A 142,955-nucleotide genomic window follows, 5' to 3' on the forward strand; every position below is an offset into this window, starting at 1 on the left:
TATAAATCAAACTAATCACACAAAAAAAAAAAATTAAGTTCCAAAGAAAGTTTATTTTTTTGAAAAAAAAATAGTTTCATGCATTGGGACGCTTCACGCTAGTGCATAATGATGTACGTGCATGTTTACCTAACTAGTTACTTGGACGTAGATTCTACATAAAGGTTTCAATTTTTTTTGGAAAAATACTAAACCAAAAGGTTAATGTCGATGGAGGACTTCTTCAGTTAAATGTGCAGGAATAAATTTATCAGTGATTCCTTTGTGGATGGGGTGGATTTCGTTGCTGCTGGTGGTGGTGGTTGGTGTTCAGAGGCTGAGCCATGTGCTTGTTTAAAGCTCGGGTGGCCCAATTTTTTTAAAAAAAAATGTATATGTAAATTTCGTATAATTTTAGAATAATATGATATTAGTCCGAGTAGATCAATTTAAAATATTAAAAGATTTTAGAGTTTAAAATTTCAGTCATCTGGCTCCGCCACTCTTGGTGTTGGATTACCCAATAATTATCCGATTAGATTAAAGAGTGTTGCTTGCTTCAACTTTACAAGATAGAGCAAAAAAAGGTGAATGGGTTTTGGAGTAAGTAATACAGTCAAATTCTCACATGCAGTTTTCTTTTTGAAAAAAATAAAAATTCAGATTTCCTTTTCAAGTACCATATGCCTGACCCCTTAATGTACATTACTTCTGCTTTTCAAGTGGAGCCTTGAAACTTCAAGTCTTCAACTGTTTTTTTTCCCTTCATACAATACATTGTCCACTTTCGAAACCTATCTATCACTATCTTGATTGCGAAAAAAAGTGCAAATGCCGTATAAATATTTGAATTTCAACAGGCTGACTCCGGTTGAAAAACCAACCAATAAAAAAAATTAACAAAAGATTCCAAAAACATGAAAATGATAAGCTTGTATCAATTCATTGATTTGTAGATAACCCCAAGCCCGAGAAAAAAAAAAGAACATTTATACAAAGATAAGCACATATTACCCCAGTCGAGTGACATTCCCATCCAACCACTTCATCTAATCTTAAATACAAAATTTATACAATCATCATTGATTATGAGAACCGGGTGCATTCGAATTGATTTTTATAATTTTTCGAAAAATCTAAATTTCACTTATTAGATTCACCACTGCATATGAATTTTTTGCACAGCAATTTATTCGTTTATTTCATGGACACCACACTAATTGGTCGTGACCACATTTATTAATGGTTGCGTGCCTCAAATTTCTTGATTATATAATAAAACGAGTATTTTGTTTGAGATAAAGGGGAATTCGTAAAACGTGGCAACTGTTTTCTTCGAAAGGGATTCCGGAAATTTCAGCTGGCGATCATTGTATCGTATAGCATCGGACTCTCCTTCCCCAAAATCTTATTCTTCGTAGATAAACAAGAATTGAAACAGGTGGAAGTCGAGAATTTCATAGAGCAAATGATGATTCACATCTTTTATGAACGACACTTGATAAATGCAGAGCTATTTAATATTATCTTGAAACCATCCACCGGAAATAGCACACACGAAAGACGATGATCATTCTTCAATTTAACATTAATGTATTAACCAACTTATGTTCTTACATGATAAAGGGTTCGAGTCTCGGCTCCCTCTTTATGGTGAATTGCTCCGGCCAACCTCTCCTCTGGGTACCTGCTGTCGGTGCATAACCCTGATTTACCTCCCTTCATGCCAGGGCTTGGGGCGGCTCTGTGTGGGGCCCTCGGGGGTGGGGTTCACCCTTTTTTATGATAAAGCCACTATCAATCACAAATTGAAGACATATCCCCTCAACTAAAATCCTAGTCAATCGCCATATGATTCCGACGTGAATGGTAGATGGGCAGCGTTGGCCACGACCAACCACCAAAAAATGAAATAAAGACAACAGATAACGCATTGCATAACCAACTTGTCCCATAGACTGACATAAAGGAGTTATGGTACAAGGCAATGTCCTCTGAAGTCTGCAACCCACAAACAAAGCACGTTGACACCAACTATACTAAATCCGCGATCAATCGCGTGTGTTTTTGGTGTTTCTTGTGCTTTGCAGTGAAAAGCTTTCTTTCAAAGCTTCACCCAGCGTTTAATGGTGTCCATTAGAAAGGCATACATCTTATTCTTGAGTTCATTCGTGACATTATAGAATTTAGGTCAACTGAAATGACCTTGTGACCACTAAGTATCAACGGCTAGGAGTAGCCTAATATTTTTTTTTTTTATTATGGAATTCAATATACAAAATGTTGAAAATATGGTCCATGGGGATTTTACTTTTTCAAACAAATTATAAAAATTGCACATGAAATTTGAGAACCATTTTACAGATCACCGACTAACTGTTAAGATTGAGATTTAGACATAACTCAATCTCAAAAGTCAGCTCAAGAGGGAATAATTGTCTAGGTCTATACATACAACTTCCAAAGATTTAATTCAGTCGATGTGAGACATTTAACACACCCCCTCACACTCAGGAATGAACAATGGAGCGTGAAGTTTACGAGACATTATCGGGTGGCCCACATGGCAGTACAACACGTGACGGTAAGCATTGTCTCAGATACCATGTTAAGATGGAGACTTTGACCTAATTAAACCCTTGAGTTAGCTCTGAAATCATGTTAAGATTGATACTTGTACCTAAACTAAGTCAAGTGGGAGGATTATCTGAGTCCATATATACAACTCTCAAGGACTCAATCCAATCAATTTGAGAACATATCTTCCCACACCCAAGAATGAACAACTGGAGCATGAAATTTACAAAATATTATCAGGTGGTTCATGGGCAGTCCAACATAACGACGAGCTCTGATACTTTGGTAAGATTGTGACTTGGATAGGGATGTAAACAAATCAAACCGTTTGCGAGCTATTCGGAGCTCGGCTCGATAAAAAACTTGTTTGAGTTCGTTTGTTAATCATATCAAACCAAGCTCAAGCTCGATTTTGAGCTCGACAACTTAATCAAACCAAGCTCAAGCCTCAGCGTATTCGGCTCGTGAGCTCGCAAACATGTTCGTTAATAGGCTCGCGAGCTCGAACTCGGCTCGTTTTGGCAGCTCGTAAGCTCGAGCTTGACTCATTTGTTGAGTTGACAAATAAAAATATTAGTACTAATAAAAGTTAAACTTTTATGTCTAATATAAAATTAGTTCATATATATATTTAATTTTAACAATATCGAATCAAGCTCAAATTCGAGCTCAATTATATGTTTTACGAGCTCGAAAACGAGCCGAGCTCAAGTCAAGCTTGTTAAATATGATAAACGCGCTATTAATAAACCAAGCTCGAGCCCGGCTTGATTAACATGATAAACGAGCTTTTAACGAGTCGAACTCGAGCTTTTCACAAGCTTAGTAATTTCAAGACAAGTCGAATTCTAGCTTGATGATAAAAGTTCGAATAAAGCTCGAACTTGAGCTCGAGCTCTATCAATCTTAAACGAGCCAAACTCAAGCCAGATGATAAAAACTCGAATCAAGCTCGAGCTCGAGCTTGAGCTTGAATTAATCTTAAACGAGCCAAGCTCAAGCCTGATACTGTTCGACTTGGTTTGGATCATTTACCTCCCTAGACTTGGACAATTATTACCACTTAGCTTTTGGGGTTGAGTTAGGTTCAAGTTTCCTTCTTACCACCAACCTAAAGTATGGGCAGCAGTTGTTAAGATCAAATTCAACCATCCGAAGGATTGTTTCATTGTTTTGCAGAACAAGAAAAGTAAGACGTAACAAAAAATACAGTTGATTTTATTCTTCGTACTTCATGACAAGAATATGACATTCAGACATCTGAAAAAATGAACGTCGGTATCCTAGGAGAATTCAAGTTAAACTTTAATTTGTAGGTTCTAATCTAAAATGTTAATGACATGGAGATCGTCATCAGAAATATTATTCCTTATCATCGACCCGGCTTCATCTTAAAACTTCCTTAAATTCTACATCATCACTCATCTAAATCTGTTTAAGCATCAAACCAGAATATTTTTGGTGTCTAACAACCTTGTGATGTTTAAAGGCTATAACTACTGTGTTTCAAACCAACATAAAACTTTTATGAACGTGCTAATACACATGTTCTATCAAAAAAACAAAAAACAAAATGCAACTGCTAACATTATGTTTCCCTCAACAAATCATCTACCTCTGCATCACCAAACCGTGAGAACACCCAAAAGCAGATAAAATATTCATTTCTTGTATAATTTTATGTTTTCCTTCTCCCTAAAATCACGAAGTCACGTCTCAATCAAAATTTTGGGGGAAGAAATCAGACCTTATAAGTTTTGGCAGAGGCATCTAGTTCTTCAACAGAATAAACAAATGACAAATATTCAAAAGAAATCAGGAAGAACCGCTCATTGAGTAAGCAACTAGTCCTGAATTTTCAAATTAATCCTTTTCATTAGGAATTCGACTTATAAAGCATTCTTATGACTAAAAACACCAAAAACCCCGCAGAAAATACTGATATGGGTTCGAATGAACAATCATCTACAGTGAACAACATTCTAATGATGCTATGAGAGCACCATCGAGAATTACCATCCAAGCATCAAATTCATTCATAAACAAATTATCAAGTACTAATAGGTCACTTCATGGATGCAGAGATTGAGTTGAATTATCAGTAGTCGCCTACAAAATGATATTTCATTGCATAGACTGTGATTTAAACAATACATCAAGTACAATGACACCAAAACCCATCAAAGTGACAGCCACCATATCATGCTTGCTGACTCAGGTAAATTATACCTTGCCTTTTCCAGCTTGTAGAGATTGGATTTTTTGTTGTACTTTAAATATCTGTAAATTGAGGATATGTAGAAGGCGTTAATGCCAGCTAGTTCAGAAAGGGGAAAACGAAACAAATTGAACAACATAAGAGATGAATTAAAAAATTAGATCACATTAGATTTCATAATAAACTAGAGGTTTATCAGCAACAGTTCAAAACAACATCAATGCAAAGAATATAAACGTAAACGCATGTTTCTTGGAATAAGTATAGTGAAGGTCCGTTATTTGAGCAATTAAGTTTGAAAAACTGTCAGGTATGCACAAAACTTTCAATTAAGTGCGTACATAAGATATCATCATCCACCGAAATTCTAACTTCAGAGTTCAGATGACAGCACCAGTATTTTGTTACAAGCTCCAATGACAATGAAATACTATTGCTTAATCAAACTCCAGATTAGAAAGAAGCCAAATACCATGTGGGAAAAAAATCATTTAAAACCACTACTATAGAACTCAAATTGATTGGAAAAGCTAGACGGGTTACGAACCGCTTCTTTCTTGCTGTTCTGCTTTTCTTCTAAATCTTGGAGAGTAGAATCCAAGCGCTTCCTGATCCAAGAACAGAAATTTAGAACCAATAGTAGACGAAACAAGAGCAGCAAGGAACAGAGAAGAAATTGTCCAGCAAGAAATCTCTTGCAGCTCCAAGTTGATTAAGTACAAATGCTTAATTATCAATTGACTTATATATCATGTGATTACTTCACAAGCACAAAAACAGTTGTGCAATTGACAGCCATGAATGACACTCACAGAAAATGCATCACTGGTCAAGCATACCTTATATGAAATGATATTTTTAAAAAAGAAAAAAAAAATATTAACCTCCATAAGGCTAACTACGAAAAGTAAACATTTTCTTATCGCAAGAAATTAATACCCTTCAATAGTGCACAGAGACAAGTCAATTTCTGCAGCACTTAAACCTCTACCACTCTGAAAAATCCTAAATTGTGAGTAAAGGTGACAGCTTCCCTTCGACTTTAGTTTAAATCAGTATTATGACAGGAGATAATAACCCTCTAATAAACTGGCCAATAATAAGCTTTATCCGTGCTGAATAAGGCCTTTTTATCCTCAAAAAATTCACAGATCATTTGTTGTTATTTACTGTTCTCCTTCAAATTTGAGTTATACGTCAACTCGAATTTTGGTCCAAGCTAATGACTCAAAATTTGGGAGGAATCAAAACTGAATTTTCAACACTCTTTGAACTCATAGAAAGGGGAAAAACAATAATTTCTGCCATAGACGTGCACGTTCCCCCTAAATTTAAGCAAAAAATAAAAACACGGCTAGAGTTCTCCATTATCTATCGCATGAAAATAGTCAGGAGGACAACAGGTAGCACTATAATGTCACGCTCATAAGCTTCTAAGAAATACAAAACAATCTCAAAGAAACGAGTCTAACAAAGCATTTCAAAACACTATAATCTTCCAACTGTCAAACAAACGTCAATGGCTGAAATCAAGCATACAGCTCAGCAGAGATGTATTCAATCCGCTTGCGAACATTAGCATTTGCCTCGGCCAAGTCCTGCTTCACTAGCACGGGACCAATCAATTTGTACACATTCGCTTCGGCAGTCAACAGATCCAGTTCCTTTAGAAATAGCACCATAAATCGGTAAACGAACAAAACATTAATCAGAAACAAAATTCAAGCGCGTGGAAATCGCAACACAGTGAGACGATAAAAGTGGACCTACCTTCAGAACTAGCTCGTTTTCGCCTAGCTGTATAGTATATTTCTTTCTAATTTGGTGATTCTTAGAAATATCTGTACAATTGAACACAGATATTTGAAGCGAACAACCTCGAAATTAATTAAAAATTCGCGCAAACGATAAACAAGATGTGAAAAAACAACCTTTCTGAAGTTTGTTGAGATCGTTGGCCTTGTTCTCAAGGTCTTTCTGTAACTCCTTCGCAGCGGCCGGAGATCCCATCGCTTCACCGCCTCAAAATGCCGGCAGTATCTTCCACTTCCCGAAGGCGACAAAGCCGATTGGCGGAATAGGTAATGACAAACCCCGTCTTCTTCGCATTCCTATTTGGACTTTAGAGTCCAATTGAATATGTTTCTTGGCCCATTGTTCAGATTTCAATCTATAAGCCCATCTATTTAATGAACACTTATAGGGCCCAGTATTGAATTTTTTTGGGCCAAAAATACATAATTAAATTGAATAAAAATGAAATACAAAACATAGTAAATTAGAAATTAAAAGTGGAGTTTGCCATTTTATCAAAAAAAAAAATTGACATAAGTATAATAAAATACTGGTAACTCTTTTTTCTAACTATTTTATAACAATTATTATAGATGTATGTAAGTTTTAAAATAATTTAAATTAAAAATTTTCAAAGTCCACTAAGTATCAGAAATATTGGAAGTCATTTAAAATCCTTTTAAAATGTATTTAAAAATAAAATTAGAAACGACTTTGGAATTTTAAACATCCGTCTAAAATTTATTTGCCAAAAATACATAAAGAAATTGAATTTTAAATATTTTTTAAATTTTTTTTCGATTAATTTAAAAAAAATTATATGACGATAAATAATTATTAAGTCAAATATACAACTAAGTTTTTTTAATCATATTAATAAAAATATAATAAATAAATATTTGTCACTAGAGCTTATAATATTATTTTTGGACACCAAAACAAAAATAATCATCAATATTTTTTTTTTAAATATGATATCATACACTGAATTCGAAAAAATGTTTAACGAGAAAATTATAGATCATAAAAAAACAAATCTTTTGAAAAATAAATGATGGTCGAAGAATCGATAACATTTTCTAACAAGTTTCGTGTCTTTTCGCATCGTACTTTAAATTAAATATAAATAAACAATTTTTTTAGCAATATATTTTAGATGTCTATATAAATTTTTTATTGAGTTATAAAATTAATAATATTATAATATATTTATAATTTGGATATTTTGTCACTAGTTTAACGACGGAATACCTAATTCAGTGCTCACTTTAGAGACGGATTTAAATAAGTCGTCACTAAAATAATGAAAGTTCATTTAAAACCATGGTAATTTACCCATGGTTTTACGAAAATCATAGAAAAATTCAATTTAACGACGATTTTTTAAAATGTCAAAAAAAACAAGTGCTTTGTAGTGTAAAATAATAATAAAAAAATAAGTTTGGGTAGTGTATTCAATTCCATTTGAAAGAATAATTTTAAAAATAAATTTGACCAATATTATTTTGTTACATATACCGATAAAAAAAATATAAATAACAACTATGTATAAATAAATGTGTGTAACAAGTGTGTGCGACAAATAGCACCACTAAAATTTATCCAGTATGGTCCTCCCACAGTCCATTGAATCCATTATTGTCAGCTATATATGATCCAAAATTTTGAATCCAAATAATCTTTTAAAAGTGTTGAACTTTTACAGTTTACAATAAATTTGCTCAGCTCAAGTTTTAATTAGATAATAATAATAACAACAACAACTAATGACATGAAAAATTATAAAAGTAATAAAAACTTTTGTGAGACAATCTTATAAAAATAATATTTTTTATTGTAAATATGAATGGATTGATCGGTCTCACGAATAAAGATACGTGAGATCATTTCACAATACCTACTCTAAATAGTTTTCATTTTCATTAAATGTATACCCAATCGACCAAAGTTTTGTCAAACCAAACCAAATTAATAAAAATACTTTAAAAAATTGCTTTCCTACTTTGACTTTCCAAACCCTAAATAGTAATTATATGGTTAGTTAACGGACAATTTCCTATTCCAAGTTGGGTGGAATTGGATAGTTCGGCAAATCTAACCATGAGGGGGAGGGGGAGGGGGAGGGGGAGGATAGAGATATATACCGATATTCGGGAATAGATACATGCTATATAGTTGTATTTGCTACATCGTTTGTGTGTTCTTATCTTATTGGTAGCTATCAACCTAAAAACTTTCACTCCGTGTCATATGATAATGTGCAAAAACTTGTGTGAAACGATCTCACGAGTCGTATTTTGTGAGACAGATATTTTATTTGAGTCATTATGAAAAAATATTATTTTTTATGAATTAGATGCTTGGATGGGCTATCGATTAAGCCGTTGAAAAGTGATACATGCTATAATTCTTATAAACATGCATATTCCAAATCTTTAAATAGGAATCATTTCCATTATGGATTTGCTACCACACGTAGATCGAGTGGCGGGCCATATGTTATTTGATATGGATCTAAAAAGCGAAGGAGAAAAAGGTAAAAAAGCAAACATTATTGCTGGCCTTCAGTATTCGCATGCCTTGATAGTAAAAAATAACGGTTAAACGGTTTTTGCGAGTAATCCAGTTATGAAAACAATGGTAAAAAAGCAAGAAGTTCAAATAAAGCGATAGGGATGTGTTTGTCTTCGGGGAACAAGTTGGTCTTCCACTTCATTCCTCACGTTCCCAGCTCGATTCCAACCCCACACATTTCCCATGAAAAAATCGAGTTTACTTTCAAGATTAAATTCGAAAATCACTACCTGTACAAATTGCGTGACGAAATGCATTTGAAATTACAAAATTACGCATACATTTTTTTTGAAAAAAATATTTACGAAGTTCATTTAATATAATTTTATAATTTCTAATACACTTTAAAACATAATTTGTAACTCAAATTATAGACTTAGCCTCACACATTAAATTTTCTAAAAAAAGATTAATATATATATATATATATATATATATATATATATATATGTATATATCAGCGAGGTAAGAGAAAATGGCATAAAAACAAATCCAAAGTACAAGCTTCAAATCCTGAACGATCTTACCCCCGTAGCCCTTCCCGCTTCCACCTCATATTTACCAACTGCCGCCCCTGTCACCCACTCATTACCGTACACTCGCACTTTGACTTGCTCTATTGTTTGCCTGAAAATTACACACCCATCTCCGAGTTCCATACACCCAAATTGGTGAACTTGGAGCACAAATGGGATTTCAGTGGAGTATAGTTACAGCATGTGTTCCGTACCTAATCTCCTTCATAGCTCTTATCTTGCTTTTTGAACAGATTTCTTATCTGAAGAAGAAGGGATTCTTGCCAGGTCCGCCTCTTGTTCTTCCCTTCGTCGGCAACGCCATCTCCCTGGTCGCAAATCCCACCAAATTCTGGGACATCCAATCGTCCTACGCCAAGTCCACGCCATTGGGAATATCCGCAAACTACATCATCGGGCGTTACATTGTTTACATTTACTCCACTGATCACTCCCACAAAGTCTTTGCCAACGTACGCGACGATGCCTTCCACCTCGTTGGGCACCCCTTTGGCAAGAAACTCTTCGGTGAGCATAATCTAATCTACATGTTGGGCCAAGAGCATAAAGATTTGCGCCGCCGGATAGCACCCAATTTCACCCTCAAAGCTCTCCAAACGTATACTGATATACAGCAGCGGATTATTATCAAGCACATGGAGTCATGGTGCAAGAAAGCTCAAAACAAGTCGATCCCACTCCGCATCCTCTGCCGCGACATGAATTTAGAAACCTCGCAGACTGTCTTCGTGGGACCTTATCTGACTCAGGAGGCGCGTAAGCGGTTTAATGTGGATTACAATTTGTTCAATGTTGGGCTGATGAAACTTCCTTTCGACTTACCGGGATTCGCCTTCAGAAACGCGCGGCTTGCTGTGCAGAGACTGGCGGAGACGCTCGCTGGTTGCGCGGAGGAAAGCGAGAGGAAAATGAAATCCGGAGAAGAACCCACTTGTTTGATAGACTTCTGGATGCAAGAAAATGTGAGGGAAGCATCCGAGAATTCATTCGAGTACAGCTGCAAAGAAATCGGTGGCCATTTATTCGACTTCCTCTTTGCTTCACAGGACGCATCGACGTCGTCCCTGCTGTGGGCGGTGACCTATTTGGATTCACACCCTCAGGTTCTGACCAGAGTACGCGAAGAGGTAGCCAACTACTGGGTACCAGAAAAAGGTGGCCTCATCACGGGAGAAAATCTGAGAGAAATGAAGTACACAGAAGCGGTGGCGCGTGAGGTCGTGAGGATCAGAGCTCCGGCGACTATGGTGCCACACATAGCCGGCGTAGACTTCCCGTTGACAGAAAATTACACCATTCCTAAGGGCACCATCGTCTTTCCGTCCGTCTTCGACTCTTCTTTTCAAGGGTTCAGCGACCCGGAACGGTTCGACCCGGATCGGTTTATGTCGGATCGACAAGAGGACCGGATTTATAAAAAGAACTATTTAGTATTCGGGGCCGGGGCCCACCAATGTGTGGGCCAGAGGTACGCCATTAATCATCTGAAGCTCTTCATCGCGTTGTTTGCCACGTTAATTGATGCAAAGAGGGACAGAACGGACGGCTGCGATGAAATCTCGTACGTACCGACCATTGTCCCTAAGGACGAGTGCAGGGTGTTCCTTTCGCGGAGATGTACATAATTCCCGCTCTCGTCGTCACGGAAATGCCCTTCGCTGTTTGTTCTCTCGATTAGCGTTGTGTGTCGGAGGCTGTAATTGTCAGACGGAATGTCAAATTATTTTATTTTCAGATGAAATTCGGAAGCACAAAACAATCGGGTGGCGTCGCTTCCGGGTCTTGTTTTGGGGATTGTTGTAATTTCCTCTCGCTTTTCTCCCATTATTCTTGGCACAGATAAATTATTTATTGATAATAAAAAATTGATTTCAATTTTTTATTATTGTGGACTTTTTTGGTTATTATTTTGAGTATGATTTTTATTTCTAAGTGATAAAATATCGAGGTAAAACGGACGTGTAACTAACTATTATTCAATTGGATTTGAATATTTATTTGCCGCTAATAATTATATATGCCGAATAAGTTGTCCTTGAACTGGCAAGTTTGTCCGTATATTGCCGTGTTCGTGGCTTTGGCCACGGGAAACAGAATTTTGACAAGGACTTCTGTTTTTTTTTAATAATCAGGCAGCTATATAATTATTATTATTTTTTATTTAATCATATATATTAAACATTTATTGTAAAATTATTTATAAGTTAAAAAATTGTTCGATTTAAAAGAAAAAATTTATTTAGATTTTTTATATATGAAATATGAAGTGACTTGAAGAGATTTTTAATAAGATAAGAAGAATAATTCTGAAATTAAATATTTTGATGTTTTCCAAAATAATTACTTTAAGATCTCAAACTTAATAATATAATATATAAAAAGTTTAATCCTTACTTTATTTGATAAATTTATATTATTATCTTTTGATTATAAAATCTTATCTTTAAATGCTATGGGCTTAGAATATTAAGAACGCCCATAGTAAGATTCACCCACTCAGCCAGAATCTATGCATTATTTATACGAACAAACAGAAATCTTCTAACTTAGTTTGTATTTTTGAATTCTATTCTTGTTTGTTTGTTTGTAGGTGTTGTTTGTCACGAAAATTTGCGGGCGTGCCAGGCACGTGTTCGTGCCAAATGTGAATTAATCTGACTTCATTTACCAAGCGTTGTAGGTCTCGATTCGGTTGTAAGTTCTAACTCCTTTGAAATGGCTTCAAAGCGAAAAAAATAAACTGAAGAATATAATGAAATTGTAGAGAAAATCCATTAACAACATCAAATCTAATTACGTTGTTATGAACATGAACGACATTTTAACAACAAAAAGTTGGAGGAATATGCAAAAATTCAAGAAACTTGACTGTTGGAAAACATGCATAGAATTGAGAGAATTCTGCAGAGCTCTGCTGTAGATTTGTTGGATTGATTTGTCGGTCCTTTCTCTGATTCCCTTCCCTCTCTTTTTGTCACATTCTGCACAGTAGTTTTCCCTTCCCTCATCACTCCACGTTCTTCCATGTTCTTCCACGTCGGGCAATGGCAGCAACTGATCCTACGTTTTTTCATTGGGCCAACTGCAATTTCCCTTGGGCTTTTTATCTGTTTGGGCTGTAGCTCCTGAGCTTCAAAGACCTTGGCTAAACAACTGCAAGTTGGGTTAATGACCAATTTATTGGGCTAAACAATTGCCCCTTGTAGCCAATTTGGGCCAATGACCAATTTGGCTCATTTTGGCTAATTTAACCAATTCAACCCAGTGGGCCAAGTTGGCTATTTATTTGCTTTGTTTGGTCTTTAACTATTCAGAGCACAGCGTATAATCACATGGTTGAAAGGAATTGTTCTACCGACTTGAAGAAGAATTGACCGAGACACATGTTTTTCTTCCATCAAGTTAAATACAAGTCTGCATTCCCTGAACCCCCTAATTCCTCTCACCTTCCTTAAACCTTTCTTTATCTTTTTATTTCTCACTTCCACCAAACCTCTTTCGGTGCCCACTGATTTTCCCGAAGAAATTGCTGCTCTATCGACTTTGTGATGCCATCCAAGTTTCTGAAAATCGCCATCATCAATCTCCTTTACATCAAGCCACATCTTCTCAAGGTAAGTATATTTCACCATTTTTTCAATCCTCCATCACAAAAACATTGTAGAAGTTGCCACATTTCATGCTGCACTCAAGGTGTTTGTGCATATGTTTGAATGAGTTTTTGACAAACAACACCTTGCAACACCCAATGCTTGCACCTCAATAGAGCGGCTCCCTTTGTGTGCATATTCAAAACTTGGTCTATAATTTGTAAAACTTATATAATCTTCCATGTGCTTACAAGAAATGCACCAGCATAAGGAATTATGATGCTATACCAAATTCACTGAGGATGAGGTCCCAATTTCCGGAATTTTGACGAGCCATAAACTCAAAAATGACAACATTCATTTCATCTCATAAAGAAGTGACAAGTGCCACATCAATGACAATATATAGCGCACACAAAGCATAGTTTTGTTGATCAAAACTCCATTATTTCTCATGTGATTCTCATTTATTTTTCAGGAAACATGGTTGGAGAAATCGAATATTTGAGAATCTCATAGGCCGATGCAAGAAAGTACCTTAAAAATAAATGGAGATGAAAAATCCTCATGGTAGTGCTGCTGGACAATTCAACAGAAAATTACCAAGCTTTGATGAATATCTCTGCCAGCGACTGAACATACATGTACGGAGTGTAATACACATTGAAATGAAAAAAAAAATACGTAGGCTAGGGACAGTAGGTATACTTTTTTGCACTTGTTTGCCATGGTTTGACAATTGTATTTTATGATGTGTAGAGTTGGAAAAGTGGCTTGAAAGCCAAACTTTGTTTGTAAAAATACATTGTTGTTCTTGTATATGTTGCTTGGGATATATTTGCAGGTGTTTACAATTTTGGCATATCACATTTATAAAAGAAACTCTGCCAAATTTTTTAAAATTAAACAGACGGCAAAAAACATGTTTTTCTTCAATATTGACGCAAACACCACTAGTCAACATTTGTCACCAACCAACAACTAAACAACATTTTTCGAATAATGCTCACCGAAGTTTCGAGATATGCAATAAATGAACTTCTCTTTATCACCGATTTGGCCAACTAACACAACGAGCACTTTACCCAAATTAACTACAGCGATCTCCACGAGCCAGTATTTTTAATTCTTTACAAATGCTCCATCATTATTTACAAACCAGTTCAGCAAGAAATGGCTTAAAAGCTTATTCCTCTAATATTTACAGGAACTTCTTACAATTTAATATGACAGATTCAAACAAAGTGGACATCCAGCCTACTTTGTACAATACTTCTCATCTATTCCATCTTTATGAACCATTTGTCTCCGGCTGTCGATCATTCATATGAGCCGGAGCTAAGATTAAATCCTCCGTTTGTAACTCTTCTTCCTCGCTACCTCTACATTCCTCTTCAAATATTACTTCAACTCCATCGATATCTCACAATTCTTGAGACTGCACTTCGTTCACCAGGCGCTGCAATGTGGCTTTTCATTCAGAAGTTGCAGCCACTTCCATATCTTCTTTAGTGAATTTAATCATTGACCTCCTCGATAATAAGCCAGACCATGGGTCTAGGAGAAACCATGGCGGTGGGTTTGAGAACCTTCTCAACTGCTGCTTAACCTTTTGAGTGTCCATGTACACTGCTTCTGGTTGTCCATGCACCTTGTAGTTACGAAACTTAATTTGACCAAAAGCTCCATCATAATATCTAGCTTCCACGACATTGGAATTAGATTGATACGGCTGTGAATCAGCCTGTATCACTTCCACCCCATCCCCTTCCCACATTAACAATATTTGGTGCATGGATGATGGTACACAATGATTGGAATGAATCCAATATCTCCCTAACAAAGCATGGAAGCTAGCACTGGAATTGACTACGAAAAGGGCTGACATAGAGGATCGAGACCCTACAGTAACATTTGCTGGTTAAACTCCCAAGGTTTTGGTAGATTCCCCAGTAAAAGCTGCCACAGAGAATTCGGTAGAGATCAAGTCTTCCACATTCTTCCCAACTTCTGAAAGATTCTGTATGGCAAAATATTCACAGCAGACACATTATCTATCAACACTCTAGACGACGACTTTCCATTCACATGTGCTACAATGTAGAGTGCTTTGATATGTTTCGTCATTTCGTTGGTGGGTCGTTTCATCAACACTCTTTTATCTTCATCAACAAAAACACTGACGCTTTCACTCACCATATCAGATTGAACGGATTCTGCACCATTTTGATTTCCAGTAAAGACATCGGTTTCACACGTCCTTTTGCGTTTAAACTCCTTTGGCAACATCAACGAGCCAGTGGCACACTCAAATGAAACGAGGATCTGCCCCACCTTGAAAGTAGCCTTCTTGACTGGTTCATCGTCCTCTTCTGATAACAAGTCGTCATCTTCCTCACCATAATCTTCAGTGGCCCTCCTTCCAAATTTTTTCTTCTCTTTACCTGGTTCCTCCATCTTCAACCTGCGCTCAGCAGCTTTTTCCCTCAACAAACGTCGCTTTTGGGTCCGAGAAAGAGGTTTTGGAAACTTTGGATGTTTTACTCGCCTCCATACGCCGTCGGTAACTGCTCTAGGAGGAACAACAAAGCGGGACTTCCTCTCATATTTTTTATCCGTATCCAGAATGGATGGCCTTTGTCTTGTCTTCTCAAATAACTGCCGGTCCGCTCTCTTTCGCCATTCATCGACCAAGGATGTGGGCCCCTTCTGAGGTACTGGTTCCCTGGTCTTTTGGCCATGGATTCCCTGTCATACCTCATATTCCTCCCAGTATAATGCAGACCGCCTCCACTGTAATAGTGGTCTTTTTCATGAACAACTTCTGTCTTCTTCTCCTTGACCTCAAATATCATTTTTCGAGGCACCCAACACTTCTTTATGGTAAATCTTGGTTTGATGGACCTGTCCCCGTACCCGTTCATTCTCCTCTCATTGATCAAGAAACGCAAGTCAGTACCGCCCATGTTCACATTGGCTACCGGGGGAAAATGATCTTCATCCACTATCATCGCTTCCTTTTTCTCGGGAAATTTCAGGACTCCCTTGTTGATTCTTTCATGCATGACATTCTTGAACGCCCAACAAGCATTAGTATTATGGTTGAAGGAAATTTGATACTGACAGTAATATCTTCCTTTCAACTCCTTCGTGGGTAGCTTGTGATCTGGGGGGAATGTTATGAACTTTTCCTTCACTAAGTGATCGAAGATTTCCTCCGTCTTTGATGCATCGAAAGTACAAGGAGTTTGCACTGGAGGAATGTTTTTCTTGGAAAGTTCTTCACTCTTGCGCTTCAATAAAGGGACAGTGCGTGATCCGGAATTTGCTACTTCTGCCAGTGCAACTTCCTCCACTTCCTGGAAATAAGAGCCCACTGTAGACTTTCTTTTATGACTCTCTTCTCGTAACAATTCCTCATACTCTGGCACTTTGGCAGCAAGTTCATAAAAATCACGGAATTTCGTCCCTTGAAACTTCTTTCTAAGTTCAAAATCGAGTCCTCGCTGTGCCATTTTCACGTATTCTGATTCAGGGAGGAAAACTCGGCATCTGCTTCTCACCCTCTTGAACTTACAAATGAAATCATTGGCAGATTCCTCCGGTTTTTGGACCACCCTTGACAATTCCGCTATACTAATCTCAGGTACTGTCCGGAAGAATTGTGTATGGAATTGACGTTCCATATCGTGCCAAGTCATAATAGAGTTTCGAGGTAGTGTTGCATACCATGTGAAAGCAGTACTGGTCAGGGAATTGGGGAACAAACGTAACTTGTAATGAGAAAAGTTCTCCAAATTTTCCAATTCCCCACACTGAATTGTAAACTTGGCCACATGTTTCATGCTGGATTGACCGTCTTCCCCGGAATATAACGTGAAGTCTGAATGCGGTATCCTTTTGGATAAGGGTTGTCACGATCCACAACATCAGGATAAGGTTTATTGAATTTTGGTCGGTTGATTGGCCTCACGCCTGGGCCATACAACTCTTGAATCACATCACGTACCATCTCAAAATCCAACGTTGGAGTTTGTCTTAACTGGTGAGGAGGATAGATTGCCCCCCGAGTGTTATTCCCCAAACCTGGCGCTGAATATCCAAGCATTCCCCCATCAACATACATCTCTGGATGTAAGTTAGGAGACGTCACAGAGAACACATTAGCAGCCATTTGTTTACTGTTGCTCCAGTTTTGGAATTTCAATCCCAACTCCTCATCCTTTTTGTGCGGAGGAGTGTATCTCCCTTCCCTGGCAGATTCAGGAATTCGTGCTTCCCCCAAGCGGCGACTTTCACCTGCCTGAGAAACTCCTGATCCTTGGCTTTGATCTTTCAGCAGCTTGACGTCATTCTCTTGAAGTTTATCACTCTCTGGTATAACCACTTCGCCTTTTGCAGACTTTCTCCATTCCTTCATTTCTGCCACAAATTCCATCATGACAGTAGCAAAAGTTTGAGTCATTTCCTTGAGATCGCTGTAGATATTTTTCTCCATGGCCAACATGAAGTTCTGCGAAGACCCATCACCACCAGAAACAACAATTCCTTCCTTCACAGTCTCTTCCTCGAACTGGTGTACGAGCCTTTCAACCGTTCTTCCTTCTACATCAGTTTCCTGAAACTCTTCTTGTGAGCGATGACCTTTCCCCAGTGATGGAGGAATTCCTTCACTTTTCTCAGTACGCTTTGGAGGCATTGTGTCCCACTGGGCGTGCCAACTTGTTTGTCACGAAAATTTGCGGGCGTGCCAGGCACATGTTCGTGCCAAATGTGAATTAATCTGACTTCGTTTACCAAGCGTTGTAGGTCTCGATTCGGTTGTAAGTTCTAACTCCTTAGAAATGGCTTCAAAACGAAAAAAATAAACTGAAGAATATAATGAAATTGTAGAGAAAATCCATTAACAACATCAAATCTAATTACGTTGTTATGAACATGAACGACATTTTAACAACAAAAAGTTGGAGGAATATGCAAAAATTCAAGAAACTTGACTGTTGGAAAACATGCATAGAATTGAAAGAATTCTGCAGAGCTCTGCTGTAGATTTGTTGGATTGATTTGTCGGTCCTTTCTCTGATTCCCTTCCCTCTCTTTTTGTCACATTCTGCACAATAGTTTATCCTTCCCTCATCACTCCACGTTCTTCTACGTCGGGAATGGCAGCAACTGATCCTACGTTTTTTCATTGGGCCAACTGCAATTTCCCTTGGGCTTTTTATCTGTTTGGGCTGTAGCTTCTGGGCTTCAAGGACCTTGGCTAAACAACTGCAAGTTGGGTTAATGACCAATTTATTGGGCTAAACAGGTGTATTTTATTTGATTAACCAATTTATCGAATATTGTTTAATTATCAAACAATGCATGTCTATTGCTTATTTGTATAATGCTATATATGTACAATAAATTTTATTTTTTTATATGCATTCGATGAATCGAAAAGGTACTATTTAATATTTAAGATTTTTTCTATAAATTTAATTTTTGATGAAAAAAATAGAGGACTTACAAAAATATTATTTTGAGATTTTAAAAATTATACCAAGAAATTATTTTATGAATTATTAAATAATTATAATAATTGTATATAATATAGATTAGCAATATTGGGCCACTGGTCTGGATCTTATTTTCGGGCTAGATTTACTGAAAGCCCAATATAATTTATTTGGGCCATCTTATTAGTCATTTGTTCGCTAAATTATAAAACAAATCCCCCATTTTCCATCACAGAAGCAGAAGCAGGGAAAATGGGCGAAGAAGGGGGAGAATCGGAATCGAAGGCGTCGCGGAAGAGGACGGCAGTGGAATCTCTGGGATGGCTAACGGAATCTTCCATCATGCCGCGCAAGCATCGCGCCATCGAAGGCGTCGGGCCGTCCTCCATCCTCGAGCTCAAGGCTCAACTGTACAAGTCCCAGGAGGACTCTAAGCGCCACCCTAAGGAGTCTGTTCAATCCGCCGACGCTAACTACGCCCAACATCTTGAGGTGCATCGTGCCAAGATGAAGATATCCGCGCAAGATTCATTCTCCGCCAAGAATTCCGGCGTAGATACCCGTGCAGCGAAGTATAGTTGCTTTTTTCTGGCATCCTCCTTTCAATAGATTAATGATTACTGTTAAGGGCATTTGTTGTCATTCTTTATGTTTTGGCGCTTACGATATATAATTGAAGTTATGGTGAACGAATAGGGTTCTATTGTTTTGCCGGATGTGGAATCGTTATATGCAATCAGTTGGTGATCTCTTACTTGTTTCCTTTTGTTCTTTTAAATGTCTGATGGTGTACGAGATTTTTGTTGGAACTTATGGTTTAGCGAATGCAGGCTATTATGATGTCTGATTAGAGTCTCCGTGGCCTTAGGGTTCAGAAATTTATGAATGGTAATTGTATATAAATAATTTTTGAATGTGAATGTGATATATTATAAGTCAAAGTTTTGTTGTGTAACCGTGTATACCTAAGATATTGAGTCTTGGTAAATTGCACTGTTATCTGATAGAAGAATTCGTTTTTGTCTTGTCTCAGGGATAAGCTCGAGCTAAAAGCAGTCAATGATGGATCAGCAAGCTATGCAGCATTAGAGAGGAAAGCAGAGCTGTATGATAAGCTTGTCAGAGGTGAACTTTCTGATGAGGAAGAGTCCGAGAAGTATTGCGTTAACTTCTTTCGGAAGGGTGTTGAGCAGAATGAGTCCCTGATGTCTGGGGACCAACATATGTCTCCACATGAACTTCAAGATAAGAATGGTGATGGCAATGATGATCCACTCTTGCAACAAACAAAAGCTGCAGGTGTTGGCCAAACAACTGCTACGGTAGACAGAAGTGAACATAAGCGCTTTGTAATGTAGGTTCTTCAACATCGACAAGAGTTGACATTTTATTTTTTATTTTTTTTTTTGTGTTCACGAACTTAATGATACTTGGTATATCAGTTGTCTCATGCCATATGAATTGAGAATATATTCATCCCTGCCCCAATAAGTTGATCTGATATAAGTGATGCCTGGAGATGGCACACACATAGTCGTATACTAATACCCTTTGAACTCCAATTTTGAAATTGTACGACTTTCCCGTAAACGTGCATAAGTAACGAGTGAAATGGCTCTTTGAGGTAAATCTATCATTGAGTGTATAAGAGAGTCTATCTTCTTTGATGTCGTGAATACCTTTTCTGACTATTGCTTCCTTTCTCAGGGAAGTTCACGAAGAAGCAAATCAAGCAAGGGAGAAAGTTTCCGAGCTCAAAATGCGCAGACAAGAGCAGGCTGCTGCTCGTAGAGAGAAACTAAAGCAGGCCTACTTGCGGAAGCAGTTTGAGAAATTGAAAGCATCCAAAGTTCAACCTGAGTGAAAGGTGACTGTCCTATATTTTCCTCCTTGTCATAGTTATAAATTTATAGGTAATGCTTTTACATGTTCTTTTTTGTATGTATCTGTAATAAAAGTTCATGGCTTTGATGTTGATCAAATGTTTGTTTCCTATGAAAACAGATGTTCATTTTTGCCAAGAAGCTTTCAAGGTGATGCGAAACTGCACCAGATGTTGACCGGCCTCACTGCCTGATCTGCGAGCAAGGTGAACTTTGTGATCTCATTGATGGTCAGATTGGAGAAAAATGAGGTAGCCTTCCAGTAAAATCTAACCTCGAACAAAGCCATAGGGGGAGAGGTACTAAGAAATTACCTGATGAAAGCTTCGAGCTTCGGTATGTGAATTATCGGAAACTCTACTGTTTCCAGATAGAATAGTGGTCGATATCTGCTTCTTTGGGTTTATCTCAGCTGGAAGAACGGAGCTATTTACATCTCTCAGTCTTAGACATCGCTAATTGACTTGTTTATATGTATATATGACTCTGATTTATTGTATATGAGCATGTACACACTATGGTCGATTTGTAGACCAATTGCTTTTCGTTGAAAATTTATTATTATGGGGAAACACATTGCCCGTAAACCGTAAACCACAATATTCTTGCCACTCCCCTACGCAAGGAAAATCTTAGTTGTACCCTGGAAAGACAACAAGAGGTTATATCGTATTTTCAAATACGGCAAGTAATTTTGGCTCCTAAAAAATATTTTCCCACGCATATATTTGAATAGTCCAAGTAAGTAAAAAATCTAGTTTTTTATTTAAATAGAACATGTTTCCACTCCATCTTAAAAAAATTCTATCACCCATCCCAACATTGAGCTTCAAAAGGATTTCGTCAAAAAATGCCATCCTCTGATATGATTTATTTCTTATCCTTATAATTTGGGGGTAGAATTTAGCTCATCGCCCTCCATAAAGTTATTGTCTTTGAAATTGCTCATCGTAAATGCTAGATATATCTCATCTACACGTTAACATTTTCATGATTGGACCTCTTTTAGACAGATTTAAATACCGGAAATTTGGGTTCAGTCCCCAGCCGTCATTTTTTTTTGTGTTCAGTCCTTAGGTACTTTTTTAGTACCACATTTCCACATGAAGTGTACCACATTTCCACATGAAGTGTACCACATTTTGTATGACATAGTACCACAATTTTGTGGGTAGGGAGTGAAGCCAAAGAAATTTTTTGATTAGGGATTTTTCAATAACTTCCCCATTTAAATAACATATTTTTTGGTGGAATATATAAATACTTTAGGATTTGAAATAAATGAGAGTTCGTGCAAGCGTAATATTGGACTGAAATTTTTTTAAGATTGCAAATTTTTTGTATGTTTCAAAAGGAGAGAGCTGAAAATTTATTTAAGTATGATTTTAGTTTATTTACAGAGAAAAATATGTCTGAACATATGGAAAACCTTAGATAACTAAATAAGAAACATCACAAGTTTCTTTTCAAATTGGAAAAATTAGTTACTAAGAACAATGATGTGTTGTCAATGGAGGTGAAAGATGTGGAGAAATCAAGTGAGATTTCAAAAAATAAGAGAAAATAAAATGGAGTAATATTCGAAGTGTGAACGACTCAGATAAACAAAATAAGCCCATAAAGGAAAAAAAAAGCAAGTATCAAAAAAATTAATTAACATCAAATCCGACGATGAATGAAAAAGAAACACAAAATTTAGATTTGATGATGAGATTGCTGAATTTAATCAAAAAAATTAAATAGCATGAAAAATAAATAAAAAAAGATGGAAAATATTTTGAATGATTCAAAAATCAAACAAGGAAAAGATTGAATAAGTTAAATCATGATTGTTTAAAATGATATAATAATATTTTTTATTAATTAATTTGTAAAAAAAATATATGTATATGCTGATTTGGAAATTTACGATCAATATACATAATGCACTAATAGTAGTTAATCAAATCATAAAACACGTCTAAATTCAAAATAGTAATATGCTTATTTGTGATTTAATGATTGTCCCGTAAAATCCATACGTGATTTTGATGGGCACTCTTTCCGAAACATGCATGGATCGTTCACCATTTGAAAAATCCAAAATGAAGAATCTCTCAAGACACATCCTATGTATATAACAACATTTGAATGGCTAATTATTATAATTATTCATTATTGTTAAAAACAATGAAGAATGCAGTCATACGAACTGGAATTTACCCAAAAAACAACGGGCAGCATCCTGTTAGCCACAGCGAAGATTCATAGTACAGAAGACTTCGCGCAAACAAATTGGACAGCAGAATATTTTTAACCGTGAAGACTTCAGTTAATCTATAAATATACCATTCTCCCCCCTACTGATTTTCAGTGAGCAGAAACAGGTTTTCTAAGGTTTAGTTATCCATTGAATCCTGACTAACTAAACAAAGCATGGAAATCACAACGTTCATCGACGAGCACGTTTCTCCGATCCACCCTTCAAGAATCTTTAAATCCTCGATAGTAGATTCCCACAACTTGATCCCAATTAAAACTAATGCCACAAGCTATCAAAAGTGTCGACATTCTTGAAGGCAGTGGAGGCGCCGGAAGCATCAAACAGATCAATTTTGCTCAAGGTGGGAACTTCAAATCTGTCAAATACCGCGTGGATGAGCTAAACGAAGAGTCCTTGGTATACAGGTATACGTTGATTGAAGGCGATGCATTGATCGAGAAACTCGAAAAGATTACGTATGAGGTGAAGCTTGAGCAAACTGAAGATGGCGGTTCGGTATCTAAGGTGACTAGCAAGTACTACACGGTGGGCGATTTTGTCCTGAAAGAAGACGAAGTGAAGGCGGGGAAAGAAAGGGTTTTGGGAATGTATAAGGCCGTGGAAGCTTTCCTACTTCAGAACCCTGATGCTTATGCTTACTAATCATTTCTTGGTGTTTCCTGGTTCACTGCATATGTTGTCTGAATATGTTTCCTTTACACGGCTAATATGTTTGTATGATCTTTGATCTGTCTCTTTGTTTACAAGTTGCTGTCCATGGGAATTTCGTAGGTGGAAATAATCGAAATTTGTAATAAATATTTGATTTAATCCGCTCTTTCTTGTTCAATTTCTATGATTGTATGTGCATTAACAGAGAGGTTGGATTCTTGGGAAGTTCTCAAATCGGTCGCTAGCAAGGGAATAATTATATCCCTCAAATTTTTTATTATGTCGATTTCGTCCCACCCAAAATATACATACATATATATATATATATATATGTATGTATGTATATATATATATATGTATGTATGTATATATATATATATATATATATATATATAAATTTAGAAATTGAATATTACTTTCATTAAAAGAAGATTAAACTGGTTAAAATTTTATTCTTTTTTTTCATTAAATAATTCGTTTTAATTAATTGATGACGGGACTCTAAGTAGGAATAATCACAGTAGTTAATGTGTGTTTATGTATATATATATGGTAAATTGGAAAAAAAAAAAAGCCTACACATTTTTCTTTAATATGCTAAATCCCCACGGCGTCGTTAAATTCAGAACTAAAACCCCATTTCAAAAAATAAATAAACTAAACCTCCTTGTGTTATTAAATTTATCGCTAAACCCCATGTCCATAAATCTTTGGGTAGTTTTCTAAAAGCCCTTTTTCTATTTATTTTTTTTTTAAAAAAAGTAGACCTCATTTATATTGTATTAATTTCCATATATACGCAGGGTCACACCGTTGGTCCATTAGCCATAATTTTCTCTAAACCTTTATAATACACTTGCTTTTTAAGCAGCCGCATATGAAATTATACCGAAAGGTTGAACAATTAACGAAGTCCAAAATGCTATTTAATAAAAATAAATACATTTATTTTTACGTCGATTATAGTAAAATCTCTATATAAAGAACATTTGAAAATTTTAATTTGCTGTAAAACAAAATTGAAAAAACATTAATTGTTCTATTATTTTTGAAATTACATTTTCTAGAGATACATGTATTTTATTCTAGCAGAGATTTCAGCTGCAAATTTAACTCACATTGGGATCGAGTTTTAACTTTTGGTCTTTTTTTTTTCTTCTGTGAAAGATGAACAATGCATTACTACATAAGGTCTTGATTTACAAAACTAATGATCCAAGATGGAATCTCTCCATTAAACCAATCTACATTGCTGATAACACAAAGGCTTCAAATGCCGGCCGATGAGCCGGCACACCGTTGGACAGAAATGAAAGCAGCCGATTCCAACAGAGTTTGAATATCCATTTGTGAAAACACCATTTGGGCCATAGCCATTGATGACGTCGACAGCTTGTAACGAATTTGAGAAAACACAAGTATCATTTGTGTATAACTCAGCGCCCTTCACCGTGCGGGATTGTAGTTTTTCATGGTCTTATACATTTATAAATAGGAAAAAAATTAACTAACTTGTCATTGAGTTTTATCATGTATCTTTATATATAGTTTTATTCATGATTAAGATTGTTCAAAGATTCTGAAAACCAGTTTGCTACAGCTCATAATTTCAACCAATCCGATGGAATTGGAGATCCATTTCCATCGTCCTCCAAAAATGAAACCTTAGCATCAACTAAACGACTGGAAGAACACTCCCCAGATCCCGACTCCGGCCGATTGATTCTCCCCACCAGCTGTTCTCGGAAGCTTTCCAGTTTCACCTTCTTCTCTTTCAATCCAGCCAAATCAACGGAGCCCAAATCCTCTATCAAAACTCGGCTCGAAAAGCTTTCGAGACCCTCTTCAATCTCCTTCCCCTTCCTTTTCTTGATCTCCAGCTCCTCATTTATTTGATCACACCGATCTTTCAACTGTTGCATGTTGGTCACAGGATCGAAACTCTGTGGATTCGGCATCGGAAAATGGTTCAAGAACTGGTCTGTTACATGGTCCACGTTAGGGTTTCCGAATGAATAGGCCCTATTGCACGGGGAGAAGACGATTATGGCGATCTTGGCCGCGGACAACGTAGAAAGCTCGGTTGCCTTCTTGAACAGCCCGCTCCTTCGTTTCGAGAAGGTGACCACTCGAGCATTCTCGTCTGCTATCAGTTTCATTTCGATTTTTCTTCTCCCCAGTGATGGCCTCTTCCTTTTCGGAGGCGCCATGACAGAAGAATTTGGCGTGGTGTGTGAAAGAAGAACGAAACGAAATTTATAGGCGTTTTGGTGCATGGTGAGTAAAGGCCATAATAATTAATAGAAACAAATCTTGGTTGGATTACCATAATACAACTCGGATTTTTGGAATATTTTCCATAAATAAATGGAAAGCTTTCCAAAAACTTGACAAGGACTATTTTATTTTATTTTTTGTTCATATTTGGGTAAGTTTGTAGAGATAAAATACATTTACTTAAATACCAAAAAAATTAAGTGTTTTGGAACTTTATCTGAACTTATTTTTTTGGAAACATTGGGTTTTAAGTATTCAGTTTAATTATATTAAATATTTTTATCAAATTTAAAATAAATTAACTATATATAGGTAAAATATATTTTGACAATTTTTTTTTATATATTTCAAAATTTTCATATATGTAGGTTACAATAATATTATATCGTAGATATTATGATATCGTAGATATTATGATTTAACTTTTAAAATAGTAGGAAAGAAAATGTATATACGTAATCCATCCATCGGTAATTGAACCATTAGACAGATGGATCCTACCTGTGGGATAGTAAATAAGATTTTATTTTTATCTGTTTTCAGAAAATTTATTGATATTGTTATTTATAAATTTTATTTTATTTTTAAATTATACTTGAAAGAAACTGTCCATATCTCATCAACAACGTAGTAATAATTTTTTTATATAAAAAAACGTCAACGCGATCGAAAGAAAATTACAATCTGAAAACACATTTTCTAACAAATGGTCGGTGTTCGATTCTTTTCTTTTTGTCTGATAGATGAAAAATTGTGGGAAGTGCAATTCCATTTTTCTTCCCATTTTATATTTCATTTCTGAAAGGTTGGTCCACTTTTCTTTTTCTCTCGGGCGTATTCAATTTTAGAAATTTAATTATTTTTATTACTTCGATACATTTGTATTCAATCTATAAAAGTTTAAATATATTAATCAACAAAAATAAATGATTTGGACTAAAATTTAAAAAAATACGTGGAACATTGAAATTAAATGTTCAACAAATATACTATCTCATCCAAGGATTGAGATTACACTTGAATCAATGAAATATAATGAACATATTAGTTATAAATTTAGGTAAAATAACAAGCGTTAGATCCTACAATTAGTATTAAAATAAATGTCAAATGTTCGATTCTCATCGATTGCAAGGAGTTTAATTATTGGAAACGAGATTATTGAGTCCAATTATATTCTCTCATTGTTAGAGAAGTCGAAACATAGTGCTTGAACTATTGTATGGTTTAAAAAAATTAGAGTTATACAGTTACCATCAAATATAACTTTTGGTAAAACGAAAAGAGTAAATTCTTCCAATTTTACAGAGGCGCTTCTAATTTCGATTCTGCATTATAGACTACGTATAACAAGAGATATGTAGATTAGGAAATGATAAAGAATATCCCATACATGTCCAGTAGCAGTGCAAATATTTTCCATAACCAAATGAATAGTTCAAAGTTTAGCCAATTTTTTGTATTTTTTAAAATCAAGTTTAGCCTAATTTATTTGTTATATTTTTAAAAATACATATTGATCCAATTAATTTCATTTTTCTTGGTTGAATATGTAGTATCCCGATGCCTAATTTGAGTTAATTATTGGATTAATTATATTTCGGTGGGATCGGAAAGAACGAACCGGGTTCGGACCGTCCGAAGAGGGTTCGGACCGTCCGAAGAGGGTTCGGATCGTCCGAGACAGGTGGTTGGACGCGTGGAAGCCATGCAGAGTTCGGATCGTCCGATCAGGGTTCGGATCGTCCGAGACAGGTGGCTGGGCACGTGGAAGACATGCAATGTTCGGATCGTCCGAAGTGGATCGGATCGTCCGAAGTGTACCGGATCGGAGCGTCCGAAGTGGATCGGATCGTCCGATCGTTGTCTATAAATAGAGGCGCGAGGCTTCATTTCTAACTCGCCAATTTCGAGTGTTCCAGAGCGTTTTAGTTGTTTCTGATAGGTTTCTAGTCTTTTCCCGAGGTTCAGGCACTAGCGGGGAGCTACTGGTTTTGTAGCGGAGCTGTGCTCTAGTTGGGGAGCTAGCGGCATCAGTGGGCTGACTACGGACGCAGACTTGATTCTAGGACTGATTGCTGGGATCTACTGGTTTGAGGTACGAAAGTACTATCCGAGATAGCAGGATTGAGTATGCTTTACTATGTGTTGCATGTTTATATGTTGCATTATTATCTGTCATATGATGCATGGTTTATTATGCGGCATTTGCATAATCATGTTGAGCCTGATTATCTTTGAGATAGCCTGTTGAGAGGGTGCTCAGCCCTCGTTTGTTGTGGATGGTTGGACCCCGTTGGCCGACGGTGGTCAGGTCACCGGTATATCCACAGGTTTATTTTGGTATGGGAGCCACATCCTGGTGCGACGGCGCAGAGTGCTACATACCTTGACGTCATTTACCTGAGCAGTATTTCGATATACCCAGATCCTAATATCCAGTACATTTTGCATACATGCATGTCATAGTCTTGTATACTCATGCTTTCGGTGCTGAGCGTTTTATGCTCACGTCCTCGGTTTATCTCTGTTTTGGACACCCTATTCGATGGGGCAGGTCTCAGGTTGGACGGTCCAGGAGGGAGTGGACAGGGAGCTGGCAGAGGTTGACCTGTAGTTGTTGGTATTTGTTCTTGGTATTTAGTTCGATCTGGTTGTTTAAGTATTTTGTACTTACAGATTCGATTGGGTTGTATTACTGTTTTTCCGCTGTTTACCTGATTCAGTTTTAAATGTTAATTTTGCATGCTTAAGTTCTGATTAGTAGGTGATTCTGGAACGGGTCACTACATTTATGGTATCAGAGCATGCATTAAGATTTTGGGATTTAGAACTGTTCTTTTGGGTTTAATCTCTGGTAACTTTTGTAGCTAAGAGATGTCTGGTTTTGACGACGATGCTAGTAGTCATGGCAGCGTTGGACGCTGGGGAGACCGCGACGATCGGGAACGTCGTCGAGAGCATCGAGAACGTCGTCAACACCGTCGTGATGAGCCTCGGAGTTTTAGTATGCATCGGTTCTTGCAGATGGGGCCGAAACCTCTTTCAGGCGGTGAGACCCCGGATGTTGCGGAGAACTGGCTTGAGAGGATGGAGAGCTGCTTCAAGACTTTTCAGTGCTCGGCGGAGCAGCAGATTGATACCCTTGATTTCTTGCTGGAGGGTGGTGCGCGCAAGTGGTGGAGGTCTACCTCTGCACCGATAGTTCAACGACAGGGTCGAGTTCTTTGGGCCGATTTCCGAGCCGCTTTCATGCTGCTTTACTTTCCGCCAGCTCTTCTGCAGACCAAGGCGATTGAGTTGATCAATCTGAAGCAGGGAAGTTTGTCTGTTGATGAGTATCAGCAGAAGTTCTTTGAGTTGCTTCCGTATGTTCCGCATGTCAGTGACAATGCTAGTGCCAAGTATAACCATTTTCTTCAGGGCCTCAATCAGGAGATTTATGATCGGGTTGTTGTCTGCGATGATCCGACATCGTATGAGGGCCTTGTGAATCGTTGTCGCCAGGCTGAGGGCAGTTTGCTGAGAGGTCGAGCCATGCAGTCTGCTCGTCCTACTAGTTCTTTGGGTCCCCGCGCCCAAGCATTCAAGAAGGCTGGATCTACTTCTTCTTCCTCTGGATCTGGAGGAATTCACCATTTTGGGAAGAAGAAGGGCCCGTGTCAGCATTGCGGGAAGGATCATCCGACGGAGCGTTGTCGCAAGGTTGCGGGTGCTTGTTACAAGTGCGGTGAGTTGGGCCACATGAAGAGAGATTGTCCACAGACGGGCGGAGGATCAGGATCTGGTTCTCAGGCTTCAGTTCATCAGAGGCCACAGCAGGGACAGTCTACTCAGGGTTCTAACCTCCGACCGCGTACTCAAGGGCAGGTCTTTGCTCTTAACCAGGATCAGGCGGCTGAGGAGAACGAGAGAGTTATCGCAGGTGTGTTTTTATTATGTGGATTACCTGCTTACGTTCTCATTGACACTGGTGCATCTCATTCATTCATATCTGCGAGATTTGCTAAGCGTCATGCATTACCCTTCACTTCTTTGGGCGTTGTGGTATCTGTTTCCACACCGATGGGTCATTCGGTGTTGGCTAAACGTCTAGTTTTGGGTTGTCCTCTAGAGTTTGAGGGTAATGTTTTAACTGCTAATTTGATGGTTCTTGCGATGGAGGATTTTGATTGCATTCTGGGAATAGATGTGCTGACTGTGTTTAGAGCTACTGTGGACTGTTATCAAAAGTTTGTGCAGTTTCGTCCAGTTGAGGGCGACAGTTGGTTTTTCTATGGAGAGGGAGCGCGACCCCCGATGCCTGTGGTTTCTGCTCTGAAAGCCTGTCGTGCTTTAGAGTCGGGCGGGGAAGGCTACCTTATCTATGCTATTGATTCGTCCGCAGGTAGTATCGGTGTCGGTGACATTCCAGTGGTTTGCGATTTTCCGGATGTTTTTCCCGAGGAGATTCTTGGTTTTCCTCCTGTTCGGGAAGTAGATTTCGGCATTGATTTAGTGCCAGGCACGGCACCAATCTCTAGAGCTCCTTATCGATTAGCTCCATCGGAGATGCAAGAATTGAAACAGCAGTTGCAGGATCTTCTTGACAAGGGGTATATTCGACCCAGTGTGTCCCCGTGGGGAGCACCAGTTCTTTTTGTCAAAAAGAAGGATGGTTCTATGCGGCTCTGCATAGATTATCGGCAGTTGAATCGTGCAACGATAAAGAATAAGTATCCGTTGCCACAGATTGATGATTTATTTGATCAACTGCAAGGTACCTCTGTGTATTCCAAGATTGATTTAAGGTCTGGTTATCATCAGCTTCGAGTTCATCAGGGAGATATATCGAAGACTGCATTCAGGACCCGGTATGGGCATTATGAGTTTCTGGTTATGCCTTTTGGGGTGACGAATGCACCAGCAGTTTTTATGGATCTGATGAATCGGGTATTTCGGGATTTCTTGGATAAGTTTGTTGTGGTGTTCATAGATGATATCTTAATCTATTCGCATGATCAGCAAGAACACCTACAACACTTGAGGATTATTTTACAGACACTTCGCGAGAATCAGCTTTATGCGAAGCTAAGTAAATGTGAGTTTTGGATTGACAGGGTTGTATTCCTTGGTCATGTCATTTCTAGCGAGGGAGTTTCAGTTGACCCGAGCAAGGTGGAAGCGGTATTGAACTGGTCGCGTCCGACGACAGTAGCCGAGATCCGCAGTTTTCTGGGATTGGCTGGGTTTTATCGCCGTTTCATTGCCAACTTCTCTCAGATTGCTAAGCCACTCACTCAGCTCACTCGGAAAGATGTTTCATTTGAGTGGACATCAGAGTGCGAAGAGAGTTTCTGGGAACTTCGCAGACGTTTGACATCTGCGCCTGTTTTGGCTTTACCGTCTGGATCTGGTGGTTTCAGTGTTTACACCGATGCCTCTTTGCAGGGACTAGGGTGTGTTCTGATGCAGAATGAGCATGTGATTGCTTATGCGTCGAGGCAGTTGAAGCCTCATGAGGAAAACTATCCTGTTCATGATCTGGAATTAGCAGCGATCGTTTTTGCTTTGAAAATCTGGCGCCATTATCTGTATGGTGAGCGATTTGAGATCTTCACTGATCATAAGAGTTTGAAGTATCTGTTCACTCAGGCTGAGTTGAACATGCGTCAGCGTCGTTGGATGGATCTACTCAAAGATTACGATTGTGAGATCAAGTATCATCCAGGATCTGCGAATCTCACGGCCGATGCTCTTAGTCGCAAGGTGAGGTTATCTGCTCTTCAGACTTGTGCTGTATCTGGGATTATTCAGGATTTCTGTTCAATGGGATTCAATTGTAAGCATCGGAAGGGAACAGAGAGTATCCGTATAGCTACTATTTTGTCCGAGCCAGTTTTGTATTCTCGGATTAGAGATGCTCAGATGTCTGATTCTAAGATTCAGAAATTAGCTCGGTTGGCTGATAGAGATAATACTTCTGGATTCCACTATCAGTCCGAGGGTCTTTTGTGCTTATCTGGTCGTGTTGTTGTACCGGAAGATGACACTTTGAGGGAGGAGATTTTGTCCCAGGCTCATCGTAGCAAGTTGAGTGTTCATCCGGGGAGCAACAAGATGTATAAAGATTTGAGGACTCGATTTTGGTGGAAGGGTATGAAACGTAATGTTTATCAGTATGTCTCCAAGTGCCTAGTCTGTCAGCAGGTGAAGGCTGAGTATCGACGACCCGGAGGTTTGTTACAGAATCTTCCTATTCCGGAGTGGAAGTGGGAGCATATCACGATGGACTTCGTGACTCACTTGCCTATGTCTGTGGGGAATAGAGATGCTATCTGGGTGGTAGTGGATCGGCTTACTAAGTCTGCCCATTTTCTTCCGTATAACAGAGATTTCACTTTCGATCGGATGGCACGGTTGTACATTCAGGAGATTGTACGGTTTCATGGTGTGCCCGTGAGTATCGTTAGTGACAGAGATCCTCGATTTACATCTAGATTTTGGGGCAGCTTTCAGCAAGCTTTGGGCACTACCTTGAGTTTGAGTACTGCATATCACCCAGAGACTGACGGTCAGTCAGAGAGGACTATTCGTACTCTTGAGGATATGTTGAGATCTTGTGTGATGGATTTCGGGCCAGCTTGGCAGGATCATCTGCCGCTGATAGAGTTTGCATACAACAACAGTTTTCATAGGAGTATTGGTATGTCTCCGTTTGAAGCATTGTATGGTCGACGTTGTCGTACTCCTCTGTTCTGGGAAGAAGTCGGAGAACGACAGGTCGAGGGTCCAGAATTGATTCAGCAGGCCATGGACAAAGTTCTTGTGATCAAACAGCGGATTAAGACTGCTCAGGATCGACAAGCGAGTTATGCGAACACCAAGCGCAGACCTCTTCATTTTGATGCAGGCGAGAAAGTGTTTCTCAAGGTATCACCTTTTCGGAGGATTCTGAGAAGGGTAAGCTATCTCCGAGATTCATTGGTCCTTTTGAGATCTTAGAATGTGTGGGAGATTTGGCCTACAGATTAGCTTTGCCACCGTATCTGTCTAGTGTTCACAATGTGTTTCATGTGTCCTTGTTGAGACGATACGTAGCGGATGAGTCTCATGTTTTGCATCCGACAGAAGTTCAGCTGAATCCGGATTTGTCTTTTGTGGAAAGACCGGTTTCGATCTTAGACCGGAAGGATAAGGTACTGCGGAATAAGACTATTCCTCTTGTCTTAGTGCAGTGGCAGCGCCGAGGTACTGAAGAAGCTACTTGGGAACTAGAGAGTCGCATGCGGTCAGAGCATCCAGAGTTGTTCTAGTTGTAGTATTTTCAGTAATGGTTGTAATTTCAGTTGTACTTTCAGTTGTAATTCATTCTTAAGTTGAATGTATTGTTGTTCAGAATTGTCATTCTTCAGACTCGATTTCGCGGACGAAATCCTTTTTAGGGGGGGAGAATGTAGTATCCCGATGCCTAATTTGAGTTAATTATTGGATTAATTATATTTCGGTGGGATCGGAAGGAACGAACCGGGTTCGGACCGTCCGAAGAGGGTTCGGACCGTCCGAAGAGGGTTCGGATCGTCCGAGACAGGTGGTTGGACGCGTGGAAGCCATGCAGAGTTCGGATCGTCCGATCAGGGTTCGGATCGTCCGAGACAGGTGGCTGGGCACGTGGAAGACATGCAATGTTCGGATCGTCCGAAGTGGATCGGATCGTCCGAAGTGTACCGGATCGGAGCGTCCGAAGTGGATCGGATCGTCCGATCGTTGTCTATAAATAGAGGCGCGAGGCTTCATTTCTAACTCGCCAATTTCGAGTGTTCCAGAGCGTTTTAGTCGTTTCTGATAGGTTTCTAGTCTTTTCCCGAGGTTCAGGCACTAGCGGGGAGCTACTGGTTTTGTAGCGGAGCTGTGCTCTAGTTGGGGAGCTAGCGGCATCAGTGGGCTGACTACGGACGCAGACTTGATTCTAGGACTGATTGCTAGGATCTACTGGTTTGAGGTACGAAAGTACTATCCGAGATAGCAGGATTGAGTATGCTTTACTATGTGTTGCATGTTTATATGTTGCATTATTATCTGTCATATGATGCATGGTTTATTATGCGGCATTTGCATAATCATGTTGAGCCTGATTATCTTTGAGATAGCCTGTTGAGAGGGTGCTCAGCCCTCGTTTGTTGTGGATGGTTGGACCCCGTTGGCCGACGGTGGTCAGGTCACCGGTATATCCACAGGTTTATTTTGGTATGGGAGCCACCTCCTGGTGCGACGGCGCAGAGTGCTACATACCTTGACGTCATTTACCTGAGCAGTATTTCGATATACCCAGATCCTGGTATCCAGTACATTTTGCATACATGCATGTCATAGTCTTGTATACTCATGCTTTCGGTGCTGAGCGTTTTATGCTCACGTCCTCGGTTTATCTCTGTTTTGGACACCCTATTCGATGGGGCAGGTCTCAGGTTGGACGGTCCAGGAGGGAGTGGACAGGGAGCTGGAAGAGGTTGACCTGTAGTTGTTGGTATTTGTTCTTGGTATTTAGTTCGATCTGGTTGTTTAAGTATTTTGTACTTACAGATTCGATTGGATTGTATTACTGTTTTTCCGCTGTTTACCTGATTCAGTTTTAAATGTTAATTTTGAATGCTTAAGTTCTGATTAGTAGGTGATTCTGGAACGGGTCACTACAGAATATTTTCCAATATCAACGGATTGAATGGATTGAAATTTAATAAAATAATTTAGTGCATATTTTCATAATAAAATGCTATGACGTAAAGGTTAGATTCTTTTATAAATAGTAGCGACCTTTGCACATGTTGTGACTCGCGCGCGCGCGCGTGTTTCTATATATATATATATATATATTTGTTAATTTTTTTTGTTACTTTTACTTTAATGATTGTTTATAATAATTATTTATGTTATGAATGCATTTAAAATTCAAAAATTTGGATAAAGATTAAAAGAAAATTTTAGTAGTGTTAATTTTTTTTTAAAGTGGAAATGTAAAGATAAAGTGATACATAAATTTACTAAAATAAATTTGTATGCTATTTTTATTAATGAAAATATAGCATTTTTATTATTTTACAGGGGTATTGTTGATATTTTAAAACAATAATATTTTTATATTTTGAAAAAAATTATCATGAATTTTTTTTTTAAACTTAATAATATAATATAAAAACTACACACCAAATATTCTTCTCCAAAATACTCATTCCTATGCTATTATAGCGCAGATTAGTGCAGACAGTCTATGGAAGCTGCCACACGTTGGTCAGGTGAGGCTTGATGTGGATGCAGGTTGGGATGAAGCAACTAACCGATTCAGTGTTGGGGCTATTATTCGAGATTCTCATGGGCTTTTTTTAGGAGCCAAGTCAAAATTGGTCCGAAATCGGGGGGTCGATGGTGCTGAATTAGAAGCTATAAGATTTGGAATGGATTTCGGTGTGGTCCAATATTTTGCTAATGTTTGTATCTTTTCAGATTCTATTCAGACGGTTCATGCAGTAACCAAACCTGAAGAAGAATTGGGATCAGTCGGTGCTTTAGCTTTGGAGATTCAATTTATGCTTCATGAGCATAATTTCCTATCGATTCACCGTATGAAGAGATCTGTCAATGAAGTTGCTCATCTTTAAGCCCGCAAGGCTTTGATTTGCTTGTCTAATTTAGATTGGGTACCAGGAGGTTTTCCTAGTTGGTTGTTGAAAGCTGTAGAACATGATCTATCTTTGACATCTTAATAGAGCTGTTTATCTTAAAAAAAAATGTTATAAAAAAATAATAATAAAGAGAACTAATAAAATACAAAACCGTGCCAACATTATAAAATTTTACATCAAATTATTAAAATTAATATATAACATATATTAAAGCATCAGAATGCCCGATGTCCATAATCAATGATGCGTCCAATATACATACATACAAACATATATATATATGTGTGTGTGTGAGTGTGTTGCGAGAAGCTCGTTTTACCTGCAAGTCGGTTTCTTTGAGTTAACTTCAATTTATTGAAATTCCTGCAATCCTTGGACTTAATTTTGAAACCCAACTTTTTTTTTTTGCCTAGACTACCAGTGGAATTGCAATATAACAAGTCTCCACAAATCTAATTTCGATACCAGTCTTTGCTCTTAGCCACGCAAGTAGCTTTGTCAACACGACTAACGGGACGCACTGCTCGTAACCCGTCTATTTTATGTGGTGGGATGAACTTACCCACCGACCTAATCGATTTATTGTTGAATTAGGCGGGACGGTCCGACGACCTAACCTATTTTGACAACTCTAATAGCAAGCGACCACTCCAATAACAACTAATTAATTCGGGGATCAATCTACATAGATTAAGTGATTCTGATTTATATATTTTGTCAGATCAAAACTGTATCAAGAAAATAGGAATAAATTAAATCAAAACCAAACATATAATCAGCCTAGACAAGGTTCTCTATTTCCCTCTAACCCATTTAATCCATAACCTGAAATATCAGTCTATAACAACATGCAAGTTAAGGAGATAAAAGTGATCAGCAAGATCGCGAGTGTCGTACGAACTCCGTCTTCATGTTTGTACGGTATTCTGGGTCAAGTGTGCTCTTCCACATGCATTCTCCAACAATTTGAGCTGCAAGAATTGAAACAACCATATTTTCCACGAGACAGAGAAAAACCAGATTATCTTAGTTTTCATAGGCCCGTGTTCTCATTTTCCATGATGCCAGCGTATGGGACATGAACGAGCAGCTACAATGAAGATGAAAACTTGGTAGAGACACCTTGACAAAATAAAGAATCTTGCTTTGGTTCAGTCAAAGTGACTTGAGACAATTTTATTGCCACGTACAAGTAATACAGAATTGTGTCAGAAACAAAATGGTAACCTTGTGCAATGCAGAAAGCAGATTGAACTCGCAGAAGAATTTTGTTCCGGACTAACTTAAAATCCTCTGGTGACCGACCATACCTGTAGAAATAAACAGAGTGAAGATGATGAATATTAGTTACAATACAATCAGTCTACCAATTAAGCATTCATCTGTGGAATGGTTGAAAAGCCATTTCCAATCTTGTACTTGATAACCATGAAAATGATAGATGAATGCCTACCGGCGGTTTAATTCAACACAAATTCGTTCATCTTCCTCACACTCCGCCATTGTGGTCAACAGTCTCTTGACATACCGAAAGTTAGTTCGCGATATGAGATCAAGAATTATAGTTCATCGACATGATTTTGATTTTATGGCTAGAAAGGATGCAAAGAATCATAAGTTCCATCTCCATATATAAGTGGCCACTCGATAGGAGTAGACCTGTGAAGATTACCTCCAAGCATTTCTGTGTCATCTGACTCTTGAGATATTCCTAAGCTATTGTATTACGCAAAACTCGACACGTAATGCAATGAGTTGAATGTGAAGGCATTACTAGAATAGAATTTTTGATATGTATGGAAGTATGAAACCCAACTTCTTTTTCCATATCTGTATAGGGCAGGCGACGAATATGATACGTACATATGGGGCTTAAAGAATTTGAATTGCTGATACAAAGACAAAAAAGTTCACACACTCACAATACAGAAAACTTTGGCTTGTAGAAGGGAGTATGGAACCGAACCAAACTTTCTTGAGTCGTTGCTTTTGTAAATATTATCCCCCTCTATCCATATATGCCCTTTTGGCACCTAAAAACATTGAACCTCAAATCCTTCGGTATACAAAACAGTACAATAATTAATAGTTTAAAGACAGAAAGGATAAATACTAAGTAAGATGTTTGCACAAAAGTACGAAAATATTGGAAGATATGTTGGAACAGAGTGCTGAGAACTCTAATTATATTCAACGAGAGCTCATATATATATATATATATATATAGAGGAAATAATGAGAATATTAGATTATGACATATGTCTATGTTCACTTCGTCAATACAGTGACAGTCATATATTAGATATATAATTAAATATTATTTATTATATATAATAAATAAGTGTCAACTAATTATATAAAATTATATATATATAATTGAAAAATGCATCATCATGTGTTTATTTTGACATTTGAGATACGAACGAATCTAGATAATATATATAAAAACTAGCTATTAGTATCTGCTTCTTCTTTTTTAGCCCAAACAATTAGACATTGGTTGATGGAGTAATATTATATACCCGCATGATTCACAGGACACGTATTTCAACGAAGGAGCATTGAATCAAATCAAATTCTTTATTTACGTATTTGTATTTCATATAAACTATTTGTTATTAATAATTAGAATAATGAAATTTGAAAATATTTTTGGTACAAACATCAATCAAAATTTTCATTCGTAAGTATTGTGTGAGACAGTTTCATATATTCGTAAGATGAGTTAATCTTGTTCATATTTATTATAATAATTAATAATTTTAATATGAAAAATAATATTTTTTTTTATAGATAACTTAAATAATACATTCGTGTTATATGTGTCTCATGAATTTTTTTTAATGATTTGTGAGTGGGTCTTATGTGAGACTGTCTCACGGATCATAATCTGTGAGACGGGTCAACCATACCATATTCACAATAAAAATAATACTCTTAGCATAAAAAGTAATACTTTTTCATGGGTGACCCAAATAAGAGATTCATCTCACAAATACGACCCGTGAGACCGTCTCACACAAGTTTTTGTTCATAAGCGTAATTAAAAATTAAAAGTAATTTTTACGATTTCCAACAGTAGATACTGCATTTTGTCAAACCTCGTGAAGGCCTACCTTTTTTAACTTCACGCGTGCTCTCTCATCCGACGGTCAGCAACCCGGCCGCTTTACCCGGAAAGCCCATCATCTTCCTCAATCCTACGGTCCTTATTTTTCTCCTTTGACTCCGATCCTCGTTCCCTCCACCTCCAACTAATAAAGTCATTATCATCATTCATCAGTCCCCTACACTTATCTTTGTCGGCAGATCTTCTTCTACCATTCTCTGAGTCTTGGATTATCTTCCCAAGTCACGAACTTGTTTGGGTTTTGCTTTTCTTCTTGTGGGTATTGTCAAAGCGAGATCTTTTTGCTTTCCTTACAGCTTTTACAGTTGCTTGAATTTGTTTAATTCTTGAATAGGTGTTTACTGAAGCATTTCTTGTTTGAATTTGTTTAATTTGGTGATTTTCAAAAGGGTTTTTATTTTTTCTCTCATATCCCCAGATTTAGTGATTTGTTCCTTGCACTTTTCTTGAAAAGATATTTCTGGGAACTGCAAGATTGGATTTTTCTTGATATTATGTATTCTTAAATGAACAGAAGTATTTCATTTTAGTAGGATTTCTGAATTGTAGATTTTGGTTCATCCTGCGACGACTTGGATCTGCGATGTTTGTGATCTTCTGTACTCTTTTTTTTTCCTGGTTGCTAATTTATGTGAGAAATTTGACTCTTTGCTTGAACAGTTTAGGTTTGTTTTCAAGGTTAAGCTTTCGACTAACTGCTTTCAACATCGATTCATTTTAATCTTCATTAACATTTATTTTACCTTATGGTAGTAACAGAGGTTTGGGTCAAATTTTACATTCATTTGTGCTGAAGAAGCTGATCAACATGCCGTGGGGTTCTCCATTTTATTCTGGGAAGTGTGTTAGATTCGATGTGTTCTTTCGCTTTATTCTGTAATTGGGTTTAATCTGGTGAGTTGTCCTCTCTGTTGGTCTCTTTCCAAGAATGCATGCTTTTGCTTTTTATTTGAATGGATGAACTAATCAGGGGAACTAGTGCTTGAAAAGTTACTTCGTCTGTGTATTTATATTTATTAGTTATTATTACACAAATGTTTTCTAGTTATTTTTCTTAGCAGTTTAATGGAGACACGCATGCTTTCTGTGTTTGGTTTAGCTGTTTAGTTACCATTTACTTTATGTATGATGTATTTGGAAATCAGTTACAGGAAATATTACATTAGAATTGAGATGGAATGCTTCTTATTTTAACTCCCAGATCTTGAATTCTTGATCCCATTCTTTCAAACATTTTACTCCTCGGACTTGTAAATTTGTCAAAACTCTGAATATGAAAACATGCCTTAGATTATGTAGGCCTTATGTTTTTTCAACTTTTGTATTTTACTTCAATTTGTGAAACGAAACACACAAGTCTAGTTTGTATCTTCAGTTGTTTTTTAATTGTTGTTTTCTTTATTTTTTCATAAAATTACATGATTTTCGAAGTTTTGCAGGCCAGCTTTGCAACGGGTTTGTATTACTTATACTGTTAGACTTGCGCCTTTTCGTTGGAGTGAGAATGCACATTGAACTTTTTCGAAAACAATATCATCCCACCAAAAAACTACGAAAAATTACCATGAGCGCTGGAAGCATTGCTTTCCACCAATTGATGCAAGTTTGCCAGGTGATTGCTTCAAGTTTGCGACATATATATGCTTGTATCCTTTTCTCTGTAGTTTATTGTATGTTTTTCACAGGAACATGCAAATGAGTCTTAGAACAGGCTTTAAGAATATGTGTGAGCCCAACCAGAACTTATGGTGGTTCAGAAATATGGTTACTAGTTCTTACTTTAACTTTTTATTGCAGGCTGAATACTTCCGTCAGTTGCTTAAACCTGTGACGTAGTCATGCTTGTAGGAAGCGTTTGAATATAGGTAAATTGTTCAATTTAGTACTTGCCAAGTGCTTGAAACACAAGAACTGTTAAATCTGACTCCATACTGTGCTGGCATATGGATCCGCCATAGATTTACCATAAACCTGTGGCAAATATTTCATTTTTGCAAGACCGCTTTTAGTTTAAATTTCAACTATTGACCTCTTTTGGAATCTGCAAATTTATTTTTCCTTGAACTTTTTTGAAAACTTCTACTCATGCCTGGAGACCATCCAAACTTACCCGCCAATCCTATTCTCCCTCTTCCTGTTCAATCGAGCTATTACATGCAACGTGGTCATACGGCTTCTGCCATCTTTAATGGGAAATTTATTCCTTTACATAATGTTGACATCCAAACTTCTGATGCTTGCCCAAAAAAATTTGTCATCTTTGATCGAACACATGATAGAAGCCAGATCATGTTCCATCCCAATTTAAGCTCTAAACTCTTTCATCCTGGACATGACGTTGCGGCATCAATCTTCCAAGACAACTTGGACGCGAAATATTCAAACAACGAGAGAGACAATATGTCTCCTTTGAAAGAAGATTCAGATGATATCGATGCACTTCTGAGCACAGAATATGATGACAACTATGATGATGATATGGTGAGCACAGCACGGACAGAAGCAATCTACAGGTGCGATTCTCCTGATTCGTGCTCCAACTTTAAGTCAATTTCCATGAAAAGTAGACCTCATTTCTTAAAATCTTCTGGAAGTCATTGCCACGGAAAGAAGCGTAACAGGACAAGAAAGATGGTCAATGCATTGAAAGGAATAGTTCCTGGTGCCGATCACATGAGTACTGTAGCCGTTCTTGATGAAGCTGTTCGTTACCTCAAGGTACTCAGGGTAGAAGTGCAGAAGCTGGGAACGGGAAGTTCTGAAGGCTGAATCCGGAATCATCATTTGAATTTTCTATGCCTTGGTTCTGTGCCTATCTGCTGTTAACCCTTCAGCAGAAGGTTCTCTTGTAGGAGGTTCGGTACTATGAATCTGCGTATTCTCACGTACTTTTTTAAGGTTTGATGTTAAGTATGCATCTGTTCAAATTGCTCAACATGTATTTCTGATACTCATTTCTTTGTGTGATCCAATAAACGGTGAATTCTACTACTTTAACATCAATTATAATTTTTTGTGTTCATTTTCATCATTGTGCTAAAAAATGGGATTATCAGTCCAGCTTATTTGAAGCTATCCCCCTAGATGCAAACCTAACATTGAGGAAAAAGTTGCTATGTTTGATTATTTTTTGGTGTGTATAGTTTGAATTTGGTGAATCGACCCAATTCTGATTGGATATATTTTGCATGTTTATTGTGACTAGCCAAAAATCTTGCCCATGGATGTGAGCGTACATAGAGATGTAAGAAACCAAACTCAGTCAAATATTAGTGAAAATTGAAGGCATTAATTCAGTTTGAATTAAGTATATTCAAATTCGATTCAAAGCTCAAAATTTTGAAATTTTTTTGTCAGACTTCGGCTTGAAAGGAAGCTCGAGTTTAGCTCGAAATCTTCGAAATTTTCGTGAGTTATTGTTCGGATATTAAAATCCGAGAATGAACGGTCCAAAGTTCTAAATATATATATATATATATATATATATAGATATATATAAAATATATAATTATATTATAATAATAAAAATATTAATGTTTGCGAGCCATTCGCTAATTATTGAATGAATAATTTTGGTTCGACTACGGCTCGAAAAAAGTTCGAACAAGTTCGAGTTCGATAAATTCGGATGTCAATCAAATATTTATTGAGTCGACTCGAAAAGTTCGCAAACCGGATCGATTCGTTTACAGTTCTAAGCGTACACTAGGAAAATTGCTGAAAGAACTGGCTGTTAAGTGCAAGCTAATCATCGGTTAAACTATCCAGCAAGAACTCTTGCTTATTGCCACGGGCTTGTGGCCAAGTGGCAGCTCCAGTGGTTCAATAATGAGATGGTATCTCGAGTTCCATACATAAAAGTTTGTAATCTTCTATCTATATTCTCATTGGTTACTGACGATTGAAGTTGTATGTCGACGGGCTTGTGGCCAAGTGGCAGCACCAGTGGTTCTGAAATGTTCTGTGGTTTGGTTTTACAGCCTCATGCATGCCATAGATAGCGATTTTCTTGAAGCCTATCAGAGCTTGATTAGTGTGCGGTTGGATAAAAAACAGATTTTCATAGATTTTGGATCTCTTGTGCTGTCCATTTTTGTCGTTTTACATTGTGAACATATTGTGGAGACGTGGTTCTGCTTAATGTGTAGAGTCATACTACAAGGACATAAATACAATTAGATTTGTGTGTATAGTGCAATTCTTGGTTGGGGCATTTAAAGTTTCGAGTAATTTATTAGCACGAATAGCTAGCAGCAACCCAACTGGCTTACATGATTATGATTTGAGGACGATCTACCTGTTAGTATTACATCATATGAGTTGTAAATCAACAGTGATTTTGGTGCAGCTAGTTGCCTATTGATGACTATATCTAGGATCTATCGAACCGAGAGAGTTGATTAGTAAAAATAATTAAGGTTCGAATTATTTTGACTCGAATTGTTCCAAATAATGATCGAACATTAAAGTTTGAGAATTAATGTGTTTGAAAGCTTGAAATATCCAATAGCAGCAACCCAACTGGCTTACATGATTATGATTTGAGGACGATCTACCTGTTAGTATTACATCATATGAGTTGTAAATCAACAGTGATTTTGGTGCAGCTAGTTGCCTATTGATGACTATATCTAGGATCTATCGAACCGAGAGAGTTGATTAGTAAAAATAATTAAGGTTCGAATTATTTTGACTCGAATTGTTCCAAATAATGATCGAACATTAAAGTTTGAGAATTAATGTGTTTGAAAGCTTGAAATATCCAATAGACTTTAAAGATGTTTGTATTTAATATATAATTATATTATATCAATAAAATATTAAGCTGGCGAGCTGTCTAACAACTATCGAACACAATAACTTTGTCCCGAGTTCAGTTCGAACATGTTCGAGTTCAATAATTTCAAATACGAATCAATTATTTATCGAGTCAATTCAAGAAGCTCGTAAACCTGCTTAATTCATTTACAACCCTAAGTCGATATTTAGATTCTCCTCGTACCAAACCACCAGCAACCAATGAAAAATTGCATAGAAAGGACCAAAGATGATATCAGTCGTAAACTTTCCAAATGCCCAATTTACATTGGTATCATCTTGCTAAACTCATCACTTGGGCAATGCAAGGACAGAATATTGACCGAGCAAAGTAATGGTCTTACTTAAAACAGAGAAGTTCCTTAATCTCACAACTTAGAAAACCCAATGACACTGATCTAAGAGACCCGACTCTTAATATTATGTCTCAGTGGAGGTAAAAATCTAACCAATCATAAAAATCCGAAGAATTGTGGACTAGAGGCTGCCAACTCACAGAAGCAACAGCCGCAGAATCTCCATACCCAATCAAAGGATACATTTAGATCTCAGAGGATAAGGACCAATTAGCTTCTCACTTCTATAAATGACTTGGCAGATACTCAACTTGTATTCACCAGTAAAGAATCCAACGAAGAGTCTTAGTCATACACTACTCCTAAAATCAATGGCAGCCTCAACTATGGCTCTCTCTTCTTCCTCTTTGGCTGGAACAGCTGTGAAGCTATCTCCCTCCACCCCGGATGTCTCTGGATCCGGTAGGGTCTCCATGAGGAAGACTACCAAGCCTGCTCCTTCCGGCAGCCCATGGTACGGTCCTGACCGTGTCAAATACTTGGGTCCATTCTCTGGCGAGGCCCCAAGCTACCTCACCGGCGAATTCCCTGGAGACTACGGCTGGGACACTGCTGGACTCTCGGCTGACCCAGAGACCTTCGCCAAGAACCGCGAGTTGGAGGTAATCCATAGCAGATGGGCGATGCTTGGAGCTCTTGGATGTGTCTTCCCCGAGCTTCTGTCCCGCAATGGCGTCAAGTTTGGTGAGGCTGTGTGGTTCAAGGCTGGATCCCAGATTTTTGCCAAAGGTGGTCTCGACTACTTGGGGAACCCAAGCTTGATCCACGCTCAGAGTATCTTGGCCATCTGGGCTAGCCAGGTGATCTTGATGGGTGCTGTTGAGGGCTACAGAATTGCCGGAGGACCACTCGGTGAAATCACCGACCCAATCTACCCTGGTGGAAGCTTCGACCCGTTGGGTCTTGCTGATGATCCCGAGGCATTTGCTGAGCTTAAAGTTAAGGAGCTCAAGAATGGCAGGCTTGCCATGTTCTCTATGTTCGGATTTTTCGTCCAGGCCATCGTTACTGGGAAGGGTCCATTGGAGAACCTTGCCGACCACCTCGCTGATCCAGTCAACAACAACGCATGGGCTTACGCTACCAACTTTGTACCTGGAAAATAAATTCGGATGTAAAAGTGCATGAAATCTGATTGACAGATTTGATGTAAAATTATTGTGCAATTATCAGAATATAATATTAATTTTTCTTGTTTTCAATCTTCGCGAATCTGTTTTTTTCGATCATATCAGCAAACTTTCTGGGTGTTGTAGGCTCAAAACTGACAAATTTAGGTATAACTGCAGTACACAGCATAACCACAATTTCGTAAGAAATAACTCCAAATGCTTAATCCTTGCCATTTCAACCCATTAAATTGTAAATGTTAAATAAATGGAAATGAACAAATTTAGTCTTTGATATGCATTTATATTCAGTGTGTGTTCAAACATATTCACAAATTTAGTGTACGACATCGTCTGCAAGTCGCAGTTGATGTCTTCTACCACAAATGTTTCCATATAAATTACATACAACACAGGTGGGAGATTGGGCTTGGTAACCAAAAAATTAGGAGCAATGCAGCAAGCATATCCTGAAATCTGGGTCGGCAAGATGAGAGCCGATACCAGTATCCTTTAGGTCCAGCAGGACGGACATGAAAAGATGGGTCTGTTGGTCGCCACTAAATACGATCATTGGATATTCCAATGTCTATTTATTTCGCTCATCCATGGTTCATGCCATTATGAATTATACCATGGTGGATACAGAATCAAAATCATGTCCTTCAGGATTTAGCCAATATCGAACGCAAATTGCATATACACCAGTTCAAGAACGATTCACATTCTTTGCTCTTCTGATAGACTTCATATAAAGTTCTTCATATAACGATGCTGACGAATCCCAACTAAAATCCATATTCATGACATTTTGAACGAGCTGTTTCCATCCATCACCATCGTTCTTATAATGGTCAAATGCACGTTCTAAAGCACCGTTAAACCCCTGTAAGTGAAGGGCCATTCACCATTGTTATTTTTTAACTATTGAAGAGAAAAAACATCTTGTTAATAACGGAGCACGTTGAAAGTATTGGCTGTTGATCTAAATCAACCAAATAAACAAAATGCATAAAATAGAATTTATCTAATTATTATCATCAATCCGAAGTTACCTGCTCATCAGCTGTCAAAAACGTAAAACCATTTCTATACTGGACGGGTATTGAGTTATCATCCAAATCAAAAACACTGCAGGCGGATTAAAAAACTTAGTTGTGCTACCAAGCAAGTATGAACAAGGTAATATTCTGCTTTATTTCAAAAACTAAGTCACAGAATATTCCACCTGTCATTTAGACCACCTGTCTTCCTAGCTATTGGGATAGATCCATATCTCATTGCAATCATCTGCGTACAAACAAAATGAGCTAGAAAACAATCAATTTATTTCATTTTAGTTCACTGGGCTAGTTTCACAGTAGAGAAAATAACCTATACCTGGGTAAGGCCGCAAGGCTCGAATATGGATGGAATGATAAACATGTCAGAGGCAGCATAAATTAAATGGGAAAGAGACTCATCATATTTCAATACCAATCGAGCATGCTCATGATTCCTAAAATGGTTGCCAATCTCCTCAAACTCCCTCTGCAAAAAGAGAAATTCATTGTCATTCACTCGAGTAAGGTGCTTTTTCAAGAAGAAAATGGTACTCATAATATAGATGACTTCATTTGCTCTAAATGATGAAAATCAAGTCAATATAGTAAAGGCACAGTAACCATATTTGAAATACTTAATGACATTATCCAAAATATCAAAGTCAAATATAAACTATTTTTCAGTGATTAGCCAGGGTTCATGATTTCCAACCTTTACAGGGGAGAGTTACTAGATATCATATGACTAACATGAAAATAATAATTTTTCCCCTCTGATGCCCAATCACACAACTTCGTAAGACTTCCAGGTGACTACATAGATCTAAGGGCTAAGGCTATTGCAATTATATGCTATCAAAGTCGGCTTCACATAAATGAATCAGAAGTGCAAATCACTCCTGACTAACACGTCAAATATCCTGCACACTTTCACTTTCATAAGACTTCCAGGTGTCTGCATAGATCAAGGGCTAAGGCTATGCAAAGTCGGCTTCACATAAATGAATCAGAACTCAGAAGTGCAAATCACTCCTGAGTCCTGACTAACAAGTCAAATATCCTGCACACTTTCACTTATAGAATTTTATAATGGCATTGATCACACACAAGTTCGATTAATCTCTGGTAAAATTTTCTAGTAGTTCAAACTGAATTAAATCAGAAATAAATTATTCAATTGACATGGCTAGTAGACATCTTTTCTTCTGTCTTGTTGATTTAGGAAAGATGCAAATAATACTTGAAATCACAGGGTGCATATTCTTGAAATATATAACTCCTCTGGTTTTGACATTTACATATATTTGTGTCAGCAAACTGAACAGGATCTAAGTCGCACAATGTTCAGAACTTTCAAAATTTGCTATCTTATAACAAAGTAAACCCAGCTTCGGTCCCAAAAAGCGGACAAACCATGCAGAACGCAGGAAATGATTCAGAAGCGAGATGTTATTCCACAGAACTTACTTTTTCCCCACCAACTGTTGCATTTGAAAATAAAGTTTCTTTGGTTAACAAAATTAACATGCTTTATACAATAGAGGCTACAAAGATAAATACAGCATGAAAAGTTAAGAAAATATAAGAACTTTCCTGAATTTGTGAAACTGGACTTGAACCTAGAAGAATGAACTGTCCACCCAATTCCAGAGTCCGATACAAAGCATGCCTTATAAGATGCACACCCTTTTGGGGCACCAATCTTGTTATGCAAGCAACCTATATCACAAATAAATTGATAGTTACACATGAAAGTTCATGTCTAACAGCAAAACCAGTAGTAAAATCAGATTCATTTGGCAAAAATACTAGTGTCAAAAGTCAATTTAAGATTGTGTACAAATTTTTTCAGATGCCTCCAAATCAAACCATACTTGCTTACCAAGGGCTGGTTGCCATTTGCAGAAGACATCCCTAAGTATCTTCTTAAACCCTCCTTATTCTCTGCTTTGCCCTCGAGATCATATGCATGATACTGAACTTTCAAAAATCTGTCAGTTGCTGGATTCCATGAATCAGTATCGATTCCATTTAAAATTCCAACAAACTTTTTAGAATATAAGTTAAGTGTCGGGTGTAAGGCCCCATCCTTCCTGTACATAGAAAATACAACTTAAGAAACATTCTTCTCATTGATATCTATTATATGCTTTAACTCAAAATTTTGTCCCGAAAAATAATCACAATGTACGAAAGCCATATTTAAAAAACAGTCAAAGAATCAAATCTTACAGAAATCCTTTTGCTTTCAATTTTCCTTTCAGAAACTAAATTTTACTCAGTCATTCTAGATGTTAAACTTGATATGTGCTGATATATTGTGATCCATGAATGATTCATTCTTTTCCCACATCAGCAGCTAAAATACATTACCTCATAGATAGAAGACATGAAGTCACATCTACATGTAACATTTTGCTCATAATTTTGAAGATACAGTAGAAAAAGTTTGCATGCAAGGCACCATTCATTTGGTTGCTTGTTTTACATGCGCTGAAACTTTTGGAGTCCCACAGCAGATTTTTGTTAACATTCCAACAGTGAGGTCTCGAGATTCTTAATACAGATCTATTCTCCACTCGTTATCAACCAAATCTGACTCAAGAGTTGATACTTACGGCTGCTTTGATGTAGTGCACGCACTAACAGTAGCAATAATATATTTATTATTCGACGTGCTATATATTCAGATGTCAGATGTTCAAATAGAAATGATAAATTGTAGTGTAAAAGGAGAGAAAACAACAGTACATGTATAAAATAAATGTTCACATTTTCTAGATTATCTTTCCACAACCCTACTCCACACCATCAAACCAATTCCTCGTCCCCCATCAATCCACCTCCAATGGAAGTAACTTGCCATCAGAATATCTTGCATTGTGGGCAGAAAGCTTTTCTGCTCATGGAGGTGAGTGTCTCAGTCACAAGCACAGTCCCTGCTTTTACTGTGGTGGCAAAGGCAGATTGCGGGTGGGGGCATGAAGTAAAGAAAAGGAAAGTGAAGCAAAGATTAAATTAAAAAGCAGGGGCCATATCTTTCACATTTGGTAATAAAACCCATACTATCGGTGCCACTCCCAATGCCCAAGTACGTGATAAATCACACAGTATGAGTAAGCCCATTATATAGTGTAGAAAAATAGAAAGATGTATTGTAAATAATAGAAATATTTAACTGGATCTTTACTTACTTTTGGTAAGATTGAGGTATATCACAATTAGTTGATTGTATAGCCCATAATTGTAGGAATATTCTGGCCCATTTAGTCTATTTATTTATTTAAGCATCTTGTATGATAATAAGTGTGTCATGAAAGCACAAAAATATCTTCCGAGTTTTTCCTCAATTTCATGGCTGCTGCTCAATTTTTCATTGTATTAGAGCTAGGGTTTACCCTAGCCTGATAATTTCTTTCCCGCCCTTTGACAACGATTCTGCGATGGCTTCAAGTTCCTCGTCGTAAATAAATTCCAGAAACACCCGAACACCACCTCTGCCGTTTGGGTCTGTATATCCGAGCGGGTGGACAACATGCCCATTCAATTAACAGTAAACAAATTCAACGGGAAAAATTATTTAGAGTGGCCACAATCTATCAAACCGTTAACAAATTCAACAGGAAAAATTATTTAGAGTGGCCACAATCTATCAAACTCATAATTTAAGGTAAGGGAATATATGTGTATCTCTCTGACAAGACAGAAGAACCGGCCAAAACAGAAACAACATGGAAGAATTGGAAAGCTGAAAATCATTGCCTGGTTAATTAATTTAATGGAGGCGTCGATTGGAAGAACTTATTTGTTTTTTCCCACAGCAAACGAAGTATGAGATGTTGTCAAAGAAACATATTCCGACCTGGAACATCCTCACAAATATTTGATTTGAAGACGAGATTGTGGCAACCCAAACAAGGTGATCGAGATGTGACAGAATACTAGTAACGAAGTTAAGGGTATGTGGGAAAAGCTAGATCTTTGTTATTGATACCCCAGAAATATCCGGGTAATCCATGAGGTACTCGGATCATCTTTAGTCCGAATTTTGGGTGATCAAAGAGCCAGAAAAGTTGAACAAACCGATAGGCTCTTAGCTGAGCCTGGGCAATGAAGAGCTCAAATAGAATAATTAATAGGCAATGCTCAACGTCATGATTATCCACCCAAGCACCCCGGTATAGGTGTCATCTCCGAGTTCATAGGTATGAGACACCGAGTCTCGATAATCATTAGCAGGTCTTTCAGCGCACGTAAGAGTGATATGACTAGGCTAGAAGTAGTATGGGCTGTCAGATTTGGTAGTGTCATAGAGAAGGCATGGACATTAATCATTAGCAGGCCTTTCAGCGCACGTAAGAGTGATGTGACTAGGCTAGAAGTAGTATGGGCTGTCAGATTTGACAGTGTCAGAGAGAGGGCATGGACACTCATCTTGCCATGAGTAACAACTAGGCATTGACAACAAAGTCGTCATTAACTTTTCTCCTATAAATACCAGGTTTGCTTGATATTAATTCATTAAGATATTCTTGCAATAAATACGCATACTCTCTATACATTCTCCTGATATAAAACATTCAATTGACTTGATCGTCGGGGTGGCTATGCCGGAGAACCTTCCGGCGCCTCACTAACATTATTTACTCTCTTAAGTGTGCAGATACTTCAAGCACGAACACTTTTCACCTAAGTTCCGACATACCAGGACATAAACCAACTCGACTCGGTGTAATTGCCCATCTAACGCAGACCCAATTCACCCGGCCATCATCATTGGCACCGCATGTAGGAAACTAGATCTGAGATGTAGATATGGTTTCCACTCGAAAATCAGCTCGGAGGGACAATTCTAGAAGGGAATCCTCAGACTGAGAAGTTCCCCAAAGAAATCCACCCCAACAAACTTTCATGATCAACCCTGAACAATTGACTCAGTGGATAGCGGTAGCTGTCCAGAAGGCCATGATGGAGAAGTTACCACCCAACAGCAGCCGGCACCCCATGAAGAGTGATCCGGGGATGAATCTCCTTCTCAAGATAGAGCAAAATCCCCTAAGAATGTTTCAAAACTTTTACCATGGCTGAGAAGCTAGAGGACTTGAGGCAGAAGGTAAAGAAGCTGGAAGGACAAGCCGGGTCCTCCCGGGCTCCCCGGATCCAACCAAGAGGGTGTCATTTCTCCACCCGCATGATCAATGAGCCCCTACATGCCCATTATAAATCAGCAAACATCAGATAGTATGATGGAAACTCAGACCATAAGGAGCATTTAGCCAGATTTGAAAACATGGCCATGTTGCATTGTTATGGTGATGAGATCAAGTGAAAGACTTTTTTAACCACGTTGGTGGATTCAGCCCAACAAGAGTTTGATAAGCTTGAGTCTCGGAGAACGAGCACAGAAGGGGAACTCTTTGGGGCATTTTTCCCGTTGCACTCCCTTGAAGATGCCAAAGGACCAAGCGGTGCACCTTTGCGAGGAGAAGGAAAACAACTCTCAATCCTACCGACCTTTCCAGGGCCCACAGCAGCCTTAAAGTTTTGTGCATTCCACAGACAATGTTATCACAACACAAGCGAGTGCAAACAATCGAGGAAAAGTCATCATCGGCCAGACCTGGTAGAAGCCAATCCAGCACCAAAGAAAGCAACGAGACTTCCATGGGTACCCAATAGTTCGAGGCCTGCATCATCCACTAGGGCCCCGAATTCCAAACCCATGTCGGGAAGTCGTGCTAGGCCCACCGCGTCAGAAAAGGTCCGAGCAGAGAAAGGTCGGGGAAAATCCCCTACCTTGGTGGTAATTAAAATTATCTCCGGATGATACACTGATGGTGATTATAACCAAGCCCGGAAAGCTTAGAGTCGACGAGAAATCCTGGGAGTGAGTAACTCGGGAGGAGAGGAGGAGCCAACCATCAGTTTTGGACCCTAAGATTTACAAGGTGTCAGCTTACCACACAATGACGCTTTGGTTATCCAGTCCAAAATAGCAAATTACGATAATCAGTTTGTGGACTCGGACAGCTCTGTCAATCTCATATTCCAAGAACCCTGGATCATATGGACTTAAAGGATTATTATCTGGAGCCTCTAGAGATCGATTTGTTCGGCTTCGCTGGTCATATGGTCCACCCTCGGGGAGGGGGGGGGGAGATTATGCTCCGTTGACATTAGAATCCGGGATTTAAGAAAATCAGTTATGACCACATTTACTGTGGTCAGTGCACATTCTTCGTACAACGTCATACTAGGAAGGCTGGCTATGAACGCCTTCAAGGTCGTCGCCTCTACTATCATCAAGAAACTAAGTTCCCCGTGAAGGGCAGAATTGGGGAAGTTCGGGGAGATCAGCACTCATCACGAAAATGTTTGGTGAGACTGTCCGAGTAGAAAAAAGAGACAAGAAAAGCCCAGATATTGAGGAAAGCCCAGAGATTTGGACGGGATGACAAAACTGAACAAGCCTTTCAAGACTTGAAGAATCACCTAGCTGGGTTGCCCATCTTGGTTAAACCCAGGTTGTGAGAAAAGTTGCTAATCTACTTGTCTGCTATTGAATACACCGTCAGCTCGGTCCTTATCAAAGAAGAAGGAACTGACCATAAACCAGTGTATTATGTAAGTCATGGTCTCAGAGGACCCTAGTTGAGGTATACCGAGCTCGAAAAGATAGCTTTGGCGTTGGTCATAACTGCGAGAAAATTGAGACCCTATTTCCTGTCTATCCTATCATCGTCCACACCAACAGCTCGTTGGGGAGAATAATGACCAATCCACATATCTCTGGGAAGCTGGTAAAGTGGAGAATAGAGCTCAGGGAGCATGATATCACATATCAGCCGAGGGCGGCAGTAAAAACTCAAGCTTTTTCAGATTTCTTGATCGAGATGACACATCCCGGAACAGGAAAAAGTGTAAAGAGTATTTGTCAATGGAGCTGCCGACAAGGAAGGGAGCGGGGTCAGGATCGTTTTGGTTTCTCCAGCAAGGGAAAAGATAAAGATTGAAGTTAGATTAGATTTTCGGACTTCGAATAATGAGGCCAAGTATGAATCAGTTGTGATCGGGATGAGAGCTGCCAGGGAAGCTGGAGCTACCCGAATCATTATTTACTCACTCTCAATAAGTTATTCAACAAGTAAAAGGTTCCTACGAAGCCCGAGAAAAAAGATTGAAAAAGTAATTAAAAGCTATTCAGGAGTTATCGGAAAGTTCTACTGATTGGAGTACGAAGAAGATTCCAAGAGAAGAAAAAGCGAAGCCGATACACTAGCCAAAATGGCATCTTCTTTGAAAGGAGAGAGTGGCAAGAATTTTATTCACCACACCAAACTGGTGAGTAACTTCACAGGAAGACTCGTGGAGGACACTCCTGCTAGAGTACATTTCGAAAAGGGACCCTAAACAAGCTCAGAGAAATGAGAAACAGTGTTCTCGCTTCAATATCATTAATGGCGTGTTATATCGACGTTCCAGGGCACGATGCTCAAATGTCTGGCCGGGGAAGAAGCTAGGGTAAGTATTAAGGACGAAAAATTACAGCTTGGTGTAAAGAGATGAAGATTACCCAATCATTTATTTCCGTCGCTTACCCGGAAGCAAATGGACAGACTGAAGTCACTAATCGAACACTCGTTCAAGCTCTAAGAGCCAATTTACAAGGCGTTGGGAAGGAGGAACTTCCGGGTCTCTAATGGGCTTATCGAACTACTCCTCAGGCCGCAACGGGGGAAACTTTTTTTAATTTGGTGTATGGATCTGAAGCAATAATACCTGCTGAAATCGGGTAGACATCAGCCCGAGTCGAGGCTTACCCAGGGGAAAATTATCCAGCCCGGGCTCAAGAGTTAGAATTAGTGGAAGAAAAGAGAGAAAAAGCTGTCATCCAGATGGAAGCTTATTGTAGTCGAATCATGCGAGCGTATAACCAGCGAATCCGACCTCGAGAATTTCAAGTTGGTGATCTTGTCCTCAAGAAAGCCAATCCGGCTGGATATGTTGGCAAATTAGAAGCCAGATGGGAAAGACCTTATAAAGTTGCTCGAAGGGCTAGTTCAAGAGCTTTATATTTGGAAGATGGTCAGGGCCGATCTCAGAAAAGACCCTGAAATGCTTTTCATTTTAAAAAAGTATTATACCTGAATTGTACTGATTATCAGGATATTAATGAAATTATCTTCCTATTTCAATGTATGTGCAAAAGATTATCTAAACCCGGGAGGCATGAGGCCCCGATATTTTATCTAAACCCGGGAGGCATGAGGCCCCGGTATTTTATCTAAACCTATGAGACACGATGCCCCGGTATTTTATCTAAACCCGAGAGGCATGAGGCCCCGATATTTTATCTAAACCTGAGAGGCATGAGGCCCCGGTACTTGATCTGAACCCCAAAATTTTATTGAGAAGAATGAAACCCCGACTACATCCTTAAACTAAGAAAATTTTTAAGATTTACAAACTTACGACCAATTTATGTTAAAACAAGCCTTCCAAAGCCCGATTACTTCTCGATACTTAGAATTTTGTAGGTGATTATTTCAGTTTGGTCTACTTATCAAAGGAAGAAAAACACAATTAAAAGAGTACAATCTTATTCAAAAACAAGGTACAAAGACCCCAAAATAAAAAAAAAAGGTAAAGGTTAACAATCCTACACTATAGTGTCTGGACTTCTGGACCCCGCAACCTCGGCATTCTCACCTCCATCCCCTTCATCATCTTTGGGCAAGGAATCGATGGCTCGAGTAAAATATAGGAAACCTTCTTTATCTACTGGGAGAAGGCCGGCCTCTTCGAATTGCTCTATGCGCTTGTCAAAATCAGTCCTGAAGAAAGAATAAGCTATATCTTCAACCGCCGCCCTAAACTCCGGGGAATCAAAGAAGGAAATCAGCCATTCCTCTTTAGATTGCTTGAAGGCCACCAGAGCAGATTCCGCCTCTTCAGCCCGGGCCTTGTGATGATTGAGTTCTTCCAGTTAGAGATTGGGCTCGTGTATTCGAGGATAAGAGCACAGACTTGAGAGCATCATCCCGGGCAGCAACAGCCTCCGACTCTACCTGAGCCCCTTTTAGGTCTGTTAGAGAGACTCCAATTGCTGATAGGCTACTTCGGAAGCCGTCCTCAAGCCATTCACCATGTCTTCATGCAAGAGTCAGGCTCGCGTCAATTCCCCCTAAACTTGTTGATGAAGTTGACTAATGGCCCGAGCAAATTTGCCTCTTTCTTGGCGATTGAGGCGACCTTCTCGTAGGCCAATATCAGCATATGAAGACCCCACAAAAAAAAATGATGAGAGCTGCAAATAAGGTACCTAAATACTCGTGGGGGAGGTAATCCGCACTACTTGTTATCTCATAAACCGGATGCCAACAAAGGTTCTAAATTTCAAAATTCCTTTAAATGTGTTTAAGGAAACCTATCCAATTAACAATTGCCTCATATTTACCTTTAAAAGTGTTTGGTTGTGTAGCATTTGTTCGCATTCATAATCATAACAAGGATAAACTCGATCCTCGAGCCTTGAGATGTGTGTTTCTTGGTTATTCCCCCACCCAAAAGGGTAATAAATATTTTGATTCAAAATCTTGAAAATATTTTGTGTCTATGGATGTAACTTTCTTTGAAACACAAAATTTTTTTAACACCATTCTTCAGGGAGGGAATACCTTTGAAGAATTGATGTTCGAAGATAAGAACGAGACACCACCAAGTCCAAAAATGATTTATATGTTAATTTTCCACTGCCTAGTCTAGAAGGGAAAAATCCTCCTATTAAAGTTGATCAAAACAGTAACCAAAACATGAATATAGATTAGATTAGTCTGGACAATGGTAGAAGGTTTGGAAAGGTTTATAACCAGGGGGCAGAAATCTTCGAAATAAAAGGGGGACATTCACACTTCCGCATGATCAAGAGTCCAACCTGAAACCAGATCCGAGAAGTACAGAAATTGTTGACACAAATGCAAGCAGCACAGAATCTGAAAATCCAGGTATCATTGACTTACCAATTGCACTTATGAAAGGAATTAGGGCATGTACCCGATAACCCTTTTCGAATTTTGTTTCATATAACCATCTGTCACCTTCATACTCTGTTTTTATCTCATATATGTCAAGTGTGGACGTACCAAAGTCTATACAAGATGCTCTGAAAGTTCCTGATTGGAAGAAAACTGTTTTTGTGGAGACGAAGGCTTTAACAAAGAATGAAACATGAGAGTTGGTTCATTTACCCAAAAAAAAACAAGTGATCGGCTACAAGTGGGTATTTACAGCCAAGTATAACTCAAATGGAACCCTGGAAAGTTACAAAGCAAGATTGATGGGAAAAGAGTTCACATAAACTTATGGAATGGATTACCACGAGACTTTTGCACCTGTTGCGAAATTGAACACCATTCGAATCCTACTAAAGCAATCTCCACGTGCTTGGTTTAAAAATTCACAAAGTTTGTTAAGAAAGAAGGATATAACAAGGGCCTACTAAAGCAATCTCCATGTGCCTGGTTTGAATAATTCACAAAGTTTGTTAAGAAATAAGGATATAACAAGGGCAATCACACCATACAACGTTTGTAAAACATAGAGATAAAGGTAAAGTTGTAGTTTTAATTGTTTATGTCGATGATGTAATACTCACTGAGAATGATTGTGAAGAGATCAAAAGGTTGAAAAGATGTCTTGCAGATGAATTCGAATTCAAGGACTTAGGCTACTTAAGTTATTTCCTGGGAATGGAGGTACCCAGATCAAAAAGAGGAATTTCAACGCCGCAAAGAAAAAATGTTCCTAATCTATTAGGAGAAACTAGAATGAGCGGTTGCAAGCCAAGTGATACACCCATGGATCCTAATAAAAAATTAGAAGAAATTATTTCCAAAGGATTAATATCAACGTCTTGTAGGAAAACTCATTTATCTATCTCATACAAGACTTGATATTGCTTATATTGTAAGTGTTGTTAGCCAATTCATGCATGTACATTATGATGAGCAAATGGAAGTTTGGTACAAAATTTGAGATATTTGAAAGGTTCTCCAGATAGGATTTTGTTGTTCAAAATGATCAAAGAAGGGTGGAAGGTTTCACTGATGTGACTAGGCTGAGTCTATCTCTGATAATAGATCCACCAAAGATTACTGTACCTTTGTGTGGGAAATCTTGTCACATGGCGAAGTAAAAAACAAAAGGTTGCGGCACGAAGTAGTACAAAAGCTGAGTTTAGAGCTATGGCAAATGGAGTTTGTGAGATATTATGGATTAAATGAGTACTAGAAGAGTTAAACTAGGAGCTCAAGGCTCCAATGATGTATTGTGATAACAAATCTGCCGTTTGCTATCAAACAACCCACTCCAACATGATAGGACTAAACATATTGAAGTAGACATGCACTTCATCAAGGAGACCCAGGGAGCTGGAGTAATCTGCATGTCCTTTGTCATCACAGAGCAACAGATAACTGATATGTTGACAAAGACGCATTTCAGGCCAGATTTGAATTATTTATTGACAAGTTGGGAATGAGTGATATCTATGCACCAACTTGAGGAAGGTGTATGACAGCAATAAAATATCTTCTAAGTTTTTCCCAATTTCATGGTCACTGCTCAATTTCTTTCATATAGCATCAAAAACAAGGACTTAATAAATTATGAAGAAAGAAAAATCTCAATGCTGAAACCCTACTGCATCCAGAAACACGTTCATTAAGGGGGTGCTTATAGTTACACTTTGTACCTCAGGGGTCAGCATCTCTTGGGCGTAGGTTGGTGAAACAGTTGTCACAATATTGGAAAAGACTATTGCACCCTGTGAAATGCCAAGAAAATGTGATGAAATGAAAGTGATCAGGATAACGTGGTAGAAATCAGCTTGAACATAAGTCATGGCCAGATCAAAGAATCAAATGTCCACCAGTCCGAGCTAAAGAAAGAAGACAAAGTGGCAAACCAGCACGCAAAACCTTGAATGTGGTTCATGCATCTCTTAGCTAAGCCAATGAAAAGCTTCAAATGCAACTTGAAAATAGAGGATCGGTTACCTTAACAGCATTCACTCTATCCCTTGACGAGTTGTCCTGCATTCTATCCTGCCTGTTTAGTTGATGGACATCAAGACCACAAGATGCAAGGTCCGAAGCGGGTGCATTTCCTTGATAAGCAAAATTGTGACATGTAAAACAGATTCTCGCTGAATTCAATCCTTTGGGAACATACAGATCCCAGTAAAGGGGTGCCTGCCGAAAATAGCAAGCATTCAAATTAAAAAAAAAAAACTGATCCAACACCACAGAAAGGTGATATGTGAAATAACAAAATCTCTAACATTCGTACAATGAATGCAGTCTGCCAATCATGACAATGAATTATGTCTGGTCTCTTGCCAGCTTGAAGTAGCAACTCAAGTGCTGCCCTGCTGAAGAATGAGAATCGCTTAAAATCATCATGTTCTCCATAAAAATGACCCCTCCAGAAGAATTTACTTGGATGATGTGGCTCAATGAAATAAACAGGAAGCCCTGACAAATAAAATTTTAGCAAACGAGCCAAAGTATTAGAGTTAAAGGAATGTCTCAATGAAAATAAACAATGATGTAAAATTTTCTAGACCTTCAACAGTGCCAACCCATATTTTGTTTTTGAACAACCGACCATCAAAATATGACTCTAGTGAAACATCTAAAGCCTGCACAGTATGAAGTGGATCAAAAAATAGATGTAAAAACTGTAGAGCATGCTCAAGAAAAAACATATACCTTAAAATCCCGAATAAGCTCATAATTCATGCAATCATATTTAGGTAGAACAATTTCCACAAGGTGCCCTTTCTTCTGAAGTGCCTTACTCAGACCAGTCAGTACATCTCCCAAACCACCAACCTGAAATAAAATAAAGCAAAATCTGCCATGGGCAACTTCACATACAGCATTAATATATTGTCATCTCTGATTTCTCAGATGAGTGTAAATGAGGAAATATATTTTCAGCATGTCAATATTTGAGTCTTTACTTTAGTGCGATGTTTGTCACGTTTCCAAACACACTTGTAGCAAGCGTACAAAACATCAAAGCCCTTTTCACTCTTTCATAGTGACATATGGGGTCCATCAAAAATAAAAAATTTGATAGGTACTCGTTGGTTCCTTTTGTTTGTGGATGATAATACTCGTGTTTCATGGGTATTCCCTCATGAAAGACAAGTCCGAAACAACTTCCCTGTTCAAATATTTTCATTCAATGATTCAAACTTAGTTCTCTGACCAAACACAAGTCATCTGTACTGATCGTGCTCGTGACTACTTTAACTCTGTGTTGGGTAGTTATCTGGCATGTCATGGGATTGTCCATCAAAGTTCCTGTGTCGACACACCTCAACAAAATGAGGTTTATGAACAGAAAAATGGCCACCTTCTCAAAATTATCCGTTCTCTTCTGTTCATACACACAGTCCCTCTCCATTTGGGGTGATGTGGTACTCATTACCACTTACCTAATTAATCGTATGCCTTTCCGTGTCCTCAACTACAAAACCCATATTGAGGTCCTTCTAGAACAATTTCCTTAAACACATCTCCTAATCTATTCCCCTCAAAATCTTTGGGTGTTTTGCCTTCGTCAATATCCATTCCCAACATCGTGGGAAACTCGACCCGCGAGCTATCAAATGCATTTTTCTAGGGTACTGCCCCAACCAGAAAGGCTACAAATGCTATTGCCCGATCACCAAAAAGTTTTATCATTCTCTTGATGTCACTTCTTAAAAACAAACAATTTTATCGCAATTTATCCATTCAAGGGGAGAGCAACATCAATGGTGGAAATGGAAATAAATCTCTAAATTGGGATCCCAATTCATTGGCCGACCCAATCTCTATCAATCCAGAACCTAACCACCACCCATCAACTTCATCAAACAGACCCCTCAAGGTTTATTCAAGAAGGAAGGTCATCCAAATAGACAGACAACAAGACACAACACCTAGTCAACCAGTCCAAGACTCCTCTACTAGACCAATTACCTATGAAAAATACCAAAGTACTGCTGAACTTGACATTAATTCTCCCATAATTGATAAATGTGACATTGATGACAAACCTATATGCGACTTTGTTTCATTTAAATCATTATCTCCTGCATATCGTGCGTTTGTGTCCAGTTTAGATCAAGATCAGGTCCCAGGTTCAATCGAGGATGCACTCAAGGATCCTAAGTGGAAGTCTGCCGTCGTTGATGAGATCAAAGCGCTAGAAAAAAAAATACATGGCAGATTACTGAACCTCCCCCCGAGAAACGAATGGTTGGGTGCGAATGGATTTTCACAGTGAAGTATAGGGCTGATGGAAGCATTGAATGATACAAAGCACGACTTGTTGCAAAGGGATACACTCAGTCTTACGGAATAGATTATCAAGAGACCTTTGCTCCGGTAGCAAGACTCAACATCGTCAGTGTACTCCTATCAATTGTCGTCAATCTTGACTGGCCACTATTCCAATTGAATGTTAAAAATAATTCCTCAATGGGGAACTGGAGGAAGAGATGTACATGGATATTCCCTCAGAGTTTGTGACAGAAGCAGTGAAACACAAAGTGTGCAAGTTAAAAAAATCCCTATATGGTCTTAAACAGTCACCTCGAGCCTGGTTTCATCGGTTTACCAATGTGTTGACTACAGAATGGTATTTATAGTGTCAAGCAGATCACATGTTATTCATCAAGCACACCGAAGGAAGGACTACTGCTCTCATTGTCTATGTCGATGACATCGTTCTCGCAGGAGAGAGTGAACCAGAAATCGCTTGCATAAAAGGAATCCTCTCAAGGGAATTTGAAACGAAAGATCTAGGAAAACTTAAATATTTTTGGGGATGGAAATGACAAGATCATCTCATGGAATTTCAATCTCGTAACAAAAGTATGTTCTAGATCTACTGAGAGAGACTGGAATGTTGGGGTGCAAACCAGTTGACACTCCAACGTTCCCAAATGTGAAAATGGGTATGAATTAAGATCGAGTGATTGTTGACAAAGGAAGTTACCAACGACTGGTTGGAAAATTGATCTACCTATCACACACTGGACCTAACATAGATACCGTAAATGTTGTCAGTCACTACATGACTAAACCTACTAAAGAACACATGGAGGCTGTATACCGAGTTATGCGATATTTGAAGAGAACACCTGGAAAAAGGGTTGCTTTTTAGGAAAACTGCAATAAAAATGTTAGAGTCTACAGTGATGCTGATTGAGCAGGTTGTCCTGTTGATAGACAATCTACTTCAAGTTACTGTTCATTTGTATGGGGTAACCTCGTGACTTGGAGAAGTAAGAAACAACCAGTTGTGGCCCGAAGCAGTGAAGAATCAGAATTCAGAGCTTCGTCCAATGGGATTTGTTAAGGCATGTGGCTTAAAACGCAACTCAATGAATTGAAGATAGGAAATAGTCACCCGTAGAGATTATATGCGACAACCAAACGACCTTTAATATTGCCAAGAATTTGGTTCATCATGATCGAACCAAGCATGTGGAAATCGAAAGATACTTCATAAGTGAAAAGATTGTGAGGAATATAGTTGATCTCCGCATGTTCCCTCACACATGCAACTAACAGACATTTTGACAAAGACGCTCCATCAACCACACTTTGATGAATTAAAGACCAAGCTTGGCATGACAAACATATACCGCCAAGCTTAAAGGGGAGTGTTGAATATCTTGGATATCTTAGATAAGATAATTAGGATATTTATTTAAGTTAAAATTTAAATTTAAAATAGATATATTAGATATGGTAGAGATAATGATCTAGGTTTTCTTTATATATATTGAACCATGTACATTCAATGATAATAAGAATTTTAATTCACCAATGTTGGTGATTTTAAAATGAGAAAGAAGAGAAAACTGAAATAAATTGCTGCAGATAGAAGGGAAATCAGAACTCACACTTTTTTCAACATGAAGCATTACAGTTTAAAGCTTAAAAAATAACAAACCACTAACAAACTGGTCCTAAAAAACAGCCATGAAAAACAAAACATGAACACCGCACCACAACTAACTCCTAAGAATGAGGAACAACCTTGACTCAATCAAACTTAGACACGTTCAGCAGTCCTAAGCATGTATTCCACTCCTCCTTGCTTTAGGGGCTGCGAATACCAAGTTTCTGCCTAGAAACTCAAACTTGCTGACTGGAAGTGGCTTTGTAAACAAATCTGCCAACTGATCTTCAGATTTGCAGTAAACCAGAGTCAAATTCTTCTTTCTGCACTTCTCTTAGAAAAAACAACTTGATGTTGAAATGTTTAGTTTTCACATGAAACACAAGGTTATGGGAAATGGCAATGGCAGCTTGGTTGTCAACAAAAATCTTAGTGCTTTCTTTCTGCTCCAGATTGAGATCCATTAAAATCTTCCTCAGCCACAAAGCTTGATTGACAGCAGCTGTTGCAGCAATAAATGCTGCTTCAGCAGTGGATTGAGCTACGGTGTCTTGCTTCTTCGAACTCCATGAGAAAATACTAGATCCAAGAGTAAAACAGTAGCATGAGGTACTCCTCATATCATGAATGGAACCTCCCCAGTCACTATCAGAGAAGCCAACCAGATTGAACTCCTTACTTCTTGTGAATTTAACACCAAAATCACTTGTACCTTTGACATATTGAATCACTTGTACCTTCGACATATCGAATCACTCTTTTGGCAGCCCTGAAATGTAATTCACTTGCACAATGCATAAACCTGGATAAGATACCTACAACATTTAAAATATCAGGACGTGTTGCTGTAAGATACATCAAGCAACCAATCAAACTTCTAAAATATCCTTCATCAACTTTATCAGCTCCATCTTCCTTACACAGCTTCTTTTGATTCATAGGAGTGCTTGCTTCCTTGCATTCTTCAAGCCTGAACTTCTTCAAAATCTCCTTGGCGTACTTCCTCTTGCAGATGAAAACTTCATGCTCAGCCTGCTTAATTTCCATTCCAAGGAAAAAGGTTTCATCAACCCAAGATCTGTCATCTCAAAAACCTTCATCATTTCTTGTTTGAAGTCCTCAACCAACTGTACATTATTTCCTGTCAGCAAAAGATCATCAACATAAAAAGAGACTATCAAAACATCATTACTTTGATGTTTGACAAAAAAAATATCCTCAGACAGGTTTTTTTAAAAGCCCGAGCTTAGAAAATGTTCATCTATCTTGATGTACCAAGCTCTGGGGCTTGTTTCAACCCATAAAGAGCTTTCTTGAAAAGACATACCTTGTCCTCCTCTCCTTTCTTCACAAAGGCTTCAGGCTTCTCAACATAAATTTCTTCCTGCAAAACACCATTTAAAAATGCTGATTTTATATCAAGCTGATACACTCTGCAATTCATTTGAGCAGCTATAGCATGCAAAAGCCGTATGGTGTCCAAACGAGCAACTGGTGCGAAGGTGTCTGAGTAGTCCACACCAAAAACTTGAGCATAGCCTTTCACCACAAGTCTTGCTTTATGCTTCTTGATTGAGCCATCAACATTAAGCTTGGTTCTGTACACCCACTTGACTCCAATCACCTATCTATTTTGGGGTCGATCAACCAACTCCCATGTTTTGTTTTTCTCAATCATGGACAACTCTTCTTTCATCGCAACCATCCAATTCTTGTCTTTCATTGTTGATTCAAAATCTGCAAGTTCACACACAGCTATATTGCACCTTGAATAAATGTCAGTGAGTGATCTAGTACCTCTTACAGGAGCATCATCTACCATCTCATTCTGCCAATTTTCATCTTCATCCGTGCTTGAAACATGAAACTTAAGCTGCAGATCTGCTACAGTTTGGCCATTTTTCTTTGCCTCAACTCAGTTCCACTCTTCATCTTTCACGAAATGAACATCTTTGCTTATAACAATTTTCTCAATTTAGGGTTGGAAAATTTTATAAGCTTTTGCGACAGTGCAATAGCCGATAAAGATGCCTGGAAGTGCTCTTTTGTCTAACTTGTCTGTCTTGATTTGTGGAACATGATGAAGCACAAACAACCAAATACTTTGAGAAAACTTAGAGATGGTGTATGACCATACCAAGCCTCATAAGGTGTCTAATCCTTGACTATTTTTGTTGGCAGTCTATTCTGCAAGAAAACTGTAGTATGAGCTGCCTCTCCCCAAAACTGTTTGGGTATCTTTTCATGCAACACACATCTAGTCATTTCTAAGATGTATTTGTTTCTCCTTTCACTAACTCCATTTTGTTGCGAGTGTAGGGGTTTTTAAATGAAGCTCAGCTTCTTCACAAAATGCATTGAAATTTTCTGAGGTATAATCCTTGCCATTATCAGTCCTCAGTATTTGAATTTGGTTGCCACTTGGATTTTTCACAATCTTCTTGAACTTTGAGAATACTCCAGCCACTTCTGATTTGAATTTTAAGAAAAAATCAAACATATTCTAGTGAAATCATCAATAAAAGCAACATGATATCGACTACCTACTAATGAGGGAGTTCTCTGAGATCCAGAAACATCTGTGTGGACTAATTGTAGCTTATAGGTGCCTCTCCATGCTGACTTGGGAAATGAATTTCTGTTTTGCTTTCCAAATTGACAAGCCTTACAGGTTGATAGGTGATCATCAAACTCTAGAAGATCAATTGCCATCTTTTTGGACTTATCTGCAGTAGCCCTTGGTGGTGATAGTGCCCGAGCCTTTTGTGCCACACCGTTGAAAGGTTTTCTTTGGTTAGAAAAGCTAATTACTCCTCCTGCATTGGATTGAGTGAAAAGCTCCTCTCTGCCATCTTAACTTCAAACATCTTCTGGCATGTCCATGAACATCACTTTGAATCTCTTCTCTATTAATTGACCAACACTGAGCAAGTTTTGATCAATATCTGTTACATAGAGAACATCGGTGATCAACTTGGTTCCTGAACAGCTTGCAATGGCTGCGGTGCCCTTTCCTTTTACTGCAATATATTCACCGTTCCCAATTCTGACCTTCTTGGACTCGGTGCTCTTCAATTCTTTGAACAATTCCTTGTCATGTGTCATATGATTAGTGCAGCCACTATCAATGAGCCAGTTTTCACTTGTTCCACGACTCGTGAAACAAGTTGCAACGAAAAGCTGGTCTTCTTCTTCTTGATCTGGCACTTGTGCTTCATCTCCTTGCTGCTGATTATTATTCTTGCAAATGACAGCTTCATGTCCCATATGATTGCACTTGCTGCACTTTGCATCTGGTCTTCTCCAGCACTTGAAAGGAGGGTGACCTTTCTTGCCACAATGTTGATGGAGGGTAATCTTTCTTTACTACGGATCTTTTATTTCCAATTTTGCTTTTGTTCCCAGGTGCAGAGCTTTGTCCACTTATTGGCCTCCTATTCTTTTCATCATCTTGATGCTTGACTGGTAGAGCTCCTTCGACGGCTCTTTCTTGCCACATTACATGCCTCTACTCTTATTAAAAGTTCTGCCAGAGCAATCTTTGACAGATCCTTCGTGTTTTCTAAGGTAGTGATGGTAGCCTCAAATCTTTCAAGCATTGTTACAAGGATTTTCTCAACAATCCTTGAATCTTCTAGAAAAGAACCCAATAACTTGACACGATTTGCTATGTTGAGCAGTCTGTTAGAATACTCCTTCATGGTTTCTATCTCCTTCATCTTTTGCAGCCCAAAGTCACGAAACTAGGTTCAGCACCTGCATCCCTCGAATTCTTTCATCTCCTTCATACTTAGTTTCGAGATAATCCCAAATCTCCTTTGTCGTTTTCAGTGACATGATACGAGTGAAGATCGTGGAGGAAACTGCAGCAAACAGGTAGGCTTTTGCCTTGGACTTCTTTGTCTTCTTCTCCTTTTGTGCTTTAATTTGTGCCACGGTGGGATTGTCCGGGAGAAGAGGAATGTCATAGTCTTCTTCCACTGCTTCCCAGAGATCCCAAGCTTCCATGTATGTCTCCATGCGCACTGCCCAGGTCTGGTAGTTATCTCCATCAAACACCAGTGGTCGGTGGAGCAACTGAAGAAAAACTAGCTTCGGCCTCCATAACTACTCAAACTCACACACAGGTCCTTTAAGAAGAGGGTTCTGATACCAAATTGTTGGTAATTTTAAAATGAGAAAGAAGAGAAAACTGAAATAAATTGTTGCAGATTGAAGGAAAATCAGAACTCACACTTTTTTCAACATGAAGCATTACAATTTAAAGCTTAAAAAATAATAAACCACAAACAAACTGGTCCTAAACAAAACAGCCATGAAAAACAGAACATGAACACCACACCACAACTAACTCCTAAGAATGTGGAACAACCTTGACTCAATCAAACTTAGACACGTTCAGCAGTCCTAAGCATGTATTCCAACAACCAAACTACAGAAATACAGAGCCAAGTAAAGGCCATGAACCAAGAAAAAAACAGAAAGACCTTATTCAGGATGAAGTCGCAACAACAAGCAATAGTATGGTCAAATTCGTTGTGGACACACTCAATAAATTATTTCCAATAAACCGAAAAGAACTACCTACCCTTAAAATCACTACTTCTTTAATGAATTGAAATTTTTAACACTTTAAGTTGTTATTCACTTGATTCAGGCTCATCCCAAGAACTTTGGTCTAAAATAAATGTGGGCAACTAATTTATTACAGTCTTGGCAAATGTCAAATTTAGGAATTATACTTCCTTCTTGCTCACCATGGATCAAAATGATTAAAACAACCCATGGATTTAGATTATTAAAACAATTAATAAACCACGTCAAACTCAGATAAGTTACGCGCTGAAACAATCTCGCAATCAGCAACGAGAAAGCAAGGACCAGACATAACTCAAGCCTATACGGAAATTGCGAATTTATTGAGTTGTCAAAAACAAATTATTATGTTTATTTAAATGAGCTCATCCTAAATTGTTAATTTCTGGAAAAAAATTTCTTCAAAATACTAAATGACCAATTCATCATCTCAACCATGAGTAAGAAAAACTTATTAAAATTCTAAGGACCAAATGTCCGAACTAAACAAAAGCATCTTGATAAAAAAAAAACCATGAAATCCTAATGAATCGAAATGAAATAATCATATCCAAGCCTCACAAATTAAACTCCTAAATCTTCGTCCCTCGACTTATCTCCTCCATATGAATTCATAGCCTTCGTTTAGATGCTACCCAAAAAGCTTAAGTTGAACATCAGCAAAATAAACTTAGCTTTATGTTTAACAACAGTAAAATAAACTTAGTATACCCCCCGAGTCAGCCAGTAAATAAATCTCAAGAGTAACGACTAACAACAAAAGCTAAACAACCGGTAGATGCATACACATATATATACATTTAGAATTCAAAAGGGAGTGGAATAATAAAATGCAAACCATAATTCCATCAGGCATCACATTGACTATTAGGAACCAACATGTGGCTCACACGCACGGTCATTCAAGTAGCATGTTGGTAGCAGGAATTAAGTGAAAACTCATATGACAGACATAATAGGTGTATGTGTTATGTTGACTGGAAAGAAATAAGGTGGCTCTCACATGTATCGTCGGTACACGCGGCAAGTTGACACATATGAACCGAGAGATATGAATGAAGATATATGAAGGAAAGATAACAATCAACATGCAGAAGGAAACAGAAGTCCAAATCGAGTAAAGGACATAACAACGTACACATTATGGGCCTTTTAGAATAATGTTGGAATTGAAGAAATACTTAACTTAATTTGATTGTATTACTCACGTAAAAATCCCGCAATTTCAAAATATATAAACAAAGTTATTTCAGATAAATTCTAACATGTTCTAAAAAATAAGATATCTAACCTAACTGTGATCCAGATTCTTTATTTACATCTAACTCTTACTAATTAATTCTTTGTTTCTAAGTTTCTCATTAGAAATAGTTAATTGCTAGGTTCATTGTTTAATTGATAAGGTGTATCCAAGTCATCTTCGTAAGGCTACACAAACTATACAAATTTATGCCATGCATACTGGTAAATTTTTGGAAGAATATAATAAATATAACTTAACACATATGTATATGTGTGTGTGTGTGTGTGAAAAATTATTCGGCTAGTTTGTGTAGTGTTACAAATATAACTTGGATACACCTGATCAATTACACACCTAATGCAGAAATATAGTTAAGTCATACCTTTGCTACAGGTGCCAACTCAGCTGCAATATGTATGATGTGCAACCGTTCACTAGAGATTGATCACCACCATTAGCCAAAAATAGTATGCATTATGCATGACACAAATGAAAAACGAGTTACATTCATACCCTGGCACTGATGATATCAGTCTTAGGAATTTTGCAATGATATCAGTTTCATTCATTTCTTCAGATGACAAATACACATCGCGTAATTTTCCCTCCCTATTCCATATCATTTCTCTCAATAGTCTAGCATCGTCGGCCAAAATTTTCTTCTCGAGAAACCATCCGTCCACCAACAGCAGTAAATTACTCCAAAATTCTGAATGCTTATCATGCACAGTTTCATCCTCTGCTCTTTTATCACTTTTTTCTTTCAAATTACTTAGTGTATCTTGGAACTCCTTCATAGATACTTGATGTAACTGAACATAGGAATGTATATCTGCATCAGACCTTTGCAGGCGCTCGTCCAACAGTTTTATCTTCTGCTGCATGAGTTCACCATATTGTTGCATTTTCTCGGCTGACAATCTATACATATTGGCCTCACTGAGAGATTCCTCCAACCTATCAACCTTCTTGCGAAGTTCTTGGTTTTGCTGCAGCACTTTAAAAGCTTCATCAGCATGTTTTGTTGTGTTATCGAATAATTCTTGCAGACTAGCTACTTTCTCAAATAAACTTTTGCATTCCGATTTCAAACTTGAAATTTCTGAAACATCTTCTTGAGAAGCAGCAAGTTTAAACTCAAACTCTTTTAAAGAAGATCCCAAAGAGAACCGTTCTTCCTCCAGAGTTTGAATCTCCCTGATATTAACAAGATCTCCCTTCAGCACCTCCAGCTCATCCTTCAGGGACATATTCTCTGCCCTTAATAACTCCAATTCCTGGGTAAAATAATTCAAAGCATCAATTTGTGATGAAGAAACTGCAGACTTCATTTCTTGAGCGTGTTCCATGCTGCTACCCCTACTAGACAATTCACTCTGCAGCTTTTCCAACTGGTCTTCCAGGAGTTCCACACGTATCTTCTCTTGTGCAGCCATTTTAAGCCGTCCATCCGTTTCTGCCAGTTTCATCTCCAAGACACTGATTTCGGTCTGCAGTGCCTCCTTTTCCTCAATTATTTTTTCAAGGTCTTCAAGGGTACGAATACGAGCTAAGTTGAGAAGATGTACATCTAATCCAATTAGCAAGAGACACAAATCAGGTAAAGATCAATGATGCCAAATAAATCACAAATATCCACTTTCCTTTCAAAAATAGAAATTAGGAATATCGTGAAACTTCTTTACAACTTATTTTAACAAGCACGGATGAAAGTTAAGTGTGCGGCCTCTTAAATATTTATTCTTCATTAATTTAAATATATAGAGGCCTAAACAAAAGAAATGGGTTCAAGATAAGACAAGACTTACTTTTTTCTGCATTTCTTATCATTCCAATTAAATCTTGAAGATGGATTCCTGAAAGTTGCTCTCCATCCGATTTGGTGGACTGCCCAACATAGAATACAATACTTTCATATACCTTTGATCCTACTTTATACTGAATGGAGACCAAGATTATTAATGCGAGTTCCATGAAAGTCATAGAAAAAATTCCAGGACAAAATTTGAGAGCTCTGTTCTTTCTGAGATTATTTTAGAAAATGACAGCCTTGGTTATAATTGTCAAACAAATAAAGCATTTAATACACACGTGGAACGTTTAATCAGCCAGTTGATTGGCACTCATTATATCCTTTTATGATTGAGCTAATTCTGAACGGCCAAACTATAAAGACCAAATGAAGTACGCCAAAGAGAATCTTATTTGATTTTGATGGATTGAGAAAATGCAGAGTTCCTATGCTGACGGTTCCAGACGGACTCAAGGGAAAATAATCAACGATTCACATGTAAGGAGATAAATAAATGTCATTTAACTTCATATATTTGCAGAGCCGCAAATATAAACATAAGCAGATAATTTAAGTATATAAAAGACCAGAGGACGACCACATTGACCATTGACAGAATAAACAGTAAGCATTGAGGTATAACTGCATAAGATTAAATCGATCATCAGTATTACTCTTCACACAAACAATTAGATTTATATTCCAAAGAATTTATGTTTAGGCATACCACGGGTGTTATGTCATTTGATGGGAGATTATTAATCATTGGATCCTCGTTTATTGGAGAAGAATCGGTGTCCTCCTTTTCTTTTGAATCTTCGGATTTTACTGCAATGGTGATTCCACCTTTCAAATCAGTCTCGTGATTTGAGAACTTGCTATCCTTAGACGAGTTATTCGGATCAGAGTCATCATCACCAATGTTGATTTTCTTTGCATGCTGTTTTTTGTTTTGCAAGCTGCAAATATTCAGGTATCAACTAAGACATATGCAACGTAGAAAATTAATCATCTATCTACTACAGGCAGACTCATTTTTCCAAAAGAAAAAAAATCGATATATGAAGAATGAATCTTGTAAAGAGAATCAAGGTATCAAATCACAGACAATAAACAGAAAATAAAATAAAAAAAGGAATTAGAATAGGGAAAAAAAACCGTTTCCACGAATTAGAATAGGAAAAAAAAACCGTTTACACATAGTATTGCACAGGCGTGTAAGTAGGAAAAGATATTTATTAAAACAATTGCAGAGTTTCAAATTGAGGAATCTTGAAGAAACAAATTTCACATCATCAACAAGTTAAAAAGGAGAAACATAAACCAAGCCCCGTAAAAGTTCCGACGTGAAGGTTTCTTGAACTAATTAATTTTCCAAAACCAAGAATCAAGAATCAAAAAAATGATTTCCAAACCCAAAAAGTCACGAATAACTTCGATAAAATCCAAGAAATAGAATACATGCACCCATAATCATCCAACTCCTATTGTAAAACTCAACAACTAAAAGAAAAATGTGAATCAAGAAAAGAAAAAAGAAGTTAGAAGAAATCTCGATGAGATGAAAACTTATCAAAACCTGAAATTACGGTGGCGCATTTTACAAGACGGAGTGAGAGGGAAGCGAAAAGGCGAAGGGCAAAATCGTGAATAAAGTAGAGTGCCGGTAAAGTTTCCTCTCCCGGCAACACCCCAGCCGAGAAAGCACGTCGAATGCAGCGGCGCGGCCATTATCGCAATCACAACCACAGTTCTATGTGAAGCGTGAAAAAAAATCCGTAGCCAGAGCAAATTAGTGCTCCTCTGCAGAGGTTTGGCGACGAAGAAAGGTTCGTAATATCTTCTCGCTTCTCTCTTTTCGGCTTTTGGAATATATATTGGGTAAATGTTGTCTCTGCCTTGGATCGGATAAACGGCTCTTAGTTGACAGCTTGCTAAAATCTTTCCGAAAAAACTGTTAAATGTTCTTTTCAAGTTTATTAAAAAAAATTATAATTTTTAATCTAAAAAGTACTATTTTTTTTTATTTTATACATATTTCGATTCCACCAAAAATTATCTATTCTATTTTGTTAAACTCGAGGAAATGACAGTAATTAATTAGGAAAGATATCAATTTTTTTTCGAACTTTTACCTTATATCATACTAATATTATATTATTGTTTTTTATTTTTTTTAAATTTCAACACACATTTTGTTTATTTCAACAATTCAAATATTAATTTAATCATTTCATAATTTGTTAAATTTCACTTTAATTACATCGATAATGATAAAAGAGTGAGTCTTATGTGAGACCGTCTTACGGATCATAATCTGTGAGACGAGTCAACCCTACCCATATTCACAATAAAATGTAATACTCTTAGCATAAAAAGTAATACTTTTCTATGGGTGATCCAAATAAGAGATCCGTTTCACAAATACGACCCGTGAGACCATCTCACATAAGTTTTTGTCATGATAAAAAAACTGTACACATACTCGTCGCGTGTACAGAATAATTTACCGTGGGTTCGTAACTTATTGTAAGTTATTGTGGGATGTTATTTACTTTTTAATTCTGTTATTTTTTTTAAAAAAAAAGATTTTTATTATAAGAATTATATCATATGCTAGTTGAGTTGACTGCGCCAAATTGCTATGGATAATAATAAACTGTGCTGAAATTTAAATTCGCTCTTCCTTCACGGACCGGGCAGACACTGCAAACCACCGAACCGGCAATTGACCGTTTAACGAAGCTCGGTCTTGTTCGTGGCTCCCTTGATTTCTCCTTCCGCACAGGCGATTTCTCCGTGACCAGTGAGTCCTTTTTTTTTTTATCCCTTTTGGCTTTTGATTGATTATATGCTTTGATGCAGTTTATGACTTTGGATTCGGGGAACGTTAACAAACGGTAATGCGTAAATTGCTGCTTAGAGTGGGCAGCCACGGATTCGGTTTCTTAGTGAGTTTGGCTCCACAATAAAATGTGAAATGACTGTTAATTTATGGGGTTGCCTCTGCCTTCAATTGCATGTTTGGTTTTATATATTCTTGATTTGGCAAAAATCGGTGTTTTCACTTGTAAATGAGTATATTGTTGATTCAATTCATATTGTTAGGAAGTGGCTGGATATTGGAATACTGCATATTTTTTGCGATGAATGGAGTTAGCTCTGTCTTTGTTGACTTGGGATTCGTAAATGTTGCGATTTCGCTCATAATTGGTTTGGCCACCTTGATTATGATCCGGGTTGCTTATGTTATAAACTGGACCAGAAAACCCCGACAGAGTAGACCTTTGAGACCTCTCAGTACCATGATAGTTCTGGGTTCAGGTGTGCCAGTTGCTCCTTTGTGGAATCATTGATTACTACGATGGCATGAAAGTGCAGCACCAAAGTTGAAATTCTTGATTAGGATTCTCAAATAGATTAGTATTTTATCCCTGATTTCGATTCTGAGGCTGCTGTTATTAGTATTTGCTGATTCTGGTTTTTACTGGTTCCTAATGTAGGTGGTCACACCGCGGAGATGATAAACCTATTAGCTGTTCTGCAGATGGACAGGTTTAAGCCAAGATACTATATCGCTGCCGCCACTGATAATATGAGCCTTCAAAAGGCTAGCATACTGGAGAATTCTTTGCTAGACAAGGTAACATGTTGGCTTCAGCCTGCTATATGATGCTTCGTGTAATAAGGGGTTATAGAGTTTTTTGTGAGTTTAATGCTGAAACACCTGTTTTCCACTGAGAATGGTCTAGATTGTCAGACTTGAAGTACGAAATTTTCATAAAATATACTCTGTTTTGTGCTACAACCGTGTTGTTTCTTTAGGAACCCTGTGATTTTGATACAGACTTGAAAAAGATTCATAACGATCCCTTTATCTGTGGAAATATAAGAATTCGATTAATAAAGGGATCAAATTTATGGAGGAATTTTGAAACTTATTTGTACTTTGTCTGCTTATAATTGTTCATGATCTCATCAATCACAAACTTTTTGAAATCGTTTTTACTAAATTAGGTAAAGGATGAGGTGGTGGGAACTTCTCATTTTATGCAAATTTATCGAAGTCGGGAGGTTGGACAGTCGTACATAACTTCAATTGGCACAACCTTAATCGCTTTAACTCATGCGTTGTGGCTAATGTTTAGTATCAGACCTCAAGTGGTATTGCTGTTTCTTTTTGGATCTTGCTTCAATAGTTTGACTATTTTAGTCTTGTGATTGAGCTATTTAATGTTATTTGTCAGATTATCTGCAATGGGCCTGGAACTTGTATACCGCTTTGTATAATTGCATTCCTTTTCAAGGTTTGTATAACTTGACTGGACATTATTTCCTCCCCTCATCCCGTGTGCCTAGACTAGGTGCAACTAAATTATGAATGAGGAAAACCTCATTATATCAGTAAAAACAACATGCCTACATTATGAGGTGGCTTTTTAATTTTATTGGGAAATCAGAATCGGTAATGAATATGTAAATCTAAGTTTCAGGTGTTTGGGATCAGGTGGTCATCCATTTTCTACATTGAAAGCATTGCTAGAGTAAGGAGGTTATCCTTAAGTGGCTTGCTTCTTTACAAGCTCCGAATGGCTGATCAATTGTTCGTACAATGGCCCCAACTGAAGACAAAATATCCCCGATCAAATTATGTCGGTCGTCTTATGTGATGGCTTCATCGGAGGTATTTCAAGTCTTCAGATTTTGCTCTCTGATGTCCTGTTACTGCATGTTGTTTTAAGCCTCTATCACAATTTTGAGGAGTGTTTAGGCAGCACCAGGAAAATTGTAGTGTGTATTTCATCGAACAATATATTGAACTTTTAGAGTAGTGTTTGTTTATGTTCAGTAGATCGATTTAGAGAGACAATAAATCCTCAAACCTCTATACTTGCAACTCAAGTGGCATCAGTGTGAAATGTTAACTTTGTTAGCGTTGTCTGAGCTCATAAAGAAACGAAAACAAGCTCGAAGATAACAAAAATGACTTTGAAGTTCCTAAAGTATGATACCGAAGTGATCAACTGTCACAATTACATTATTGAAAACACAATCGTTTGAATTGAATATTTTGTCTATCAGATACTGCTATCGCTAAACACGTATGGACTGGCTGCTTTTAACTCAATGCTATGCCAGGACAAGGGCTTCGCCTCGTAATTATGGTAGGAGAACTCGATAAATCACATTACCAAACTCGAAAATCTACATCAAAGAAGCATGGCCGCTTTCTCATTAGAGGGTAATACATATGTCTCATACAATGACACTAGCTTCCGTCGAGGAAAGTCATCTTGAATCCGTGTTCTTGACAAGGAGATAAGTGCAACCCTTTTTCTTCACAAAACACAAATAGGGAAACGAACATCATCCCTTTACGAGTAGAGATTCAGCGAACTTTGGAACGATAATTGTTGGCAACAAAAGTAGAACGTAACTAATTTGGGATTGAGGCTTGTATGATTGTGACAATAACTAGTTCGACAAACTTAGGGATCTCTGTTTACACATTTTTAAGAATTTGTTTTATTTTTGTGTAAGCTCGTCAGAGTACTGTTGCCAACATTTGTTGGGAACAGTGTCCTAAAAGCGTTGTAATTTTTTTTAAAATAAAAGCATTGTAATTAGACTATGTTTTTATATTATTAATAAAAGTGACGTTTATTATTGAATATATTTACACGAAATTTATTGTCTTAAATATTATAGAAAAATCCTTAGTTTATTAGATGTGACCGTGATTTTAGTATATATATAAAAGTTATATATACAAGAAGGTTAAAATTATGGATAATAAACTTTAAATTAAGTCCGTGATGAAATTAATTAAATTATGGGATCTTTAATTAAAGAATCACCAATGCGGCCCATGAACATTACCGTCTTATCCGGACTGTCGATGTAGAGGCATCTCGATGGGGACATTTTATATATAATATGATTATGTAGGACTTGAACTGATTTAATTAGACATTTCATAATAAATTTCGTTGTTACTATGAAATTTAAATTAAAGCATAAAGATGATCATATATGAATAAATCTAAATCCCGGTGTGGTTATAGACTCATATTCATTTCAATGTGATTCTTGATTTGCTTGTTTGAAGTTTGCAATTATGCATTCTCAATACTTGCATTTTAGATTTATATTTGAAATTAATGGCTAGGAATATGAATTCACATACATAGAATTCATTCCTTCTTGCGAGAAGCAGAAAGATAATTATCTCATTTGTTAATTCTAGAACTGAGTGTGGACCCAATTAATTTATCATTAAATTATAAATTGAATCATTCACTAGTGAATTAATGGTAAACGATGATAAGAAGTAATTGAAGAGGTAAACGGAAAATTCCTAGCTTCAATTATGAATTGTCTACTGAGGATTAATTCATATGTAATAATTATATCAATGAACTACTCATTTTGTAGAGTAAATATTTCATAATGAAGAAGAGTGCAATTTCATATTTTTAATGGAATAATTATGGAAATAATAAGCTGGGTAAATTATTTAAAGAGTTTAATTATTTATCTAATTTATTGAAGCTTCTAATTATGAGTCCATGGTCCCCAGTACGTTTTTCAAATTAATTACGGATAAGAAATGCAATTTAGAAATCACACGAGATAATGGAAATTTGTTTCCATGTCATCAAAGGCTTAGATATAAATATAATTAAATATGAGTTATTAATTATATTTAAATTAGAATTATGAGATAATTATAAATTTAGTTATCGTGATGATATCATAAATGGATATACACGTTTTTCAAATACGAGAGGCAATTGTTTTTTTATTAAAAAATAGTCAAAATTGATCAACTTGTATATTGTTGTTATTTTTTTAAAAAAATGAATTAAACGTGGGATTTTTTTTTCATTGTTTTAATAATCAAGACAATCGATTGACCTTATAAATGATTGCAGCTTACGTAGAAAAAAAGTTGTCTATAACAATCAATTTGCTACGGTAGAATCTCAAATATTTATATAGAACAATACATGCAATTCAAGGGATAAGAAAAATTGAAAAAAAATCATCTTGATGTTGTGAAAAAGTAAAAATTTATGGTAAAAAGTAAAAATCTCAAACTCTCAAAATTTACCAAACTACACACTTTATAATATTTTTCTCTCTACTCAATTGTGATTTTCTTCACAAATGAGAGATCTATTTATAGAGTTTCTTTACACATAATCCAAAAATAAAATTCATCATCACCTACATCATCACACACTAATTTTCAATATTTACAACTCTTATTTTCAACATTCAACATTCAAATATTCAATACACGCATTTTAAATTATTTTTCAACACTCCCCCTTGTGAAGATGATCATGATACGATGATGTCTTCATTACGTGTTTTTGTACTGCCTCGTTAAAAACATTACTTGGAAAAACTCATTGGGATAAAAACCATAGTAAGGGAAAAAGAGTGCAGTCACGTAAACTCCCTCTGATGTTGACATGAACAATTCTTCACAAATTTCGTAGATTGTGCATCCCAATATTATATATGTGCTTTCTGAATATTGACGTAGGAAGTGCCTTTGTGAAGAGATCTGATGAGTTTTCACTTGATTGAATGTGACGAACATCAATACATTTATTCTTCTCAAGCTCCTTGGTGAATGCGAAGAACTTAGGAGGAATATGTTCAGTTCTATCGCTTTTTATGTATCCCTCTTTCATTTGAGCAACACATGCAGCATTATCTTCATATAGTATCACAGGCTTCTCGTCGAATGATAATCCGCATGAGATTTGAATATGTTGGGTCATTGATTTTAACCACACACATTCACGACTTGCTTCATGTAGTGCAATAATCTCGGCATGATTTGATGAAGTTGTTACGAGCGTTTGTTTCTGTGAACGCCAAGAAATTGCATTGCCTCCACGAGTAAAAACATATCCAGTTTGGGAACGTGCCTTGTGTGGATCAGATAAGTATCCAGCATCGGCATAACCAATTATACTTGGATTAGCATCTTTTGAATACAAAAGTCCCAAGTCTGTCGTTCCTCGTAGATAACGGAATATATATTTAATTCCGTTTCAGTGTCTCTTTGTTGGATATGTGCTAAATCTTGTCAACAGATTCACGGCAAAAGATATATCAGGCCTTGTACAATTTGTAAGGTACATAAGGGCACCAATGGCACTTAGATATGGTACTTCTGGACCAAGAATATCTTCATCATCTTCACATGGACGGAATAGATCCTTTTCTATGTTTAATGATCTAACAACCATTGGAGTACTTAAAGGATTTGCTTTATCCATATTAAAACGTTTAAGGATCTTTTCTGTATAATTTTTCTGGTGAACAAATATTCTGCATTCTTTTTATTCAATTTGTAAACCCAGACAATACTTGGTTTTTCCAAGATCCTTCATTTCAAATTCTTCCTTCAAGTATGACACAACTTCTTGAATTTCCTTTTTCGTTCCAATGATGTTTAAATCATCAACATATACAGCAATAATTACGCATCCGGATGTTGTTTTCTTAATGAAAACACAAGGGCATATTGAATTATTTACATATCCCTTTTTCATCAAGTGATCACTTAGTCGATTATACCACATTCGACCCGATTACTTTAACCCATATAATGATCTTTGTAATTTCACAGAATAACATTTCCTGGGTTTTGAACTTTGTGCTTCAGGCATCTTAAATCCTTCAGGGATTTTCATATATATATTACTATCAAGTGATCCATCCATATAAGTAAGCTGTAACAACATCCATAAGACGCATTTCTAAATTTTCAGATACCGCCAAGCTAATCAAATACCGAAACGTAATTGCATCCATCACAGGAGAATACGTTTCTTCATAATAAATTCCAGGCCTTTGAGAAAAACCTTGTGCAACAAGTCGAGCTTTATATCTTACTATTTCATTTTTCTCATTTCGCTTTCGAATAAAAACCCATTTGTATCCAACAGGTTTTACACCTTCAGGTGTAAGGACTATAGGTCCAAAAACATTACGTTTATTTAGCGAATCTAATTCAACCTGGATGGCATCTTTCCATTTTATCCAATCCTGCCGATTTTTACATTCACCAAAAGATTTTGGTTCATGATCTTCGTTATCATTTATGATGTCGATTGCCACATTATAAGAAAATATATCATCAATTTCATCTATATCTTTTCGGTTCCATATTTTTCCAGTATTAATGTAATTGATAGAGATTTCATGATTCTCGTCAGTTTGTGGTTCTGACAGAACATTTTCATCATCATGTGTTTCTTCAGGAACACCATTCTCTATTTTGTGATCATCATGTGTTTCTTCAAAAACATCATTCTTTATTTTGTGATCATCGTGTTTCTCTATGAATTTTCTTTTTCGAGGATTTTTATCCTTGGAACCGATTGGCCTTCCACGCTTCAGGCGTTTAATGACATCATGAGTATCTTCCATTTGTTTCTTTGGAATTTCAATTCGAGCAGGGGCATTTGCAGCATGTATATAAGATTTAGTTACCCTTTTGTGTCTGCAAATGCATCTGGTATTTGATTTGCTATTCTTTGCAAGTGTACAATTTGTTGTACATTTTTTTCACATTGTTTTGTTCTTGGAACCAGATGTAACAATGATGATACATACCATGTAATTTCCTTTTCGGTATGTTTCTGTTCTCCCCCTAACATTGGGAAGATTTCCTCGTTAAAATGACAATCAGCAAAACGTGCTGTGAACACGTCACCTGTCTGAGGTTCAAGATATCGAATGATTGATGGACTATCATAACCGATATAAATTCCAACCTTTCTTTGAGGTCCCATTTTCTTTCGTTGTGGTGGTGCAATAGGCACATACACCATACATCCAAAAATTCTCAGATGAGAAATGTCTGGTTCTTTACCAAATGCAAGCTGTAATGGGGAGTATTTATGATATGCACTTGGTCTGATGCGAATTAATGAAGCAGCATGTAAAATTGCATGTCCCCATATAGAAATAGGGAGCTTTGTTTTCATAATCATTGGTCTAGCAATCATTTGCAGACGTTTAATCAATGATTCAGCCAATCCATTCTGTGTATGTACATGAGCAACAGGATGCTCAACAATGATTCCCATAGACATACAATAATCATTGAAAGTCTGGGAAGTAAATTCACCAGCATTATCAAGTCTAATTTTCTTGATTGTATAATCGAGAAACTGATTCCTCAATTTTATTATTTGAGCAAGTAATCTTGCAAATGCAACATTTCGAGTTGACAATAAACATACATGTGACCATCTGCTGGAGGCATCAATCAATACCATAAAGTATCTGAATAGGTCCACATGGTGGATGGATTGGTCCACAAATATCACCCTGAATACGTTCAAGAAACATTGGTGATTCAGTTTGGATTTTGACTGGTGATGGTCTTATAATAAGTTTTCCAAGAGAACATGCTTTACATTGAAACTTATTATTCTGAAAGATCTTCTGGTCTTTCAGTGGATGACCATGTGTATTTTCTATAATTCTCCGAATCATTGTTGAACCAGGATGTCCCAATCGATCATGCCAATTGGTTAATATCGAAGAATTATCAACTACCATGTTTGATTCAATGGGACTTATATGTGTATAATGCAATCCAGTAGGGAGCATTGCTAGTTTTTCAATCACATATTTATTTCCTGATTTATATGTGATAAGACACATATATTTCTCATTCCCTTCATTCATTGTTTGAGTATCATACCCATGAGAATATATATCATTAAAACTCAACAAATTTCTTTTCGATTGTGGTGAATATAAAGCATCATTGATCAAAAATTTTGTACCATTAGGTAACAAAAATTGTGCTTTACCACATCCTTTAATCAAGTTTATAGGACCTGATATTGTATTCACCGTTGTTTTTGTTGGTTTTAGTTCCAAGAAATATCTTTTATCTCGGAGAATAGTGTGCGTTGTACCACTATCGGGTATGCAAACTTCAGCTTTGCTCATATCATTTTCCATATTTGAACTTCAAAAAAATATGCAATGAAATAAAATTACTGACAATACATATATAAATATAACACATATCATAATTGTACAATAAAATATTATTATATGAATACATGAAAAACAAATTATTGTACATTTATATTCTACCACTATATTGTTCATTTTCAGAAAAATCATTGAGAAAATCTGCAGCATCAAAATTGTTCATTTCTATCCCACCAACATGTTGATCATTTCCAGAGAAATCATTCATAAAATCACTAGCATCAAAATGAGTTGAATCACTCAAACGGTCACTGTGTTCAGTGAAGTTGGTCTCCTTTTCTTTCCTCTTTAATGATTCTTTATAAAGTTTACAAAGGTGCTCAGGGGCTCGACAAACTTTGGACCAATGTCCTGGAGTACCACATCTGTAACAAGAACTTTCATATCTTTTTGAGTGATTCTCATTAACACTTGTATTCCCATGATGCCTTTTCAGTGGATGGTTTGGGACGCTCTTTTGAGATGAGTTATAAAAATAACTATCTCTATTATTTTCAAAACCACTGCCTCGACCACGACCACGACCACGGCCAATTCCACGTCCACGTCCACGTCCACGACCTCGACCTCGACCAAAATCTTGTCTTTGAATTTGATCTTGGTTTCGAGGTTTAAATTCATTTTTACTTACATCATTTACTTCTGGAAATGCTGTTGATCCAGTGGGTCGGGACTGATGATTTCTCATTAATAGCTCGTTGTTTTTTTTTCGCCACAAGAAGACAGGCGATGAGCTCAGACTATCTCGCAAATCCACGTACTCTATATTGTTGCTGTAGAGTAATATTTGATGCATGAAACGTGGAAAATGTTTTTTCAAGCATCTCAGATTCTGTGACCTCATGTCCACAAAATTTTAGCTGCGAGATTATTCGATACATCGCTGAATTATAATCACTGACTTTTTTAAAATCTTGGAATCTTAACATATTTCATTCATCACGGGCGGTCGGAAGTATAACTTCCCTTATATGTTCAAATCTTTCTTTCAATCCTTTCCACAAAGCCATGAGATTTTTTTCAGTCAGATATTCACATTTTAATCCCTCGTCGAGATGTCGACGCAAAAATATCACGGCTCTTGGCTTTTCTTGTGATGTACATATGTCATTTTCTTTAATAGTCTCGCTTAGACCCAATGACTCAAGATGCATTTCTACATCTAGAGTCCATGACATATAATTCTTTCCCGTGATGTCGAACGCAACAAATTCGAGCTTTGTTAAATTTGACATGGTGGTACTAAAAAAAATTACGATACATTTTATTAGTTAATGAATATTGCAATACAAAGTAATGGATAAACAACAACTACAAGCATTTGTAAAAATAAAGAAAACACACGAGGAGGATATTCTCCGATAAATACAAGACTCGTGAGTATGATAACCAAAATAATTAAAAATAACCTTGAGAAAGTCATCTTCTTTTTTCTTCGAAAAATTTGATGAAGAATAATTTTTAGAGAAGAAGAGAAAGTTGGAGTGATTGAATGTGTTTGTGAGATGATATTTATAGGGCAAAAACTAGCCGTTTGTTGCCGTTTATGACCGTTGATGTACAAAAAATAAATGTATGTATTTGTATAATTTTATGGTAATAATATGATGTATATAATTTTAGACATGTTTAAATAATTATGTATATCATATCATAATATTATAATGAGTGTCATAATTTATTTTGTTTAAAAATCTTATAGGCTTTATACTTGTCGTATCTCTTGCCGAGGAGTGTGGGATGTCGTCTTAACATCCTCCCAGGATTTATAACAAGTTTTTGAAAAATTTATTTTTATTATTAATAATAACATTATATTATATATTAAATATATATACACAATAAATAAATAACAGTAAAATAAAAATTATTACTTTTGTTAGCTTTTTCTTCTGTTCGGAGCTTGGAAAAGTATGTAGGACTTTTAGAGCTTCGTGCTAATAACGTGTTGTGAAAAAGTAAAAATTTATGGTAAAAAGTAAAAATCTCAAACTCTCAAAATTTACCAAACTACACACTTTATAATATTTTTCTCTCTACTCAATTGTGATTTTCTTCACAAATGAGATATCTATTTATAGAGTTTCTTTACACATAATCCAAAAATAAAATTCATCATCACACACTAATTTTCAATATTTACAACTCCTATTTTCAACATTCAAATATTCAATACACGCATTTTAAATTATTTTTCAACACTTGAGAAAATATTTTCATTTGATGAAAATCGAGCATAATATATTCTCTAAGAGAATTTAAAAAAAAATTGATTTCTAAGTTTGTATATTTTTGAGTGCTCACACACTACTGTATCGATAGAAAGAATTGTACTGGAAGATGTGGTTTCTATAGATCTCGAATTCACAAAAAAAAAAAAAAAAAAAAAACTACAAGAGGTTAATTTTTCTAAAAATAAATTTTATTTAAATTCATCATTAATTTTTATTCATATGTTCAATTATAATTTATGAAATTACGTAATCGCTTCTGCTATGTTTAGCTCTGATAAAAAAAAAAATTTATAATCGGAATAGTTCGAAAACTCTATAAATTTTCAACAACATTATCGTCATCGGGACAGACAAGTGGGTAAGATGTCTCTATCAGGAGAATGACCGATTATTCTATCCATTCTTATAATTTGACTCTTCTTTTTTTTTCTTTTTCATGTTTATGAAAGCTAAATTCCATGACATAAAAGAAAGTAATAATAAAATTAGCATAAGTATAGTGACCAAATGGGTTAGTCGGACCTGCTCGAGCTAGAATCGAGGGTATTTCCTCTCGGGTTGATCCAATGGGTACGAGAGAGATTACTACATCGTATTGGACAATATAAAAACATATTTGTGCTTAATTTAGATGGATCCTTGAAAGCCAAAAAATTATGTGAAACTGTCTCACTGGGTCGTATTTTATGAGACGGGTCTTTTATTTGAGTCATCCATGAAAAAATATTATTTTTTATACTAAGAGTATTACTTTTTATTTTTAATATCGGTAGTATTGACCCGTCTCACAGATAAAGATTCGTGATACCGTCTCACAAGATACCTACTCTAATTGAAAAGATCGTGAAATCGAATAAATGGATCAAATGATCAAAGCTTTTTGACGTATGTGAGTAGACAAAAACTTGTGTGAAACAGGTCTCACAGGTCGTATTTTGTGATACAGATCTCTTATTTGGGTCATCCATGAAAAAATATTATTTTTTATACTAAGAGTGTTACTTTTTATAGTGAATATCCGTAGGGTTGATCCTTCTCACAGATAAAGATTTATGAGACTGTCTCACAAGAGACATACTTATGTGAGTATATATTCTTACTTACACGCCTTCTTTTGGAGTTTTTAAATAACAACTCACTGGTCATGGCAATAATGTTTTGTTTTTTTGTTATTGTAATCGTGTTATCTCTTAGCAATGGAATTGCTTGAAGAATTGTTCTTTTTTATAAAGCAATTCTAATTTGTAAGGACAAATCTAATAATAATCAATTATACAAAAACGCCATGTTTGCAAATGACACTGTTATAATATTTCGTGTTGTCACAAACGTTAACTTACGTGCACTTGACGGCTAGATTTGTATAAGGAATGCATGATTGGTTGGGTAGACCATGCGATTCTTGTGATAAGAATAATATTGTTGCATGAAGTGTATGTAGCCGCCGATTCTTGGGATCCGTCAAATAATGGCGGAGGACTAATAGCACATGGTGGATGGACCTTTTTTTTGTATTACAACCGGGCGACGTGCGCCGTTGAACTCTAATATCTGTTCTAATGTGAGACAGTGTACCAGATATTTATCGTTAATCGAATCAATCATGATTATATCTACGATAAAAAATAATATTTTTCATAAGTGACCAAATAGAATATTTGTGTTACAAAATTGACTCACGACTCCGAATTTTTGTTTAATACTAATTCGACCTGCGCGAAAATTAGCAATATTGAGTTGCAAATTGTATTGTTTCGGCTGTAGAAGCATGTACGACGCACAAATGATGAATTAGACCCTGCCGAGTGGTTCAAACATGAGTTTATTATTCTGTAGTTGTACATAATCTTTCGAGAAACTGTAAATCCCTGTAACTATTAAGCTCTTTCAGTAACAGAAACTTCTTCAACATCAGAAGTTTCATGTCTCTGTTTCATCTCTAAATCATCAAGATAATGTTGATACATGTAAGAAACAAAACCCCATAATGCCAATATCATCGATATGGCCTTTAACCCAGTGAGCTTATCTTGTAGAAAGATTACAGACATTATTGGAGCCAACGGCAGTCCGAAGATACTAATCACGTTTGAAAACAATGATGAAATCTTGAATATCAGTCCTATACAACCCACACCAAACGCCTGCCAAGCAACTGCAGTCCAAAACAAGTTCATAATGTAAGAAACTTTCCCCAACTTGTATTCGTTCATTTCTTTGTTCAGCGTCTTCCAGTCCCCGCTAGCAAATAGCCCAATTACTATCACGAACGTTGCAACTACACATTGGTAAATCGTCATATCGAGAACCGCTCGAAGGGTTTCTTTCTTGATGATCTTCTGGAAGGCGAGCTGAGTCAAAGGTAGCACGAACCCGTATCCGGCCGATGCCCCAAGCGTGCATAAGAAGCCAATCACGAATTTGTTTCTCGAGTATTTGCTTGAATCTCCAGAGTCTGTTTGGAATACCAGAAGTACAGAGGATATGGTTAGGAGCACTAGTGAATTCACTATGTACGGGGTGAACTTTTGTTTATTCAGAAAATAGGAGAAGAGGGCATTGAATCCTAACTGGCTTGCACAGATCAAAGTATATGTTGTTATTGGTAAATTTTGGAGACCAATTGAGTATAACATGCAATCTGCTGCTACAAATATGCCTAGACACAAATAAACTAAAGAAAGAATCAGGGGATATGAAGGCTTCCTTGTGATGGCTAATTCGGAGTCGATTTTCTTGTCTTTTGCAAACCATTGGAAGGGGAAGAGAACTGGGAATCCTGCAACTTGTACAAATGTTGCCATCCATTTACTTTTTCCTCCCTTGTCGAAGTATACTCCGCCCAAGAGAGTGCCAACCGATTGTCCGGCCAAGACGAAGAACGAGTACACCACCATATAAATCCACCACTGATATTTTTCAAGCCAGGGCAAGGAAATTTTCTTATTGTTTTCTGCACTTTCTGGTGGATTTTCCGCTTCAGATTTCAAACCTGTCGAAGAAAATCAAATCTTCCGTAAACAAGAAAAGGGACTAGCAGATTCAAGAAGCACTTGTTTTAACTAGAATCACGATACTATGCAGTCACTGCATCAATAATAATCGTGCGAATCGTGATCAACCAATTAGTACAACAGGTGACCAACTGCTGTTTCAAGACCAGGTTAAAGCCACATCAAATATGTGCGTGTAGACGTGTAATAATGCTAGCCCAAGAGTATATCTCACCATTCTTTTCTGGTCGGAGCTCCTGATCTGTAATTCCCATGGCAAACATAAGAAAGATGAAGAAAGATACAGAATTGTTGGATATAACAAGAAATGACAAATATCAGCTGGCCCATATTTCGTATATTTATAATGTCAGCCCGGATTTTTTTTCCTCTCGAAATACATTTTATACGAAAAGTGTTGTTTTTAGTTGATTAGGGACCGGCCTCGCTGGTTCTTTCTTGCTCGCAAGATGTCTCAATCAATCATTGCATTAAAAGATCCGACCACCCTCATGCTACATCAACTGTATGGCACAGTTAAAGTTTGAAATAATTAAGCAAACAAGTGAAGAGTGTTGAGGACCAAACATCACTCCCACCATCCTTCGGGGCATTGTGCTCAAATATTAATTAGATTTTAATATTGAATATAGTCTTTGGGCAAAGTATTGCTCAAATGCTTCAAATAGTCGGTGTCGTAATTTATTATGTTATCTATACATACTGATTCATCGTTACGTAAACATGCTCTACAAATCTAAATGGTACTAGTTGTCGGAATCAAGATCTTAAATTCGATATCCTAAACTCGCTGGGATAGACATGAAGATTCTTGGATCCATAGAAAAGAGTAACTGTCCCCCGACGTTTTCTACTTAAGTCCATGATCCCTGATTGTTGATTTGTGTGAAGATCCACTGATTGCAATTCACTGTACATTACCCTTTCTTGGTGCTTGGTAATAAATTCCAATTCCACAATTGGCTCAATCGTCACTTTCAGGTATTTACGACGTTCTAGCCGTGTTAGATTTTTGGGATTTAAGACAAGGACATTTAGTTGACAATAAATAAATACGTAGGGATCAAATTATTGTTTTCCCTGCGACTTTTACGAATTTATGATGCAGCTTCTTTCAACAGATGCATAAAGCCAAACAAGATTTGGCAAATACATTTGATTGATGTGAAATGCATAGTTAATAATTTGATCTCAATATTTGATGTTATAGAATTATTTTATTAATCAAATCTTATCAAGGCAACCAAACATTACCTTATAAGTCTACTAGCCATCGGTTGATATAAAATGAAATCTACAGGAGCTAGATATTTGAAAAACTTTCATTCTTGTTTATTTTCTTATACCATTTCAGTAAAATATATAAATTAAATCGGCCACTTGAAAGTCATACAAACCAAGTTTACGTTACTTACTAGCTAGCCTAATAAGAGAAGTGCTAGACAATGGAGTACCTACTTAGCCTATCGAGCCTGTCAATAAAAGAGAAGCGGACAAAGAATCGGTTAAGTCATATTTACTGAGTGGAACGTACGTAGATTGAACGACAGATCAAAACACTAAGATTTTATGACTCCTAAAACTTCAATCTTGGAGAAATGTATATGTGTTATTGGATCGAGCAATGGCTGGCTCGGTGCTCCCTCCTCCCCCCCCTTCATTTTGTTCAAAAGGGATTTCTAAAATCGGGGAAACACTCGAACTTGATGCACTGGAAGCTCCCGCGAGGAACATCATATTTGCGATGAGAGTATAACTTCGGCATTAATGAGTACAAATACTCACATTAAATTAATTTTGGTTCTTTTTAACCAAGATTTTAACGTGACGTCGTAAAATACTGACGTGATATTGAATTTTTTTGTACGATATCTGTGTTGATACGCTGACATCAAGTGAATTTAGGAAAACATAAACGATCGATAAACAACTCCATTTAAAATCCAAATTTAAATATTTAAAACAGAATTGAAATACAAAATAGGCAAAAGTAAGAAAATTATTTTTCCTGCAATCTCTATTTGGTATGTGTGCCCAATTTATTTTAAATCAAGAAATATGGCATCGAGGGAGACTGGTACCTGAGGCCTGACGAGATCGGATAAATTGGTCCTTGAAAGTTGTGTCAATTCAGAGGTCAAATCCACTCAGCAGCGTTTTGATTTGTGTTAATTATCTCACATCGATAGGATAAATAACCTGGGAGTTGCATATATTGGCTTGGATAATCCTCCCCCCTTGAGCTAGCTTTTAGGGTTGAGTTAGGTCCAAGTTCCAATCTTAACATGGTATCAGAGCCCGGGTTTCACCGTTATGTGTTGGACTGCCTATAATTAGGCCACCCGTTCTGCCCATAATTGGGTCATTTGTAAACTCCACGCTCCAGATGTTCATTCCTGGGCGTGAGAGGGGTGTGTTAATTGTCCCACATCGGTTGGATAAATAACCTTTGAGTGGCATATATGATTTTGGGCAATCCTCCCCCCTTGAGCTAGCTTTTAGGGTTGAGTTAGGTCCAAGTTCCCATCTTAACATGGTATCAGAGCCCGGGTTTCATCGTTATGTGTTGGACTGCCTATAATTAGGCCACCTGTTCTGCCCATAATTGGGTTATTTGTAAACTTCACGCTCCAGATGTTCATTCCTGGGCGTGAGAGGGGTGTGTTAATTGTCTCACATCGGTAGGATAAATAATCTGGGAGTTGCATATATTGGATTGGACAATCCTCCCCCCTTGAGCTAGCTTTTGGGATTGAGTTAGGTCCAAGTTTCAATCTTAACAATTTGAAATTTTAATTTGGAGAAATTGATCTTACATTATTTATTAATTATTAGTTTAAAATCCATTAGGACAAAACCACTGACATAAAAAATTAGGTAAAAATCGATTCCAACCCTCTACCGGAAAAATCTAAGATTGCACTTGGATATAATGATTTAAAGAAGAATTTGGATAACAAATTTAAAACGACACTTATATTGATACATTTCAAATTCATTACAATTATCCTTACATCTACATGCTGATGAATTTGAAATTCACCAAACATAAATTTATTTAAACAATCGAATACATTTGAGAATTATAAATTACAAATTAGAATATCGAATTTGAGACCTCATCAAGCTGGACTGTGAAATCTTTGGCTTTCTCGTTTCAAGATGTGATATTTGCTAGGCTTTTGTGATTTGTCGGGTCTGATTTTATTAACAATAGATAGGAAAACGAAGAACGATTCGGATAGAAAAACTTTTTCCATTTATAGAGGATAAATCTTTATCTTTGAGACATGTCAATCTTACTGATATTCACAATAAAAATTAATATTCTTAGCATAAAAAATAATAATTTTTCATTGATGACCCAATAAAAGATCTGTTTCACAAAATACGATCCGTGAGACCGTCTCTAACAAGTTTTTGCATTAGAGAAACATAAGTCCAAAAATAATGGCTTATTAGCTTTTTAAAAAGCAATTTTTGCATCCAAACATTAAAAATTGCGAAAGAGAGAGCATTCGATTTGTCGGCCCCAGAGCAGCATGCGACGCTTAATTATTGGTCTCTATTATTCAACAGGATATCTTATTTCATTTTCCAATTAATTAGAAGTTATATGATTGAGTCAGAAGAAATTAAAAAAAAAATTAATTTGCAATGAATTAAGAATATAAAATTCATCGTTGTCGTTACACAAACCTCAATCACGAACTATTCGGGTCTACGGTTTGAACCTTCATAAATGAGAGGGGAAAGAAATAAATGAATATAACAGTGGGAATACAGATTCTTTACAATTGTTGCCCTTTTTCACCCCTCTCCTTGAAGTAGCAAACCAAAACTGGATCATAAATTCCCACAAGATTGGCGGAAACGTTGATCTCGACGAGACGAATCTTTTTCTGTCCAAGAATGTTACATTTTGACGTCCTCAAATAAATTTTCTATCCAGAGGCCTATGCATGGAGAAGGAGAGTAAAACGCGTGTTAAATTTAAAAAAAAAAAAAATTAATCCAATTGTTCATCGATTGACAAATGTAGAAGGGTCACTGGAGAATAACTAATCTGAACTTTGTAGTTGGTTATAAACAGTTTGCTATAATTTACCAGAGAATGGAAAGAGAACTCACTCATCGAAGAGGGATGAGAAGAAGAATGACGGATGCGCAATATAAACACACGGATATGATCGCTCCGGCAATAAAATTGTGAAACAGTCTCTGATTGTCTCTTGTGGGTACGAAGACTGACTTTAGTGTGTTGGTCAGTTCAAAAATCCGATATGATATCTGCAGCAGCAAACAAATCGATGTTGAAATTTAAAAGGCGAGAAATATTTAACCACAACATTACTTCAAAAATCGAAATCCAGCCAAGAACGATTCACTCACCAAGATGTATATAGCAGTTGTAAGCATGAAGTTAAGTAATGGATAATCTGGAATAAAACAGAGCAGCCATTTGGGCTGTCCATTAGGCACATTTGATCTGCAAGCGTGTTAATAGGAAACCAGTGAACCTCATAATTCAGAGTTATTAAGATTTAATGGCACTTTCGTGTAGGAGGAAAGGATCACACAGACTAAAAGTTACACAATATAAACAAAAAGTGATTCGCTAATTCACTTTGATGAAAGATCAAACGACACATTTCTTTAAAAATTGACCAAGAAACATTGACAAGGAAAGAATTTGTCCCACGCACCTCAGCCATATGTGGAACTGAGATATGTAAGTTTCCAATGTTACTTTGCCGAGCCACCTGGCAACAAAAATAATGTTTATAATACAAAAGGAAATTATATAGCCCCAAATGACGTTGTGAAGGGTTTGATTATGAGATTTAAAAATGGAAAAATAAATAAAAACTTACGCAAAGAGGGTCAAAGAAAAATTCCGAAGCTGCTGACTGAAATTCCGCAAACAAATGTAGACGCTGGAAACAAGAAGCGAAAAAGAAGAGACCTTAGAAGAAAACCGTCACAGGTCAGCACTTGCCACATGCAAAAGTGCTATTACTTGAGATATATAGTTTCTTTTTCAGTATCAAGGATAATCTCATTCGCAATAGAAATAAACTGCAACACTAGTATTATGATAAATTCATATAAAAAAAACAATACATTTATATGAAAAATGAAACCGGTACACACGTTATGGGTATCCATGATGTGTAAGGATGGAGCCTATTGTACGAAATTTTGTCCAACTTGTAGATGCATTCAAACCATAAATAGCCAACCTAAAAGCAGATGATACAAAAAAATCAAATAACAATCCAGTGAAAAATAAATACAAAATCTGAACAAATCAAATGCTTACAATCAAGGCAGCTGTAACAATAAATGCCTTGATTGTGAATCTCCGTTTTGTCTCTGTCTCCTCCAGTTTCTCCATCCACTTTTCAACCTGTAAGAGAGATCATTTGAAACTTAAAGGTCACGAGAAGAGATGACACTGCAAAACTCAATACCTATGCATTACATTTGGGTGAAGGTATGCATAGATCATTCCAACTATCCATATATAACGATCAAGGCCAGATCTGAAATGCCACTCATGAAGTTTTGGAAGATCCGGTTTTGCAGGGTCATTATATCCTGCCACCGAGATTATAAAGAAATCAGCTATTTAGATAGAAATAAACAAATTCAGTATGATAAAGTCATGGATGTCCGCGCACCTAACAAGAACGTGAAGGGACTCCACAAAAGGTCAAAAACCCCTGGAATTTCCCATACCAAGAAAACCACAACGAAACACATAAATAATTTCAGAGCCATCACCAATCTTATCTCATTATAGTTGTGACCGATACCAAGGGCTCCATACACCATAAGAGTAAAGAGGGTATGCATTGGGCAGATATAATAAAGTGAATAGTCGTTGTTAAGAACTATACAACAAAATGCCACAAAAAAGTTTAGCCTCCACATCATCTGCATAGAGAACAAAATCCAACTCAAATACACATCAAAATATAAAACCTCTGAAAAGAGAAGTCCCGACATGCTTCAGGATTAAGAAATAACAAGAAGAAAGATGAAGATAACATAAACTATAACGTCACCTGAGCAAATCGAGCAAGACTAAAATCTTTTCTGATATAGTAATAGGAGAAGTTTCCAAAACCAGTCATCCATACATATGCCGCAATAAAGATACGGATAGCATTGTAGATCTCCGTTGCAGCAAAGTAATGATACATCAAAAACAGGACCTATAGGAGACATGAGAAGAAGCAAACGAGTCAGAAACTACACAGACAAGAAGAGAGTGTGACACATCTATATCAATATGCAGATAAGACATTCAGTGTCTTCTGATGAAAGATAGGAAAATAAGAGACTAATAATATAAAGAATCTGAGTTTTCAACCCCTGGAAAGAACATCAGATAGAAAATGGTCAATAAACTGCTTGCCTGCATCCATCCTTTCCACTCTTCAGTCTGATGGCGATTAAGATAAAGTACTGATTTCCCAGAAAATGCAGACTTGTCATGATGTTTCTTGAGAGAAGTCATTGTTGAAGCTATAATAAGAAGAACATACAGAAAGAGGAATAGATCGCGACTGTAGCTCTGTCCAACAACAAAAAGAACAAATCAGGCAGTGATGTACCGATCAAAAAAATCTTTAGAAGGGAAATATAAACATAATGGGTGAATAAAAGAGACACATGCCCAGTTTAAATTTCAGACCTCTACAATCTGTTAGGGCTAATTATGGACTTAATGATGAAATTTGAAAAAATAGCAGCGATTATTGAACTTTGTGAGGTGATATGTATATGACCACAGATGTCATACGTCAAAATGGTTTATTAATTGAACAAAATAAATCAAAACAAATGGGCTCTAAATGATATTGAGCAGTACAATGAAATGCAGCAGCAAAAATAAAAGCTTGAGGACTTCAATAAACGCCTTTCCATGATCATACAGTGTATTTTATAGTTAACATATAAAAGGTAAAGGAGCACCAACTAGGGCTGTAACTGAGCTGACCTGCTCACGAGCATCTGGATCAACTATTGGCTTGAGCTTGGTTTTGATCAAATGAGTCAAGTTCGAGCAGCTCAAGTACTCTTTCAAGTCAAGCTCAAGGTTTGATATCTCAGGGTTGAGTACTCAAGCTCAAGAAATCAATTTTCCAATTTTCTAAGAATATTGATTGAACCACCATGTACCCTAAATTTAATAATAAATTACATACTCGAGCATTTAAGTTCTAAAATTATAAGTTTTTTTAAACCCCTAGTGCCAACACGTATGTGTAAATTTGTAACTTTTTTAAATTTACTTGCAACTAAAAGCAAGAAGGATACAGCTTTTCATATCATGCTTCACTGCAAATAATGACATATCAAATGCTGATTGTCAAATATAAGATATATTACTAGTTGTCTTTTTGGTACCTATAGGCTTAAAAATATAATTTACAGTATCGACTCATCAAAGCAACTTGAATTCTGAGAGCCCAAACAATCGAAGAAAAAAGCACCTTCGTTGAATCCGCAAAAATGCTTGTGCGATCACATATGTAGAAATAGAACAAAATTCCACCTAATTCAGCCCTGCATAATATTAAAACATAAGGGTAAATGAAAGAAATAAATACAAGTAAACCAATAGTTACAAACAACTCACATTGCCCTCAGAAGCAGTCGATTTTCAACTAAAAATGAGCTATCCATTGTAAAAAATCTGGATAAAGAAGAGCTTTCATTAATTTGATGGATAAAACCCAATCAAAGACACCACTAACATAGGTCCAGTCCAACAAGGACAGACCTGATTAAGTTTGATTTAATGGATGAACCGGACGACTTAGTGGATGCTGATTTTGTGAGACCGCCTTCCAACAGCACAGCACGATCATCATCTTTGATTGCTTCACTTTCCAATCCAACCAGGTTACTATCTGAATGACTGTTTCAGAAAAGCAATCATATCATAAGTAGATATTGAGAACAAGATACTGAATTTTGTTCCCCTCTTGTAATTTTTGTAAAACATAAGAGCTTTTGGTAAGTATAACCTTAATGTTCCAATTTTTCCATCTTATAATATTTAAATTTTAAATATCTCGAAAAGCGGAAAACTTGCTTACACTTTTGAAGGGGTTGATAACTTTGTATACTCTAACCACTCCGCGTAAATCCACCCGATAATGATTGGAACAACTCCAAGAAAAAATGACACCTGGGACACAACCAGGACAGGTTCAATGCGTATGCAGTTTAGCTTAAAGAAATAGTAACACATAATATTCAGCATCAACTAGCAAGAACAAGTAAACCGATCAATTTATATATCATTAAAGTCAAAGTTTAACAAGTTTAATGGCCATAACTCTTTCACCCCATAAGATTGAATCCACGACCAATCAAGTTTATTACTTTCCGATAGTGTTTCCACCATAAGTAATGATGCCATTTCCACTAGATCTAATTTGTTTAATCTTCTTAGCCAATGATATGTTCAACATCGATCAAGTCAGCATATCTCCCGTCAACAACATTGGTGAATTTACCACATATTAAGAATGGACATGGCATAAAAGCAGGAAAAAATCGAATCTTTTATATAACACGATGACATAATCTAGAAGAATGAAATTGGACAATCAGATAACTAAAAACGAGATACGATTTGGCAACCAAATTACTGTCCAATTAGTCCAGCAGCGATAAAGTAAAGGAAGCAATTCAAATAAGCTCAAATCAAAGCAACCGTCCATACTATTGTCATAATATGAATAAAAGAAAACTCTCATTCACGCACGTAACAGCTTTACGACTCAGGTAGTAGAAATTCAAAACAAAAGCGCTCGATAATTTCAGCTTAGCTTAAGATCAACACAGGACTTGCATTAACAAATCAGATAAACATCAACAAAACGTTGCGTAACTAAAGTCACAGTCCCCACACCACCGATGCAAGAACACTTAATCGAACGTAATACCCGAGAAGACAATAAACCGTGAAAATAATTATGCACTTCAGAACCGAACCTGTCCAGGAGTCAGAGGTCCGGAATCCACAACCATTTCTGCACGAAACCCAGAAAAAATCCAAAACCCAATCAATCGATGGATCCAATCTACACGACAATCGTCATCAATTGAACTGCGCAACACTGAAGTGTAGAGCACGGAATACTCGCACACTGTATAATATAATAACTTGTACAGAAAAAGGGAATATATAAGAAAGAATCGGTGATGAAATGGAGAAGTAAAGCAGAGATCTAAAACAATGGAATCAGTAAGCCGACGAGATGTCGCCGTTTGCTTCAAGAATTGATAATGTACTTTGGTTCAGATATCTCTGTCCTGCCTCGTTCAGACCAACCGTCTGGGTAGTTGCCGTTTGGTTCGTGTTTCTTTATTTCTCCTAATTATTTACCAATCCCTTGCATATACATCAACATTTAATTAAAATACTACTTTATATGAAAAAACAAAAAATGTAAAAATAATTGTTTACTTTTAAACATATTATTGTTTTTATATAAAGTGTAATTGTATTGATATTATGATATAACGTTTCACTTTTACTCTAGTTTTGTTTTAGGAAAAAAAAATTCATTTAATCGTTATTAGAACATGCTAGAATTGGAAAAAAAAAAAAAATCATTTTCAGGGACCATGAATGATATATATAGTGAAATCCAATAGATAAGCCCATCAAGAACAGGCCCAAACAAGATTTTGGACCTCTGGTCTATCTGTAGTCAAGGTAGAAGGCTCATCACAGACCCATGTACTCTCCTATAAATATCACGTTTTAGTGTCTAATTGATGTATTCATGATATTGATGGGTAGCAGCACCTTCAGTTGCTTTATCACTCTATTTGCAATATCTAACTTGAGCATCGGAGGTGCTACGCTGGGACACCTTCCCGGCTCTCTTCTAACGGGCCTAAAGTAAATTCGAGGTCTGTATTCAGACTAGTATCATCTGTTGGAACCGAACCCTAAATTTTTAGTGAGTATCACTTGATGCCGTCTATGGGAAGCTTAAGTTGAGACGTAGAGATGGTAGGTCGGAGAAGGAGCAGAAGGACTAACGCAGTATCATCACGTCCTCAGATCAGACCCGAACAACAGACGAGACCTGAGAAACCTCGTCCTGAGACGAGACCTGAACAAGCTCGTCCCAATGAGTTTGTGAGGAACTTGACCTTGGAACAGTTAGGTCAGTTCATTACCAGGACAATAGACGAAGCCATGAAGAAGAACCGAGAATCCCTGTTTGCCAAAGAACAAGCTCCTCGCAAGGAACGAGAGGAGAATGCTGAGGGTAATCAGAGCAGGATTGAAGAGACACAACCCCTCCCAAGTAGGGAGAATCCTGAGATGGAGGAGATACAGAAAGAGATAAGGATGTTGAGCCAACAATTAGAAAACAGAGCTCCAGCGTCCAAGATAGAGAGAGTCTTTTTCCCCGCTATTTTGGAATAAGAGCTTCCCCCAAGTTTTCGGCAACCAAGATTGGAGAGTATGATGGGTGTACTGACCCAGAAGAACACTTGGGGAGATTTTAGAATGCAGCTTTGTTACATCAGTATTCAGATAGAGTTAAGTGCAGGGTGTTCCTGGGCACGTTGGTGAGATCAGCCTAGCAATGGTTTAATACGCTGTAGCCCAACTCCATACGGTCTTTCGAGGATTTTTCCACGGTTTTCTTGCACCAATTTACTAGTAGCAAGAGGCACAAGAAACATTACTCGAGCCTGTTCATGATGAGCAATAAGAAACTGAAACTTTGCGAGAATTTATCCAGCGTTTCAACAATGCAGCGCTGGATACCAACGGCTACCCCCGACATCATGATAAGTGCCTTTACCCAAGAACTGAGAGGAGGCGAATTCTTCAAATCACTGGTCAAGAAACCTCCATTGAGCTATGATGATCTTTTAGCTCGAGCAGAAAAATATGTGAATCTAGAAGATGCCCAATGACACAAGAGGATGGATCAGCGGGCCCGAGAGAACTAGGGTTGATGTAGTGGAGAGGAGAGGTAGGAAGAGTGGCGCGAGTGAAATATAAGAGGATAAAGCCAAAGATATAGGACAATTCTCATCTCATGTTCCTCTGCATAAGAATCAAGACAATGTGATAGAGGTGAGGGAATCAGAAGGGAGGTGGAAGAAATCCCAGAGTATTGAGAGTGATGCTAGATTTCCTCCGCTTGATAGACGGGAAGGATCCTCATCTGGGAGCCGCCCGAGGTCTCGCTAGTCCCCTAAGCGAGATCAGGGCCCTCCCTGGATAAACCATAGGGTAGGAGAGCCGAGAAGGGAGTGCGTGGTCAAGATGTCCCTCGAGAGCCTGTTGATCCGAAGAAGAGAATGAACGAGGACAATCTTCATACGAGAGGAATGATTCATATGATCTCGGGAGGTGCTACGGATGGAGACTCCGGGCGAGCTCAGAAGGCACACGGAAGAAGGTTGGAGAACTTTGAGATATCTAAGGATGCAGACTTACCACAAGATCTCATCATTAGCTTTGAGCCGAAAGACCTCTGAAGCGTTGTGGCTCCACATAATGATTCCTTCGTGGTGACAACCACATTGCCAATTACGATGTGGCAAAAAATCTTTATTGATAATGGAAGCTCCGTGCATATTTTGTTCAAGAGAACGTTGGATCATAAGAGAGTTGAAGGATTTGAATTTGAGCCGGTCTCTACCCTTTTGCATGGGTTCGCGGGACATGCCATTCGGTCATTGGGTCAAATTGTTCTTCCTTTTTCCTTGGGGAATGATCCTCGGCGGATAATAAAGATGATAATTAGTTATAAAATAGTATTAATCTAATTATTTTTTTTTTGGGTGGGGGGATAATTAGGGGCTAAAATTCCTTAATTAAATAATTAATGATAATATAATATTAATCTAATTATTTAACCACAAACAAAGTTTTAAATAAAACAATAATTGAGTGCCAATTACTAGATTAAAATCTCTTAATAATCAAATTAGTATTTAAAAAGTATAAAATTTTAAAATCACTTAATATATAAAATTAAGCTTTAAAATGCTTTAAATTTCATAAATCCATACTAATCTCTTGACGTGAAATAAAATACCACATTTTTTTTTAATCGTAAATCGTCTAAATCGTAATCAGTCTCTTTTTGCGATCATGCATCGAATATTCGCCTGAAACATAAACTAAAGAAAATATTTTAACGTGCATCAAATAAATATGTAATAATTTAAAATAATGCAAAGATAATAAATCATGCATCGTAAAAATTATGTTAAAATTAAATAAATAATTTAGCAATTTAAATAAACGCATATGTTTTACGTGTATTGATTTTGAGCTCTACAGGTATAGTGTTGTATAAAGAGATTCATTCTCTTGTATTCCCAACGAAAAATTTGAAACAATATGAGTTTTATATTCTCCTTCAAAGCTTGTCTCTCTCCTGAAACATTGTTTATCTTTCATTTTCAAGAAGCTTAAAGAACTAGAATCATGTAACTATTTTATGAGTTATAAATTTGATTATATCTTCAATCCTCATATTGATTATATCATGCCTCGAGAATAAAATTATTTGAAAAAATTAAAAAAATAAAGGGGAAATTGCATATACTACCCCCGTGATATCCCGAGTTGGCGTAAATCCCCTCGTGAAAAATTTATAATCTTAAAACTCCCTGTGTTTTTAAATGGCCAGCTCACGCCCCCTCGCCAGTATGGTTTATACAACACGCGCATAAAGCTGCGAATTGTCATTGTTTTATGAGTTTTTTTGTCTAAAATGCCCTCATTCGGTATAGAAATAGAAGACCTCTTCATCTTCTTCATTTCGCGACTTCTGCATATTCCCTTTTTAAAAACCCTAGATTCATCCAAAATTATGAATCCAAATTTTGATGTAAGATATCCCCAAACTCCACTGTGCAAGTGCAATGTTAGGGCAGATATTAGAGTTGTTCAAACCGAAACCAAACCATCGAAGGGACGTCTGTATTATTGTTGTTATTTTAAAAATGTGGCTATTTCCGCTGGTGTTTGCCTGAAATTGTAGGAGGCGTTGATGTTGGAGGTTCCTCCGAAGTGAAGTCTAAGACGGACGCTGGGAATGCATCGACCTCAACGCCAAGGCCAGCAACCGAGAGCTCACCCGACAACGGCAATGAAGAAGTGATACTGCAATTTAAGATTTTTAAAGTCCGATCCAACACTTAATGCAGATGCAAGTTTTGATGAGTTTGTGTAATGGATGCTAGTTATTTAGTAGTAAGGTTCCTTGTGTTAGGTTGCTGTAATTTGGGGTTATTGTGCTTTGCTTGTAATTTGGGGTAAATGCAATCTGCAGTAATTATGTATTGTTGATTATGAAAACTTTGTTCAATCAACTCTAATGTAATCTGAAATATAATATTAAGTTTTTCTATTTATATCTTTGTTATTTTATTATTTTGCATATCTTTTTAGTATTTTAAAGCATGAATGCAACATGAAATGCAAATAAATACCATTGACATAAATAGGTTGCAAATGTCAACTTTTCAAGTTTTGACATCAAAGTTTGCCTTACAATCAAAGGTACACTGGTTCCAAAAGTAACAAACGACACAATGAACTTTGTTAGCATATCAATCTTTTACATCAAAGTTTTCCCTCCACATGATGCATTTGCCACTGCACTCACATTTTCACTTCCCATTGCACTTGCTGTTGCATTTTCAATTGTTCTTGCACTTGCGGTTGCACTTAAAGTTTCACGTGCCTTTGCACTAGCACGAGCACGAGCAGTGATAGAATTACCACTACAACCATTTCAATCCTTTTAGACAAATATTTATACGTTTCCAACTTGTTGCTACTGGCCCTAACACATGTATGTTTTCCAGTAAGGGTTTGTATCTGAAATGTTGGCCCTCCCATTACCAAACTGGCATGCAATCTCCATTCACATCCAGCCTTGCACACTGCAGTAACCCTTCTTTTCTCATTCTTTTGAAATACTAGCTCCACCCCAGATCTCAAAGTCCAATCAACAAGAACACTTCTAAATTCATGCACATCTTTGAATTTCATACCCACTACCAGTTCAAACGTTTTCATGTTCATTCTCTCAGAGAATACATGATGTTTTGGACAAGAATCATCATCATCAGAACTTGCCAAACTAATAAGTTCATCCTCTAACTCAATGTCGCTATACCAACACTCTGTGGCCTTTTCATTATGTGGCTTCGGTTGGCTTCTTCTTGTATCATCTCCTGGATCATTCTCTGTAGAAGAGTCTGAATCAACATCCTCATCAGATTCATGAAAGCTACCATCTAATGAGTCTTCATCATCTCCAATTGAAACATCATCAAGTCCAATATCATTATCATCTATCGGGTCACTCCCAAATGACTCACTTGTCCCCCCTACATTATCATCAGTTGCATTCATTACTTGTGGTCCAGCCTCTGTATCATCCTTATGATTACATCCAACACCAATAATTGCATCTTTCAGTGGGGTGAAATTATTCTCAACTGATCACAATGTTATAACACTAAGATTCCTAAAGCAATTACACATCGTACGGATCTCTGCATCCCCACCAATCCTCACCATTTCAGTGGTAAATGCATTTTACGGCAATTGAAAGAAAAAATGCACATTCATTTGTTGTCCTCCAGCCGCTTTTAACATATCAAACAAGTCATCGAGGCAAAACCTATCAAGATCAACATCTGGAGTCACAAATTTCTTACCACCTCTGTAGAAGTTTTTGTGCTGCTCATCAAATTTCCCACCATGCCACAACTCAATCCTAACTGTCGATTCCATGATGTCTATATACTGTAAAGAAAAAACATTAACTTACAAAGGAGATCTACCATACACAAGTCGCAAAGAGAATTCCCATTTCATCCGAGGTAAAAAAGTTAAATTTAAGCACACATTTTATCAGAAAAACAATAACTTACTGAGATAATCGATGAAAAACCACCCAGCACAGGTCATAAAGAGCACTTCGTTGACAATATCATTGCCCAGCTCCAACGCTTGGTTTCGAGAAGGTTAGGGCAAAAGCTTCATCGGATTCCAACCCAGCAAGAATGAAAATGAAATAATTTAGCTTATTATTTAAGCAGGGACATTTGGGACAATAAAAAATTTTGTTTGACTAAAAGCATGGTAGGCATGCGTGAGCTGGCGATTTAAAAACACATGGAGTTTTAAGATGATAAATTTTTCACGAGGGGATTTACGCCAACTCGGGATATCACTGGGGTAGTATATGCAATTTCCCCAAAAATAAAATTAAATCTACAAAGATCATATTTCTTTTACTGAGAATCAACTCAAAATCCAGACATCAATCCAATCTTTAAAAGTTGGTTTGTTATATACCAAACCTAAGAGGAATCTTTAAAATCTTTTGAAAAACAAAGTCCAATCCTCGCTGAGTAAGTGGTATCAGAGCCATTTACTGAATAAATTCTTCTAAGTTTAAGAGATCATATTCACTTGTTCAAAAGGAAAGAAGGTAGCTCTACCCTGGAGCAATCCTTAAAGTCAGGCATCCATAAAGCTTGTAAAGCCTGAAGGGTAAGGTATGAATAAATCCTTGAAAGTATCTACTCGAATTCCTGATAGACAAGATAATAAGATCATTTATTAATAAGAAATCTTCCAGTAACGGCAATACCAAAAATAAAGAATTAATTACTTCTGAAAATTTTGAGAAAAATATTCAAAAGTAGAAATTACCAGCATCTTCTAATACGAAGATCTACAGATCCTATAGGTTTAATTTTAGATCTGATTATATCATAAAAACAATAGAAGAAACAATTCATCTAAAAAGATTATATGATTCATTTAGCTTGTTATCACAAAATTTGTTAATATTCACAAGCAATTATATAAATTTATGCATTTAGAATGATCCAAACGGGTATAAAGCCTCTTACAAGATTAGGTTTAAAAACCTGAGCCTTAATTATTGTCAGAGATCAAAGGCATAATAAATTTGAAGATTCTTTATTAGGAATAATAGAGTGCTAATTATGTGAAGAACCAATATATTTTAGTTGTTTTCCTAATTTTCTTATTTCGCTTTCTGATCCAAATATCATAAAAGCACTAACTTTAATTATAAAGACTGAGGGTTTTGATACGATGGATGGAACAGAAAACGTTGCTTTATTATATAGAATTTGTTATAAAGTAATGAATTCAACCATTTTTAATTTTAAAATTAATGCTAATCAAATTAGTTGTAAGAGAAGAGAAACCACTCTTTTTATAATTGATATTAATAAAAGTAATATCATGGTTCCCAAAATAATTAATTGGAGTCAAATCACTCTTCCAGAAATCTGAAAAATGGAAAATATTACTCCTACTCTCTTATAGAAGAGAATAGAAAATTAGAAAGTATTGTTCAGTATGTAGATGATGATGTTGAAATAAAATTCTCATCCCAAAGACATCTACGTATTAAATCACCTGAAGAAAGTAGAAATTCTACTTCTTCTATATCTGATTTTGAAAAAAATAAGCATTTTTAGTATTCAAAAAACCAATGAAAATATTTCTCAACCTGAATATAAAGTTGATCTACCTGAATCTAGTAATTCTAGATTTCAAAGAAGTTATTCTGTTAATAATAGAACTTCTAATTCTCCTACCTTTTCTGATATGAGTTATAATGTTATGGTCATTAGTGATGACATTCTTATTCAGAAAAGTTTAGATAAAATTAAAAATCAAAACAAGAAAAAATGGGTTTCAAGTTGTTTAAAACCAAAACAACAATCTTTATATTCTTTAAGATATAAAGATTGGGTAAAAACTCTCAGGAACGTAGTTATCAGACATACATAACTCTGCCTGAGTTGACACATGTCATTGTAATTGCGCTCAGACATGTTGTGTTCATGTTTCATCCTTCAGTAACCGAGCGAGCACAGACAACACAGAATGACCGTGTGGATTTTCCATCCCAAATTTCTTTCTCGGCTGATTTAATACATTCATACAATGATTTAATATAACTGTTTGGACTTTCAGGAACTTCGGGAACATTATTTATTGTAGGATTTTCTTCACCAAAATTCTCATTCTCATTTTCAGGTTTCTCTTCAAAGCTAACATTTTATTCAATAGTATCAAAAAAATTCAAAAATGTAGTTTGAGCAATTGGTGGTGCAACACGAAATGAAGATGACAAAGGAGCTTCCATACTACGATTAGGATAAAACGGATGAATGTCCTCTCCATAAAAAACCAATTGTAGTAATTTGGTACAAATTCATAACAACCGAGATGTACCTTGATGGCTCAGTGCAAATGTTACAAACGTCTCTACACAAACACAATATTCAACCGTTAGAAATCCATTCTCGAACCGACGATACATTTAATTTCTATTGTTATATATTTTATCCAACAAATGAATAAATAAGATGTATTTTACTTAATCGCTATCACTTACTTATTAATTAAAAAAATTAATATATGTAATAATTTTAATGTTGACAATTTATATAAATTAAATTCAACAACATAAGTAGGCAAATTTAATCATTTTAATGTTGACAATTTATATAAATTAAATTATATAATATTTTAATAAAAAATTAAACATGTAATATTTATTATTTAATTTCTAAGTAACATGCAATAAAACAATAAACTATGTATAAATCTACAAAAAAAAATTACAATATGAACGTAGAACATGTTGGAGCACTGTGCATGCGCAAAAAAAAAAAATCAGCTGGAAAACGACCTGCACTACAAGCTAACAAAATTTGTGATTTTAACCAACACTTAGAAATTTACCAAGAATTGAAGCGCAAAAAAATTACCCTAAATCGAAACTAAAATCGTCCAAGAAAGAAAAATTTATCGCAGATGTGAAGCGATATGAAGAAAAATAGACAAAAAACGTGAATATTTATAGACAATTTGCGACGGTTTTTGAAAAAACCTTCACTAGAAAAACAGTCGCCGATGTAGCTTGGCGACGATTTTTCTTAAACCATCGCTATAATTAACGACGGTTTTTGTTTAAATCGTCCCTATTTAAAATATTATAACGGTTGTAATAAAATTGTCGCTAATTATAGGGACGTTTTAAGCAAAAGTGTCGCTAATTAGCAACGGTTAAATCTTAACCGTCGCAAATTAGCGACAGTTTTACAAGCCGTCGATATATAAACAGTCAAAAAATTTTAAATAGCTTCGGGTTTTGTTTAAACAGTCGCTAATTATGTTTCAAAATCCGTCGCTAACACATATTTTTTTGGTAGTGGTTGTCATATAAAAATAGTTTAAATTTACCATTATATTCTTATAATAATAGCTTGAGTTAATAAAAACAAATATAAAGTAATTGATGTACGAGCCCATCGTGTGCTAAGATCGGGGCGTGACATAATGTTAATAGAGACAGAACAGAAACATTGAAAAATAAGTGTCATGGAAAAATACTACGTGGATGTAAGTCACTTCTTGAATTTGTGGGGCAAAATGATAACTACATCTGTTCAAGTCATCTCTTGAACCTGTAGAAATTACATCTAAATTTTCGATGTTAGCGAACCAAAGGTCAAATCCATATCTAGATTTTCGGTGCTAATGAATCAAGAGTCATGCTACGACGAGGACGTCAAAAAGAATGATTATAGTACTTTGTATCCTATATTAATTAGGAAAAAGAATATTTTCCCCACCTGACATAAAGAAAATAAGTTTACAATAATTAATATTGCGTGACCGTCCAAATATTATATTAGCGAGAAGTAATATCTTGTTTTGTCCAATATTTTATTTAATTATTTTTAAAGAAGTATAAGTTAATAATTTGTATTATTATACTGTTTTTTTTTTTTTTTGGTAGAAATTAGTTTTTGCCTTCAGAGTTGAGACATATATATTAAAAATAATTTTAATATAATACGTCAAACTTTGTTCTTTTGAAATGTTAAAAAGATCCGAACAGACTTTATGACAGTGAAGTAAATCAGAGATTTTAGTGCAGCGTGGGATTGGTCTCCCCCTTTCTCTCGATCCGCACTGGGCTCGAAGCTACTCCGTCGGACATGGTATTTCTCTCCATTTCTCCATCTCCCTCTCTCAATTATTTTCTTATTTTTACGGATTATTGCGATTTCATTGGGACTTGCCGTTAATTAAGAACCTAGGTAACATTTTTAGGTTTACATTGTAATCTTCTTTTTGTGCTATTCATGGCCGGTGATCCGTAATTCTTGAACAAGCCGGATCTAATTTAGATCGTGCTTCACTTGTTCTGGTTTTTTTAAGGGATCAATTCCGTTAATATAGTGGACATAACTGGGAATCATTTGCTTTGACATCGATTATTTTCACTCTTCACTTGATCGTAAAAACGAAACATTGTAGTTAGGTGAGATGATGAATGTCATGGGTTGATTCCCGAAAGTGTTTTGTTACTCGTTGATCTAAAATGCTAAATAACATGATCGAAAGCTTTAAAAAGGCGGCTTTTTTGTATTAAAAAATCAAGGTGCGAGATTTTCTAGTTGAACTTCTCTATGAAGAAAATGATTGTTTGTTTTGAACATAAGTATTGTATTCGCGATTATTATTTTCCTAAACAATGGAGGATAAGTAAAGCGAAAGCTAAGTTATTATTTGTACAAGTGCAGAATCTCTGTATAGAAGAATTAGATATGAAAAAAAAGGAAAGAGATTTTGTGACTTTGTAGTAGGCTTCAGGTTTTATTGGAGAAAAAAATGAGAACTTGAGTTCACCAGAACAGATTTAAGAGTTTTAAGTGATATACAGCAGTTGAATTGAAACTCTCTCGAGCTTCATTCGTGACTCAGAACTTACTTTCTTGTATTCTGAAATATGGTCTTGATTTTAATTTTAATTAACTATCTTGCTGGCAGGACCTCTGCCCTTTGATAAAGAACATTCTACTCCTTGATTCAGAGGGGAAACGTGTTGCTGTCAAGTACTATGCAGACAACTGGCCTTCAAATAGTGCGAAGGAAACTTTTGAAAAGACTGTATTTACCAAGACACAGAAGATGAGTGCCCGGACTGAAGGTATTCTTTGATTTCAAAATTTTCAGATTATTGCTTTTGCATGCGCAGCTGCATCTGATTGCTTAATAGTTAATATGCTTTTAGATACTTATAGTTTTTATCAGTTTGTCATGGATCATCCCCTTCTTTACCTTTTAATATACATTATTAATGACTAGTGAGATAATTACTTTTCAGTTCTAATCTTCCTAGGGTTTTTTGTTAAAAATTTTGCTTGGGGTGCCCAACTTGTTGATGTGAAGCATAGGTTTTCCATTTCTGACATTGTTTACTACCTTTTTGTGGTTTGATCAGTAATTTAATTCCCACTGTGCCGGTTACAATGTTGATGTGTTATTGGCTAGTTCGAAATGAGTCTGCAAAGAATGTTTGAAACTTTTTAATTTTATGTTATTCTGGTATGGTGGTGCTTCTGTGAGGAAGTGGCAAAATGAACAGTTTTATGCCACTTGGAAACCTTAGGCAACTGGGTTAGAATTTTAGTAGTTCATTTTCTCAAAATTTCCTTCTCATACATATAAAGTTCCTTTTTCCGAAAACCGAATTCAGATTTATATTTTATTGTTTTTGGTTATATCGAGGTTACAACTCCTGTGGATTATATATGCTTGTGCAACTGAATTGGAGATGTGAAATCTTGTTTGTTTGTTTCATGAATTTTCTGGTTTTCAAGTTCATTACCTATCCTTTTTAATCTGAGAAGGTGGGCCTTATTGAATTGGGCTGGATGGTTATTTACTTGCTTGTTTTTTACCCCACAGCGGAGATAACTATGCTTGAGAACAACATCATAGTGTACAAGTTTGTTCAAGACCTGCACTTTTATGTTACTGGAGGTGAAGATGAAAATGAACTCATTTTATTCTCAGTTCTTCAGGGATTCTTTGATGCTGTTGGTATTCTACTTAGGTACTTATCATAAACTGGTTCTTATTGGTATCTGACGATGGTCACTTCTTTTTATTACTAGCATAAATGGTACACTGTACACTCGCGTGTATGCATAATACATGCTGTGAATTAAATGACAGAGTTAATTGATATATACAAGATAAATTTGAGTCAATCACTTAACGAGAGAAGGAAATATTTTGATAAAGTCGAAGCTTTTATTTAAAAACAGGTGAGTTCTACAATGTTATAATGTGTAAGGTTAGATGATTTTTTTTTTATAAAATTTAAATTTTGTAAGAGAGAAATATCCTTAAATTTAGAGGACGTTGTCAAGAGAACAAAATTTAAATTATGTAAGGTAAAAACGCTTCATAAACATCATGTTTCATTTTACACGTTATTTCGTTTAGGGGCAATGTCGAGAAGAAGGAGGCACTTGAAAATCTGGATCTCATTCTTTTGTGCATTGATGAAGTTGTTGATGGCGGGTAAGAATCTACGTTTTTCCTTTTTCCTTTAAAGAGTGTTATTTACACTCCAAAAAGTGTTAATAACACTCCACATTACCTGATTATTTTTCCATTTGACAATATTGCTATGATCCCCCATCTCACTTGAGAAAGAAATGAATGTTTAAACTAATTTATAAGGGGTGACAATGGGCTCTTATAATAACTTGGACTAGTCAAATTCGTAAAACGAGGACGGATACGAAGTAGTTGTTATAGAGGCTCGTTGTACAGTCGCGTATATGCATGGCGTGACAATAGTGATATCACATATGGTCACCAGCAAAAACACTGAGAGATAAGTGTTATGCACGGCATAGTGCTATGTGCCATCTCTTGAACATGTGGGGTAAAGTGCCGTTAACCTGTAGGACCCACATCTATATTCTCGATACTGATGGATCGAGGGTCAGGTTACGACGAGAACGTCGCATTCTGAAAGAGGGTGATTGTGATACCCCACCCCAAATAGGAAAGAAATGAATGTTTAAAATAGTTCGTAAAGGGTTAAAGTGGTCTGCTGTAGCAACTTGAGCTTGTTATTTTCGTAAGATGATGATGAATACAAAGTAAATGCTATCGGGACTCGTTGTGCAGTCGCACATATGTGGGCATGGACCCGAGACGTGACAATTGCCCTTATAATATATTTCCTTAAATAGTAAAATCTTTATTTTCCTTAAAAAACTCAAATACAAAACTTTTGTTTTATATGTAAAGAACTAAACTTTTTATTCATAGAAACATAAATTTTTATATTTTTAAAAAAACCGTCACAAAATAATTTTTAATATATAAAGATATTATTTGAATTATATTATATTATGTAGATAAATATTAAAATTAATTTTAGTTTAATTTGTTTTTTTATTTTCAAGAATGTTAATAAACATGAAATTAACGTTGAATTTGATAAGTAATAATTTATTTTAAAATAAAAATTTTTTTTATTAGTTATATCTATTTTATAAGATGCTTTATAATTAATTAGAAAAGTAAAATTTTTAAAGTTATAATATAAAATTAAGAAGATATATAACAAAAAAATTAAAATAATAAATACAAAACATAATTCTTTCAAAAAGTTGAAAAAAATAGAAAATAAAAGTGACGATTAGTTTTTAATATTTGTTTTGTTTGTCTTTTAAATTTCATGATATTAATAATTTAAAATATTTTGAGTCATTAACGTGCCCCTTCTAAATATCATGATATTAACAAATTAAACAATATTTTTGAGTAAATAATGTTTTAGATAACTTATTTTTAAAATTGAAACTACCAGAATTTGGCATAAAACAATCAATTAAAGGGTATCATTGTCAATTTTGGTATAAAACTTAAAGATGGGAGTGTGTTTAACAAAAAATGGAGTGTAAATAATCCTTTGCGTTCTTGATTAATTTGATTTGGAGAGTTGCGCAGCTGATGAAATTTTGGTTGATGGTGCAGTAAAGTGCCTCTTTTTATAAACTTGATAGGAACAGTTTTATATATGCATGCTGTTTGTGTAAGCATACGCGTGCATAGATTTGTATATGTGTGTGCCTGTTTGTATATGTGTGCGCGTACGTAGATGCTTTTTATTTGCAATAATGTTATTTATGAAATGGCTTTTCTCTTTCCATGAGCAGAATTATTCTGGAAACGGATGCATCTAGCATTGCAAGCAAAGTTGCAACACACAGTATTGATTCCGGAGCACCTCTTGCTGAGCAAGTAAGTATTCTCTAGCACTCTTTGAAAAACTTGCAGATAATTTCCCTCTAATTTTTGCTGCTTAACTCGTGATTGCAGACAATAAGTCAAGCACTGGCAACTGCTCGCGAACATCTGACTAGATCTCTTTTGAAGTGATGAAATGTGGGATTAATTTTACATAGAATACACTAGACAAATATGAAGGAAATTTATGTTTCATTCTCTAAAATGCTGTCAATTAGCTTCAGTTGCCTCAAGAGAAGGTTTAATGTAATGAACTGTTGACTCGTGAATGTTGGGAGAAATTGAGATCTTGGGATGACATCTTAACTCCGACTTTTGACTCGTGAATGTTTTTGAACCTGCGGTCAACCTTCCATGTCTGATTTCGAAGAGAAAACGGCATGAAAAAACTTGGAAATGAATCCGTTCATGAGCTTATATAGTCACATTACGACTTATGGTGGGAGATTGTTGTGTATCTATATGGGTGTTGTTTCTTTGGGTATGGCATGGTAACCACATACCTTGCAATCGGTGCCATAGCCCTTCATGACAACATTATCTCCAGTTTCAGAATTATTACAGTTGTATGCTTGTTAACGTGCAATCCCGAGCTTCTTATGCCTAGATTATTTTGGTCAAATTTTAGAACACCAATCTCGCTACGTTAGCACACAGATGACTATTTTCCGCAATGAATGATACAAACAAGGTATGAACTAATCCTTTATATATAGAACTAATACCATTTCATAATATAACATTTCATAATATAACGATTCGGCAAGGCAGGAACGTGACAGCTTCTCGTGGTGTTGTTGATAAGTAAACAGAATTTGACATGATGTTTCGAGTTGTGGGGGTGTTAATCGACGATGAACAAGACTGACCTTTCACGAAGGCACACTTTTATGAGCTTGTAAATGAGAAGTGTCGGTGCTCCAGCGCATCTTTCCACATTCTTGAGAACTTGTCTGCTAAAGAAGTGTGTGGGGATTCTGTAGGAGAAAACAATAGAATAGTGAGTATATATGATAAAATCATGAAATGGTAAACTGACTGGTTGAAATTTCTAACTCATAAATCACATCGAGCCAAAGTAATCCAAAAAAATAATTTAAGCATTTTGAACGAAAAATTGAATAGGTAATCAAACTAAATATCAACCAAGTTTCAATGGGGGGGGGGGGGGGGTAGAATTATGTAACTTGGTCAGTGTGTGTCCTACATTCTCCTCTAACCAGAGCAATAACTTATGTTCAAAACACCTTACATTTCAACTATGTAGCTCCTAATAATGATCAACATGTATCAACAAATTTCACAACACAACTTTAGAACACCAACTACAGCCCTTGACTGTGAACGCTCTTTAACTAGTGAAGCAAATTTTCTTCAGGTTTAGACCTTAAGACTGACTTGTAATCGACTTTATTCAACTTAAGAAATAAGATTCCATCCTAATCAAAAAACTTCATTACTCTTCAAACAATTGCTAATTTATTTCTGCTCTTAAAATGAACATTGATGCAACCGCATAATTTCAACCAGGCAATAGCAAAACAAAGGGGGGGAAGCGGATAAAAACTTGACAACAAGACGCTCTGAAAAAGTGATGTTGATAATGTACATTACAGAAAACTTATTCAAACAAAAATACATATATGTAATTTATGTTCTTAAAATGTGGAAATGTACTAACTTGGACATTGATGCAACCACATAATTTCAACTAGGTATTAGCAATAGCAACACACAAGGGGAAAAAAGCGGATAAAAACCTGACTACAAGACGCTCTGAAAAAAGGATGTTGATAATGTACTTAACAGAAAACTTATTCAAACAAAAATACATAGCTGTAAATCTATTTGTTTATGTATTACTTAAAATACAAACATACATGTGTGACTATTTAAGAATACTAAAAGACAAGTCTGAAAACACTGTGATCCTCCAAAAGAAAATTATCTTCCGTAAACAGAAGAACGCACCAACTCTAGTGAAAGAAGAATTTTTCGGGAGCCCAGGCGGCTTAGTACATAAATGCAGAAATGTGACAAACTAGATGAGGGATTTACAAGGGACTGAGCATTTTGTAAAACTGTAGTGGATGAACTTAGATTAAATTCTCAACTAATATAATTACGATGGTTCATTGTAAAGGTAATGAACTTATTGACAAATAGAATGTGGATGCCTATTGAAATAAATGTCAGACTATATTTTTAAATTCATAGTGCAATTTAAAAGCAGTCCACGAGAACCCACAGAGAATCAGCAACAAATATGCTTTCTTTAAAACCTTAAAAAAATTGATTTTCGGCCTATAGAGTTTGCAAGAAAAATACAATATGGCCCATAGAAACCATAGTTTCGTATTCACCAAATTAGGCATGCACAAGGTAAGATGATCACTAAAAGCACAAGACATGTTAACCATCAAAACCTCCTTGTATCATATATATAAGGACAGATGAGGATACTTTACCTTCAGAATCTTTAAGAACTGAAGCATTACTTCGGAGGTATAATCTATCACATTGACGTAATTCTAAGCCTTTCATCTTAGCAAGCTCGTCCAACATATGACCTATAAACTGATAGGCGACCATACTCACGGTATCACAAGCTTCCTGCACCTCAAGGTATTTATTAACACTCCTGCTCTGCTCAGGGAAGGGGATTTTCTGTTCAACTGGTGCATCAGAGAATTCTAATTTCGAGGTGGAAAATGAAAATTTTGTCGTCTTTCCACCACTAATTTCATTGTGGCTGGTGTCAGGTGAGTTAGATAGAGAAAATAGTTTTTTCTTGATTGTCGCTTTAAGAGGATCAGCATAAGCCAATGCCACATTCCCCAAAACATCCTGGTAGGTGATGTTTCGTATCTGTGAATGAACAATCTAGTACTTTTGAGTCCCCGCATTTTGCGGAATGAATCAAAACTATGGTTTTTATCTGGGTCCATTTCTGTGGTATGAAAAGACGTTAGAGGTACATCGAACTTACTGCTTGGGGACAGAAGAGGGGAAAAGCAATTTGATTTAGCTGTTGATACAGGTAGAAGTTTCACAAATGCTTTCTGAACCACAATATGAATCATGAGAATAATGTCCGCCATACTGAGGATTCTCTCTTACTTGTTCATCGTCATCTGATATATAGAGGATATCACTTTTTTCTAAATCCTCCATGTATGCGCTAGAAAAATCTCGATCAAATGCATACTCAGGTAGAATGTTCCATACAACTTCTTTTGCTTGAGCACTGACAATTAATACATATTCTACCTCCTTTTGTATTTCCTCCTCCACTAACTCTTTGGTATGAATCCCTGAAGAGGGTGATCTTCTGAGACGTGGACGTCGAGATCTATTTTTGATGATGATGTCAAGAGTTTCCAGTAAACAATTTGGGACCTTGTCCATATCGCTACATTCAAAAAGATATTCAGTCAATAAATTCCTTACAGCCCTGCGTAAACTTCTGATCGACATCTCAACATTAGGAGACAGTAAAACGTTCACTCTTCTCACTTCTATCAAGCTTACTATCTTCGGATCATTTATGAAGAAAATAGCCCTTGCTATGTCATTTTGTAATGCTTCGATTTCTGGTGAAAATTTCCTAAATTCTATTGCAGCAGGCTGGTTAAGTATCAGCTTTAATGTCAAGCCAGCAACTCCTAAAGCGCCAGCTAACGATTCTGCAGGCTCATTACCTTTACTAAGATCCAAGAGCATCTCCATGCACTTTTTCCTTATTACATTGATTAAACCATCACGGCTCCATCCAGATTTTGGTGACTGCAGGGTTGGGATGTATCCCCTAACTCCTCTCACCTTCCTATGCATAGCGCTTAACGCTCTAAAAGGGAAGTCCTCAAGCCCATCCAGTATCTTGATACCTGCAGCGCAATAAGCTTCAGAAGGAGTTGGACAAACCGCCTGATACCCACGAAAAATTGTCACATCTTTCAGTAGTTGAAAAATATGTTTCAATCTTGTTTTGGAAATGTCACTCTTATCAGCAAGAACTTCAGGAAGAAACTCTCTAATTATCTTCTTCATACACCAATTGGTTTTTTCGTATTTAACTAATCCCCCCGTGAGTATCTCAACGAAAGAATGTAATCCTTTGTTTGTCATGTCATCAAGAAGGAAGAATACATCTTTGAGATCATCGTGAGAATTAAAAATTTGTAAACCCTCTAGAACACCACGGTTTTCCATTTTGCAGTTATATGCATTATATCCCCTTTCTACGCAACTTCTTATGTCATCATAGTTCACCTGGAATGAAACATCAAATTTCCAGAACATCAGACAAAATAACCTCCATATGCAGAATGTAAATTCACGCATGTGTTCAAAGTATGCAATTAAACCACTACATGAAGCATGTGATAAAAGGATCAAAAGAATGTGACCAGTGCAATTTTCTTAAAAATAAATCAGATATTTCATAATTTCATAGTAGTCAACGCAAGTCAGGACATATGATCTAAGTTATGTCAGGACGTATGATCTTATTTCCCTAATAAAAATCACGTTTGCAGGTAGAGGAGATGAAGTTCAAGAGTCATATAGTGCTCAAAAATCAAAATTAAAATAGAGATTGAGTAATTTATTTTCTAAATACTATTGAAGTTTCTTGTGTGATCTATCCAAGTCATACTTAGTCTTTTTCTTTCACTTCATCGCTGCTACTTTCCACCGAAACTTCAGTTTCACCCAGAATATCACTAGAAAACCTGATAAGGATGTCCTATAGAGAAGTAATGAGAATGTCAATGCCTCAACCCTACACCCCTATGCTTACACAGAAAAAGATGAAGGGACCAAGTGTAAACCATTAAAATAATCCAAAATCCATTAATGAAGTGTTATAACACAGTATAGTAAGAAAACTCACATCGTCCTCTCTAACTATTGACTCAGGTAGAATCCTGCCAAAAAAAAAAGAGTAAAAACACTTCACCACCTATTATTCACTCAAAAATCAGTAAAATGTTTCCAAAAAACCCGGAACCGCATTTATCAAAACATCAAAGACAATAATATCATCAAGGAAAAAAAAAATCCCTTAATAGGCCCAAGTTTAAAGCACAAATGCAATGTGTGGCCATAAATTATTAGGAAATAAGTATAATCCTAATTTAAAATATAAATGCATTGATTGATTAATAAAATGATGATAAATGATAAAATATGACCATGTGGGAAAGTAGGTAATATTATTTTAAAAATAAATATATTATGGAGTTGAAGCATATGGTTACGCATATAGAAAAGGTTTCACAATTAACAATAATAACAAAACCCTTTTCTGCAAAAAAATACAAAAATTTCAAGTTCATAACATACCCCGAAGGCTTAATGCACATTGACAATTTTCTAAAACGACAATAACACAGCCCTAATATCAAAATAAAGCAAATGTCACATAGCAAACTCAAGTTTTTTTTAGAAAAAATAATGTACAAAAAAATTTATATATCATGTTGATTATATCGTGGGGTCATTGACAACAAATTTTTTTTCTTGTTTTTAAAAATATTACTCATAGTTGGTAAGTACTAAGTAATATAAGAACATAAATTAAAATTCATTCCAAACATCATGATTATTTGTGTAACCTCATATCCAAACCTCAACTCCCAACCTTGTCCAACCCCACTTCCCAGTCACATCCCGACTTCACCATCTACATTTAACGTGTTATAATTCCCTTCAAAATATAACTACCATCACAGTACATGTTAAATTTTTTGACACAGATCTTCAAACTCATTGCTACATGTTAACCATGGAGTGAAACCATATCCAAACTCTTTAAAGCCAAATCTTTACAGATTTAAAGGATTACCTTGATAGGCAGTATAGTTTCTGTTTACAAACGGTTATTGTGATTAACAGATAGCTACGTTGCATGGATACGGGTACGAGTGTCGTATCGAATACGATACAGATACGGCGACACGTCAAATTTTGAAAATATTAGATACGATACGGTTGAAATATTAGATACGATACGGCTAGGATACGACAATCATTAAAATATATATAAATATTATATATATTTATATTTATATAAATTTAGTATTGAAAAGTAAAAATTAGAAAAAATGGAATGAAAGAGACGGACAAATGTATTTAGGGATTTAAAAGCCCGGCCAAATTTATTTTAAATTATTTTTCTTTAGTCCCTAGAAATTTTAATTTTTTTTAACCCCTAAAACTTTTAAATATTTACACTTTTGCCCAAACGTATCCGAAAAACGTATCCATGCCGTATCCATGGCGTGTCCTCGCCGTGTCCAAAACGTATCCGGCTGGTCAACCCTAAAAAAAGTCAACGATATGTATTTTGAGGTATCCGACACGCGTATCCGTATCCGTGTCGTATCCGTGTCCGATACTAAAAAAAAAATTAAGGTATCCGTGCTACATAGACAGATAGTAGGGAGTGTGATGTTTTCACCAAACGTTAATATTGATTTATTTAGAATTCAACCTTCTTCGAAACAACTCAATAAACCCAAGAAAAAAACATACAAGGACATATTAGTTTTTCATATTTCTCTTATGAACTCAAGCAAATTAATCAGCATGTTTAACATGAAGTAACATATCCAAGACTAGCAGTTCGTTGCTCACGCAATGCACGTGATAAAATATGAAATAGTATAATCCAAATTTAAATACAAATGCATTGATTGAGGAATTGATATGACGATAAATGACAGAATATGATTATGTGGGAAAATTATAAAATATTATTTTAAAAATAGGTAAGGTTTCACATGACAATAATAACAAACCTCATTTTAGATAAAAACGTAAAAGCAAAATATTTCAATATCATAAACATATACCCGAAAGCTTAATGGAACACATTTACAATTTATTTTTATTTTTTAAAATGACAAAATTAACACATCCCTAATGTCAAAATGAATCAACAAATTTTCACATAGAAAACTCACGTCTTTTTACAAAAATAAACAAAAACTATTAATCATATTGATTTTATAGTGGGGTTATTAATAATAATTTTTTATTATTTTCTTGTCTATTGAAAATATTCCTCCAAGTCGGCAAATAATATAAGAACATAATTTAAAATACATTCCAATTAAAACATTGTGGTTGTTTTGTGTTACCTCCTACCCAAACCCAACCTTGTCCAAACCTACTTCAGTCACATCCCTACTCCAGTCATCTACAATTTAAGTCTTATAATTCCTTTCAAAGTATCACCACTATCACAGTACACATCATCTACAATTTAAGTCTTATAATTCCTTTCAAAGTATCACCACTATCACAGTACACATCAAGTATTTGACAGCGAAAACTTCATACTCATTGCTATGTGTTAATCATACTCAAATTCTCTTTAAAGCCAAACCTTTAGAACCTCTCTTTAAAGCCAAACCTTTAGAGATTTAAAGGATTACCTTCAAAGCCAGACAGCCAGTACAGTTTCTCTTTAGAAACATGATCATATGGCTTTATTAAAGTTACCATAACAGGGAATTTTGAATTTTTCACCATCAAAACATATATTTATCTAAAGTTCAACCTATTTTTAAGCAATTCAATTTACATAGAAAAAAAAATATAGAGACATAGTTCATACATCAAGTTTTTCACATTTATCCAATGATTTTTTACCAATTAATCAACATGTTTAACATAAAGCAACATGTAATAATAAAAGGATATGGAAAACAAAAATTATACAAAAAACAAAGAAAATCCATACCAGGAATTTCCTACATAATCAAAGATGAGTAGTATATGGACGAAAGAATTTCTAGTGTTTTCCATAAAATGTGTGCGGGACTCTACATATTGGAGTAGCACAAATCGAAAGCCATAGTTGTTTTAGGGTGACAATATCATAGTACTTGACCTTAAAAAATTTCATCCACAAATTTAAAAAAAAAAAACCTCTACAATTCTAAGGAGGCTATAAGCTCGAAAGGAGACGCCAAGCCCATAAAACTAGGTTTCTAGACTTGTTAGCCACACCACATTTCTTTTTAGACGAGCTTTCTAGACTTGTAAGCCACACCACAATTTCTTGTTGAACCAGTATCGGATTCTTAGAGGCTGATTCAAAACAGTGCTCTTTTCTCGATCAATAATGACCCCCAAAACTAGAATTCTCCACCATGATCACATCACACTGAAAAAAGGTTTACAAAAAGTACACTCACATGAAAACAAAACAAAAGAAAAACAAAATCTTGTGCATACTTATCATTGGGTGGCAGTAGTTCTTCAGCACGTTCTTGTTCTCTTTTGGACAAGGATAGACCCATCAAACATCTACGAAGTAATTTTCAGATTGAATTACAAAACATGCGTCAAAAGAATGAACATAAAAAATATCATAAAGAGACAAAAGGGATGAAAGGAAAAGTGCTTGGAAGAATTAATTACCGGCGCTTGAGCCTAAGAAGAGACTCACGCTCCTTAAGTTGAGATGTCAAAGCTTTAAAATCTTCCTTATGCCATCCTCTTTCAGTCGGTCCTTCAAAATTCTCCTCCATAGAGTCGAGTTGTGAAGGAAGCTTGAAAAATAAAATCGCCGAAATAGGAATCAGAAAAATTCCCCACAATTACCAGTAGCAACTTTCCGCGAAGCTCAAGCAAAGTAAAATCAGCAACTTTTAAATAAATACGAGCATCATTATATTTAGTTTTATTGCTAACGCTGTGGCAGATAATTTACTTCAACGATTAATCATCATCCTTAATTTCAATCAACAACTTAGGCTTTATAATATTTCAGAAAATTACGACTTTCAACTAAAATGCCCAATCTCGTATATTTTAGTTTAAATCACACAAATTCACAATATTAATATTTCGAATATTTCTTGGCTAGAATATTCGCAACACAATTGCATAATTATCGAAATATCGTTAAAGATAATTGCATTACTAGTTCAATATTAATTTATAAGTTCGCCGGAATATACCAAGAAGTCGATCAACTCTTTTAACTACGATCTTAAGTCTTAACCCAGTATTTAACCAATAATGATGTGATATTTGAGCCAAAATTAATTTAAATTGAGTCAATGAAATTCCTCACTCCGGGCAGCTTCTATAATTGAACAATAAGCGGGAATCGAGATTCAAAATCGCCAAGAACTAAAACAAAATTTCAGCAAGGTGCAATGTTGGTGGTCACAAGGCATTCACGGCTGGCTCAAAGTGAAAAAGGTCGGGTTGGTCAGAAAGTGTTCTAAAGTTCGAGTACCACCTTCCTTATGTCGGAACCCAAGCACAACGTCGGTAAAACAGCCGGAAATCGCGAGGAAACAGAGATGCACAGGTGAGGAGGCCTAACGTTTTCAGATTCAGCTCAAGTCGCGATTCTGAAATCCATTTGAAAGTATTTACAAAATATTATATACAAATTTTTTATAAAATATTTTAAATTGTTCTAAGAATATGTCTCCGATTAGACAATTACTTATAAAACGATTTTATAAAAGTGTTTTTTTACAAAATATTTATTCATAAAAACATTTTTATAAAAAAAATTATAAATAATTGTCTAATCCGAGCTATATTTATTCTTAAAACAATTGTTAAAATATTATATAAAATATTTTATAAATTCTTTCAAAAAGCTTTCAGAATCGCGACTTGAGACGAACCCGAAAACCCTAGGCGCGATCCTCGCCTGCACGGCTTTACTAACCTCTCGATTTCTGACTGTTTTACTGACGATGTGCAAGGTTCTGACATAAGGAAGGCATTACTCGAACTCTATAACACTTTCCGACCAAACCCGACCTATTTCACGTTGAGCCATCTCGAACCGAGTTTCTCCGGTGAACTTATGCCGCATGAACAACACCATTTCACCTTGCTGAAATTTTGTCTCAGTTCTTGGCAATTTAAAAGCTCGATTACGGCTTATTGTTCAATTATAGAAGTTGCTCGTGGTGAGGAATTTAGCTTGATTTAATCCGAGTGATGAGAAAGATGTTGCATATTCAGTGAGGCATAACTGAAACATGAACTCACCAATGAGTTCATTTTTTTTTAGTCAGTGTTGTGTCTTATGACTTATTTTGCTCGATGGCGAGCAAAAGGTTAGTGTGGGGGGTCGATGTGTCGATTTTAAATATTTTATTGTCTAATTTTGAGTCTCATTCTTTCATATTTCGTTTATGTTGAGTCTATTTTTAGTTCTTTTTAGCTATATTATGCACATTGGTTGTCCCTCGTATGTTTCGGTTTGCTTTGTAGGTGAATGAGATAAAAAATAAAAAAATAAAGAAGAAAATACGGGCCAGATATGCGAGCATGACGGGCTAGGGCGGATGAAATTGTCCGTCTCAGTGCGTTGGGATGAAAATAGAGTGAAATTTGCGTAGAGTTCGTGATAGGGCGGGTATTTTGGCCCGCCACAAGGCGCCCGAGTAAAGAAGAAAAAAAAGCAGCATCTCGTGCTAGGCGGGTGATTTTGATCGCCCTAGCGCGATCCGATAAGGAAACATGATTTGATCGATTTGTTTCCAAGTTTCTTGATTCCTATCTACATTGAGAGCTCAAATACACGATTTCTAAGCATCATTCAGAATTTTTGGACATATCAACTTCACCTTGGAGATCCGCCGAACGAAAGAAAAAAAACTGGAGTCAACTAGTCAAGAAAGCAAGAAGAACTCGGGATTTTCACGCAGCTTTTCTTCTTTTCTTCATTTTTTTCTAGTATTTTTAGTTTAAAAATTTTGTGTTAATCATTGTTTTGATAATTTCATGATGATGTTTAGTAGCTAGACTTTATAGTTGTTGGGATTTAAGGGGATCCTACCCCAAAACTCGATTTTCTTCGTGCTTGATTGTGTTACTGTTTTCTTTGAATTATTGAAGCATAACTAACTTCTGTAATATTTATATTGTGAATGAATTCGAAAAGATAGTTTGCAATAAGAATGAGTTGCATGATCCGTGGATTTACAATTTACATAAGACATATGAAACCTAGTTGCCAAAGGCGAGAGGCGCCATCGGGCGAGCACCTTATGCCTGGGGTCATCCCAGGCGTAGCGATTCGCTAAGGCGAGCCCAGGCGCTTGCCTGGACTAGCCTTGGAAGTTCACTCAAGCGCGTTAATGAATTGTTTTTAATTAATTGTTTAAAACAAAAAGCCAAACCCAAACCCTAGCAAACCATCACTCCAATTACATCTGAAACAACCAAAAAAGACTGATTTCACATCTTTTGGACGAAAAGAAAGAAGAAATTGATGTTTATCAAGAAAATTATGAAGACCAAAAAGAATACAAGTCCGAAGGTTCTGGAAACTCTGATTATCTGATGGAAGAAGATGAACTTGATTTGGATAATTGAAGAATTTTAATCATGTTACTTATTACTATGAACTTATTAATTTTTTTTTGTTTTGATTGACACTATGACTTAATCATTTCATATTTTAATTTATTCATTTTAACATAAATATATATTTTTTAAATAAAAATATGTGTCTTACTTCCGTAAGGCGGGCACCTTGCCTTGCGCCTCAGGCTCCATGGCCCTTGTGCGCCTTGGTGTGCCTTGCGCCCTTGACAACTATGAAATGAAATTGAATACATGTTGATAGTGATAATCCAACAGGCCGAAAGCTAAAAGACTCCATAAATCGTGCATGCAATTTGCCTTTGACAAATAATTAAATATCATTGTTGAATTATTTCAATATAGCTTGCGAGAGTGTGTTGATAATTTAGAGAATCTTGTCAAAAGCATGAGTAATAGTTGAGATTGATTATTTGAAATAAACGAAGGGTAAGTGAACTGAAATTCACAACAAATTTATTTTCACTTGATTTTAATGTTTATTTTAAATTATATAGTTTTATTTACTCATTGAATTATAATTTCTCCATGAATGCAACTTTAAGTTAAAGCACTTCAAATAATCGTTCACTCTGCTAAAGAATAAATTTTTTAAATAATAATTGTTTGATATAGTCTTTGTGGGACGATATCTGCACTTTGTATACTATTCTATAACTAGATTCGTGCACTTGCGATTATTTCTAGCAACAAAGTTTAAATTTATTTTGGGGAATTTTCAATGCAAGACAATACTCTCTTACGGCCGACACAGCACAGTGAAAGGTATGTTTGTATGAGGTCCATCAATGGCGTAAATACCGACATCGAGGCAAGAAGGAACACATCCAATCATGTGGGCCCAAGTCAACTGACCATCGTCAGTGACATGTCTACCAGCTAAACAGCCGGAGGACCCCAGTATACCAATCACTGTTCCGATCCAATAGGTCGGCCTAGATACATCGGATGCCGAATCCATAAGAATATCGACCAAAATCTGAGCAAAATAATCAGATATAACATCCAACCACCATCAACATAAATCAATATACATCGGTACGGAGCTTACAACTTGTCGATGGAATTATGGCAGGTGTGAGATTCTCAATAAATACCACAATAGACATACCTCAAATAATAGTCTGAATATCCAGAAAATCTTCCAAGACAATTACCCAGCTGTAGTTGAAAATATACTAGTCATAAATTATGATTCGAGTCAAAGATGCATAAACAAGGAATTCGACTCATTACTCAATCCACCAATTTTCCCATAATTAACCGGTTCCTCAATTTTTCCCTTATATTTCATAACAACATATTATTCCACCAAAGTCCACAACAATTCATCAATCCATACAAAGCTCCTTCATCGCACCAACTAATTCAATAAATTTAATTATTTAAACAAGCTAAAATCCACAAAGTTCGAAGTTCTAAATCTCAACTCAAATGTTGGTAACGATCTCGACTCTTCAAATAACGATGAAATTAGCATGACAAAATATGACAGTTCAATACTAAGTTCACAACGCCCGATTTATCGTGAACATAAATTTCAAAGAATCTCATAAACAAAGAGGAATCAATAATTATTTTCGCAATATTTGAGTTTTAGGTTAATTCTTATCTCGAATATCCAACACAAATAACCAACAATACTCGCAACAATTCTAGAAACAATGATAATTTAAATAATTAAATTAATACCTCCAAAATCTTCAAATTTGAATTATTTTGGTATATTTCCCAACATTTGCTCTAAAATTTCTAAAATCTTGTTCACATTGAATTATTTTTTTTTCAAATCCACCATAATCCCTCCTTCGAATATTTACTAACTCAATAACTGTATCAACAAATCCGAGAATCATCGCACAATCATCGCACACAAAATTCTCAAATAATCGCAGTTATTAATTTAATAAAAACTCAAACTCAAATACCTAGATTCGTCCAACTTCGGCACCAAAAATCAATAATCCCACAATTAATCAATATGGTGCGATAAATAAGTCGAAAATAAAATAAATCGAGCGGGTAAAATCTCACTTCTGGGAACCCTTGAATTTACGAAGGACGAGCTAGAAACGATCTTGAAAGTCCTTAAAATCGAAGCTAGCTGAGATGGGATCGGAAAAGCAGCTACTAGGCATAAATGTGACGGCAGCGGCTGGAAAAATACTCAGACCGCGACCGGAAATAGAGCGGAAAGGGGCTTGGCTAAGTCTAAACTCTTCCTAGACTCGAAAACACTATTCACGGTCGGAAATTAAGGAGAATCTTCGCAGAAGGCCTCGGAATGATCATGACCGAAAACAGAGCACGGGTCACGAGAGCAGGAGGCGGCAACGAGCTTTGATTCTTGTTATTCACGGCACAATCGATGTCCTAAGCTCTTGGGTTACGTTTTATGATGTCGTAGACCACTTTCCGGCCGAGAAGAGACGTCCGCGGCGGCGAATTGGAGGGAGACGAGAGAGTGACAAGGAGAATTTTTGGGGCTTAGGGTTTAATATTAAACTAGTAAAAGATACGCGTGATATTATTTTTAATTTGATTAAATAACACTAAATAATTAACATGAAATTAATTTCGATTTAGAAAAGTTGTTCGATTTAAAAGGAAAGTTTTGTTTTGATTTGTTTATATTTAAAATATAGAGTGATTTGAAAAAGTTTTTAGTAGAGTAAGAAGGGTAATTATGGAATTAAATATTTTGGTGTTCTCAAAGGTAGTTATTGTAAGGCCCTCACACTTAATATAATAGTATAGATAAAGATTTTTCGTTACTTTATATTTTATGATATGTCCTCCGGTGATTGACAAAATAATTTAAAATAGAGTGAGTCTCATGTGAGACCGTCTCATGGATCATAATCTGTGAGACGGGTCAACCCTACCCATATTTGATGTTGCACGAAATTCGGGTGACCAAGTTATTACGAGAGATTATCCGCTACTTTTGCGCCCACACCAGTAAATTTCGGGATCGCCACCTACGTCACGATATGAGGTTAGAGGTATCGGGATATACCCGGCAACAAATCCTCCAACACTCAAGTTAGCAAACGCCTCAAATATGTACTCACAAAAGCTAAAAACTTTTGGAGCATATTAATGAGATAAAGTCCATCCCCTTAAAATGGAGAGATAGCTCTTATTTATAGACTCTCATGATGGGCCCTGGGCTTGAATACCATGGGCTCTTTATGAGCCCATTTCTCTTAATTAATGACCCATGACAATCTTTACAACCTTAATTAAATTCTAATTACGCCAAACTAATATCCACAAAACTAAACAATTCTCTAGGTTAATACCAATCATAAGCCCCCCACTCTCGAATACCTACACTTTACTGAAGGTGATCGAGAGTACTAATTAAAAAAAAAATTTCCCCACGCCCCTAATAAAATAAGATACAGAAGATTTTATTTGCTCTATATTCTAATCCTGCCACTAGGTCAAAACTACCTAGTTAGATTGCTGTCTTTTCGAGTTCTCTTTCATAGGACGGGGGGCTGCAACAGACCTTGCTTCTCGGCTACCACTAATATGTCGGTCAAGCGTGAGTTCAGCGGGATGTGCTGGAGATGAGGGCTTTGAGTTTCCCGCCTTTCTTCCTCCTTGACTCCGAACTTTTCATCATCTCTTTTTCTTTTCACAAGATAACGAGGTTCTACAGATTCTTCGATGCGAATGTACTTTTCTGCTCTTTAAAGTAATTCTTCCAAAGTGTTCGTGTGGGGACCCGGACGCTAATCATGTTCTTAATCATTATTGGGACTAATTAATCAATTATAAAACAGGGTCTAAATTTTTTTTTTTAAAATACAAAGCGGAAACGTAATGTAATTTACTCAAATTACATATTAAACATGAACATACAAATCTTGCGTTATCTACAAGAATTCAACTAGGTTCAACTACATATCAGTGCTGAATCCTATGTTGCTTCGAAGCCCGGATCTCCACGCTATCTAATCTGCTCTCATCCTCTTCTTGACCCTGATCCAGCCCTACCTGTTGTCATGCACACATACAAAACAAGACAACAGCCGGATAACTCCGGTGAGGTATAAATATCCCAGTATAAACAATGTAAACATGCAGTCATATAAAAGCATATACGAAAGCATATAAGGATTATTCATAACATGTCTCAAATCAGAAACATAAATCCAAATCAAACATTCGATAATCATGAATGGTATAAACAATGTAAATCAACATGTCATATCAGACTCAACTCAACCGACGCGTCGTCTCAAAATCGACTCAACTGACGCGTCGTCTCAGACTCGACTCAACTCTATCCTAGGGATCCCGATGTCTGTATATAGGTAATTATATCGGATCTCAGTCGATAGAAATGAATCAATCCCTAAACGGCATTAATATAATTCATATATCAGTGTCTGGGCGAATCAGCCACAGCAGTGACGAATCAGTCAAGAATTTGGCGAATCAGCCAATAACCAGACGAATCAGCCTGTAATTAAGCGAATCAGCTTAAGTTTAGACGAATCAGTCAATCACCAGACGAATCAGCCGGTGACTAGGCGAATCAGCCTATAATAAGACGAATCAGTCAATAACCCGACGAATCAGCCGGTGACTAGACGAATCAGCCCATGACTCAACGACTCAGTAATCAATACATTCAGTCAGTACCTAAGCAATCAATCAATGACTAGCGAATCAGCAGCCATTACATGCAGTGGCTATAAATCAATAGACAACAAACATCAATCTCATCAATTACAAGAATCAATGTAATAAACTAAGTATGTGATTTAGGGAAACTCGAGTCAAACATTCCTCGAGTTGTGCAATCTCAATACAACATTAATTTATACCTTTCTTTCTGATACCCTGGCTCTGTCGAAGTCTCGAACCCCAAGCCTGTCAATACTCAATCTGACAAGAACAATATCGAGGAGTATAATATCAATACACCACTCGAATCAAATCTGTTCTGCTCAATAGTTAACCTAATTCAATATCGATGGCATAACGGTATAATATCAATATACCCAACAATACCATATCAATCAGATATTAATTCTAATATCTCCTACTCAATAACAACTCAATTCTGATATCAACTCGACTCCAAAACTACTCCGAAAATAATAACAATTCCATAATCAGTCCGTTTCTAAATCTGACTTCGATTCTATGATGTCTAATATGTCAAGAACAACATATATGAGTTCCATTCAATTCTGACAATATCATAATTCCAAAGCATGTCAAAACGTAGTAAAATTTACGTCCAGTTGTAGCCTACGTTGCTAGGAACTCAATACTGAAGTCAGATTCAAAATCGGACGGGCGGATCTTTCACAAAAGGCGTAAGGATTTTTCAACTCGTTTCTCCGTACCTTTCTCGATTCTCCCCTTTCTGATTCTGAAGAATTTGTGCATATATATACTCGTGCATGCAAGCTAAGAGGTGTCACCATTTTTCGCACAACACGTCGCACCGCGGGTGCGTAGGTGTAAGACCGCGGGTGCGCTCATGCTTCGACAATCTTATCTATTCTGAAATTGCATGACCGTGGGTGCGGTACATGTCAAGACCGCGGGTGCGGTACTGCACCGCGGATGCGGTCCCTGCTAACACCACGGGTGCGGTCACCCTTCGGTAAAACTGACCAAGTTTCTGTCCATGCACCGCGGGTGCGGTACATGCAAGGGCGCGGGTGCAGTGTTGCTTCGGCAACACACTCTGAAATTCAAATTAAATGGCCACACATTATCTTAAATCGTGTCTCAGTTAGCCCTTTCGTAATCACGTTAAATTATACGTCGATAATCCTTGATTAACAGTGATTAATTCTCGAGCATTACAGTTCGGGGGTTTTCCTGCTATTGACTCTTTGAATCTCCGGTGACGGAGGTTCTGTTGCATGATTCCTGCCAGTAAATCGTGATTGACATGCGGGACTTCATGGACGGCCTGAGTGAATCATTGTACGAACTCTCTCAGGATCTCTCCCTCTCTTTGGACTATGGTGAACAAATAAGACGTTGTTATGGGATACTTCCTATTAATGGAGAATTGTTGAAAAAAACGTCTCGTGAGTTCCTCCAGGCTGCCTACTGTCCCTGGGGGTAGCTTGTGGAACCAAGTAAGGGCTTGTCCTGATAGGGTAGCTCGAAAGATTTTACAGTAAGCAGCGTTGCTGATGTCATAAAGGTCTGCCTTTGCATAAAATTTGTCGAGGTGATCCTGTGGATCCCCTTCTCCTTTATACTCAGGAAAGTTTGCTATCTTCAATCCAATCGGCAGCATTTCCGCTAGTACGGCTGTGGTGAAAGGGCTACGTCGTGCAGGGAAAACTTCCATTGCAACCTCTTCTCTTCTCTTGGCGTAGAGTTTTTGACAAGAAGGAGGTGCATGGCTATGAGCCTTGTCATCTCGAAGTACAGTCCCCTTCTTTAGGTTTTTCGGTGGCACGTTGTTGGTCTCGACTACCTCTCTCTCTGGCAAGATTTTCTCTGAATGATGCGAATGGGCTCCTTCGCCGCGCGCTCCCCTGTTCTTGATGTCCTGCTGCCGAGTCGCGAGGTATTGCGCCACGGCTTCGGCTGCCGCCCGAGATGCTGTTTCCTCCATCAATGCCTTAAGAACTTCGGACGTGATCAGGAACTCCTCATGCTGCGGGCGAGCTGGGGGAGGGCGTCCATGCTCCTCTTGGGCATCATGGGTCGTACGCGATCGTGTTTGAATTCTCAGTGATCAGGTGGCAGGGTTCCCACATACGGCGCCAAACTGATGCTGCACGAAATTCGGGTGACCAAGTTATTACGAGAGATTATCCGCTACTTTTGCGCCCACACCAGTAAATTTCGGGGTCGCCACCTACGTCACGATATGAGGTTAGAGGTATCGGGAGATACCCGACGACAAATCCTCCAACACTCAAGTTAGCAAAGGCCTCAAACATGTACTCACAAAAGCTAAAGACTTTTGGAGCATATTAATGAGATAAAGTCCATCCCTTTAAAATGGAGAGATAGCTCGTATTTACAGACTCTTATGATGGGCCCTGGGCTTGAATACCATGGGCTCTTTATTGAGCCCATTTCCCTTAATTAATGGTCCATGACAATCTTTACAACCTTAATTAAATTCTAATTACGCCAAACTAATATCCACAAAACTAAACAATTCTCTAGATTAATACCCATCAATATTCATAACAAAAAGTAATATTCTTAGCATAAAAAGTAATATTTTTTCATGGATGACCCAAATAAGAGATCAGTCTCACAAATACGACCCGCGAGACCGTCTCGCACAAGTTTTTGTCTTTAAAATATAAAGATATTATTTGGAATTATATAATTAATTAGAAATGTAAATTTTTTTAAGTTATAATATAAAATCAAGAAGATATATAACAAAAAAATTAAAATAATAAATACAAAATATAATTCTTTCAAAAAGTTGAAAAAAAAATTGAAAATAAAAGTGACGATTAGTTTTTTAATATTTGTTTTATTTGTCTTTTAAATTTCATGATATTAACAATTTAAAATATTTCGAGTCATTAACGTGCCCTTTTAAATATCATGATATTAACAAATTAAACAATATTTTTGAGTAAATAATGTTTTAGATAACTTACTTTTAGAATTGAAACTACCAAAATTTGGCATAAAACAATCAATTAAAGGGTATCATTGTCAATTTTGGTATAAAACTTAAAGATGGGAGTGTATTGAACAAAAAATGGAGTGTAAATAATCCTTTGCGTTCTTGATTAATTTGGTTTGGAGAGTTGCACAGCTGATAAATTTTGGTTGATGGTGCAGTAAAGTGCCTCTTTTTATCAACTTAATAGGAACAGCTTTATATATGTATGCTGTTTGTGTAAGCATACGCGTGCATAGACTTGTATATGTGTGTGCATGTTTGTATATGTGTGCTCGTACGTAGGTGCTTTTTATTTGAATGTCAAAAGAAGAAAAAAGAGAAAAATAAATGAGAATCATTAGGTAAAGGTGAAATTCTATAAAAATATATAAGATGCTGAAGAACATAAAGTATGTGAGATAGTGGGTTGTCCGGAGAAATTTGCCATAATGTTATTTATGAAATGGCTTTTCTCTTTCCATGAGCAGAATTATTCTGGAAACGGATGCATCTAGCATTGCAAGCAAAGTTGCAACACACAGTATTGATTCCGGAGCACCTCTTGCTGAGCAAGTAAGTATTCTCTAGCACTCAAAAGTTGCAGATAATTTCCCTCTAATTTTTGCTGCTTAACTCGTGATTGCAGACAATAAGTCAAGCACTGGCAACTGCTCGCGAACATCTGACTAGATCTCTTTTGAAGTGATGAAATGTGGGATTAATTTTACATAGAATACACTAGACAAATATGAAGGAAATTTATGTTTCATTTTCTCTAAAATGCTGTCAATTAGCTTCAGTTGCCTCAAGAGAAGATTTAATGTCATGCAACTGTTGACTCGTGAATGTTGGGAGAAATTGAGATCTTGGGATGACATCTTAACTCCAACTTTTGACTCGTGAATGTTTTTGAACCTGCGGTCATTAAGACAAGTGAATGTTTTTGAAACTGCGGTCAACCTTCCATGTCTTATTTCGAAGAGAAAACGGCATGAAAAAACTTGGAAATGAATCCATTCATGAGCTTATATAGTCACATTACGACTTATGGTGGGAGATTGTGGTGTGTCTATATCTATACTAAAATATATCATCTAAGGGATATCGTGATCTCTTTGGGTATATTTGGTGTGTGTGATAAGTAAAGGATATATTATTAAACTCATGTTTGTGTCATTTTTTATGGGTCCAATTAATCAAGAAGTTCATGATAAAAAAAAACATACTTACTTGAAAAGATATCACATTGTTTTGGAGGGATTGACAATCCAATTGTATATCCTTACATTGAGTTTTGACATCAATCCAATTAATTATCATATCCTACACACCAAACATAGCCTTTTGGTATAACCAAATATTTTAATATTAAATCATAAAAAGAAATAATCAATGTATCGGACGCAATACGGAAGCAATCAAAAAACTTACAACATAATTTCTTTTTTAGAAAATATGGTCATAACCATTTCACATATGCCCAAATACCAAGAACAAGATCACTATAACATCCCAAATCCCATCCTATATTGAGGCTAAAGGGGTTGCCCGGTTCTGTAGCTTTTCTTGAACTATAGTTTCTATTAGATCTTTGGCCAAAACGAAATAAAGAAATATATCAGAGAAAAAGGCGTCTCCGCAAACAAACAATTAGCATCCACGTTCCTACCTTACATCAAAGATAAGTTCATCATAATACAACCTCATAGCAAAGGGCAGTGGCCAATCAAATCCACTTTGAACATCATAAAGGCCACACATTCACTCATGCCCCTGAGATACCAGGAGGTATTAGGGTTAGTAGCTACTACTCTGCCACATTTGGGACTGCTTAAGCTGTCCTCGCGAGCCAGCGCTGTCTCTTGAATTGTTCTTATGATCGAGGGTCATACCGGTCTGAGAATTGTAGAAGGTAGGGTGTCCTACAGTTCCATAACTCTGTGATGACTGCTGACCTTGCCTGAATTGACCAAGTTGTTGATTTTGGCCTTGATAACTGTAATATGTGTTGGCTGGGACAGTCGAAATGGTTCTCGAATTACCTCCATGAAGCCAAATTGGTGAGTTCTCATTCTGAGAAACGCAAATGATAAAATACAAGTCAGCCTAAAAACAATGATACAAAAAACAATCAATCCAACCATCCTAGCGACAGAATAGCACATAACCGATATTGTGTTTGCGTGTATTTCAAAGCATTATAATCTTTACATGAAAACGTTGATAAAATTAGTGCCAGAAGGTAATTTATACCTAGGAATTCAGTTTCAAAATTTTATCGAAACTCTGGTACGATATAATAATGGATAGAACAGAGTGCCAAAATCACATCAAGAGGTAGAAGCTTGGGTGACAAAATGGTACATACATGCATTTATTCTATGTAAAGAAATTGAAGATAATTAAATGCATAGACAAAAATCAATCATTTTCAGACCAAAAACACCATACCTGCTGAAGTGAGATCAAGTGGTGGTTATTCTTGACCTGAGAATTCAAAAGATCATCGTAGCTCAAAGTTGTCCCAGACGAGGTAACAGGTGGATTCACAGGGAAGTTTCCAGGAATTGTTGTAGAACTTCCAAAGCCACCGTATCCAGAAGCAATAGCAGCAGATTGAGGCAAACTACTGAAAGAAGCGCTATTTTTATACTGAGGGAGCATCGCGGCCAGAGACTGATGGTACGTGCTGTTACCCAAAAACGTTTGTTGAAAAGCAGAAGGCATGTACGTATAGCTCTGAGGCAAGACGGGGTAGCCAATCATATTGCCATAGGGTCCCAGAGGAAGAGTAGGTTGAGAATATGGGTGCACCGCCAGGTTATAAGGTAGAGGAGGTCCAGTTGCAACACTTGTTCCAGAAAGGCTCTGGTGACCAAGCTGAGAAGAAGAGAAATCAGAACTCTTCAGTGCCTAGAAGGTCCCAAAGCACAATCAGTCAAGAACAATGTGAACTAGAGTACTACTTACTGTTAATACCACATGTTAAAACTCAGTTAGGGGGTCAAGCTATTTGACCGATTAAAATGCTATTGTCAATTCCCTCTGTTTAAAATATCCAACGGAGCCAGAAAGTCATTTATCAGAATGATGTAACTAATTTTTATTTATACCTGTAGACCTGAAGGTCCACAGACAAAGGGATAATATTACAAATAAAATAAATTGCAATTAAAGGAGCCAAAGAGATGGAGATTTTCTAACAAGAAGTGGAAAGTAAATTAAGAAGATCCATAGAGAACATAAAATGGGAACCTCAGGCATAGAAATTTCTGAAACACCGATGGAAGAGATAGAGTTCCCGTATCTACAAGATGTCGATTGTGCAAGAGAAAACGGCGAGGGCTGAATATCAGATTCTCTAATGGGGTGAACACTAGCAGCCAGCAGAGAGCTTGACAACGGATTTGTGTATGAATGCTGTCAAGAAACATCAGAAAATGAAAATTTCAAGAAAAAGTGTAGAATTATTTCTCTCCTGTCTTAAAAAAGGATAATCATCAGATCATATATCTAACGTTTCAAATAACAGAAATAGCAAATGTAAATTATTACCCATGCCCGTGATGAGACATCACCATAGGATATACTGTCAAAAAAACTTTTGTGCATGAAGTGTAATTACAGGATATCAAAACAAAGAGAATGGGGGTAAAGAGGCGGTCAAACTCTTTATAATTTGTGAATCATATTTAAGTCCAAAGGGAACAACTTTATCAATGGCTTGTAGTCCATCTAAGAACAAGGTCTTGGATTCGAGAATCAATTTTAACAAACCTAACCCCAACAAAAAAAAACGGGAACCACTTACGATTTCGAAATCATGTGAACTTGTTTTATCACCATCATACAATCATTCAAGTAATCAAATCTAGTCACCGAGCCTAAAATAGTAACAAAAATATTTACCATTACATTTGAAAAGGGTGTAAGATTTTCCATCTGTGAGATCGTCTGATTATAAGAGGCATTTAAGTGTTGGACATCAGCAAAGGCGTGGCTAGGTTTAGAAGCAGGAAAAGAATATTGCAATCCATGAGCCACCTCAGCATTCTCAGGCTTCTGATCTTCTGGCTGTGAAGCAGGAGAAGCATCATAGCTCTGACCATGTAGATCACTTCTAATTGAAAAACTACCATCAGAAGCATTTCTAAGAGAATCATCAGCAAAGTACTCCGAATTTCTGCAAAAAATAGAAGAGAGATATTTAATTACCATCCATAATGAGAGAACAAGATAAAAACAGAATTCCAAGTGTAAATACAAGTTATACATAGCGTCTGGAATCTCTGGACGCCCAAGTGATGAAACATCAGCCTTGCCGAAGTGCATCTCCCAAGTTAGTTTTTACAGGTACAGACTTCATTGTCCCAGAACAAAATGTAGCACTAATGCCAGATCTAAAACTACCAAAACTCAAGTGTGAAAAATCTGCAGAATGAACCTGCAGATGATCTGGAATAACCACAGAAGGAGTATCCCCCTCTAACGGAAACCCTCTATCAGCCATTCCAACACTTAGTTGTTGCAAGTTTCTTGTGACTGATGGGACTGAATCAACACCTTCAGCTGCAAATAATAACAGTCTAAAAAATTCAAGCACACACCAATACAATCACTGGCAGGACAATCAAAATGCTTGAACATAAACAGTGACGTACAAAAGATTTAGAGTGTCGAAAACAAACAACCTGAATTGAGAGATCCACTTCTTCTTAGACCAATTAATTAGCACTAGAAGAGAAACTAATCTAGACAAGACCATATGGCCTTAATGAACATTCAAAGCTATTTCAACTTTTTCGTTCAACAGTGACTATTTTTTTACTTTACCTAAAATCCACAAAGAAGACAGCATGCTTAATTTTTGTGCAAACAAAAATATAGAAATGGTCAATAAAAGGTACAATTCTTCAAGCACTCACCTTGAAGATGCTCAGAATCATGACCTTGAGGCTGGTAAGAGCTCATCTTTTCGTACAAATCATTCTCAAATTCAGACGCAACTCTTGTATTGTCACCTTTAATACTCCTCCTAACACAGTTACAAAGAGAATCCACATCATCCAATCCAGGATTTTTGGAGGTTTCATCTTCAGTTTCCTTAACCTCATCTGCCTCCGATTGTCGATTGATAATGTCAAAAGGAACACAAGGTGCTTCCTGATGCAGCTCAAAATCCCCACCATACTCTGTGACAGGGATCGTTTTCGTCTCAATTGAAGGCCAATCATCATAGGTGGGAACACGTTGGATGGAAGAAACTCTTGAGTCGTGGGTTTTGGACATTTGATCCTCAGAAAAATGGAACATTTGATGAGATGCCGCTACAATAGGAACCTGAACATTGTGCAGAGTTGTATTTGCAGCATTTGATGCTTTATTAGGCGGTTTACCCATCTTCACAATGTCGGCCATGGACAACCGACCAGGAACACCCACCCAGGTAGACTGACAACTAGAAGTTGGTTGTGCACTAGATGGCATACCTTCATTTATGCCCAGTAATTGCACTTCATTTTTGGCAGAAGTACCGATACTGCAACATACAATAAGTGAGAGGAATAAAAGCATTCACATGAAATATCATCAAGAACAGTAATGAGCCACAGCGTGGAAATTCTAGTTATCCTGCTTCTACTGAAAATTAATCACTTCACTGTCTCTGTGGGATCTAAAAATCAAGTCTTGGGACATAATAATACAATTTATAATTATTGAAGCCTCAACTCAGTTAGATGTTTCATCCAGCAACACTTGGATATTAAAACCGAGACAGGTATAAGCAGCATTACTTCCATAATGCACTACGCAGAAATAAGTGCATATATGGATATATCTATTTTTAGATTTAGACACAAAACTTGCACGAGTATGAGAAACAATATACAATTGAGGCATCGGAAAAAAACAGACCTCAACAATAACTCTTCGATAAAAGTTAACAAAACCAATAGCTCATTATTCTGGTCAGACAAATGCATCTCAGTCCAAGCCCTAAACTTACCAAATTTTCTTAATTGCAGCCTCAGAGAAATTTGGAACAAGTTAAAACAGACAAACCTGAAGCCAAATGATCCTCTGCTTTCATATTTTCCCGACATAGGATGTGCTGACGATAGTGAACTTGTGTAAGGAGCTGATTCATTATCTTTCTTAAATGAAGACTTTCCATGCAAAGTTGAGGACTCTGACAAAGAGAAATCGAAAATGTTTTTCAATGTCTTTTCATGATTCATTCTAGTTAATAATATAACAGGTAAAATTTTTATTGAAGGTCCATACCACCAAAAGAGTTATTCGGTGTTAAACCACCACGGCCATGAAATCGATCTAAAACATTCTTGCTGCCTTGATTTGAAGAATTATTAGCACTGCGAGGCTTAGAATCACTGATATCCTTGCCCTGAAATGAGAGCAGTTGTTATAGCAAGTCAGAAAAAAACTAAATCGCATACATACCAGATTTTACAACCCAGATCCAATTATACAAAATAAAAAGCGATATGCACACAGTAACAAGGTTCCCATCATCTTTAGAAATCGAACTATTCTGTTTTTGTTGCAAAAAGATAAAACAAACTACAAGCAGTGGAGACTACAAGCCAAAAAATCCCCGATTTGCTCCATTACAGATATGGATTTGACTTTATTTTTATATGTTTTTTCGCATACTGCATGTACGGGGAAAGCCAACTATCGCAATCACATAGAACCCAGTCATGAAATTATCCGCTGACGACAATCACAAACCTCTTTTTTCTTCTCTCGTTTGCTCTTCACCTCATGAAAAGGATCTAAACAATTGCAAAACACGGATCAGAAACATGTTCAAACAATGAGAAATAATCAATGATTTCAACTTTAGATTTTCACGATCAGTGACATTCAATTAGCTCGGTACTTCAATTAGGTTTAGCTCCAGATGAAAATACTCCTTTCTAACACAAGCTGAAAGGCCTACAAAGTAATCATAGCACCAAGGGGCGAAATTTCAACTTAAAGCCAATCATTAAATAAAAAATAAAAGGAAAAAAAAAAAGAATATAGGACTAATGACCAGTTGCCTTTTGGAATCAACATCATGGGACACTATCGCCTAGACATAAGCGTTTGGAGAAATTCTTGAATAATACAAGAAACTCTAAATTTGCGTAGCAAAAATCACACAAGATTCACCACGTTTTGCAAATACAACCCACCCAACCCCAGCGCCACGAAGTGTGGTTATTGAAACAGGAAAAGTGCAGACACGTGTCCTTGACGTAAACGGACGCACAAAACATCCGAAACGCATGTCATAATTTCTTCCATCAAAATAACTCATAGACCCAAAAAAAACCCTACAACAATGAACCCAAAAGGAAAAAAAGATTTAGGGTTTAAAAGAAAACCAAGACAGATAAGACGATTGACAGCTTCATTAGGATTCATATTACAATCCTTGAGTGCTGCATAGATCTCCGCCTCCGAACAGCCCACTATCTCCTTCAAACTCTGCACTATCCTTCGCGACCCCGAGGGTATCGCCTGGACTCCGCCTCCACTGTCAACGCCGCTTCCCTTGATTGTATTCATCGGTTTTTCTTCTTCCAATTACTTCCTTCTTCCCCACTAAATTATTAATCAACAATTTATGTTACCAAAGTACCGCCAACAAACAAAATACTGGATATGCATTACTGTATCAGTAGAAGAATTAAGGAGTTAACGGAAGAATCTGCAGCGGTTAGAATATTTGTGTCAAAGAACGAACGTTTCAGTTTGCGTTTATTTTAGGTGATGCTTTGTTTTGCGTTGAGGTTTATACTTAATAACGTACACTTAAATTTATAAATAAATAGTAATCAAATGGAATATCCTTGAACCTAAACTCCAATAAACAATGACTCTGTACGCTGAACTATATATAATTGCATTAAAATTTGAACATTTTATCAATATATATAATTAATAAAACAGACCATGGTTGATGAGTTTATTAGCTAAGTTTATGGTTGTGATGCGATAGTAGATGATCAAGCTCCTAAAAAAGCATGAGATCTATTAAAGTTGTCGAAAGATCCATTTTTTCACTCTTATTTATCTCTTTACACGTTCAATGTGTTTATGAATAAAATAACTTTATGTCATTTCATATTTTCCATAGATTTACATCAATTTATGTGTATCAACATGTTAGTTGAAAATAATTTTAATTATTAAATATGTTGCGTACACAGCGCATGAATACTTCACACTGAAATTTATATGTGTTTCCTATTAATAATTCAATCCAACCTTGAGTTTCATCATTTGATGTGTTAGAGATTACTTAAAAAAAATATACTTCATAAAAATATTAATCAAGAGATATATCTAGACTGTCTTATAGGCTCTTAGCTCACCAATTACATGAAATTAGAAGGGCTAGTGCATCGTTTCAGTGTGAGATGAAGTTGTCGTGTAATGATCATCGAAATTTTATAAAGTCACGCGGTGATAGAACATAACTGACTAAGATATATAGGGGTGATTACAAATGCCATAATCTTATAATAAAGGACGTGGGTGATTTTTTCCCAAATGATTAAATATTATATAGATAAATTATATAATATATGAATGTAATATTTAAGTTTTATATCCAAATTACCAGTTTATAGTTATAATAATAATATATTAAGTTTTAAATAAATTATTAATAAATACTTAAAATAGGGTGATTTTATCAATATTACAGTTATAGTAGATTATATATATTATCTTTATATAAATTCATTTCAAATCCATAGTTTTCAATTTTCAAAGTAATAAATTTTACGTTTCAAATTAATATATTATATATATATTATATATATATATATATATAGTTTATATCATATTATAATATTCATATCAAATTACAAATGTCCAATATTTATTTTATAAATTGATTACAACATTTCAAATGTCTCATATTATATTATACACGCAACACGTGTGTCTCGGTCACTAGCCTTTATTATTTATTCTATCTATTCTATTTTATTAAAAGTGAGGGCATGATAAAAACTATAAAAAAAAGACACCAAAATATATATAACCATTTTACCCCTCCATTTGTGCGTGTAGAATCTATACTTCTATACTATTATATTAAGTATGAGGCCCTAATAATAACCGCTCTATGAGGATATCAACTTTCTTTTCTGTTTTACTTTTTTTAATTTTTTATATTTACTATTTACTATTTTATTATAGTTGAGCCCCTAATAATAACCGTTTTATGAGAACACCAACTTTTTTTCCTATTTTACCCTTTCTCATTTTTTATATTATATTTTTTCTTAACAAATAATATTATATTCACCGTCATAAGGAAACTGCGCACGTGAAAAATAATATTATTTATTCTCCAAACTGTCCAGTAAAAAATAAACTCTCTTCTTACTAGTCCGAAATATGAGGCGACACCATTCAGCCCATAACGGGCCCATCTCAGCTCTACAAAATCTCGATCCCAATTCCTTCAGCGAGAGAACAGAAGGCGCCATCGGACTCACTCTCAATCGAATTGATCATCCAGCAGGCCAACAAACAAGGTAAGAATCGGTTATACATGTTTGATTTTGTTTGTGATGGATTCTCTGTCCGTGATTTGTGGTTTATTGGTTGTCTTCGGAGCAGTTTTTGAGATTTGAAACGTTTTTAAAGTTCAACTTCAGGGGATTTAGTCTTAGGTTTTCTCCATTTTAATATAATTTTTTTTTTGCTTTCTCAGAGACGAAACTAGGTATTAGGTAGAAAACTTTCTGGTTGTACTCTCATTTTGTTGTTTGACTTCAAATCATCATACTTGGCTAGGATTGTGATTTTGGATTGTTTACTTTTTCCTCATGCTTAATGATCACCATGTGAACTTTTTCTTTTTCTGGGGCTCTGGTAGACTGATGTATTATGTGTATAGATAGGGTGAAAAAATAATTAAGATATCCATAAGCTGTGGTTGCTCTCGAGTCCACCATAATATATCATGGTATGATTTGAAAGCTTCTCATTCATCAAATTGTTTACCAACACCAAGTGCACAACAATTGAGAAATATGGCCCAATTGGCTTTGCATTGGTTAAATTTTTCTATGCTGAGTAGTGAATCAATTTAAAATAGGTAATATTTTGACTGCAATGGTATGTTGGAATATTACTAAATCATCTTTCGTGATATATTGAAGTTTTTTTCTTCCTCATTAATGAGTTTCTGTACAATAATAATTGAAACAATTCTAGTAGAAACCGGTTCTGTTGAAATACAACACATGGACCGTAATCGTGATTTTGCATTCTCTAAAATGATTATAAAGAAAATCATCCCAGCTAATAATTGGGTTTATCTATTGGTCAAGCCAGACAATTAAACAATTTTCAGGCAATGTCAAATATGTTTAATTATCATGATTATATCATGGCTTATGATACAACCCTTATTTATGAGAATTCTCAACGAAAACATTCTTGGTGGATAAAATTCCAATTAGATGATATTCATCAATTTATTCCTACTTGGTTTAAAACTTTCTTCTTTTCATGGGGGTGTAATGCCCTCTATTCTTCCAAGAAATGTGAAAAACATATGGATCAAATTTCAACAAGCCAATAAACAATTTGACGGATTGATGGCCATAATCCAATTTGCCATAAATTATAATGTTCCCTAGATCATTCGACGGGGATATGGACTACAAGAAATGGCTAAGGAAAAATTTGAAATCAAATTCTCCCCTACTATTTTAATCAGAAAGAATTTAATAAAATGGTGGGGTAAAGAAGACTTCTTTGCAGAAGATAAAATCTACGATCGACATGGAGTAATTGCTCTTGGACCTGCCAGAGAGACTATGAAAAATTTGAATCATGATATTCCAAGCCAGACTACATTACTCAAAGAGCTTTTCCAACATTTGGATAAAAATACCATTACTTCTATGTTTTCTGAAGTTTTTGATGATAAATCAAATTTATCAACACAAGCATATACCTTGATCCTCCTCCAAAGAAAAATAAAAGACTGAGGATGATACTCCGATGACAAAACAAGACAATTCAGAGCAAGATGCTCACGATCCAGTATGACAGGAGATGATGACATTTTTGCATTATTGAATGCATAATGGATTGATGAGTTGGATGTCACGAGACTAAAAGGTAATAATGATAGGCAAATTGCTCAAGCTATTATTACTGGTTTTACTGGCCAACTTCAAGGATTGGTGGGATTTCTATCTTTCAAAAGATGCAAAGAATAAAATTCTTAACTCTTCTATAATTGATTTAAATGGAAGAGAAGAGTTTGATGCGGTTAATACACTTATTTATACTATTCTATCTAATTTTATTGGAGCAAATGAGCTTCAATTAGATAGATCTCAAAAACAATTAATGAATTTAAGATGTCCAATACTATCTGAATTCAGATGGTATAAAGATGTTTTTATGACAAAAGTTTTAACCAGAAATGATTGCAATGCAAATTTCTGGAAAGAAAAATTTATTTCTGGACTTTCAGTTCTTTTTGCTGAAAGAGTTAAAAATAGATTAAAATCTAAATCTCCAACAAACTCTATAGATTGGAGTATTCTTACTTATGGAGATTTATCCGCAGAAATAACTGCAGAAGGAATTACTCTTTGCAATGATATCAAGTTAAAGAGATCACTTGATATGCAAAATGAAGAAAATCGAAATATTATTGGTGACTTTTCCTAAGCAAATATGCTTTCAACCGATTAATATCCTAAAAGGATAAGAAAAGAAAAAGATTTCCTTTTAAAAAGAAAAAACATTATCTAAAAGATAAAGAAAAATATTAAAAATATTCTAAGAAAGAGTTTAAAAAACCTATAAAAAATTATTCTACTAAGGTTCCAGTATGCTGGAAATGTGGAAAGATTGGACATAAGGCTAATAATGTTATGTACAATAAAAAATTAATAATCTTAATATAAATAATGATTTAAAAGAGTCATTAATAAATATTCTTCTTAATAAAGAAAAAATCTAAAACAAAAAGATTTTTATATCAATATTATTGATAATGAATTCTCGGAATATTCTAACTAGTAGTTCAGATAATGATTCTGAAATATCAGAAAATAAAATCTGTTATCCAGACTGTGATTGTGATACATGTCTCATAAATTTTATGGGATTAGAAATAAATGTTATATCAAATGAATAAACTTTCATTTTAGATCTTATAGATTCAAATAAAAGACCCTATAGAAAAAAGAAAAGCTATAGAACATTATTTAAATATGGCAAATCATAAGCCAACTAAACTTGTACAAAATACTGTACAAGAACATGAATTATATTCTTATAACAAAATATTAGAAAAAGCTAAACAAAAAAAAGAGAACCTACTATCTCCGAATTAAAAGGAGAAATAGATCAGATAAAATATGAGATTAAATATTTAAAAGAAAGAGTAAATACTCTTAGTATTAATAATAATCATATTTGAGAAAAAGATTATACCTCTGATGAAGAAGAAGAAATTTTACCTTAAGGTGATAATGATAATGAAATAAATCAAATGGTTTGGATCAATAAAATTGATCAGATTATTTCTCAAAAATGGTATTCAAAAGTAACATTAATTATTAAAAAATTTAAAATTACAATTGAAGCATTATTAGATACAGGAGCTGATGTAAATTGCATCAGTGAAGGAATTATTCCTTCTAAATATTATAGAAAGACTACTCAATTTATAACAGCTGCTAATAAGCAATCTCTAATAGCTAATAAGCAACCTGTTATTTTAGGAACCCTTTTTTTTCAATGTTGTTTCCTATTAATAAAATTAATGAAAAGGATTTATATACCAATATTAAAGGTAATGATTTATTTTTTCCATTCACAACAATACCAGTTTCAAAATCCATTAATATTTTACAAAAAATAGTAAATAATAAAGAGAATTTTGTTACTTCATTAAAAGATGAAATTCTTTTTAAAAATATTAAAGAAAAGATAAATTCTGAAAAAATTCAAGAAAAAATAATAATTATTTCAGAAACCATATCTAAAGAGATATGTGCTGATGTTCGTAATGCATTTTGGAATAGGAAAAAACATCAAGTTAGTCTTCCTTATACAGATGACTTTAATGAAGATAAAATTCCTACAAAAGCAAGGCCTATTGCGTATGGGGCCTAGACTTTTAAATTATTGCAAAGAAGAAATTGATAGAAAAGATTTAATTAGATCAAGTAATAGCCCTTGGAGTTGTCCAGCTTTCTATGTAGAAAATGCAGCTGAAATAGAAAGAGGAGCTCCTAGACTTGTTATTAATTATAAACCGCTTAATAAAGCATTATAATGGATAAAACATCCATTACCAAATAAAAGAGATCTATTAAATAGATTATTTAAGGGAAAAATATTTTCTTCATTCGATTTAAAATTAAGGATTCTATCAAATTCTTCTAAAGAAGAAGATAAATATAAAACTACTTTCGCTGTACCATTTGGACATTATGAATGGAATGTAATGCCATTTGGATTAAAAAATGCTCCAATGGAATTTCAAAAATATAATGAACGAAATTTATAATTCATATATTGATTATATCATAGTTTACATTGATGATGTACTTATTTATTCTGATAATATAGATCAGCATTTTAAACATCTTAATATATTTATCCAAGCTACTAAAAAAGCTGGATTAGCAAGTAAATCAGAAAAAAGTAAAACCTTTCCGAACTAGTCTAAGATTAAAATTTTTAGGACATTATATTGAAAATGGAATAATGATTCCTATTGAAAGAGCAATTGTTTTTGCTGATAAATTTTCAGATAAAATCACTGATACAAATCAATTACAATGATTTCTTTGAAGTCTTAATTATATAGGAGATTTTTATAAAGATCTCGCACAAGATTGCAAATTATTATTTCAAAGGTTGAAGAAAAATCCTCAACCATGGACTAATAGTCAGTACTTTGGCAATACAAAAAATAAAAGAAAGAGTTAAAGAACTCCCTTGTTTATCTATTGCTAATCCTGAAGTATTTAAAATAGTTGAAACAGACGCCTCTGATATTGGATATGGAGGAATACTTAAACAAAAAGTAGATAATACATCTAAAGAAATTCTTGTCAGATATACTTCTGGAACTTGGAATAATACTCAAAAGAATTATTCTACAATAAAGAAAGAAATTCTTTCTATTGTTAAATGTATTACAAAATTTGAAAGTGATCTTTTAAATAAGAAGTTTTTATTAAGAGTTGATTGCAAAGTCTGCCAAAGATATTCTTTTAAAAGATGTTAAAGTAATAGCATCAAAACAAATATTTGCTAGATGACAATCTATATTAGCATGTTTTGATTTTGATATTGAACATATATTTGGAAAATCTAATTCTTTACCAGATTTTCTAACTAGAGAATTTTTTGTAGAGATCCACCTTGGAAGACAGTCCTCAAAAGGCCAGCCACAGGGAAAAATGCCCATGAATAAGCCATCTTTTAAAAGAGGTGCAAATGTTTCTCAGCCTAATATGGCTACTACAGAAGAAGAAAAATTTGACCCGATTAAAGAATTTGCAGACGATGATATTGCCTATGAAATTCATTACTATCATAATGCAATATTTGCATTAAAAGGTTCAAAAGAAGAATTAAAATATCCCTATTTGACATCAGGATGTCTTAATTGCTGTCCTGTTGACAAAGACCTAAAAGGTCTATCACCAGTCCATATAGCTCAAAGCTATTTAATTAAAGATTTACAACCCATATTGGGTAGGAAAACTAGAGATTATTTTGAAACAATTCTAGTAGAAACTGGTTCAGTTGAAATACAACACATGGACCGTAATCGTGATTTTGCATTCTCTAAAATGATTATAAAG

The 142,955-nt window shown here is 36.2% G+C and overlaps 15 protein-coding genes, 1 long non-coding RNA gene and 1 pseudogene across 40 annotated transcripts in view; 9 read left to right on the plus strand and 8 right to left on the minus strand.

Annotated features, from left to right (window-relative positions):
* Positions 1-4,522: 4,522 nt before the first annotated feature.
* LOC140838695 (prefoldin subunit 6-like) lies at positions 4,523-6,893 on the minus strand. The gene is made up of 5 exons (XM_073205183.1): positions 6,706-6,893; positions 6,545-6,615; positions 6,314-6,438; positions 5,322-5,382; positions 4,523-4,836 (listed from the first exon to the last, which is right to left on the minus strand). The coding sequence occupies exons 1-5, from the start codon at positions 6,782-6,784 to the stop codon at positions 4,780-4,782; spliced, it is 393 nt and encodes a 130-aa protein (XP_073061284.1). The 5' UTR covers positions 6,785-6,893; the 3' UTR covers positions 4,523-4,779.
* Positions 6,894-9,611: 2,718 nt separating this feature from the next.
* Positions 9,612-11,565, plus strand: LOC140838696 (cytochrome P450 710A11-like). The gene has a single exon (XM_073205184.1). It carries the CDS (start codon positions 9,831-9,833, stop codon positions 11,301-11,303), a length of 1,473 nt encoding a protein of 490 aa, XP_073061285.1. The 5' UTR covers positions 9,612-9,830; the 3' UTR covers positions 11,304-11,565.
* Positions 11,566-18,993: 7,428 nt separating this feature from the next.
* On the plus strand, positions 18,994-21,224 carry LOC140838697 (uncharacterized protein At4g18257-like). The gene is made up of 4 exons (XM_073205185.1): positions 18,994-19,341; positions 19,803-20,123; positions 20,477-20,636; positions 20,774-21,224. Exons 1-3 carry the CDS (start codon positions 19,022-19,024, stop codon positions 20,631-20,633), a joined length of 798 nt encoding a protein of 265 aa, XP_073061286.1. The 5' UTR covers positions 18,994-19,021; the 3' UTR covers positions 20,634-20,636; positions 20,774-21,224.
* A 1,843-nt stretch (positions 21,225-23,067) lies between these two features.
* LOC140838926 (major allergen Pru ar 1-like) lies at positions 23,068-23,557 on the plus strand (annotated as a pseudogene).
* A 1,610-nt stretch (positions 23,558-25,167) lies between these two features.
* On the minus strand, positions 25,168-25,776 carry LOC140838927 (agamous-like MADS-box protein AGL29). Its single transcript, XM_073205553.1, has one exon. The coding sequence runs from the start codon at positions 25,774-25,776 to the stop codon at positions 25,168-25,170; it is 609 nt and encodes a 202-aa protein (XP_073061654.1).
* Positions 25,777-38,639: 12,863 nt separating this feature from the next.
* LOC140838698 (transcription factor bHLH144-like) lies at positions 38,640-41,660 on the plus strand. 5 transcript variants are annotated; one of them, XM_073205186.1, is made up of 4 exons: positions 38,640-38,891; positions 39,386-39,526; positions 40,072-40,244; positions 40,430-41,660. In XM_073205186.1, the coding sequence occupies exon 4, from the start codon at positions 40,718-40,720 to the stop codon at positions 41,399-41,401; it is 684 nt and encodes a 227-aa protein (XP_073061287.1). In that variant the 5' UTR covers positions 38,640-38,891; positions 39,386-39,526; positions 40,072-40,244; positions 40,430-40,717; the 3' UTR covers positions 41,402-41,660. The 5 variants fall into 5 exon arrangements, with proteins under 5 accessions (XP_073061287.1, XP_073061288.1, XP_073061289.1 ...); XM_073205187.1 differs by having other exon boundaries at positions 39,392-39,526; XM_073205188.1 differs by having other exon boundaries at positions 38,640-38,887.
* A 2,391-nt stretch (positions 41,661-44,051) lies between these two features.
* Positions 44,052-45,008, plus strand: LOC140838701 (chlorophyll a-b binding protein 21, chloroplastic-like). The gene has a single exon (XM_073205194.1). The coding sequence runs from the start codon at positions 44,118-44,120 to the stop codon at positions 44,910-44,912; it is 795 nt and encodes a 264-aa protein (XP_073061295.1). The 5' UTR covers positions 44,052-44,117; the 3' UTR covers positions 44,913-45,008.
* A 616-nt stretch (positions 45,009-45,624) lies between these two features.
* On the minus strand, positions 45,625-47,870 carry LOC140838928 (probable starch synthase 4, chloroplastic/amyloplastic). The gene is made up of 6 exons (XM_073205554.1): positions 47,841-47,870; positions 47,519-47,677; positions 46,296-46,445; positions 46,144-46,205; positions 45,971-46,046; positions 45,625-45,801 (listed from the first exon to the last, which is right to left on the minus strand). Exons 1-6 carry the CDS (start codon positions 47,868-47,870, stop codon positions 45,625-45,627), a joined length of 654 nt encoding a protein of 217 aa, XP_073061655.1.
* Positions 47,157-71,438, minus strand: LOC140838700 (probable starch synthase 4, chloroplastic/amyloplastic). 2 transcript variants are annotated; one of them, XM_073205192.1, is made up of 12 exons: positions 71,135-71,437; positions 70,283-70,514; positions 69,572-69,650; positions 68,277-69,333; positions 68,146-68,197; positions 58,729-58,851; positions 58,583-58,658; positions 58,307-58,491; positions 58,015-58,209; positions 57,711-57,782; positions 47,841-48,051; positions 47,157-47,677 (listed from the first exon to the last, which is right to left on the minus strand). In XM_073205192.1, exons 1-11 carry the CDS (start codon positions 71,284-71,286, stop codon positions 48,022-48,024), a joined length of 2,253 nt encoding a protein of 750 aa, XP_073061293.1. In that variant the 5' UTR covers positions 71,287-71,437; the 3' UTR covers positions 47,157-47,677; positions 47,841-48,021. The 2 variants fall into 2 exon arrangements, with proteins under 2 accessions (XP_073061293.1, XP_073061294.1); XM_073205193.1 differs by lacking the exons at positions 47,157-47,677; positions 47,841-48,051 and adding an exon at positions 48,451-54,792 and having other exon boundaries at positions 71,135-71,438.
* Positions 71,439-72,194: 756 nt separating this feature from the next.
* LOC140838702 (uncharacterized) lies at positions 72,195-75,139 on the plus strand. 7 transcript variants are annotated; one of them, XM_073205195.1, is made up of 7 exons: positions 72,195-72,506; positions 72,664-72,879; positions 73,059-73,198; positions 73,573-73,719; positions 73,803-73,862; positions 74,043-74,239; positions 74,638-75,139. In XM_073205195.1, exons 2-6 carry the CDS (start codon positions 72,702-72,704, stop codon positions 74,223-74,225), a joined length of 708 nt encoding a protein of 235 aa, XP_073061296.1. In that variant the 5' UTR covers positions 72,195-72,506; positions 72,664-72,701; the 3' UTR covers positions 74,226-74,239; positions 74,638-75,139. The 7 variants fall into 7 exon arrangements, with proteins under 7 accessions (XP_073061296.1, XP_073061297.1, XP_073061298.1 ...); XM_073205196.1 differs by having other exon boundaries at positions 72,196-72,506; positions 74,695-75,138; XM_073205197.1 differs by lacking the exon at positions 74,638-75,139 and having other exon boundaries at positions 72,196-72,361; positions 72,421-72,506; positions 74,043-74,381.
* A 9,499-nt stretch (positions 75,140-84,638) lies between these two features.
* LOC140838704 (probable purine permease 10) lies at positions 84,639-86,213 on the minus strand. Its single transcript, XM_073205202.1, has 2 exons — positions 86,061-86,213; positions 84,639-85,824 (listed from the first exon to the last, which is right to left on the minus strand). Exons 1-2 carry the CDS (start codon positions 86,107-86,109, stop codon positions 84,710-84,712), a joined length of 1,164 nt encoding a protein of 387 aa, XP_073061303.1. The 5' UTR covers positions 86,110-86,213; the 3' UTR covers positions 84,639-84,709.
* Positions 86,214-89,483: 3,270 nt separating this feature from the next.
* Positions 89,484-95,265, minus strand: LOC140838705 (protein REDUCED WALL ACETYLATION 1-like). Of its 4 annotated transcripts, XM_073205204.1 has the most exons (17): positions 95,165-95,265; positions 94,865-95,035; positions 93,961-94,052; positions 93,642-93,779; positions 93,498-93,554; positions 93,352-93,424; positions 92,271-92,429; positions 91,918-92,067; positions 91,531-91,786; positions 91,332-91,447; positions 91,170-91,256; positions 91,001-91,089; positions 90,721-90,783; positions 90,553-90,609; positions 90,239-90,335; positions 89,978-90,136; positions 89,484-89,802 (listed from the first exon to the last, which is right to left on the minus strand). In XM_073205204.1, exons 2-16 carry the CDS (start codon positions 94,898-94,900, stop codon positions 89,978-89,980), a joined length of 1,629 nt encoding a protein of 542 aa, XP_073061305.1. In that variant the 5' UTR covers positions 94,901-95,035; positions 95,165-95,265; the 3' UTR covers positions 89,484-89,802. The 4 variants fall into 4 exon arrangements, with proteins under 4 accessions (XP_073061305.1, XP_073061308.1, XP_073061304.1 ...); XM_073205207.1 differs by having other exon boundaries at positions 89,484-89,748; positions 94,865-95,249; XM_073205203.1 differs by having other exon boundaries at positions 94,865-95,249.
* A 9,545-nt stretch (positions 95,266-104,810) lies between these two features.
* On the plus strand, positions 104,811-109,359 carry LOC140838708 (coatomer subunit zeta-1-like). The gene is made up of 6 exons (XM_073205214.1): positions 104,811-104,941; positions 105,774-105,933; positions 106,695-106,842; positions 107,238-107,315; positions 108,971-109,055; positions 109,134-109,359. Exons 1-6 carry the CDS (start codon positions 104,939-104,941, stop codon positions 109,191-109,193), a joined length of 534 nt encoding a protein of 177 aa, XP_073061315.1. The 5' UTR covers positions 104,811-104,938; the 3' UTR covers positions 109,194-109,359.
* Positions 109,360-109,505: 146 nt separating this feature from the next.
* On the minus strand, positions 109,506-122,936 carry LOC140838707 (uncharacterized). 6 transcript variants are annotated; one of them, XM_073205208.1, is made up of 7 exons: positions 122,472-122,936; positions 121,549-121,598; positions 117,495-117,625; positions 117,309-117,380; positions 113,956-113,989; positions 111,530-113,333; positions 109,506-110,038 (listed from the first exon to the last, which is right to left on the minus strand). In XM_073205208.1, the coding sequence occupies exons 3-6, from the start codon at positions 117,602-117,604 to the stop codon at positions 112,086-112,088; spliced, it is 1,464 nt and encodes a 487-aa protein (XP_073061309.1). In that variant the 5' UTR covers positions 117,605-117,625; positions 121,549-121,598; positions 122,472-122,936; the 3' UTR covers positions 109,506-110,038; positions 111,530-112,085. The 6 variants fall into 6 exon arrangements, with proteins under 6 accessions (XP_073061309.1, XP_073061310.1, XP_073061311.1 ...); XM_073205209.1 differs by having other exon boundaries at positions 117,495-117,655; XM_073205213.1 differs by lacking the exon at positions 109,506-110,038 and having other exon boundaries at positions 112,150-112,473; positions 112,763-113,333.
* Positions 122,937-128,123: 5,187 nt separating this feature from the next.
* Positions 128,124-128,984, plus strand: LOC140837733 (uncharacterized). The gene is made up of 2 exons (XR_012119444.1): positions 128,124-128,643; positions 128,717-128,984. It is a non-coding gene; the product is annotated as an uncharacterized lncRNA (long non-coding RNA).
* Positions 128,985-129,578: 594 nt separating this feature from the next.
* On the minus strand, positions 129,579-135,868 carry LOC140838710 (uncharacterized). Its single transcript, XM_073205215.1, is given in 11 exon segments — positions 129,579-130,143; positions 130,522-130,983; positions 131,326-131,490; positions 131,980-132,253; positions 132,344-132,405; positions 132,407-132,639; positions 132,996-133,609; positions 134,134-134,260; positions 134,356-134,476; positions 134,824-134,867; positions 135,465-135,868. Coding segments are annotated over 11 exon segments (2,562 nt in total). The 5' UTR covers positions 135,649-135,868; the 3' UTR covers positions 129,579-129,867.
* Positions 135,869-137,491: 1,623 nt separating this feature from the next.
* The window catches only part of LOC140838713 (ATP-dependent RNA helicase DEAH13-like), a 13,877-nt gene continuing 8,413 nt past the window's right edge, over positions 137,492-142,955 (plus strand). For 2 of the 6 annotated variants that reach the window (XM_073205222.1, XM_073205223.1), the window contains exons 1-2: positions 137,492-137,633; positions 142,487-142,578. In XM_073205222.1, coding sequence (XP_073061323.1) covers positions 137,494-137,633; positions 142,487-142,578 — 232 coding nt within the window. In that variant the 5' untranslated portion in view covers positions 137,492-137,493. Of the gene's footprint in view, positions 137,634-142,473; positions 142,579-142,955 lie in introns of all 6 variants that reach the window. The other 4 variants (XM_073205225.1, XM_073205224.1, XM_073205226.1 and 1 more) reach the window with 4 other exon arrangements.

The sequence above is a fragment of the Primulina eburnea genome, chromosome 8 (assembly GCF_022965805.1).
Source record: "Primulina eburnea isolate SZY01 chromosome 8, ASM2296580v1, whole genome shotgun sequence".
Lineage (NCBI taxonomy): Eukaryota > Viridiplantae > Streptophyta > Magnoliopsida > Lamiales > Gesneriaceae > Primulina > Primulina eburnea.

Coding starts and splice junctions, on each gene's coding strand:
- LOC140838701 (XM_073205194.1), top strand. CDS start 44,118: ATGGCAGCCTCAACTATGGCTCTCTCTTCTTCCTCTTTGGCTGGAACA.
- LOC140838704 (XM_073205202.1), bottom strand. CDS start 86,109: ATGTTTGCCATGGGAATTACAGATCAGGAGCTCCGACCAGAAAAGAAT. Junction 85,825..86,060: donor GCTCCGACCAGAAAAGAATG/GTGAGATATACT, acceptor TTTCTTCGACAG/GTTTGAAATCTGAAGCGGAA.
- LOC140838698 (XM_073205190.1), top strand. CDS start 40,718: ATGCCTGGAGACCATCCAAACTTACCCGCCAATCCTATTCTCCCTCTT.
- LOC140838700 (XM_073205192.1), bottom strand. CDS start 71,286: ATGGCCGCGCCGCTGCATTCGACGTGCTTTCTCGGCTGGGGTGTTGCC. Junction 68,198..68,276: donor CTGATATCATCAGTGCCAGG/GTATGAATGTAA, acceptor ATCAATCTCTAG/TGAACGGTTGCACATCATAC. Junction 58,492..58,582: donor ATGGGTTGGCACTGTTGAAG/GTCTAGAAAATT, acceptor TTTATTTGTCAG/GGCTTCCTGTTTATTTCATT.
- LOC140838697 (XM_073205185.1), top strand. CDS start 19,022: ATGGGCGAAGAAGGGGGAGAATCGGAATCGAAGGCGTCGCGGAAGAGG. Junction 19,342..19,802: donor GTAGATACCCGTGCAGCGAA/GTATAGTTGCTT, acceptor GTCTTGTCTCAG/GGATAAGCTCGAGCTAAAAG. Junction 20,124..20,476: donor GAACATAAGCGCTTTGTAAT/GTAGGTTCTTCA, acceptor TTCCTTTCTCAG/GGAAGTTCACGAAGAAGCAA.
- LOC140838695 (XM_073205183.1), bottom strand. CDS start 6,784: ATGGGATCTCCGGCCGCTGCGAAGGAGTTACAGAAAGACCTTGAGAAC. Junction 6,439..6,544: donor AAAACGAGCTAGTTCTGAAG/GTAGGTCCACTT, acceptor CTATTTCTAAAG/GAACTGGATCTGTTGACTGC. Junction 5,383..6,313: donor GAATACATCTCTGCTGAGCT/GTATGCTTGATT, acceptor TTCTTGGATCAG/GAAGCGCTTGGATTCTACTC.
- LOC140838928 (XM_073205554.1), bottom strand. CDS start 47,870: ATGTCTTCTGCAAATGGCAACCAGCCCTTG. Junction 46,047..46,143: donor ACAGGTGGTCTAAATGACAG/GTGGAATATTCT, acceptor ATCCGCCTGCAG/TGTTTTTGATTTGGATGATA. Junction 45,802..45,970: donor TTTTGACAGCTGATGAGCAG/GTAACTTCGGAT, acceptor CTTCACTTACAG/GGGTTTAACGGTGCTTTAGA.
- LOC140838696 (XM_073205184.1), top strand. CDS start 9,831: ATGGGATTTCAGTGGAGTATAGTTACAGCATGTGTTCCGTACCTAATC.
- LOC140838702 (XM_073205195.1), top strand. CDS start 72,702: ATGAATGGAGTTAGCTCTGTCTTTGTTGACTTGGGATTCGTAAATGTT. Junction 73,720..73,802: donor TTAGTATCAGACCTCAAGTG/GTATTGCTGTTT, acceptor GTTATTTGTCAG/ATTATCTGCAATGGGCCTGG. Junction 73,863..74,042: donor TAATTGCATTCCTTTTCAAG/GTTTGTATAACT, acceptor TGTAAATCTAAG/TTTCAGGTGTTTGGGATCAG.
- LOC140838707 (XM_073205210.1), bottom strand. CDS start 117,604: ATGGAGGAGAATTTTGAAGGACCGACTGAAAGAGGATGGCATAAGGAA. Junction 117,381..117,494: donor CTTCTTAGGCTCAAGCGCCG/GTAATTAATTCT, acceptor ATTACTTCGTAG/ATGTTTGATGGGTCTATCCT. Junction 113,990..117,308: donor CTACTGCCACCCAATGATAA/GTATGCACAAGA, acceptor TTTTTTTGGCAG/GATTCTACCTGAGTCAATAG.
- LOC140838705 (XM_073205204.1), bottom strand. CDS start 94,900: ATGGTTGTGGATTCCGGACCTCTGACTCCTGGACAG. Junction 90,784..91,000: donor ACATCATGGATACCCATAAC/GTGTGTACCGGT, acceptor TCTTGTTTCCAG/CGTCTACATTTGTTTGCGGA. Junction 90,610..90,720: donor TTTTCTTTGACCCTCTTTGC/GTAAGTTTTTAT, acceptor TTTTGTTGCCAG/GTGGCTCGGCAAAGTAACAT.
- LOC140838708 (XM_073205214.1), top strand. Junction 106,843..107,237: donor GCTGTTGGTATTCTACTTAG/GTACTTATCATA, acceptor TATTTCGTTTAG/GGGCAATGTCGAGAAGAAGG. Junction 109,056..109,133: donor GAGCACCTCTTGCTGAGCAA/GTAAGTATTCTC, acceptor TCGTGATTGCAG/ACAATAAGTCAAGCACTGGC.
- LOC140838927 (XM_073205553.1), bottom strand. CDS start 25,776: ATGGCGCCTCCGAAAAGGAAGAGGCCATCACTGGGGAGAAGAAAAATC.